Raw genomic sequence first — 111,470 nt, forward strand, 5'->3', positions numbered from 1 at the left:
TTTCCAGATACACAGCCCATTTATGCAGAACTGGGCTCTCTTCTTCATGTTTAATCAAATGGTTAGCACACATATCTCTCTTTCTCACTTATACAATTTTACACTCTTAAATATTGTTCATTCTCCTCTCTTCTATGGACTCAGACCTCTTTGAAAGACAAACCTACATCTTAATCATGTATACAGTCTGCTCACCCAACGGAATGCTGGGAATGCCATATACACTCAGTAAACCAAAGGAGTGATTAAATACATCAGCGCCTATTCTCATAGGTAAATAGATAGAGGAGAGGAAAAACGGAATAACACAAAGGTGTTAGCATACACCAGTACAGAAAAGGAACTAGAAAGATCATTTTTACTAAAACCTGACCTATTGCTTAATATTTCAAAATACTTTATGGAAAAGATTCTCATACTTTTCCAAAATCAAATAAATGAGGAGAAAAAAGAATTTGGATTATTTATTAGGACTTTAAGCAAAATTTGTTTAAAAGTATATTTTATGCATTCATTGAGCTCTAAGAGGGAAATCATTGCCCCTATCTTATGAAACTAGCTTTCAACTATCACCAAAAGGGTAAAAATTATCTCTGTTGGGGGTTGAATTGTATCCCCAAAAAAGATATATTGAAGTCTTAATCCCTGGTACCTGTGAATGTGACATTATTTGGAAATAGGATCTTTGCAGATGTAATTAAGATATAAGTTAAGATGAGGTGATACTGGAGTAGGATGGGCTCTTTATCCAATATTACTGTCAGACACATAGGGAGAATGCCATGTGATGACAGAAGCAGAGACAGGAACACTAAGGATTGCTGACAACTAAAGAAATTAAGAGAAAGGCATGAAACAGATTACCCCTTAGAGAATTTACAGAGAGCATAGCCCTGCCAATACCCTGATTTCTGACTTCTAACCTACAGAACTATGAGAGGATAAATTTCCTGTGTTTTAAGCCACCCAGTTTGTGGTACTTTGTTAGGGAAGTCCCAGGAAACTACTACAATGTCCAATTAAAATAATCTCTTTTCATTCATTGGCACAGTTTACTTACTTCATTCTTGTTTGTCTATTAAGTCAGAAGAAATAAATGAACCGGTTCCAAATGATTGGGTGGAGGAAACAGAAAGTAAGAAATTTTCTTTTTGTTTATATATTTCCATACAGTTTAACAGTGAAACACACAAAAAAATAAAATCTAAGACATGAGGTACAGTTTTTCACTTCTAGCCCTCTACCATGCTTATAGATTATCTCAAAAAGATTAATCTCTTCTTTTTGTTAAAGCTTTCCAGGCAAAATTTTCTTGTTTTCCTGTGATCATAAATAAAATTAAATGATTCACAATAAAAATAAATAAATCCATGTGTCATTACTATTGCTGGACTTCAATGCATGTTTGGATGAAAAGGCTGATTTGCAGATTTTAATCTGTTCTGATACACTCCCTCAAGGACTATTTGATTAGTATTTAATACAAAGTAGAAGTATTATTGAAGACCTTTCTTTGTAGTCATTTTAAAAATATATAAATCACTATTATTTAAATAGCAATAGTGTGAGACTTATCTTTATGCTTTTCAAGGAATATTCTCGGGTATTTTTCTTATAGAATTTAGTAATCTGAATTAATAAGATAACATTTTTAAAAGGAATATTCAAGGCACTAAAGGCAAAAGTTCTGCAAGGATTCAAGTTATTGTCGAGCAAAGTTTTGCCTGAGAAAATATGTGCCAAGATGTAATGTGTACTTAATCTGACAAAATAAAATTTATCATGTCCTGTAAATGATCTCTGATTACTCAAAGTCTGTTAATATACAAACCACACAAAAGACTTTCATCATCAGTACACTTGTATAACGCTTGACTCCTTCATATTGACCTTGGCAATGCCTGCTCTTCCCTAGGATTAAAAATGTGAACGAACAGTGTCCCTATACTCAATATTTCCCTATATTTATAGAATTAACAGCACTGTAAATTATTAACTGATATTAAGTGTAATAATTTTAAAAATAGCAACTTTATTATGAGAGTAAACATAAGGATCCACAAAATACACCTAATAAGTTTATAAAATAAATAAGTACACCCATAAAAAAGCTAAGGAGCGATAAAAAAAATGGAATTATCCACTAAATAATATAGGTAAGATTTAAAGGTCCAGAAACTACACAGGCCTTTAAAATCAGAAGTCAAAATGAAGATAAGAGGCATAGATGTTAATTTGCTGAGGATTATTTATAAACAGTTTTGAGACCCACAAAGTAATAAGATGTTGCATTAATATATACAACATGATGTTAATTAAACTAACTTACAAGGACCTTTTATTATCTGAAGATTTTTACCATTCTAATTGGGACAGCATTGTTCCTCAGGCTCTGAGCTGCAGAAGAGTCAAATGAGTGATGAGTTGGCAGAGTCAGGGCAAAGGGGGCAAATGTGCAGATGATTTTCTTTTAACCTCTACAGTTGAGAGGTTGGCAACATGTTTAGTTGGTCATCAGCAGAAACGAAGGAGATGCACAGTATATTTTAAAGTGCAAGACACAAAATTTTAACAATTTTTGTGGGAAGCCAATGTGAAGAACTTCAAGACAATATTGATTCTTTGTTTTTCTGCTTTATCAGGTCTACTATGAGCAACTTAACTTGTATCTTAATTCTGTGTGGATACAAGAAGAACACAAAAGGGCTTATCATATGATAAGTCATGTTTTCTCCTTCAGTGGGAATTATGTTCACCTGGAACCTGTGGTTGGTACCCTGCCCTGTGACCAAACACAGATCATCGAGGCATACTATACACACAATGAGCAGGCCACTGGGGAACTAAAGGAGCTCATTTTCTATTATTTGTTAGGAATAAAGCCACAAAATATATTTGGAGTTTATTAGTAGGCAAAAGTGGTTAATAAGGCCAGGAATGTAAAAATTACTTGTGTACTACCATCTTGCTTTCTCATTCACGTTCCCCTTGATTCTTTGCTTTTCATGAGGTTGATTCTCTCCAGCTGAGACTCGACTATCAAAAGCAGATTGTGTGGGGAATAAGGTGTTGAAAACTGTGTTAGGCTCAAGAAAAGTTCCTTTTTGCTGATTTTTTGTTTCAGATCATGGCTAAAGGAGGCTTCATCAGATCAGGAACACATACTCTGTCTATAGAGCCAGGAGATGGTGAGTATCCTCAAACAGGTCTCTCTATTTCCTTCCCAACACATCCACCCTCACACCTCAGTAACAGTTCACAAACGAGGAAATTATTTCTATTATCTCTTTACAATAAGAGAGTACCCAAACGAAAATAGAGATCCTCTTTATGACTCTCTGGCTTTTTATGATCTAATAGTCAACAGATACATTTGTTTGTCTAACTTTTTCTGAGATTTTAATTTGTGCATAATTCATAAAAGGAAGAATCCCTAAACAGTAATATAAGGAGGACTTAATTCATTATTTATTTCATGAAGACATCACAAATATGTATTGAAAGTAACTGAGACAATAATTGAAAGGAATTTCTCTATATAATTAATTAAATCATAATTATTTATAAAACTATTTTAACCACACATTGGAATTATGTTATTAACTGCACATTTGTTCTACACTAAGGAGTTACTAAAATCCTTTGATCCTATGAGATAAAAAAAAAACAACTTTGTTTACGATTTATCTAATTCCACCTTTTTAAATTTATTTTTAAAATTTTTTAAAATTTTTTAAACTTATTGGGGCAACATTGTTTAATAAAATTATATAGATATCAAGTGTACAATTCAATAGTACTTAATATGTATTTGTATGTTTACCACCCAAAGTTAAATTTCCTTCCATTGCCATATGTTTGACCCCCTTTACCCTTTTTGATTACTTAAGTTTAGCTTACTTATATAATTCTTTTTTATATAGTATTCTGCAGTGTTTTAAAATCAGGGTACAAATTACTAATTTCAGAACTATTTCAAAGTCTGTTTGAAATTTAGAATTCAGATTTTTAATAACAAATCCTTCACAAATTTCATTACTAAAAGGTTACTTTCCTTCCAATATTCTCTGCCCTAAAAAGCTAGCCATAACTTCTCCTTCCACTTTTGTGACATTTCATTTTATTCTTTCCTTGTATGGTTAGCTCAAGATAGCAGTACAAAGGCTTAAGTTTCCCTCCTTTTAGAGGGGAAGTTATTTCCTTTTAGGGATAAAAGCTAAAACTTAATCTCCCCAATGAGACCAAAACATAAATGCTAGGACACTGCCTTCGTGGTTCTTAAGGGCTGGGAGAAAGGAGAAAACGGGGTGGGGGTTGTTAAATAGGTATAGAGTTTCGGATTTGCAAGATGAAAAAGCTCTGGAGGTGTATACCACAACAATACTTATATATACTTAACGCTAATAAACTATATATTAAAATGGTCAAGATGGTAAATTTTACATTATTTCTTTCTTTTTTTTAACATTTTATATTTTTATTTTCCTTCTTTCCCCTTCTCCCTCCTTTCTGATACATTATGTGTTTTCTTGCCACAATAAAGAAGGCATATATTTGAAAAAAGTTTAAACTCTATGATTATATCTCAAATTATAGCTCTATTTTAAATGGAAAATCATATCTGGTGTGAAGTTAAATGAAATGATTGCCATTTATTATATACATGAAATATGTATTCATCACATATATGATACATACAATAAATCTCTAATTCTATAATTTTTAACCGAGTCCATCAGGGCTTTAATTTTATGTATAGATATAGATATGTATTTGTAGATATAGATTGGCAGAATAATTCTGAGGTATTCACATTTAAGTTGGTTTAGGCATCAGCTAGGCAGAAAGTCAGATAAAGATAAACTTTGACTTATTCTGCAACTGAAGTTGTGAAGGGAGATATTAGCCAATGAATTTTGCCAAATAACTAGAATGACATTAAAGAAAACAAGCCATGGAATGAATGCATAAGCACCTTTCTAAACTGGATAAGACCTAACAGCGGCGTCCTGACTCATAACAAATTTTGTCTCGTTCTCTCCATGCTCCAGTGAAGGGCAGCATTTCCTTACCCTTCCCTGTGAAGTCAGACATTGCTCCTATTGCACAATTGTTCATCTTTACTATTCTACCGAATGGAGAAGTTATTGGCGATTCAGAGTTTTGAGACTGAAAACTGTCTGAACAACAAGGTGAATGTTTTTAGCATAAAATCACAAGAACACAAATAAATGGTTACCATCTATTTTACCTCAGAAGAAAATCAAGTCCAGAAAAGTACAATGAATTGCCCAAAGGGTCCCAGCAAATTAATGGTGCAGCCAAATCCCCAGTCAGCTAACACTGTACTTTTTTCAATTACACAAAATTGCTTCCATATAAAATATAATTTAGTTTTGTGTCCATGGTGCCCTAATCCATTAATTCAATCATGTGAGATATATAAGATGCTAAGACTCAAAAGTTACAGAAATCTGAAGAACAACTACAAATACTTTTTCATGAATCAGAAGTGAAGATCGGCCTCTAAAATTCAAATAAACTGTCTATCCCTTATATCTACCCCCTGTCTCCTTAGGACAAGACAACCTTTTCGACAGCAAAGGAAAGATGAGAAAAGAGGTTCCTGACTGACACTGCCAGTCATAGGAAGCTGAATGTTAGGATGACTTAGGTTATTGCAGGATTACACAAATGAGAGAAGGGCCAGACAGCTTTTCTTTCATTTCTCACAGGTGGGTTTGAGCTTCGGCCCAGCACAAAGTCTTCCAGCCTCACATGCCCACCTGCGTGTCACAGCTTCTCCTCAGTCCCTCTGTGCCCTCCGTGCCGTGGACCTAAGTGTGCTGCTCATGAGGCCTGAGGCAGAGCTCTCCCCGACCTCAGTGAGTCCCTCAGCCTCAGGGGTTAGAAAGGACCACATAAGGTGCTCAGAGCTAGGAGAAGCCCCTGTCAAGAGTAAAATGTAAGAATATAACAAAAATATTTACCATTTGTCTTGTTTTTTATAATTTCTCAAGCTCTCTCATACATTTTCTCATTTAATCTTTCCAACATCCCACAGAGTAACAATCCCATTTTATGCTGTGGAAACTAAGATTTACAACAGTTGGGAGACTTGTGCAAGATTACTCAGAAGTTGCATGGCTGAAATGTGATTCCGAAACTGCCTACAAGGAATCAAATATTTTGGGGGAGAATCTCAGCTATCAAAACCTTACTTTTGGGGGTGAGTTCTCTGTTCATCTCTTCTAGGACACAGTGGTGGACTCCATGCCCTGTCCAGATATGGAGCTGCCACTTTCACCAGGACTTGGAAAACTGCAATTCATGGACGTTTTCCACAGGTTTCCAAGTGGACAACAACAACCTCCTGTTTCTACAGCAGGTCTTGTTGCCAGAGCCACCTGGGAAATATGCCATCACAGTGACTGTGGAAATTTATATCTCCAGGTGAGACCCTGGAGTTACATTGGAAACATTACCTTCAACTTCTCCTACTGAAAGGAAAGCTCTGCTCTTTCCTCCCTGGGCAAGTAAAGAGCAAATCTGGAGAAGTTAAATGATGAAAAAGTGAAGTGTTCCAGGAAAAGAAAGAAACTGATGGTGTTCTTGGCGTTCCACAGACATCCATGAAATGTAATATTCTTCCAGAGAAGGAGGACTCCCCATTTGCTTTGGAGGTGAAAACTCTGCCCCAGATTTGTGAGGGACCCAAAGTCCACGCCAGCTTCCAGATCTCATTGAATGTCAGGTAAGACTTTCTGACTCACCAAATAATCCTGAGTCTAAAAACTACCTGGACCATCAGTAATTAATCATATATTTTGAACCTATGCTATTAGATGAATATAATTTTAAATTGATATGTCTACTAATGAAATTAGTCTTTTATCATTATGAAAGGATCCTTTTCTCAAGTAAATTTTTTTGTTTTAAAGTTTCAGTAAGTCTATGAAAGCAAAGTCTAGTCTTAAATCTGTCAAATGAAAAAAATGTAAATTTTTCAAATGTTGTAATCAATCTTTTACAACTAATTTTTGTTCAACTCATTGCTGAATAAATTATTTTCCTTAAAACTGTGTACTTGAACTTCAAGTAAATCTTAATTCCCTTATTTCAATAATTCAATTCTATTTTTTCTAATCAAATGAATAAATAATAAATGCTACAGGAATCCTAAAAAAGCATAGCACAAATGATACTGCTTTGTATCTAATGCTAATATTAATATTATAAAACATATGATATTTAAGACAATGAACCCAATTATTAAACATGAATTTAATCAAAGTATAAAGCATAAGAATCCATCCGATGTCACATTTTGTAGCCTCTCTTGGGAGACATGCAACATTCAAGTTAGCTAAAAATATAAAAGTAATACATACTAAATAAAAAGAGTAATATAGATGGAGTGTCCAAAAACCATAGATGTGTTAAAAAAAAGAAAAAAGCAGATTACCAAGCTACACTCCCAAAGTTATGATTTCATAGTTTAGGATGGAAACTTGAACATCGATGATTTTAGTAAGCTATAGATCTAATATGCATTCAGGGTTCCAAACATCTATATCGTACATGTCCAAGGAACACAGATCTCTGTAGATAATAATCTTAAGGAAAACTTCATGAAATGGATGGGTTTATGGTGAGTCTTAAAAGAGGAAACCTGGCTTTCTTCCACATATCAAACACTAACTCCTTTCTTTCTTTGACACTACAGCTACAAAGGGAACCGTCCTGTCTCCAATATGGTGATTGTTGATGTAAAGATGATATCTGGTTTTATTCCTTTGAAACCAACTGTAAAAATTGTAGGTGTATTTTAAACTATTTTAGGTGTATTTTAGGATTGATTTTAGTAGATCTCATATTAAAGTACACTCTGTATCTTCGAACTGAGACCATACTAATATCGAAGCCCTATCAATCAATATCATCCTGCCTCAAAAAATATTTCCCCCAACCCAGGATATTAAATTTGTTATTTATTTGGCTCTAAGCCAAGGGACCCATGTCATACCAGAGAAATACAAGAGAAGTCCCTATCCTTAGACCACTCACATCTAGTTAGGAGCTTAAAACACATGGGCATGAAACAGTAAAACAAGCAAGAACACCAGATTATAATTAAGTACCAAACTGACTGATATGCACTAAAAATTTGACAATGATAAAAATTAATATGAGTTATAATCATCAAAGGTGCCAGAGGGTCAAATATGTGACTTGGGTATTGAAGCCTGGTAGAAATTCTGACCTGAAAATACTTGGCTTCCATTTCTTGATAGAAAGCCCAATGATTTTTCAAAGTCAAAACCTGACAATATTGAAGACTGTCTGCAAAACATAATTCCTTCCCCTCACTCATCTTCTATATATCTAATGTACCTTGACAATTTAATCATGAGTCATGGGTATCTTAGCCCTCACTTTATTTAAAAAAATGAACATTTGTCCCTTACTACAATCTGCTCTAGGTCTGTGTTCTCACATCTATTCTCTAACTTTTTGAGTTCTTGGATTTTCTTCAGCTTGAAAGATCTAGCCACGTGAGATCTAGCCATGTCATATATATGTGGAACAGGTGAAAACTCTGGCATTTGTGCTGAAACTACACATATCAGTGGTCTTTCTAAATGGTCTCTTCACTAGAAGTAATATGAGTAAAGCAATAATTAGTAGCACCCCTCTAAAAAATTCTTTAATTCTAAAGAGAATAAAAAAGAAAACTTTCAAATCCATGAAATGCTCTGCTCTCTTTTTAATTATGTTACAATTGGAATACGAGTATTTCTACAAGATTTTGAGTTGAATATCAGCAGAACAAAATGGACTTTTTGTCCTATTTCTGACTTATTGTAAATACTTTAATGTTTTCTTATTAATCATGGTACTGGCTTTCAGGAGAAGAATATATGTATATATAAGATACTACATAATTATGAAACTATTGATTACTCTTTTATTGGGTATTTTTATGAAAAGTGGATGTTTAATTTTGTCAAATGCCTTCCCACATCTATGAAAATGAAATCAACTTGTTCATGCTGTAAAATTAGTGATTCTTTAATATGCTACTGTATTATTTACTAACTTTTCATATCAATATTCATGAGACTAGTGTCTTTGTGTTATCTTTTGCCAGGTTTGGATGTCGATACTAAGCTCAGTTTGTAAAAATATTTTTGAGTTCTTTGATTCTGCATACTCAGAAACAATTTTGATATTATTAGAATTGTTGCTGCTACTTTGCTGAAATTGTTCCACCAGTGCCACTCTGACTGTCATGTTTACACAAGAAGTGTCCAGGTTCCAAACGTCAGTGCTTTGTATATGCCAAGATTTTGCAACCACATGCGTTTACAAAGAAAGAACTTCATTGCATTTTGAGGAAGAATTACTCACCTTCACCTCAGTGTGAGCTCAATAAATGTTGTAAATGGATAGATAGAAGGAAAAGAATAAATCGCTGGTAGCCTAGATGAACAGGTAGCCATTGGCTAACATGATATTGGCAAGGAATCTAAAGAATCATATATTTATGCAAAAAAATTTAGAGAAATGTGAGTTACATGTTTGTGAATTCATAGCTTAATTTACAATCAAATGCCTACAATGTTAATTAGTAAATGCATTTAACTTGAAAAATGTTCTCTAATAGAACACTTCATGTCCTTAACATTTAGTCTTTTCAGTTCTACATACTCTGCCAGTGACTAAACACACAACAGGAATGCTTATCAGTTTTGCAAATAACACAGTGCTGGGAAAGACAACATTAGAATTATTTTGAAAAACTGAAGGTAGAGACTGGCATGTGCCAACACACAGTATTCAGTAATACAATAGATTTTTGTCATCTCCTCTTTCAATGATTATTTATTGAAAACCTAATAAGAACAACTGGGTACTGTTTTAGGCACTAATATGTATATAGACTATATATGCTATAAATATATCATATATACATAATATAATAGCTACTTGAAATATAGTTTGTCATATAATTATACTTTTACATATCATGTTATATGGGCATATATTTACATATAATATTATATAACCATATGTATTTATATATGTTATATAGTCATATATAAAATGAAATGTGCTATTAAGAATAAAAAGTAGGGTAAGACAATAGAAGACTATGTGGAGACTGTTATTTTGGATAGAGTGGTCAAGAACAGTGTTGGAACAGAGAAATGAATGAAGTAGAGAAGAAAGCCCTGTGCACATTCCAAGTGACCCAGGAAGACTAAACAGAGACTGTGAAGGTCCAGAGACAAAATCGGGATTTGTGTAATCTAGAAACAAGAGACCAATGTGACTAGCAGAGCAAGTGAAATGAAAATGATAAGTAAAAAATGAAGTCAGATCATGAAAAAGAGCAGGAAAATTCTATAGGGTCTTGTACACTTTGGTAAAAATTTTGGATTTTAGTTTAAGAATAATGGAGAGCTGTTAGAGGAGTTTCCACAGGCATTAAATAATTAGATTTTCATTTTAAAGGGGTTTTTTTTGGCTTTTGTGAGAAAACGAATGTAAGACAACAGTGGCAGAAACAGGAAGACATGTTAGGAGACTTACACTAATACAGTCCAGGGATTATGGTGTTTAGACTAGGGTGATAATTGATGAGATAGAGAAAAGTGAGCATATTAAAGATACATTTTGATTTGCTGCGAAACTTCATGTTGGAAGTAGCACAAAGAGAGAAACCAAAGATGAATCCACAAAATTTTTTGTCCTGAGCACTTGGTTAAACAGAGACACTATTTACTGTGGAAAGTCAGAGTAAGCAGTTATGAATGCAATTCTGAATTGGAAGGGAGCAATCAATGAGAAATTGTTTGGACATCATTAGCAATACAGTATTTAGAGTTCTTGGACAAGGAGGGACCCCTTTGGAGAAAGTACGACTTGAGAAAAGATTAAGTCAGAGGCTTGAACTTTGAGACAGCAATATTCAAGTGTCCAGAAGATAAATAGTCAACAAAGGATTCTGAAAATAACTAACAGAAAATCAAAGGAGTGTAGAGTATTGAAATCCAAGTGAAGAAATTCCTTCAGGAAGGATTTCAAGACCAGAGTGAGCAACTACGTCAGCTGACTCTGAAAGACAGAATAAAAGACAAATTGAAAATTGACCACTGAAATTGGCAACATGAAGATCATTGGTGACATTACCAAAAACTGGTATAGTGGTGAAGATAAAGCCTGATGGGAGTGGGTTTCTGAGACAACGGGAAAAGAAGTGGAAGCAGTAGGTTTGGAAAGATGTTGTGACAAAAGGAGCAAAAAAAAAAAAAAAAAAATAGGTGGTAGACAGAGGGACATGTATAGTTAAGAATTTTGCTTTTTCACAGATAAAATATATTTATATGCTGATGAGAATAATGAGATTGATTGGAGAAAAGTTATGGGATAGTAGAAAGAGGTAAATAATTTTAGTAAAGAAGTTTTTGAGTATACAAAAAATGATAAGGTACAGTACGAAAATAAAATCATGGTTAGGAGTTAGATGCACAGAAAGTTCATCTAGTATAACACTAAAGAAGCCAGAGTACAGAGGTACAGATGCAGAGAAGCTGGCAGCTTTCATATTGAAGGAAGACAATCAGAAGTTTTACTTCCAACTGTTTCTATTCTCACAGTGAAATAAGAAGCAATGTCATTTGTTGAGAGAAAAGAAAGAAGGACACATTTGGATAAAGAGATAATAAAAGGGTGAAACAATGACCTGGAAGAATGGGAGGATCAAGTTACTTGAGCAATATAGTACTGCAGGGAGGTGCTGTGTTTGTACCAAAGATTTTAGTCATAAATTTCTACTTGTCAGCATGCCCACAAGTTTTTCACCAGCCATAGTCTTTAATTTTAATGTAGATGAATATAAACTCCCCAGTGGAAAACACATATGGTTTTTATTAACCACAAGACAGTGTCTGGTCCAAAGTATGCATTAAAATATATGTGGAATGACTAAATAACATCTGTCTTTTCCAGTTGACTGCTTTGCTTTTCACAGTATGTCCAGTACCCAACACAGAGCCTAGTTCTTAGTAGGCCCTTAAATATTGCCTGAATAAATGAATGACCCAATTAATCAATCTCTTTTTTCCTTAACCTCTGAAATTTATACCAAACTCCCTACTGAATGGCTTCACTGGATGTCTCAAGAGAACCTCAAATTCAGTATATCTAAGACCTTACCTCTTACTTACATCTGTTATTGGCAAGACCATACATAAATGTACCCTAATGAGAAAACTAGAGTCATTCTCTATTTATCATTTATCTCTAAAATGGAAAATTCTACAACTATTTCATAAATTTTCGAGAACATTAAGTGAAATGATCAAAGTAGTTAGCGCAATGTGTGGCATACAGTACCTATAAAGATTAGCGATTACCAGCTTTCAATGATTCTGAAATATACATCTTTTTGCATTTTTTAATCAGAATGTGTTTTTATAATCAGTCGTATATCATAATTTAGTTAGATGGGCTTTTTCTTTAAGTAGTATATTAGATAATGGTGTCCTTTATATCAATGATATCTTAGATGTGATACAATGCAATAATATTACTTCTCTCTCCAAGATGCCCATTGATATTAAACAGTAATTAAAGCATGTCTAGTATACTTCAAATCCATATTTTTCTCTCTCCCCACTGCTGCAACCTGACTTTAGGCCCTCATTTTCTCTCACCTGGTCATTGGATTGGCCTCTCAAATGATCTCCTTGCCCCCTACATTGCTCTTCTCCAATGTGCACGCCACATTCCTAGCAGAGTGATTGTGTTCCTCCCATGCCTAACTGACTTCATCATCTATATAACTGCCTGAAGAATAAAATCCAAATTCTTTCTTATAACAAACAAGGCTCTAACTCTCATTCTAGTCTTATCCCGAAGCCCCAGCCAAGCTGAACTGCTCTGTACTTGCAGATCACCTAACACCCCATGTTGTTTTACCTTTGGTCACACCGAACTATCTATTTCGAATATATTTCCCAAATATCTGTGTATCAGCTAAGAATCTCTCTGGCAATAAATAACAGGAAAGCAACTAACATTTACTTAAACAAATAAGGAAGAAATGCATAGGCTAACATTCCAAGGTTGATGTAATTGCCCAATAATGCTGACAGAGATTAAGGCCCTTTCTATCTTTGGACTTGCTGATCATGCAGACTTTCATCCTCCTGCTTGTTGTTTTGTCATCTCAAGATGACCATTGAAACCTCAAGCATTACATCTATTTTCCATGCAGAAAGAATGAGGAAGGACATTCAGTGGTATACTCACTGAAAATTTCTCTTTGTATTAAAAAAGCAGAATTTTCCATAAGCTCTCCCCCTCCCCCAAATTTTTCCAGTAATATTTCACTGGCCAGACTAGATCAATAGCCATTCATATCTTAAAGATGAATAGGAAGAAGGATGTTGTGTAGGTAGTTATGCCAATGATCAATGTCTGTTGTAGTCTGCTTAGCTAATATCTTCTAAATTATACCTTAGAAATTTAGACAATTTATAGATATTTATATTTCCTCCCTTCATCATTAATGGAATATTTATTAAGCACCTAATACATACCAGGAACTATTCTAGAGGCTGAAGATATAGTAATGAACGAAATCCTTTCCCTTGTTAAGTGTTCATCCTAGTATACTAACCCTTTAATCCAATATTTCTACTTCTAGTAACTTACCTTATGGACTACACTTCAAAGACAAGGATACAATAAATAAAATAACAGAAAAAGTTGTTTAAATATTGATATTGTATTCATTATAATACATATATAAGGTAATTATTTAAAAGAATATATCTCTCCTAATATAGATATTTATGCTGACATGAAAAGTTATATCCAATACATATTTTAATGGAGAAAATTCAGAGCAAAATGTATAGTATAGTAAAATCACACTTAAAAAAAAGTCTATCCTAAAATTTTTGTGGAATCTCAAGGGACCCTGAATAGCCAAAACAATTTTGAAAAAGAATGAAGTTTGAGAATTTGCACTTCCTGTTCACAAAACATTATAAAGCCTAAGTAATCAAAACAGAATATTACTGACATAAAGATGGGTAAATAGATCAAGAGAATGAAGAGTCTAGAAACAAACCCTCATATATACATAATCAAATGATCTTTAACAACAGTACCAATACCACTCAGGGGGCGGAAGGGCAGTCTCTTCAACAAATGGTGTTGGAAAAACTGGCTAACTATGTGCAAAAGAGTGAAGTTGGAATTCATACCTTAACCATATACAAAAATTAATTCAAAATGTATAAAAGAAAAAAACATAAAACCTAAAACTATAAAACTCCCAGAAGAAAACATAAGAGAAAAGCTTTATGACATTGGATGTAGCAATGATTTTTTGGCTATTACACCAAAAACACAGGCAACAAAAGCAAAATAGATAATTAGGACCACATCAAACTTAAAAACTTTTTTGTATCAAAGGACACAATTAACAGAGTGAAAAGACAACCTATGAGATGAAAGAAAATATTTGCAAATATCTGGGAAGGAGTTAATTACTCAGTTAATTATCCAACAATTTTACCTCTGAGTATATGCCCCCCAAAATTGAAAGCAAGGTCTGAAATAGATATTAGCACACCCATGTTCATAACAGCACTATTCACAATAGCCAAAAGGTGGAAGCAACCTAAATGTCCATTGATGGAAAAATGGATAGACGAAATGTGGTATAAACATACAATGGAATATTATTTAGCCTTAAAAAGGAAGAAAATTCGGTCATACGTTGCAACCTGAATGAACCTTGAGGACATTGTGCTCAGTGACATAAACCAGTCACAAAAGGACAAATATTGTATGACTTCACTTACATGAGGTATCTAAAGTAATCGAAGCCATAGAAGCAGAAAGTAGAATGGTAGTTATCGGGAGCTAGGGTAAGGGTAAAAGGGGAAGTTGTCATTTAATGGGTATAGAGTTTGAGATTTCAAGATTAAAAAGTTCTGGGTATCTGTTTTGCAAAAATGTAAATATACTTAATACTACTGCAATACATATTTTAGAAAAGTCAAGATGATTCAAAAAGAAGGAAAAGGAAACTCCATATCTGCATTTTCATATATTATTATATACAATAATTTTTATAAACTGGAATTATTTGGAGTAGAAACCTACATATGTAGTAAAGTGTATATAGATTTAACAACCATCAAAAAAGTGTAACTTAAAGGCAACAAAATCTGAACAGTGAGAGGACAACTGTTTCTTAACTCAATAAATTAATTGCATTCTTACAAACTATAAGAATTTTTGTGGTAAGTTATACATTCTACGGCAAAAAATGAAAAAGCCTATACCAGGACTTGGTTCATACAAAAATGAGCCACAGGAGAAACAGCAGACAAAAGTCAGATTTTCCTCTTAAAGATTTATGCCACATGAAGAGCTGTTTCATAGAATAGATTTGTCCTAAATATGAAATCTTAACACTTACTCCTTTGAAATAAAGTTGCAGATATCATAAAAATTCAAATTACATTAAATATAAAGGAATAATAGCAAAAACTTTCCTAACTGGTCTTCACTTATGAAATTCACCAGGTTAAGTAATATTCTCCATTTCAGAAAATGAAACTAGTGAAATATTAAATGCCAGTGGTTAATAATAATATATAATATCCTCACAAACTTTTGCTTGTAACACTTGAATTATGTTTATTCAGAATCACTGTGGTATATTGTCAAATCTGTTATGCAGTTACATTATTATAATTATCAATTTTAGTAATAAATTACATAAATAATAAAATATAAATTACAAAAATATCTCAGTTTTTATATAAAAACTATTTCGAAGTTGTTGAGAAAACTTAAAGTAAATGAATCATTTTAAAATGCCATTGGCAAAGACCCGAGGAGCTCTGCGTTCTGGAGTGGCACTGCTTGGTCCTGTGGCAGCTTGCAGGTTGCTGGCGCCATGGCTTGGGAGAACCACGAGTGGGTTCCACATTTGCGGTCGGGTCCCCACCACGAGGAGTGCTGTCAAGGAGTCTCATCCACACGGGGTGAAGCGTGCAGCCTTCCCAAATGACTATTTTGGATCTAGCAATTGGAGACAGCAGACTTAGGTGATAAAAAAAAGAAACCAAAAGTTCTTGAGACTTATGGGTACAGGAAAGAAAAAAAACATACTGGTCGTCTTGTTATAGCAGATCACAAATCAACATCTCACTTCTGAACAGGGGAAGAAGACAAGAAAATTAATAACGAACGGAGCCTCAAGACAGTAGATTGCCAGGAAGATATTGACGACATTGTGGACTTGGCTTCAGTGAGGCAGAGGATCATGATGGAGAAGATCATATGGCTGGAGATGATGATGATGATTGATGATGATGATGATGATGATGACGACGATGACAACGACAATGACAATAATGAGGATATGATGATGATTCACCTGATCCTGAAAGTCCAGATGAATCTGAAAGTGATTCAGAGTCAGAGAAAGAAGAATCTGCTGAAGAACTCCAGGCTACTGAGCACCCTGATGAAGTGGAGGATTCCAAAAACAAAACAAAAGATGCAAAAGGCAACTATAAAATGATGTTTGTTAAATCCGATGGTTCATAACTCCTGAACACTTGGTCTTTGTATTAAAAGTAAGCCTTATTGTTATAATGCATAGTGGAGGCCTGCTTATAGAGCACAGAGCTTTGTATTACAATTTTTTTAAAGGTCCTTTTAAGTAATGACAAACAGTGTTTGCTTGCAGATGCCATAGGCATGACTAAAACCATTTTTATAAAGAGTAAGAGTTGTATTAAATAAGAAATAAATACAGTACATAATTTCCTTTTATATTAGCATCATCAAACCTTTAATCTCACCATTTTACCCCTTCAAATAGATATGGGGAAGACATATTTTTTGTTTGTGGTAGCTCTCTTTGTTTGGTTTCTTCATATTTTTTTCAAAGTTTATCTGATACTGTGATGTGTTCATGGAAAAATTATTAGACTTTGTTTTAAGAGAACTATTAATCATGGATATTTCTGCTGCCAATAACAGTCTAAATATTGGCAAAAAATTAGGTACTTGGTTCACTCTTTCTGATTCAGCTCTACTCTTTTTGGACAAAAGCAGCATGAGAGCAAATACTTTTCACATCTGTTAGTTTGGGGTAACAACTGTCATACATTTGAATACTATGATCCCAAGCAGTCTTTATATTATTGGAATTATTCTGTATGTTAGATTTTTGGTAATATCTGGCCAATTTTTACAGAAATTATTTCTCTGATTATTTAGTCCTATCTATTTAGGCAAATGTAAAACAATTTTTTAAGGTTATATGTCACCAAAGTTAATTTTCTTCCTAAGGCCTAAATAAAGAGTAAGCAGTTTCCCTTACAAAAAATGCCATTGAATTAGAGAAAATAATTATAAATTTTAAGGTGTAAAGAATCTAGGATGATTTATAATTCAAATTGCCTCACAAACAAGAGAGAACTTAAAACTATAAATGTAATCAATGTATTGAGATGTACTTCAGGAAAGATAGTGCTCAAGACTTAGATTATTGAATTTCCATTTTTAAAATTATATAAACTATTTATACCAATTACAAGAAATCTTCAACTTATTTCATTTAATAAAAATTAACATTTTTTACATCTTAATAATTAAAATATATGAGTGATATCAGCAAGATGGCAGAATAGGAAGTCCCCAGCCTTTATCTTCTCATAGAAACACCAGTTTGGCAACTGTACACAAACAAAAAGATCTTTGTTGAAGCTCTGAGATCAGGTAGGAATTTGTTACACCCCAGTGGAGCACAAACTGAGGAAAGCCACTTTGAGAAAGCAGGCCCACTCCCCAGTAGTAGATTCACTGACCATGGGTTTGGCTGCAGATCTAGAAGTAGCCCCATGGCTCTGTGGACTCAGCTCCAGCCTTGCTTATTCATGGCTCTGTCATTACCCTACCTGTTCACAGACCTAGTAGGAACCATGCCCACCTCTGGCCCCAGTAACAAACCTGCCTACCATGGACCTGACTGAAAATTGATAGCAGCCTTTTGATCCAGCTCCGGCCCCACTCAACCACAGCCCTGAAGACAGTCCTGTACATCTAAAGACTTTGGAGGAGCAACACCCATCTGTATTCATGATAACAAGTCCACTGACCCTGGAACCAATTGAGGATCCAAAGCATCAGTGAGAACTGCCTCCAGCCCACTCAATCATAACCCATGCCACCTCATCAGTCTAGGAACCTGGTAGAAGGAGGTCTTTACCCGCCAAAACCAATCTGTAAAGACTAATGGCTGTTCATTCAAATGCTGAGACATTATAACACATAATGCAAGGCTTAAACCATTATGAAAAATTAGTAATTACTATAATACGACTTTCTCAGGCAAACAAAAACTTAAGGAATTTGTCACCACTAGACCAGCCTTATAAGAAGTACTGATGGGAAATCAAGTTGAAACAAAGACGCTCAATGGCAACATAAAAGTATATGAAGTACAAATCTCACAGCTAAAGGTAGATACAAAGACAAATATAATATTGTAATACTATAATCATGGCAAATAAAACACTTTATTTTTTTATTAATTTTATGGAGGGTAACATTGGTTAATACAATTATATAATTTTCGGGTGTACATTTGACATCTATATATTCTATTGTGTGATTACCACCCAAAGTCCAGTTTCCCTCAGCTACCATATATTTGAACCCCTTTACCTCATCTACCTCTCTCCTCCTCCCCTACCCTCTACCCTCTGGTAACCACTAGTCAATTTCCATGTCCCTAAGTCTCTGTTTGTCCTGTTCATTTGTTGCTTTTAGGTTTATATCCCACATATAAGTGATATCATGTGGTTTTCAACTTTTTCTATCTGGCTTATTTCATTTAACATGATTATCTCGAGGTCCATCCATGTTGTTACAAATGGCAGTATTTCATCTCTTCTTATGACTGGATAATATTCCATTGTATATATGTGCCACAACTTCTTTAGCCAATTATCTATCGTAACACACTTCAGTTGCTTCCATGTCCGGCCACTGTGAGTAATGCTGCCATGAACATCAGTGTGCAAGTATCTTTTTAGATATGAATTTTCAAGTCTTTGGGGTAAATACCCAGAAATCTTTGCTGGATCATATGGTAGATCAATTCTTAGTTTTTTGAGGAACCTCCATACTGCTTTCCATAGTGGCTGTACCTTTTTGCAGTCCTGCCAGCAGTGTATGAGGGTTCATGGCAAATAAATCACTTTAACATTAGTATATAAATTAGAAAAAAAGTAGTAAGAAAAACTATAATCACAAATTTCTTAAGGGAAATATAATACAGAAAGAAGTAAAATCTGATAATGTGTGAGGGGAATTAAAGTACAGAGTATGTGACTGAAGTTGTTATTAGATTAAGACAGACTGCTGTAACTATAAAATGTTCAATGCGAACCCCATGGTAACAACAACAAAAATATATACAAAAAGATAAAGAAAAAAATCAAAGTCTCCCGCTAAAAAAGTCATCAAACCACAAAGAAACAAGAGAACGACAAAATAGACGAGAATAAACAAAATGGCAATAGTAAGGCCTTACATATCGGCAATTTTATATGCAAATAAACTAGACTCTTCTATCGAATTTCAGAGTGCCTGAATGGATTTAAAAAAAAAAAGACCCAATTCTACACTCTCTGCAAAAGATTCACTTTAGATATAAGGACATAGGCTGAAAGTGACAGGGTAGAGAAAGAAATGTCATGTAAATAGTAACCAAAAAACAGCAGAGGTGGCTATACTTATATCAGACAAAATAGACTTTAAGTTAAAAACTGTCTCAAGAGATAAAGAGGGTCATTATAAGAGGGTCAATTCAATGGAATAAATAATTACTATAAATATAGTGCACCCAACGTCAGAGCACCTAAATATGTAAAGCAAATATTGACAGAACTAATGAGAAAAACAGACGATAACACAATAACAGTAGGAGACTTCAATACTCCACTCTCTAAAATGGACACATCATCCAGACAGAAAATGAATTTAAAAAAATAGACTTGAACAACACTATAGACTAATTGAGCCTAACAGAAATATACAGAATATTTTATGCAATTCGCTCTTATGAACTGCACATGGTACATTCTCAAGGATAGAGGATAGATCACATGCTAGGTCATAAAACAACTCTTAGCAAATTTAAGAAGATTGAAATCATTCCAAGTATCTTTTCCAATCACATGGAATGAAACTAAATATTGATAATAAAAAGAATATAGGAAATAAATACATGAAAATTAAACAACACACATTAAATAACTATCGAGTTAAAGAAAGAAATCCAATGGAAATTAGAAATCATCTCGAGGCAAACAAAAATGAAGCATGATTTATCAAAACTTAAGGAGCTGCAAAAGCAATACCAAGAGGGAAATTTATGACAATAAATGTCTATAATATAAAAAATAAATATATTGCCTAAACAACTTAATTTTGCACTTCAATGAACTAAAAACTAAAGGAATCATAAAAAGATTAGAGCAAAAATAAATCAAATAGGGAAAAGAAAACTAATTTTAAAAATTGATGAAACATTTTTTTTTGGAAAAGAACAAAACTGGCAAACCCTTAGCCTAAGAAAAAAAAGACATGATTCACAAAATAAAATAAATGAAAGACAAAATATTATAACTATTCTCAAAGAAATAAGAAAGATCATAAGGTACTATTATGAACAATTATAAACCAACAAATTGGACAACCGGAAAGAAATGGAGAAATTCTTAGACATATAACCTACTAAGACTGAATCATGAATAAAGAGGCTAAACAGATGAGTAGTAAATAAGAAGATTGAAAGGGTAATCAAAAACCTCTAAACAAAGAAAAATCCAGGGCCAAATAGCTTCATGAATGAATTCTACAAAACATTTTAAGAAGAATTAATACCAATTCTTCTTAAATTCTTCCAAAATAATATAAGAGGGAACACTTCCAAACTCATTTTATGAGGCCAGCCTCATCCTGAGATCCAAATCAGACGAAGATGTCACAAGAAAAGAAAACTGCTGGCCAATATCCCTGAAAAACACAGATGCAAAAAATTCTATAAAAGAAAAAAAAAATACTAGCAAAGCGACTTGAACACCATGATCAAGTTGGATTTTTATTCCTGGTATGTGAGTGTGGTTCAACATACATGAATCAATGATGTGTATGTTGATTCACCACATTAAAAAAAAAAGATTTTAAAAATCACATGAACATCTCAATAGATGTAAAAAAAGCATTTAACAAAATTCAAAACAATTTTATGTTGGAAACTCTCAATAAATTAGGTATAGAAAAACCTTACCCCAACACAATTAAAAAAAAAATACTTATTGAAAAGCTCACACCTAACATATTCAATAGTAAAAATCTGAAAATTCCCCCCTAAAACTCACAAAAATGCAAGGATACCTGCTCTCTCCTCTCTTATTCAACATAGTGGTGGAAGTCCTAGCCAGAACAATTACCCAAGAAAATAAATAAAAGGCATCTATATTAGAAAAAAATTAAACTATCACACACCAAAAAAAAAATGTTAAGACTAATAAATAAATTAATAAATTTGTGGGATACAAAACTAGTGTGTTTCTATACCTTAACGACAAGATATCTGAAAGAAAATTAAGAAAATAATTCCACTTACAATGTTATTAAAATAATAAAATTCTTAAGAATAGACTTAATCCAGGAGGTGAAAGAGCTATACACTGAACAATAAAACACAAATGAAATAAATTTTAAGATACAAACAAATGAAAGGACATCCTGTGTTCATGGATTATAAGAATTAATATTGTTAAAATGTTCATACTTCCCAAATGACCTATAAATTCGATGTAATCCCTATCCAAATCCCAATTTTTTGAATAGAAAAAACAATCCTAAAATTCATTTAGAGCTACAAAAGATCCCCAAATCATCAAAGCAATTTTGAACAAGAAAAACAAAGCTGAAGATACAGCACTGCCTGGTTTCAAAACATATTTAAAAAATGTAGTAATCAAAATACTATGTCACTGGCACAAAATAGGACATAGAAACCAATGGAACAGAATAGAGAGCCCAGACATAACCCTTCCATATATGGTCAACTGATCAACAAGAATGCCATGAAATACAATTCGGAAAGACAGTCCCTTCAATAAATGGTGTTAGGAAAATTAGATATACACAAGTGAGAAGCAACAAGTGCTTGAAACCAAAGAATAGCTATTCAGGAAGCACTGTTTCAGGCAGAAATCCAAACAGTGTTCTTATTATGGGGTGAAGACAAGGAGGATTTATTAAAAAAGGAAGAGAAATAATGACATGAGTAGAAGGAAGGAATTTCTATTGATGCTAATAAGCTAAATTGTTCTTTAATGATACATGGCTATTTACTGATTCTAAAGAATTTTTTTAATTATTAGTCCTGTTAGTCAGGAGGTCTGCTTTCCAGTTAGTTTTACAAACACTTGTTTGGTAGACAGTGCTGCCCTGGCTCAGTTGAAAGGTTATTTTGGCCAGTTCAAACATTCCAAAGGTTCAATGTGTAAGACATAAAATGCAGTTCCTCTGGAATGGCTGCCTGACTCCATTTGAAAATGATTACTTATGCCAACTTTGCACACATGCAAAAGAATCATAGTGAATGCTTATCTCACACTTTATATAAAAATCAGCTCAAAATGATTTAAAGATTTAACTGTGAAACCTGAAACAATACAACTCTTAGAAGAAAACTAAGGAAAAAAGTTTCTAGACATTTGTATGGGCAATGATTTTCTGGATATGACACAAACATGCAGACAACAGACAAAAATAGACAAATGGGATTACACGGAACTAAAGAAAACTGCACAGCAAAGGAAACGATTAATAAAATGAAAAGGCAACCTATGGAATGAGAAAAAATATTTACATACTACATATCTGACAAGGAGTTAATATACAAAATATGTAAGTAACTCATATAGCTCAAATGTGCAAACGACCTAAATAGACATTTCTCAAAACCAGACATACAAATGGCCAACGGGTATGTGAAAAGGTGCTCATTATCACTAAGTTTCAACTATTAGTCTTGTTGATAGATAACAGGCAAAGTCATCTTAGAAAGGTGACGCAACAGTATCTATAAAAAGTTTAAAAAGTGTATGCTCTTTGACAGCAAATTCACGGTGTAGATTCATCATACTAAAATACTTGTGCATGCCCCCAACCTATGTATGTGGAAGAACAGTCATTGAATATCATTGTTTGTAGTAAATTGTTTCAATTCAGGCACTAATTCCTCTGTATGAGAATGTAGGGTTTTGTAAAATAGATTGTTTATGGATATCAGTACTCTTTAGAAACCTAAAGGAGCAAATGGATTTTAATTTAAAAGATATAACGTTAAACTCTTTGATAATTTTGAGAAACTATGGTAAACGTATTGTTTGAATAGAAACAGTATGCGGACTTGCTATGCTTTTTATTTTTGTGCATTCAAATATTTTTCTCATTAGAAATCAGAAAATGGAGGTAAGGAGATTGTACAAATGAGAAACAGTGATCTTTAAGAACATCTCTAGGTATATATTGCCCTAAGTCCAAGTTTCGTCCAAGATACTTGGGCAAAAATACAGCTAGTAAACACTGATAGAGTAAATGTGGTACGACTAACTGAGCTTTCTGGTTTTAAAGGTGATTAACATGTAACCAGCTGAAATGTCCCTCATTATCATTACTGTTAGGAACTACACTCGCCTAAATGTTCTCTTTTCTCAGGCAAAGTGAACTAAATTTAACAACCGATACCATTAAAGAAGATATATTTAGCTCCTGGCAAGCACTAGAACAGACTAAGTGAAATTTTTTCTTCTACTTATTTTTATTAAGGTCCATTTACCACCTAATACTAGCACTATTTTTTTCTCAATTCCCAAAGAATTCTCCTTTGTTCTTAATGGCATGTGTTCTGCATTTTATTCCCTTACTTTCTTTTCCATGAACTCTCTTTCTTCTTTTCCCTTTCTTCTCTCTCTTACCTTTTTACGTCAGCTTTCTAAGAGTAATTTTTTGCTAAATACTTCAAAGTTGTATAGAATTTGTCCAAGTTGTGTCCTCTCTTCTGTCAAGGATCTGTTGCTCAGGTAACCTACCCTTCTTTATTTGGATGCTTTCCTGCACCAAAGTCCAGAGCAAATATAAATAGACCTCTTCATTACTCATAAAAATTCAAAATATAAATATATTTTCATTGATACAGTAAGGTTTACAGTTAAAAACTCTATTACATATAGCATTTGTGTAAACTACCCCTGAAGATAGCACAGGTATTATTATCCACAACAAGCTGAGGCTCAGAGCACTTAACCAAGTTATCCAAGCTGATTCAGAACCAGGATTCATTTGTCCTGATAACTGATTCACCCTCAAGCTCATTTTCCTTCTTCCCAAGAAAAGAATGCTCCATCTTGGCGAAAGGAGCACTTTAGATAAAACTTTTATCTCTATGATTATATTAAAGTGGTATCACTTCTCCTGATGATACCACTTTATTAACACATCCTCCATCCACTTTATTAACACATCCGCCTCACACATCATCAGAGTCTTCTCTCTTGGAATTACTTTTCACTCAATAATGTTCAAACTCTCCCCTTTCATTTGATCCCCCCACTCAGCGTTTATAGAAGCAACATTACATTTAAACTTGTTCAAGTCTCTCTCCTTTTAAAGAAATCTCACTCCAGCATCTCTGCCAAGTACTGCCCTATCATTCTCCTCCCCTTCAGACAAACCCTGGGAAATTAACACAGGATCCTCACATTCCTCTCACGCCTTCGCCAGATGTAGTCAGGCTTCTGCCCTACACAGACACTAAAACAGCTGGGTTCCAATATTCTCTGTGTTCCTAAATCCAGCACAAAAATGATCATTTAACCTATTATTTTATTTCACAGTGGCGTTTGAGATAAATAGATAGGAATTTAAATAACAATCGTTGCAATTTATGACAAGGAACCAAATGAACGTTATGAATATTATTGGTCCCCCTCCTATTTTAAGTAATTACTCTTACAACTAAGTGTTGAGTTATTTCTAGTTTCTTAAAAACAATTTAGGATCCGTTATATTTTTAATTAACACACTACAAAGTCATGCAAACTTTTGAAATATATATATTTTTAAATTTCATATGGTATTAACATTGATGTCTTGGCATAAAGCCCCAATCGCTCTGATGAGTAAAAATCTTCTCTTGACTATTCTATTCTTTAAATTGTTTTTCTTCTTTTTAACTCAGAGATCCCACCCTCTCCTGGTTCTCTCTCTCTCTCTCTCTCTCTCTCTCTCTCTCTCTCTCTCTCTCTCTCTCATTCTCATGCCCCTGTCCATCACCTACACCTTAGTGTTCCTTGGGGCTCTGTTCTGGGTTCTTTATCTTTTCATCAATATAACCTACCTGAGTATTATCATCTATTTGTATGGCATCAGCTCTCCAAATAAGCTGATAAATCTTTAATCTGTATAAGTAGGCCAGATCTCAATAAACTGGTGGTATTCAGAATGTTTTCACTTTAACCCACAATAAGAAATTTTCTTCATTTTCATTAATCAGTTCATAATGTAATACTGTAATTGCATTTCACAATGTAAATTTTTTTTACATTGTGACCTGAGACACATAGTTAAGGACAGAGATAACAAGAGAGTGATAAAGAAAGAGAAATTATGTTAGGTGGGATACAAGTTTTACTGCTCTAACAAAGAAATTTCAAAATGTAGTGGCTTACATAAGAGAAGTATTTTTCTCTTAAATGAAAGTACAAGCTAGAGTAGGCTCTGGATGATTTAGGGACTCAGACTGTGTCTTGCTTATTATTCTGCCTCCCCTATCACATGGCTTTCATCTTCTGGTCTATGATAGAAGCTCTGACTACAGTCATCACATCCACATTCCACCCAGTGATAAGGAAGAAAATGAGGCACAAGGTCTAACCCTTTCTTTCTAAGTCATGAACTGAAAGTTGCGTATATCACTTCCACTCACACTCTAATCACCAGGACTTAGTCATGGCTACACCCACTTTCAGAAAGAAATAAAGATTTTTAACTTACAGTTTGTGCCCAGCTAAAACTCAGGAGTTTTATTGTTAAAGATACAATTGGAGAATAGGCAATAGGATACAACCAACAGTTTCTGCTGAAATTCTGTGAAACGGATGTTTCCGAAATCAATATTTTCACTCATTCTGTTTGATACACTGTTTTTTTTTCTATTTTATTATATTCTGTTTCTTAAAACCTTGGTCATAACTCACTGATCATGATATCAAAATTCACTATAAATAGTGACCCATAGTTTGAAAAATATTGCCCTAACCCTACTATGTTAAATATGGCACATGGGAGATTGAACACTTGAATGTCGCTGGTCTAATTCGATAAATTTTAATAAGTGCAGAATTCACACCAGATTTCGAAGACATAGCTAAAAAAGAGAATGTAAAGTATTTCATTGACAATTTTTATACTGATTAAATGTTGAAATGATAATGTTTTGGTTATACAAAGTAAAATATATTATTAAAATTAATGGGATTTTTGTTTGTTTGGTTTTTAATGTGGCTGCTAGAAAATGTTAAGTTATATAGGACCACACTGCTCTAAGCTCTAGATGCAAATTTTAACCTTTATATACATATTAATACTTGAATATCCCGCAAGCACTTTCAAAACTAGACTCTTTATATTTGCAAACCTCAGCCCTCTCTCCTCCAGTTTCCACCTTGTCTTTCCTCTGTTTTACTCAATCTGTTAAAGGCAACACAATTCACTCAGTGAACAGCCAGGAAAACTGAAAAGCACATTCTCCTTTATCCACCACATTCATATATTCTTTATATACTATAACTTTGCCTCTTAAAAATGATATACATCTATATATCAACCTCTTTCCAAACTCATTATGAGTACCTAGCTTGAAATACCATCATCTCTCACCTATATAACTATACCAACTCCCACTCCATCTCTATGATTTTGCGTGATACACAGCCCTACTAGGTTCAATAAATACTTATAAAACAACCAAATAGTTGGATGGATGGATGGATGGATGGATGAAAGTTTATATGACTAACGATTGGCAAGAAGCAGCATATTTTGAAGTCAGTAACAAAAGTGGTTTGTACTGTAGATGGTTAAGGCATCTGGGACCTTTGTCACAAAGGCAGAATAGATCAGAGCTAGTTTTTGAGACCCAGCTACTTCACCTTTCATCTTTTTAGTTTCTTAATTCAGGAAAATATTTTCAATTATCATTCTTCCAGAGCCCGGCTCCTCACCTGCAACCTCATAATATCCCTAAGGTCAAAATCCTATTAGCTTGATCCAATATTATTTCCATAGAAGACTACTGAACTCCAAAACCACTTCAACATTTAAGGTAGGCATATCTAATGGGGGGCGTTCAGGCTCACTGACTTGCGATAAAATATCTATTTCGAGTCTATCTAGTTTGCTTAAATTGTAGCTTTTCTTACCAACTATTCATGCAAGAGATGTGAGGAAAGCTACAAGAGCTTCTATGGAGAAATGAAAGGAGTGAGTAAGAGAGAGAAGGGATTGAAAAGCCGATTAGCTGCTTTATAATAAAACCCAGAGAAAGTGAGCACTTACAGGAATGTGGATTTCATCCCTCCAGGAATTCTATTTAGCCAGCCAGGAATTGACCTTGACTGCACTTAGGCCCCTGAGAGCAATGACCCTTTCAGAGAGCTTTCAGAGACCTCTACTTAGTTTAGATATCTTGTGTGGGTGGAACTTCCTGTTTGCTCAGAGAGCAACATAAAGCCTAGTTGCTCTGAGGACTTCAGGGAGTAGGGTAGAATACAGTCTGGTCTCCTTGGGCCCATTCTGCCTGCAGCATGGTGAAGAACAAACTCTTTCATTCAGGCCTTATTCTCCTCCAGCTGGTCTTTTTGCTTATAGATGCCGCAGTCTCTGGAAAACCGTGAGTTTCATATAGAGTGTAAACTTAAAGTCCTTTTCTTATGTTTTCTTGCTTTGAATTGAAATCCTCTGTGGAGCAACCACTTTATATATTCATTTTAAACTCTTGCTTGATTCATTAAACTGTACTTTGAAGAGTTAAAAAAAAAAAAGAGCTCTTTCCTTTATTTCAGATTCTTTTTTATAGCATTCATTTTTCTTTCCCATAAAACTATTACCCTCTAATATCTTATCTCTCTTCTAATGATGAGATTTCATAAATCTGGTTTATTCATTTTTTTACTCATTCTTAACTCAATTTTTTCCAATTCTCTGGATCTCTGAATCTCTAAATTCTCTGGGGATATATAAGGACTTACAATTTTTCATTAAAAATTTGTATGTTCGAAGGAATCAATTTTCGGACTTTCACATTTATATCAATCTGCATGAGATCATGCTGTTTATCCTTTCTTACCTCCCTTCTCTTAATAGTTCATCATCTACTTTGTAAGAGAAGACAAACCTCTCCCTCAATCAGATGCTACCAAGGAGCATTGTCTTGGAGTATAAAAATCTTTAGGGAGTCAAAGAAAGGAAAAATATGAAATACTGAAGTTGATGTAAGAAAGCAAAGTATTCTAAGGATGAGGGAGAAAATTCTTTTGCAGATTATATGGTTACTAATTCTTTGTTTTAACCAAATTGACGGACGTTCTAAAGGAAATACTAGTTCATAGATGATTAGAAGCAATTCTTGCTAATAGAATTGCATTGGATTTTTGGCATGTAAGGCAGAGTAGTTATAAGAACTGATAATAATTATGTAATTGTTTTATTTGTCATTTATTTACTTTTATGTGAATAATTTTTCATGGCATCTACACAAACCAAAAATAGTGACAGAATTAATGTTAGACATTATTTAATCCTTGCAGTAAGGAATATCTATCTATGAATACATAAAACCAGCTTATCATTCTTAATTAAGATGTGTTTTAAAAGTATTTTGGTTTTATATCTAATATATATGAATCATAATTTGTAATATATTTATTTTGTTTTGATTAGTTGTATATGAGTAAGACTCATATAACTCAATTCAGAAGAAAATATTCAACATTTATGACTTTATGGTCACATTAAATTTTTAAAAAGATTTAAAGTTAAATTTATATATAATAGATATATAATACTATATACATTATAAGTACTTATATATACTTGTCAATAAAATTCTGTGTTGTAAGTGGCATGGAAATTCAAGTGAGAGTAAAAAAGGGAAATGTGTCAAATTTGTGATTACAAAAAGAACATTTTGATGTATTTGTTCAAATAAGTTATATTAAATATCTTAGCACTGTGATATTTAAGATTCCATGGGAATCTTATACAAGACTAATACAAGTTTTAACTTAAAATATCATATAAATAATATCTTTTGCTATTATTTAAACATGATCAAAAATAGATATTTTCTTGGGAATATATAAGAAGTCCATACTGTCTAAAAATTATTTTGTTGGTTCTGTGAACAAAAATGTTTAAAAACTAACTACAGGATCAATAAAATTATATATGAGGATATTAGGAAAGTTTCTGTTTTTCTCATGAGTTACCAAAACCCCAAGTTTAATCACTAGAAGACCATTTTTGAGTGAAGCCATTGTCTAGCCGTGAGTCGAAAGACAAATATTTAAAATGCAAACATTCTGGATTAGGTAACACATTAAGATTTCATTAGTTATTTACCACAGCTGCGACTTTAAACTAGTGACTCACTTGCTTTAAACCTCAGATTCCATACCTGTAAAGTGGAAAGCAAGTATTTGCCATACCATTTTCACAGGCTTGTCGAATATATATGTGTGTGTGCAAATGTGTGTGCATACATACACACACACACTAAATGAAAGTTCTGTAAATTGGTTTTTGTTATGTCCCACTTGAAAACTTGCTTACTTTTTACAGCAATCCTAATGTAAAATAGATTTACAACATAAATTAATTAAATTAGCTTGTTTTAATTTGAGTTCAAATGCTTACATTTTGGAGTTCCTTAAAATAAGGTATACTTACAAATTTAAATCTATTTAACACTCACTTCAAGTAAAAATGTTCATTGCCAGGGTGCCGGTGATGAACACAGGAAAAATTCTCATATACGCCATTCAACGACAAACATTAATTTCATGCTTATCAATATGTCTTTCTCGGTATAGAACTAATGATAGTAACTATAATTTTGATGGAAAATAGTTCTGTTGATAACAATGTCTTTATTTCTACACTCTCCTCTAACTGTCCCCGCCCCCAGGCAGTATATGGTGCTGGTCCCCTCCCTGCTCCACACTGAAACCCCTGAGAAGGGCTGCCTCCTTCTGAGCCACCTGAATGAGACAGTGACTGTAAGTGCTTCCTTGGAGTTTCTCCAGAAGAACGAAAGCCTCTTCACTGACCTGGTGGCAGAGAAGGACTTATTCCACTGTGTCTCCTTCACTGTGAGTATGGTCGTTTGACTTAATATTCTTGGTTCTATTAGTAAAGGTCATAGGGATCTAGAATTCAGCCAAGATAAGGCTTTGAGAGGCTGGCAAGGAGTTCTGGAAGGAATCTAAATGTAGCAACTAACTGTAGAACTTAAGAAGCAATGCATAAATTTCCAACCATGAGAGGTAAATATTTATTAGTATGTTAAAAATCAACTCAATGATCAAAGAAAATTCCTATTAGCCTGTAAAAAAGCACTATGCACTGGATAAAGGAATATGGCTTCTCCTTAAAATTAAATTGAAAAAATATTAATAAAACAAACTAAACCAGCACTCAACATAAGGCCTCAGTGGTGGACTGACAGGAATACATCACCCCATATTCTTTCTAAGAGTTAAAGTTATAGAAATTGCCATGAGCAAATATCAAATAACTCTTTAATGTTGTCCATATATAAAATGTTTATAACCTATTGCAATAGAATATTAGTTTTCTTTCTTAAAGTTTCAAGATATGCTTCTCCCATTCCCTTTAGCACAAAACAGCAACTTAGTAAAAGTTCAGTGTATAATCGAATGAAGATTGTATTAGCTGATCTACAAGGCGATGTGGGTCTCATTTATGACCTTTCTTACTGTTGTATTTTCCTCCATCTTGCATTCTGTCTCCCCATTTGTAAAATGATAGAAATAATTCCTGTCCACGCCAGTTTTCTCTGATAAGAGTAAGAGAGTAAAGTTAAAAGAGAGGCAAAATCACCAAGAGGGTTAGAACATGGATGAGGGAGAAAATGTGGGAGACTGAATGAATTCTCAGATTCTCTCCTGTATTTCAGGTCCCAAGATCCTCACTCAATGAGCAGATAATGTTCCTCACTGTTCAAGTGAAAGGACCAACCCAAGAATTCAAGAAGCGGACCACAGTGGTGGTAAAAAACCAAGAGAGCCTGGTCTTTGTTCAGACAGACAAACCCATCTACAAACCGGAACAGACAGGTACAAAGAGGCTTATTGCTGGAACAACTTCAGAAAGAAAAGATCTTCCTCCTCTTCATGTTCCCCAGTCAAATGCCCTGTAATCCTGGTTCATTAACAATTTGTCTTACCAGCCAATAAGCCTAATTTAAGATTTCTGGGACTCATGGAAAATATTTCTGTTTCAGTGAAGTTTCGTATTGTCTCACTGGACGAAAATTTTCACCCTTTGAATGAGTTGGTGAGTCTCCCAATATCTATATAGAATCATTATTATCTGTATAATCTGTACAAACTGTATATCTGGGAGCCTGTTTTTGGCGTTGGGGGAGGACAGAGGAGAAGCATCTGGTACTGATAATAGTAATTGCTGGCATTACACTAGAGCAAGATCCTCATTTAAAACAGTAGCACAAGGAATAGTCATTTCTTTTTTCTATCTTGGTACTGGTACTTAGTTGTTACCCAACTAAATTTACTTTTTGGAGAATTCTCAATTAGACAAATTAGAAAGATATATTAAGTAATAGGCAAACTTATACCATCAAATAATTTAAGTTCAAATAACTTCTTAAAGACAGAATTTTGCTAAACACACATACCAAAACCTCTTCTATCAAGATGAGTGAAATCAATGTTTGTTCCTGAAGACCAACACTTGATATTTATAATAAGAAACATCTCCTTCCATGTTAATGGTGATATGTAATCAAAGTTTTAATTTTTCTCTCCCAAATCTGTTCTTCTACCACATTTTCCTGTCTTGTTAAGGGGCGTTTTTTTCCTAGCTCCTAAAGCAAAAGATTATGGTATAATCTTCACTTTTTCTCTTTCTCTCACACCCACATCCACTTCATCAAAAATCACGTTAGTTTAAAATATATCCAGACTATTTCTTATCACCTGCATACTACAACCTTGTCCTGGCCAATGTCTACTCTAAACAAAATTATTATAATAGCCTTGAAAATGGTCTCCTAGTTTCTACCTTCACTTCTCTATCTAAAAATCAAACACTTCATCGATCACTCTATCAGCTTAATCCTGCTTTATTTTTATATCTGGATACTTACCTACTACCTAGTGGATGATATAGATATAGATATAAATGTAGATATATATGATATACATATGATATCAAACATTTGTATATCAAACAGATAGATATCTCAAATACGTGTCAAACATATATATCTCATATATACAATCTTATCTATATTTCAAATATATGTATATATATAGGTATACATTTCTTATGAATCCATTCCTATTAGAAAGTAAGCTCTATGAAAGCAGATGTGTTATTCTTTTGTGCGTTGCTATATTCTCTGCACCTAGAATGATACACAGCACAGGGTAGGCACTTCATAAATATTAGTTTTTTAAAATGAATAAATAGTGATAGTAGAGTAGCTAGTCCCATTCCTCCTTATTCTTAGTATTACCTAAGAATTCTGTGACCCATCTTCACATTTGGGTCTGAACACGGTTACTTGTAGTGCCATTAGGGTATATTTCTCAATGTGTAAAATGTCACAGCAAAGGACTGTTCTTCACTGGGATGCTAAAAGCCTTTAAGTAATGTTAGTAAACCCCATTCCTAATGAATGGCAGAACACATATGCATTTGTTGTTGATGGCCTAGTAAGTTCTTAATACTATTTGTTGATTGCTTATAATGGATTTATTAAGAATTCTGTAAAACTTAACCTGGAATTTTGTGTGTATGTATTTTACTATAGCATTATTCTACATAAAGCTGTCTTACTTATAAATCAGAACTGAGAACATTTGAGAACAATTCTAAACTCCTTTCTTTCTTTTTTGTCTTTCAGATTCCACTAGTATACATTGAGGTAAGGAAAATGAAATATTTTATGATTAGATTTAAAGTAATAAATTTAGAGAAAGTGTTATTTGAGAGGTTCGTACAATATCTCAGAAATTTGTCATTAAGGGAGAAGCCTTCAAACTCACATAGTGCTGAATGATTCTAACTCATCTCCCCTCCCCACTCCTCATCGCAACCCCATTTTTCCTATATATTTATGTGGATAATATAGGAGTTTTCATAAATTTCTTTTATTGTCTCTAATGCTTTAGGCTTTTTTGTAAGTTACAATTAATGTATTCATAGGACCCCAAAGGAAATCGCATTGCACAATGGCAGAAACTCGAGTTAGAGAGTGGCCTCAAGCAATTAACCTTTCCCCTCTCATCAGAGCCATTTCAGGGCTCCTATAAGGTGGTGGTACAGAAGGAATCAGGCGAAAGGACAGAGCACCCCTTCACTGTGGAGGAATTTGGTATGGATTATGGAAAATCATGGTTAATATTTTTCTTTGTATTGAAACTTCTATGGCCTAGAATTTGAGCTTATTTGGAGTTCTTTCATTTCCCATGGGTGAAATTGGGTTTGGAGTAGAACTAATTATATCTGTATCACTGAGGACCATCAGTGATTTCTGAATAGGACTTCATATGACTTGTTTTTCATAGCAATTTTTAATCTCCAAAAAATGTAAAACATCCTTGTTCTAGTGAGTCTTCCATAACTCATTAAGGTTACAGTGATCCATCCTAGTCCTTCAACTGGAATCTCCAGTTGAAAGCAAGGTGGATATATCAAAGAAGAGAGCTACCTTTTCTGTGGCCTAAAGTATTCTTAGGGAATGGTTACAAGGTACCTGAAAATACTAATTCCTCAAAATTGGAAAACCAATTACCAACTTCCTTGATCTCCAATCAACAGTGCTTCCCAAGTTTGAAGTGCAAGTAACAATGCCAAGAATACTCACTATCTTGGAAGAAGTGGTGAATGTGTCAGTGTGTGGTCTGTGAGTTTATACTTTTTTAAATCTTTTGAGGGGAATTAATTTATTAAAGTTCGCCATTTGGGATATTTTGTCTAGTTTTTCTAAGAGCAGTGGCAGCACAAATATTTTAAATACATGAGACTATTCCATCTCTAGAACTTTCCTCTCCTGTTGCTTTTCTATATTTTCTTTCATGTCCTTACAAGCATTATAATAACTATCATGGTGCGGGCAACTGTTCCTAGAGAGGCTATCCTACTAGGATTCTGAAAGTTAACAAAGTTGTGGGTGTGAGGCCATTCCCGCGTACACACACACATGCAAATGGGATAGTATTGAAGGTTAGTGACTTCCCCTTCACTGGATTGTAGAAGAAATTCTGTCACCAACAGATTATTTACTTGATCTTGCATACATGGTACACTGGAGAATTCCAAAAGAAAAGGGTCATTACTTAACTGTGCTCAATAGTGTTTGAGCCCTGAAGATGGGGGAGTACAGATTAAAGAGAAGTACAGAGAATAAATACATTTTAACTAAAAGAGAAAATATAAATAGGTAGAAAATGGGGATGTTCAATGTCTGTTTTGATTCATTTAGCAACGTTCTTATGACAGATACACATATGGAAAGCCAGTTCCAGGACATGCGACTATGAGCATATGCAGAAAGTATAATAATCCTTCTAACTGCTTTGGTGGCGAGTCACAGGCTATTTGTGAGACATTCAGTCAGCAGGTAGGTGGAAAACTCTTCTAGTAACTAACGACCAAGCCATTGCTGATAAGCAGTGAGTTACAACATGGTGCTAACTCAGGAAGAGAGCAATTTATAAGAGAATTCTATGCTAGTGATAGTAGTTTTCAAAAAAAAAAAATCAGTGACTTAGCACAATAGGAATTATTTCTTGTAATTGTCCTTTGTGCCGGTTTTTGGTGCATCGAGCATGCAAAAGTTGAGCCAACTTCAGTACCTGGCATCCAGAGTCATCTTTGGTAACTACTTGTATGAATGAAGGAGAAAAAAAAAAAGCATACCCCTTACCTACTTTGGCTGAGAAGCATCAGTTTTGCAATTTCTGTGAGCAAAAACTGTTCATATAGCCCCACCTGGATCACCTAGATGCCTGGGAGGCACAGAACGCACTCCCTGGATGGGCGGCCGCTCCTAAGCACAGCTGTATGTTATGGGAGGGGAGCCAGGATTTGGTGAAGAGTAAGCTGCCTATAGTAAGGTTACTCCAAAATTTTTAAGACATTTCTCTCATTCATTCTAGGGAATACCAGCTACTAAGGAATATACCTGTCAATTATAAACTAGATACTGTCACAAAATGTAATAATAATAAAACTCTAGAAAATAGGTCTTGTATTCTTATCATAGGAAATACCAAGGTTGTTGTTTCCCCCAAAATCCCACAAGATTAACTGACCACTGATCTGTCTAGTATTATGTTCTTGTATTTTATTTTATCCCCTCCTAGCTAAACAGCCAGGGCTGCTTCTCTCAGCAAGTAAAAACTAAGGTCTTCCAGATGAAGAGAGCAGAGTTTAAAATGGAACTTGAAGTGGAGGCTAAGATCCAAGAAGAAGGAACAGGTTTGTGTGCCACATGAGTATGGGAGAAAAACAATAAGCATAGATTTATTTCTTTTGTCAAAGTATGAATTGAAAGGGAGGAGGTTGTATAAGAAGTTCAGGCAAATCATCCTTCAAGAAAACTTTTTTCTTCTTCTTTTACAGGAGTAGAATTAACTGGAAGAGGGTCCAGCGAAATAACAAACACTGTAACCAAGCTCTCATTCGTGAAAGTGGACCCACACTTTAGACAAGGGATTCCCTTCTTTGGGCAGGTGGAGTAGTTTTTTTATATGTCACTCTTTTTTTTTTTTTAATTTACTTATTTAAATTAGTTTCAAGTATACAGTACATTGGTTAGACAACTATATAGTTTATAAAATGATCCCCCCAATTGCTCCTCCCTCCCCTGGTGGAGTATTTTTCAAATCACAAATCCAACTGTGTATCACCCCACCTAATAAGCATAATGTATTCTGCTAAAACCTTACCTGATTATTGTTACCTGTTGATTAATATAACTGAGAGTATAAAACCATGTAAAAATAAATCTATTCCTCTGTAAATTTGTATTCAAAATCTATAAAAATCATTCTAAAGCACTCTCAAAATTAGACTTTTTTTTCACTGTTGGGACAGCCTGTGTAATGTCATTCAATCTCCTTCCACGGTTTACCAGGTAGTTTCAGATTTTTATGATATTTTCTCACAAGAATCTCAAAATTACATTATCCTTCTAACACTAACTTTGTATGGAAATATGTGTAGGTGGCTTTAATTTTTATTTTAAAGGATAAAAAAAATTCTGCTGTACCTAGTGCTTCTTTCATGAGTATTATATTTATATTATTTTTTCTGTAACAGCAAATTTAAAAAAAAAACAGTACACATAAGGATAAAGTACAGCTATTAAGGTTCCTATCTTCCAAAAATATAATTTTTCTCACAGATATACCAAAAAAAAATTATATTGTTATTTTCTATTAAAGCAGATATACAAATAGGTCTTTCTGACTCCAGAAGTCTGAGATAACAGTTTTATGTACCCCAATTTATAATTACTGTATATCATGTTCTTAATGGAAATGTTATAAGATTTCAGCTATGGAGAGTGTAAAAGACAGAGGGACTAGACATAGGAGTGGTGTAGTAAATTTTAGAATATTTTGATAATGTTATAACAGCAAACATATTCAGAAACTTAGGTCACTTCCTAAAATGCAAGTATAGTCTGTGTTTTTAAATTGCTCAGTGGTGTATTGTACATTTTTGATATTTCATTCCTGCTAAGTAACTATCCCATTAGTCATAAGATTCTCTCAACAAAGAGAAAGAATCAGAATCAGAATTTTGTGCTTACCCTTATCTTTGTACATACAACCAAAAAGTTCATTAGCAAACTTAGATTTTTCTTAATCAATTGCAAATACTGATCCATGCCTGCCTCTGTGCTTCTTTCTACCATGAATAGCTTATACTGAAAAAAAAAGTCACCATCTTTATGGTCTAAACTGAAATACTTACTCATCTGTTGAGTTTAATATTATCAAGAATTTGAGTGTAGGGCTTTGTTTAATACTGTGTGCTTCTCAATTTTACATTTTTCACATGGGAAGTGCCTCATAAAATCTGCCTTCCTTCCAAAAGGTTGAAAATATTGGTTGAGAAGCAGATATATGTAAAACAACTAAAGAAGCACACAGGACAATGTATTAATTGCTTACCTGTACACAGTATCCTTCAAAACACTAATTCATTAAAAGTTGTCGCACAACAAGAGGGTCTCAATCAATTTAGCTAATGAGTTGAAATTTTTCATTACTATATGATTTGTGTCATGTGACTCTCCAAAAGTAATATATGATGCACAGCATTTCCAAAATATCCACAGAATACATTTTTCAGTTCACTTGTTATTATCTCTGTCACTTCACTCTATATCTCTTTAGACTGCTTTATTTTTCTTCTTAGGACTGATTACTACTAAATAAGTATATATTATTTATGCATTTATTTAGCATCCATCTCTTACTAGACTGTAAGTTCGCTGATGGAAGAGACTTTATTTTGTTCACTGCTATAGCTTCAATGCTTGGAACTATGTTCAACATATAGATTGCACTCAATAAATATTTCTGATAAAATGAATATATTTGGTGCCTATTGGATATTAGTTATATAACTGATTCATAGCTTTTAATCTTCAGGTGCGCCTAGTCGATGGAAAAGATGTTCCCATGCCAAATAAACTCATCTTCATCAGAGCAAATGAAGCTAACTATGGCTCCAATGCTACCACAGATGAGCATGGCCTAGTGCAGTTCTCCATTAACACCACAAATATTATGGGTACCTCCCTCACTGTCAACGTAAGTTTTCAGAGAAGTGATCGATGACAGGAAGTAACTTTGGGAAAATGGTTACAACCTAAAAGTGATAACATACCCAAGTTGTGTTTAGTGTTACAAAGAGGGGGAAAAATGGAAATTAGAGATCAATTTTAGTACAACTTTGAAAAAGCTTATTAAAAAGAAGTTGGTATAGTTTTGTGGTTAAAAGCATGGGTTCTACTTGTGTACTATTGCTGGAAATATAAAATGGTGCAACTGCTATAAAAAAAAAACAGTATGGTAATTCCTCAAAAAACTGAAAATAGAACTACCATATGATCCAGTAATCTCACTTCTGGAAGTACGCCCTAAAGAATTGAAAGCAGAGTCTCAAAGGGATGTTTGCACACCCATGGTCATAGCAGCACTGTTCACAATAGCTACAAAGTGGAATCAACCCAAATATCTATGAACAGGTGAATGGATAAACAAAATGTGGCAAATACATACAATGGAATAGTATTCAGCCTTAGAAAAGAAGGAAATTCTGTCACATGCTACAACTTGGCTGACGTAGCCTCGATGACATTATGCTAAGTGAAACAAAAAAAAACAAATACTGTATGATACCACTTATATAAGGTTTCTAAAGTAGTCAAAGTCATAGAAATTGAAAGTAAAATGGTGTCTGCCTAGGGCTGGAGAGATGGAGAAATGAGAAATTGTTGTTTAATGGATATAGAGTTTTATTTTGTGGGATGAAAAAAATCTGAAGATCTTTTGCACACTACATAATATTATCGAAATATACACTTAAAATGGTTAAGATGATAATTTTATGTTGTGTGTTTTTACCACAATTTTTTTAAAAAAGGTCTATGTTCCAGAATCAAATAAATTAGGTTAAAATCCTGACTCAACTCTTTTTAAGAGCAAGTAACTAATAACCTCTGTACTTCATTTTCTTATCTGTAAAATGGGTACAATATTGATACCTAACTTTTGAGGTTATCGTAGGGGTTAAATGAAGGATGACATGTTAAAGCACTTAGTAAGTCCCTTTAACTGTCAAATATTATTACTACAAAAGCCCATTTTAACATCATTTGCAGTTAGTTTCAAATATATACACTCCGTAAATTATTGTTCTTACTTTATTTTTGCTCTGCTATTATAAGTTTCTCCATACTTTGTCCATACCCTTATAAGTTGCTTTGTATAGCATGTAGTTCTTTATTCACCAATAAAGATGTAGATGTATACATTTACAGATATATGGCTATACAATAGATATTACATAATATTAGTGATAAAAACTCATTTTTTAGAATTTTTTATATCAATATAAAAGGGGATAAATAATATATTTTATTGATTCAGCTTTAAATAGCTGGCATAAAATCTCATACTTGTTATAAATGAAAATTAAATGTTTACTCGCTTATCTCAAATGCTTCTGTGTGCTAGGCACCACACTAGTCCTGAAAATGAAAATTCTATTTTTAAATGCTCCCTCTTTTGATGAATATTTATATTATCACTATAATATACATTGAGATATCAATGAAGTGTTTTACTGACACGGGATTCACTCATGCCTCTTAAGAGGTGAGGATGAGGGTAGAGGAAGCCTGGAAAAACTAAGGACCAACTTCTACACGAAGAAAAATTTAAATACAACCCAAATAGTAACTATGAAACTTAAAAGTCCAGAATCACAGGAAGTATTTTTAAAAATCAGCCTAAGACAACCCAAGAGAGGTCGACATTAGCCAATTCAACGCTTGAACCAATGTTGTTTACAGAAAATGTTCCCAGTCCCCTAAGATCGCAGTATTGCATTTACTCATAATACCTATTTGAAATTCATCACAAATGAGGAATTGACTTTCTGAAATGCAATTCTTCAGTTTCTGAAGATTATTTAGTCTCCTCAGTGAGGTTTCAATAGCTCTAGTGTCGCCTTCTGTTTAGTAAAGTGGCCAAAGAAACATCAAACAAACTAATAAGAGCAAAGGATATCTCCCTTTACACTATTCAAAAATATAGGTACTAGTTTAGGTAGAACAGTAAACTAATGCAGTTTTGTGAAAACATTGATTCTCTGCAAGTTATAACCTATAAAATAATATTGTTTTCCTAATTTTTTAGGTCAAACACAAGGATCATAGCCCCTGTTACAGCTATCAATGGCTATCAGAAGAAAATGAAGAAGCTTATCACACTGCTAATAGTGTATTCTCCCCAAGCAAGAGCTTTGTCCACCTTGAGCCCTTGCCTCGTGAGCTGCCCTGCGGCCACACTCAGACACTCAAAGCACATTATGTTCTGAATGGACAGGTCCTGCAGGGGCTGAAGGAGCTCTCATTTTATTACCTGGTGAGAAGGAAGGCCATCTCATTGATAAAAATTCTCTGGGGGGCAAAGATTTATGAAGGTCTTTAGACATCACTCCTTTGAAAGTCTGTTTCTCTTTTGAAAGTTCGACTTCTAGGACTAATTTTGCAATTAAAAAAAAAAAAAGCATATCACATGGAGGGCAAGACTTGTGGTAAGATCTCTGTCAAGAAAATTAAATTTCTTTTCACCTTTTCACTTCCTTTTCCCTCCCCCCTCTCCCAGATAATGGCGAAAGGAGGCATTGTTCGAACTGGATCTCATGTATTGCCTGTGGAGCAGGGAAACAGTGAGTATTTCTGTAATTCCACATTCCTACCCCATTCTGACACATTCACCCTTACACTGCAGAAATACCATGAATGGTTTCAAATAAAGACAGGTAACTTCCATCTAACCCAATAAAGAAGTTGAGAAGGGAATGTAACGTTTCTCTTTATTCACCCTTTATCAAATATTTATTTTCTTTTCCATCAGCATATTATGTTCAGATTGTTTAAAATGTACATGTAGCAGTTTTATAATCTGTGCTTAATCCAAATGTTCAAGCCATAAATATTCATGGATCATCTTGATAAAATATCATTCAAAATTGTTTTAATCAATGGAGAGAAGGTAAAATTTTGGACTGCCTTTTATTTATTAGGGCTTGTGCTGGGTGATTTATATTTTTATATCATTTTTCCTTTTCAAAGATAGTTATGGTATATGAAGTTTAATCAGGTTCTTCCACCATTGAATTGGACTCTCCCCATGAACAAATATGGAACAATATAAATCTTTGATGGTTTCCTTTATTCTGTGGAAGTCTAAAAGATCATTTACTAGAAAACTACTCTTTCGTTGCCTTTTCATAGCAATACAGAAGCATCATAAGTAGACACAGAAGTTTAATGCACCCTCTAAAGAATCTACATAGACATCAGCAAAAAAAAACACACACACACACACAAAACAAACAAACAAACAAAAAAGCACTTCCAAAGGAGCACAGTGCTCCTCTTAAGAAATATAGAATGTTTTGTTCATAGAAGGTTAAAGGGGATATAAGGATAAATACAATATGGTAAACTTTTACTATTATAACTCACAACTTAGTTTCTATTTCCCTTCTCTAATGTGAGGTCTAGAAGAAATGGTAGCCAAGTGGATGTCTCCACACCCTTAGCATCAGAACTTCATAGAGGTGAGCTAAAAGTTAAAATTGGTGAGAAATCATGATTTAAGAGAGGAAAGAGAGCTTTACGAAGGTTTTTTTCTAAAGCTAGAGTTCTTAAAGATACAGAGTTCTCAGAGACAGTCGTCCATTTACCACATATCGTTTATTACATCTATTACACCTACTAATAGAAACAATCATTAACCAGACAAGGCTCCTAAATGGCTTTGGGCGATATGAAATTTTCATTTTAACCCAGAGGAGATGTCTAGCCCATGATCACTTTCTCATTCTCTCTGTGCTACAGTGAAAGGCGATTTTTCTGTGTCAGTCCCCGTGGAGTCAGACCTTGTTCCCATTGCTCGATTACTCATCTATGCCATTTTACCTGATGGGGAAGTGGTGGGGGATTCTGCAAAATATGAAGTTGAAAATTGTCTGGCCAACAAGGTGAGTGTTTCATACTATAAATTTTTTAACATTAAAACCAGAAGTTACTATTGTTATCAATTATTTTCTACATGTGAACATTGGGACCGAAAGGATTAAATAAATTCTGCAGAGAATTTCAGCAAGGAAATGGTAGAGTCACACTACTAAGCCCTGTCACTTGACTCCTAGCTTGTTCCTTTTTTCTATGATGAGATGTCGGGAAATATGGAAGCAAGTTTTTAGCTACTAAAGAGCCAAAAGAAAAATACAAGAACAGCTAGAATCATTTGCATTCTACCTGCAGTTAATGAATACTTCACCATGTTTCAAAGGTAATAATGGCATCTCAGATTTAGTAAGTTATAAGATTAGAAATCACTATTATGGTCCAACTGATTCTTGATTCTTGCAAATCAGAGTAAATTGTTGAGGACAAAAAAGCCTCACGTCTTACATAGCGCCAACCACCGCAAATTCAAACAAAGTGATCATGCACTGAATGTGAGCAGCACTCAGAAAATGCTGGCGAATGCATAGCTAAGTCAGGAAATTTGTTTTTTTTTTTTACCTTTCTCCTCAATTCCACAGGTAGATTTGAGCTTCCGCCCTGCACAAAGTCTTCCAGCCTCACATGCCCACCTGCGTGTCACAGCTTCTCCTCAGTCCCTGTGTGCCCTCCGTGCAGTGGACAAAAGTGTGCTGCTCATGAAGCCTGAGGCAGAGCTCTCCCCGTCCTCGGTGAGTCCCTCAGCCTTGGGGGTCTGGAAGGGCCAGACAAGGGTCTCCAGGCAAGAAGAAATGCCTGAGTAGGACAGGTTCTAGTACAATTATATTTATTTAGGAGTGAATAGTTTTGAGCTCTTTTATGTATACTTTTTTTGGTAAGAAAGATATTTCATATGAATATAGATAGTTGGATAGGTGATGATGATAGATGATAGATGATAGATAGATGATAGATAGATAGATAGATAGATAGATAGATAGATAGATAGATAGATAATAGATAGGTAGATAATCAGACAGGTGATAGATACATATGTACATACATATATACATACAGATACCATTATACACCAGCCCAAGTCCCCAAAATCCTAGAATTCTGTGAAATCAATAAATAACAGGAGTTTTCAAACACGTTTTATCATTTTGAAAAGCCTAACAAAATGGTATGTTTACCTGCACTAAGACTGCACAGGCTAAATGAAGCGTCAGATTCCTATTTTTGTAAGAATTATGTCAACTGAAATACTGAATGTCCCAAGATGCACATAATTTCAGAAGGAAGATATGGATTATCTCTGATGAGTAAAAATTAGGGGAAAAATGATTTATTATATGATAACTTACATGAAATCTTTTAAAATTGGGTTAACAGAAGAAATAGAAAGAGTGCATGCCAGAGTGGAACAATAAGAAACTACTTAACAATATGTACTAATAATCCTTTGTTCATATCTTCAAATGTTCAAAATGAGGTCAAATGGAATAACCTCTTACTAAAGTTTTTTACCATCAAAATTTTACAAAGAGAAAATTACATTTTTACTTTCCTAAAAAGGGAACTTATAAGAAAAGATTTCTTATGTTTTGGACCTTCCAGTGAGATTTAAGTGAAAACGTTATAATAATTCTAAAGCTGTACTGAATATATTTCGATAGTGAGAGCAAAGGGATATTTGGAAAAATAACACTAATATTTTGTGTTTTATGACATAATTTTATAGTTCTCAAAGTTTTTTTATTTTTTAATTATAACAACCCTGGTTGATAGATGAGGCAGAAAATCCTATTAATTTGTTAATAATAAAACAAAAGCTTTCAAATACTCAATAGTAGACCTGTGTTAGAACTCTAGTCTCTCTCAATCTTTGAAAGTGTTTTACTAATGAAACACTTTGTTACAAATAGCATAAACAATTCATTCAACACATATGTATTTAGTGCCTACTGTATCCTAGATGTGCCTACTGTGTATTAAAGTTCTGAAGATCTAGTAGTGAACTAATGGAAAGACAAAAGTTTATACTCTCATGAAAATTACATTTCCATAGATGAAACAGATAATAATTATGTAATATGCTTTGGAGAAAAATAATCAGAAAGGAGAAATGGAAAATAGTAAGAGGGAGCTGCCTTTGAGAAAGTATTTAATTTTGTTACACTACCCACTTTGCTTATCTAGTCTTATCAATCGATGTTAAACTCTTAAGAATATAATACAGTGCACCTATCAACATTTTTATGCCTGTTTCAGTCTTCAAATAAATTTGAAAGCATTATATCTGGTATTTTGCATTTTAAGTTTTACATATTTGTAAAGATCTGGAGCATTTTGTTTGCATGAATAATACCTAAGGAAATACTATCCTGTTCTATATGGAGGATGTATACTTATTCATGTGCCTATTTAGAACATGTGTTCGTTAACTTTGTTATACACTGACTTAGCTGTTTACCACAAGGTAGAGACAACTCTATCATTTTATTCTATCATCTTAAAGCTTCATACAATGTTTCGAATATAAGGAACCTCCATTACTCTTAATAAAGTTTTATTTCATTCTAGTATGACTTCTAGTTTTGCCTGTGTAACAAAGTATTATGATCTTTGCTTAGATAAGAATGTTGTAGGTTTTCTCCCTAAAATTGTTAAACATTTTCAAAATCATCTTCCCTATAAATTTCTGAAGAAACAGAGATACTCAAAGACTGATGATTATTCTTTTCTTTTCCCCTTGCACTTAAAAAATATCACAAATCAGTTTGTTCTTTTGTTCTTTGCATTTGTACAGGTTTATAACCTACTACCAGTAAAGGACCTCACTGGTTTCCCTGAGAGTTTGAATCAACAGGAGGAAGATGATGGAAACTGTGTCAATCGCCACGTCTATATAGATGGAATCGTCTATTCCCCAGTGTCAAATACAAATGAAAAAGACATGTATAGCTTCCTAAAGGTAAATTCCTTATATTGTAGATGGTTATCTCTTAAGGTTCAAAGATATTATATATTAAAAAATTATTTATTTTAATGCCTTTATATCATAGTTGAGGGTAATGGAACACAAAAAGGTCAAGTGACTTCTCCAAGGCCTCTGATGAGATCTACTAATAGCAAAGCACCAGTATTATAACTTTTCAGACTATTATTCAAGTTTTCTTCTTTTTGCTGAAATTTATTGCCTTGTTGTATTTATAAATATCGCATATTGAAAATAATGACTGTTGGGTTTTAAAAACAGAATGAAGTTACCTCTAAATGTATGCCAATATCCCTTATACAGATGAGAACATTAAAAGTTTAATATTAAGCTAATCGAAATTGTTGATTCGGTGAAAAAAAGTATGTGCCTATATATTTTTATGATATTTATGTACTGATTAAGTGATAATTTTCTTCACAGGATATGGGCTTAAAGGTATTTACCAACTCAAAGATCCATAAACCTAAAGTATGTTCACAACATCGATTCTATCTAGAGGCAGAATCTCAAAGATTATACGACTCTTCAGGTAAAAAAAATAATAATAATAATTGCCTAATATATTGAACCAAATCAAAAAAAAATTTAAAGATAAAATGTGATAAAATTAACAAAAAGAAGATTCGTGACTCAGATATAGTAAGGTTCTTGGATCAAGGTCACATAGCAATACAAACCTCCAAATTCTGATTGCATCAAGCCCTCACATAGACAAAACTGGAAGGAATATAAGGCAGATTGTGAAAGTGTTAGAAGAGGGTACAGACATGCAAAGTAAAAGATTGCTTCTAATTGAGGAATCAGGAAAGCCAGTCATAAAAACTCTGTATCTAGTGAATAAAGATACATGGAGTTGAAAAAGGAAGAGAAAGTTTTCAGACACAGGGTCAGTGTAAACAGAAATAGAAGTGTTCACAAGTCGGGACTACATTTTCACCAGTCATGTGAAGAAGCTCTTTAACTTCCCCAAAACATCAGCCAATATTCATGTTGAAATTACACTTATTTGTCAATGATATGGACTACTTCTTTGATGAGTCGGGTAGCAATCAAGCATTTATTTATAGTCTGATGTTACAAATCATAGTTGAATGTAGATGAGTACAAACCAAAGAGTTAAAAATTAAGAAAAACACTCAGTGAAAATCAATTGTCTATATGGAATTTAAATGAAGATTATTATATATCTTTATTATTATTTATAAATTTTATTCTATAGTTCCTTATCAATAAGATTTATAGTAAACTTATGTACATACAAATATTTTTCCAGAGAGCTGGTTGTTAAAATATTTACCAGCACACAGGGAACAGAAGGTAAATAGGGTAAAAGATACTAACTCTGATCTCCTGACACATATGGGAATGAAGAACTTTTTTATCCTCTCTCCTTTCACTTCTATAAACTGTTTCTCAAACCCACTGTCATAATGTCTGGGTATGATTTTTTTTGCTCCCACCGAGGAACATGCCAAATGAAAATTTTGGCTTTTTCCCTTTTCCCACCCCATGTCATAGAACTCTCCACTTGCACAATGTGTAATAGCCACAGAAAACTCCCTCACAGACAATCCAAGTCTCTTTCCGCCTCTAGGTCTCCATATTCTCTGTTTGTGACTCTCTGCCCCCACCTCGCTCCTAGCTTATTTTAACACTTCAGAATTTGCTGAAATCCTCAAAGAAGCCTCCCCTTAACACCCAAGTGTCCTGACCTAGTTCCTATTCCATCACCCTGTTTATTTCTTCTGCAGCATTTATTACAATCTCTCATGAACATTATCTTTATATTTATTGTTTCTATCTCCTTCCTCATTTACAATAGAAACATTTACAAGCGCCCAAGCTTTTATAGCAGACGTTCCAGAGCCTCTCACAGAGACTGTGCGAACGTACTTCCCTGAGACGTGGATCTGGGACTTGGTGGTAGTGGAGTAAGTAACTGCCTTTAAATATAAAATGCAACAATATAGATTCCTTAGAATATTCCATTTCTGGTTAATTTTGCAATTCCTAAGTTTTTCTTTTAGACACATTGCTATTTTCAGGAGAGTTTTTTTAACTTTTTAAAACTTAATTTTATTGGGGTAACATTGGTTAATATTATATAATTTTCAGGTGTACATTATAATTGGACAGCTGTATATTCTATTGTGTGTTCAGCACCAAAAGTTCAATTTCCTTCAGCTACCATATATTTCATCCCTTTTTCCCACTTCACCCTCTCCCTAAACCCTATATTTGATCCCTTTTACCCCATCTGTCTCCCCCTTCCTCCCCACTCCCTACCCTCTGGTAACCACTAATCTATAGTCCATATCCATGAGTCTCTATTTGTTTGTCCTTTTCATGTGTTGCTTTTAGATTTATATCCCATATATAAGTGATATGTGATTTTCAACTTTTTTGGTCTAGCTTTTTTGCTTAGCATGATTATCTTGAGGTCCATCCATGTTGTCACGAATGGCAGTATTTCATCTCTTCTTATGGCTGAGTAATATTCTATTGTATATATGAACCACAATTTCTTTAGCCAAATATCTATCGTAGGACACTTCGGTTGCTTCCATGTCCTGGCCACTGTGAATAATGCTGCTATGAATATCAGTGTACAAATATTTTTTTGGATATGAATTTTCAAGTCAAGTCTTTGGAGTAAATACCCAGTAGAGGGATTTCTGGATCATATGGTAGATCAAGTCTTAGTTTTTTGAAGAACTTCCACACTGTTTTCCATAGTGGCCGTACCAATTTGTAGCCCCACCAGCAGTATATGAGGGTTCTTTTTCTCTGTATCCTCTCCAACTCTTGTTATTACTTGTCCTGTTGATTATAGCTGTTCTAACAGGTGTGAGATGATATCTAATTGTGGTTTTGATTTGCATTTGCCTACTAGCTAGCGATGTTGAGCATCTTTGCATATATTTGTTAGCCATTTGAATGTCCGCTAGGGAGAAGTGTCTGTTCAGGTCCTCTGCCCATTTTTTGATTGGATCATTTGTTTTTTGTTGTTATTGAGTTGTATGAGTTCTTTGTATATTTTGAACATTTGGCCCCTACCAGAGGTGTTGCAATATATTTTCCCATTTGGATAGTTGTCTCTTTACCTTGTTGATGATTTCTTTTGCTGAGCAGAAGCTTTTTAGTTTCATGTAGTCCCATTCATTTATTTTAGCTTTGACATCCCTTGCCTTTGAGGTCAAATTCATAAAATCCTCTTTAAGTCCAAGGTCCTTGAGTTTAGTTCCTATGTTTTCTTCTATGCATTATATTGTTTCAGGTCTTATATTCAGGTCCTTAATTCATTTTGAGTTAATTTTGGTGTGTGGTGATAGACAACAATCTAATTTTATTCTTTTGCTGGTGGCTTTCCAGTTTTCCCAGCACCATTTATTGAAGAGGTTTTCCTTTCTCCACTGTATGTTTTGGCTTTTTTGTCAAAAATTATTTGCCCATGTAAATATGAGTTTGCTTCTGGACTCTCAATTCTATTCCATTGGTCCGTGTGTCTGTTTTGCTGCCAATACTCTGCCTTTAATACTGTCGCTTTGTAGTATAATTGAAAGTCAGGCAGAGAGATGCCTTCAGCCTCATTCTTTTTTCTCAAGATGGCTTTGGCAATTTGGGGTCTTTTGTCTTCCATACAAATCTAATGATTTCTTGTTCTGTTTCTTTAAAAAATGCCAATGGGATTTTGATAGGGATTTCATTAAATCTGTATAATGCTTTTAGTAATAAGGTCATCTTAAATTAACTATGTTGATTTTTCCAATCCAAGAACTTGGAATATCTTTCCATTTCTTTGTATCTTCTTCAATTTCAATTTGTTTCTAGATATTTTATTCTTTGTGTTGCAATTGCAAAAGGAATTATTTTTTCCACTCTTTCTTCTACCACTTCATTATTACAGTATAACAATGCTATGGATTTTTGAACATTGATTTTGTATCTAAAAATTTTACTGTATTTGCTTATTGTTTCTAGTAGTGTTCTTGTGGAGTCTTTAAGGTTTTCCATATAGAGAATCATGTCATCTGCAAATAGTGACAGTTTGACTTCTTCATTTTCTATTTGGATGCCTTTTATATCTTTCTCTTGTCTGATTGCACTTGCTAGGACCTCCAATGTATGTTGAATAAGTGGTGATTGTGGACAGCCTTGCCTTATTCCTGATCTTAGAGGGAAGGTTTTTAGTTTTTCACCATTAAGTATAATGTTGGCTGAGGGCTTGTCATATATGCCCTTTATTATGTTAAGGTACTTATGTTAAGGTATTTTCTTCTATACCAATTTTGTTAAGAGATTTGATCATAAATGGTAGCTGTATCTTGTCACAGGTTTTTTCTGCATCTATCGATATGATCATATGGTTCTCATTTTTTCATTTGTTTATGTGGTATATCATATTAATCGATTTGCCTATGTCGAAACATCCCTGCGCCTTTGGGGCAAAGCCCACTTGATTGTGTAGTATAATCTTTTTAATATAGTGCTGTATTTTGTTTGCTAGAATCTTATTTAGGATTTTTGCATCTGTGTTTATGAGAGATATTGGGTTTTAGTCTTCTTTTTTTGTGTTATCCTTACCAGGTTTTGATATCAGAGTAACACTGGCCTCATAAAATGAGGGGAAGCATTGCCTCCTCTTCAATTTTTTGGAAAAGTTTGAGGAGAATAGGTATTAAGTCTTCTTTGAATGTTTGGAAAAATCACTGGTGAAGCTATCTGGTCCTGGACTTTTACTTTTTGGTAGGTTTTTGATGATCGTTTCAATTTCCATACTGCTTTGGTATGTGGTTACCATTACTAATATGTAAAGGAGATACACACACACACACACACACACACACACACACACACACACACACACACACGTATATACAGTCATCTATTTTCTTCTGCGTGTGCCTTTGCGAATTTGGATCTTTGAATCCTCCCCTTTTCAGTCATTGTTGTCTCAGTTTGTCCCTATATATGCTGAACATTCATTACTATCTTACTATAGCAATTTTCTTATATTGTTTAAGCTTATAATGCCCTCTTCTTAATAAAGGTTGCACTATGCTTCTATTTGCCTGATAGTCACCTTACTCTTAATCGTGAATTTTTTTTTTTTTTTTTTGGTCATTTTGTTTTAGGTGAGCTGACTCCATTCAGTATTTCCTGTAGTGCAGGTCTCATAGTGGAGAATTCCCTCAATTTTTTATGTCTGGAAAGGTCTTTATTTCTCCTTTATATCTAAAGGAGAGCTTAGCTGGATACATTATTCTTGGCTGGTAGTTTCATTCACTTAATAGTTTAAATATTTGATTTCACTCTTTTCTGGCTTGTAAGGTCTGTGCTGAGAAGTCCAATGATAATCTAAAGGGTTTTCCTTTAAAAGTTACCATTTTTTTCTCCCTGCCTGCCCTGAGAATTCTGTCTTTGTCATTGATTTCTGATAATTTTAATACAATGTGTCTTGGAAAAGGCCTTTTTTGGTTGAGATAATTGGGTATTCTGTTGACTTCTTGAATTCAAGCTCCTGCGCATTTCTTAGATTTGGGAAATTCTCATCAACTATTTGTCTGAAAATGCTTTCTAGTCCCTGCTCCTTTTCCTCGCCTTTGATAATACCCATTATTCTTATCTTTCCTCTTCTGATGGTATCAGCTAGTTCTTGTATTTCTCTTTCATTATATTTCATTCTTTGGTTTCTTTCTTCTTTCTTCCGATTTATTTCTAGATTCCTGTCTTCGATATCACTGATCCTTTCCTCCATTTGGTCGATTCTATTTCCCAAGCTTGCTATTTCATTTTTCAACCTTTACAGTATATTTTTTTATCTCCAGAAGATCTATTCTGTTCTTCCTGAGGGTTTTAATCTCCTTGCTCTACTCATCTAGGTGTTTTTTCAATTCCTGAAATTGTTGGTATGACTTATTTCAGAACTCACTGAGTTTTTTTCAGAAGTACCATCCTGAATTCTGTGTCATTCAAGTTGCATAATTCGATGTCTGTAAGCTTATTTTCTGGAGATTTTTCTCTCTCTTTCTGAGATGACTTGTCACCTTGGTTGTTCATGGTGTTTAATGGACTATTTCTCCACCTAGGCATTAATGAAATGTATTCTGTTTTTATTCCAGAAAGAAGATTTATTATAAAAAAGTCTCTCTTTAGCCTGTTGCAAAGAAGGCACTTTTCTTTAGGTTTCCATTAGGTGACGTCTAAGCCTCTTGGATCCCTGCTTTATATAAAGCCTTATAATGCCTTTTTATTTTTTTTATAGATATTTAATCATGCTCATTACCCTCAGTTTCAGTCTTTGTCAGTGTCAGCGACAGTCTCAGCTGAGTTTGCTCAGATTCCCCTGGGGCTCCGCAGAGTTCGGTCTCAGAGGGTATTGGGGGAGGGCCCATCTGGATTGGGAGTTGGGGGCTGCGGCTCAGCCTCGGTTTTGCAACCATGGCTAGCAAATATCAACTGCTGTTTTCCTGCCTCCCACTTCACTGCTTTCTGCCCTGATGACTGGGCCCTGCCTCCAGCTGCGTGGAACTCACAATTCTCCCAGGCAAGGCTATTCAGAGAACTCACCACACCTTCTCCCCTGCCCCTCCTCCTACAGGGAGCTCAGGCTGTGAGAGGCAGCGTCTTTTTTTCTCCCAGTCCACTGGCCCACATTCAGAGTTCTGACCTGTGGTAGCTCTTATGTGTAGATCCCATGCTCAGGCATGCTGGTGTGCAGTTTGGATGCTTTTGTTGAGTTTTAGATGTTCAGTTTATTGTTTCAGGGGGAGAGATCTGGGGACATCTCTCACTCCGCCATGTTTCTCCAAATCTTCCTTCTGAAGAGATTTAACATAAATACTTCTGCTATGAATTCTCATTAATCTTATTGTATCAGAGCTAAGAAATTTTGCACAAATTTAACTCTAAGATTTCCAGAAAAAGGGGATAAGGACTAAATGTAACTGAACACTGCATAGTTTAACACCTATAAAAGTCCCTTTACTGGGGATCGACCTTGAATTAAGCACAGAATTAGTCAGGCCAACTATAAACAGTAGTAGTAGAATCAAAAATTGTAAACCTGCCCTCAGTGGAACAATATTTTAGAGAGAAAAATTTAAGAACCATCTCAAGTTACATATTTAGTTTGTAACTATATTGTCTATAATAGATTATACTACAGTTATATTTCTATAGGAGATTCTGATATAGACTAGAATAGAAACTGTCAGAGTTAGAAGAAAAGGAGTTATACATTCCCAATTTAAGCCTTGTGTATACTCTCCATTATTGGTATTTCTACTGAGTGCATCCAAGTTATGAATAGAATTATTCGTAGAGCTTCTCTTCCTAGAAAGGATTTATTTAACTGCTTACTTCTTGTTCTTTACATTGCTATTCTCTCCAGCTCCTCAGGTGTGGCTGAAGTAGGAGTAACAGTCCCTGATACCATCACTGAATGGAAGGCAGGGGCCCTCTGCCTATCCAATGACACTGGACTTGGTCTCTCTCTTCCGGCCTCTCTCCGAACCTTCCAGCCCTTCTTTGTAGAGCTCACAATGCCTTACTCTGTGATCCGCGGAGAGGCCTTCACACTCAAGGCCACTGTCCTAAACTACCTTCCCAAATGCATCCGGGTAAGGACCTCTCTTTCCTAAACTGAGCACGAGTTCAATTAAATTAAAAATTGCATTCTTAGGAATATTAACAAACTCCTGCGTGCCGAATGGACTCAGCAGGAGAATGGTATCAGAGATATTAATATGCATATTCATTTCTATGGTTGCTGATATCTCCAAATACCAGATACAACTTGAAACAAGTTTTTGACCCTTATCACAACTTTCTAAGATTAGGAAGTTTGTGTAGTATGAAGATTTCTGACATGGATGCCAAAAATTATTAGGCTCCATTTTCATGGCTTAGATTCTTCAAGGTTTCAAAACCCACATTCCTATATATTTAACTTTTCATGTATCATTAATTACATTATTTAAAAATTATTTGGGAGCATCTTACCCCTGTTTAAACTATAACTCTTTATAAATTGTGTATATTCTGCTGGGAAAGCTGAGAGAACAGTCAAGATTCCAGGCCAAACAAGTGGTGCTCCAATGGGCAACATGCCATCATGGTTTTTCCTCACCTGCGGTCCCACTGCATGAAAGAACAGATTATAACAAAACACTAGTATTTAGAGGTCAAATCTGCCTACAATGTACTAGGCCTTCACTTATATCATATTCAATATTAGACAACCTAAAACTAAGCAATCCTCCAATATGCTTTATTTTAAGCCATTCTCCCTTTGGTCCCCTTCTTCCTCTGATCTCTTTGTCTCTGTCTCACATGTGGTTTCAGGTCAAAGTACAGCTAGAAGCCTCTTCTCTATTCCTAGCTGTCCCAGGAGAGAAGGAACATGAATCGCACTGCATCTGTGGAAATGGCCGACAAACTGTGTCCTGGGCAGTAACTCCAAAGTCATTAGGTGAGGGTCAGTCTCCTAGAAACTACTCAATCCTATTCAAGGATTGTATATCACTGGAATCCTTATATCCAATTCTACTTCCCTCAGGCAATGCCTCCTTCACCCCCACAGATGGTAGGATTTTTTTCTTTGTTCTTATTCTAGGATGTCTAGAAGATATTTCCACTTCCCTCACCTTCATTTCTACCTTGAATGCTCAGTATCATTATTCTCTCGTTTATGCTGCTTCTATTTCCGCTCCTGTGTTTTTATAAAACCAAAAAAAAAGGGGGGGAGGGGTGTTACAGAATATTTATAAATGTTGTAGTTTAGAGGTATGGAGGAAGTGGGAAATGGTGCTCATCTCTATTGGTCCTTTTTTCAGGGAGCGTGAATTTTACTGTGAGCGCAGAGGCTTTGGATTCTCGACAACTGTGTGGGACTGAGGTAGCTGTGGTCCCTCAATATGGAAAAAAAGACACAATTATCAAGTCCCTTTTGGTTGAAGTAAGTAATCCTGCCTATTTTCCAGGTCACTATGAGTCAATAAAAACAATGGTGAGTCCAGTTGACTTTCTAATTTTTAGGTAAGGAGGGCTAAATAATACATTATCATAATATTATTTCATAGATTTATATATCTGTATCTGTCTCTATCTCTGTCTCCCCATTTCTGTCTATATCTCTCTATTTTCTCATTTTCCCTTCACTTTCTCATCTATCAACCAGTCTCCTTCAAATTGCTTTTACTCATAGAATTTATTTGTATAATGTATTTGAAAGTTGACTCCAATTCTTCTCTTTACTATCAAGAAATTTATGGTTCCCTTATCATTACACATGTTCTAAAAGTCCATCCATTCTCACCTCTAACTTTTCTTTGCACTTAAAGCCTGAAGGGTTAGAGGAGGAGGCAACATTCAACTACCTGTTCTGTCCACCAGGTAAGAGTCAGCCTTCATAATTCAAATAACATTGACTAAAGTTCATATAACATTTAAAATTCAAAGAATTTGATACATTATTTCTACATTTTGTCTATGAGGTAAGTAAAACCCAAAGAACTATAACCCATTTGAAAAATGAGAAAATTCATCTTACAGAGGTCAAGTAATTTGATCAAGACAGTATCCCTAGCTCACGCATTCTGAATCTTTTTTTTCTTACGGCGCCTATGCAAACCCAAAAATAGCTTTCTGACCAGTGTATGATGTGGTGATAGGTAGAAAGCGAGTAGAATGGAAATATTCCCAAGGGGAATATTTCTTTGAATATTTAGTAGTAGAATATATGGGTAGCCAAATTCGGGCCACTCCACTACTGAGTTTTGTATAACAAAACGCATTGGATAATGGCACCATGCTATTTCCCAAAGAAAAAGTTTTCATAGACTGTATTATTACTGTCGTATCGATATTTGTTTGATGCCAATCCTGTACCTAATGCCCTATCGGTCATTTGTTAGGAACTAAAGAAGCTTATAGTAAAAGATATAACTTTATCTTGGTGAATTTTCTAGTCTAAATAAAAAGACTTATAGAAATTTAGTACACTAAGAAATTTATCAACACAAAGTGTTCTTCCCTCAAATCGATGTCAAATCAACATTATTCATGTTGTTTGCCTTTCTGTCTTCCTACTAATTTCTGTTCACTATGATTTTTATATTGTTAACACTCAAAATATGTAAAATATGTTCTAAAAACATAATTGCCTGGTTATTTAGCCATATTTCTACATTTAAGTAAACTTAATATTAATACCACATATTTTTATCATGGTTTCTCCACCAATTCTGAGTTCTTCATTTTGACTTATATTGAGTCTAGAGATAATTATCAAGTAGTTTTATTAAAATTAATTTTAATCACCCACGTGATACAAAAATACATTCTCCTTTAAAAAAAAAAAAAAACAGAACTTCGTATGAAAAGCTAATGTCACTCCCTACAGTTTTTTTCAAAACTTTAATGATCATCTGTGGATGTTTAGTAATAATATGTGTAGATGAATTTCTATACATATATATATATAAAATTTATATACATAGAATATGTTTCACTCTATAACTTGCTTCTTTTTTACTCAGGAACTTGTCTTAGAAATTTATCCATGTTAAATTATGAATCTAGGTAATTCTTTTTAGTTCCCTTTAATTCCATACTATCAATATGTCACAGTTCTGCTTGGTTCTTTAGCCATTCCCAAATTGGTCTTTCCAACTATTTGTCAGAATGGATGACTCTCTGAATGAGTACATGCATGCATGCATACATACATACATGCATACATACATATATATATACATACATAATAAATGCAGGTCTCCTTGTGTACATATGCAAGTATATTTAAGGTAGATACCAAAATATAAAATTATTAATTAAGAATTGGTAAGTATATTCTTAGTTTTAATAGAACTAAAAAATTCTCGCTTTATTATTTAAATGTTTATAGTTCCACCAGTTTATATTCCCTGTGATGATTATCATCTGTTACCATCTAAGTTTTTAATTTTTACCAAAAATTTGGATGAAACTATATATTGGTTTAACTTAAATTTCTCTAATCGCAAGTTAGGATGAGCTTATTTTTGCATATTTATGAATTGTTTTCATATTCTTTGACTCTCTGTTGGAGTAGTTTGTCTTTTTTTTGCTTCAGCCAAATGACACTGAATCTTTATTGACAAAGTTGCAAATATTTTCTTTCGTTTGATAATTTGTCTTTTTACTTTGCTTATGGCATGCTTTCTTGCAAAAGTTTTTTTTGGAAAATAAGATTTTTTTTTGACATACAACTATGTAGGTATTTAATACGTAATCTATTATGTATTAATTATATGATTAAACTTAAATTTAATAACATGACCATGTGTAATTATTATAATTAATAAAACATAATTAAAGTATACAACTTGATAAATTTGGAGATTTAAGTATACACTGGTGAAATTATCACCACAACCTACATATTAAAAACCAGACAATTAAAAGAGAGATAACTTTTCAGAAGCTTAGGTGTAAGGCATAGTTCTGACTTCTTAGTCTTAGAGGACAATTTCTAGCAGAAATAATTTTCATTATGGTTGGTTTGTTTCTTTCTCTAGGTCCTAAGGTGCTTGAACGATTATCTCTGAAGCTGCCACCAAAAGTAGTAGAAGGCTCTGCCCAAGCCTCTTTTTCAGTTTTGGGTGAGTCTCCAGCCCTAGTAGATTATTCTACTATATTTCTTTTCCATAAATAAGTTTTCAAAAGAACAACTATAATTTTAACATCTTTTTTTCTCTTTTTTTAGGCTTGTTTATGGCTTCTAATAATACTTTTTGTCCCTGAGAGATTTATCTTTCCTAAAAATTCTCCTTTCTTTACCTCAGCTAATAATTTATTTCTTTTTAATGATTCTGATAGTTTATAATATATATGCTTTATGACTTATCTCTCCCATTCACTAGGAGACATATTAACCTCTGCCATGCGAAACACACAAAATCTCCTTCGAATGCCCTATGGCTGTGGAGAGCAGAATATGGTCCTCTTTGCTCCTAACATCTATGTTCTGGATTATCTAAGTAAAACACAGCAGCTGACTCCAGAGGTCAAGTCCAAGGCCATTGGTTACCTCAACACTGGTGAGTGATTGAATGAGCGAGTAAAAAGTTCACACTATTACTTTAACAATAAATTCGATTTCCCAAAGGATACTCATCAATACTATGCTACATTAGCTTATCATACTATGATAATTACTGTGATAAGAAAACTATGACAATTCATTTTATAGTGCCTACCCAGTGTCCAAACTCCAATAAAATATTTAAGACTCAGAACCTTCTAATATATGACAGCAAAATTTAGGAAACATTACAAGAGAGACCATGGCATTTTGGTATTTCTCTGGCTACAGTATGTATAACCAGTCATGTTGTATCATTAATCTTCCATTCCAGGTTACCAGAGACAGTTGAACTACAAACACTATGATGGTTCCTATAGCACCTTTGGGCAGAAACATAGCAGGAGCACAAGCAATACCTGGTAAGAAAGAGTTTTTTGATCTCCTATTTTTTGTGCCAGCTTATTTATATTATCATATTCACAGCCATGCGAAACACACAGATAAACCTATGGTTGGGTTTACTAGACAAATCAACCAAGCAAGGAAATGAGCAGAAAAGCTGAGATCAAATACATATAAGTCACATTTTTTCTCCAAATTCATCCTGTTAATAATTCATCACAGTATTCTTTCTAAACTAGCTATTTTTTCTAAAATAACTTCTCTAACCATGAGTTTGCTTGTTTTTTTTTTTTTAATGATATAGTTTTAACAGACATATCATATAACTTCTAGATAAACCATGTTCACTTCAGGTTATGTTATGTTCTTTAGATAATACTCATCTTGACTGAGAATAAATTCACCAATAGGAGGAAAGGAATGAGTAGGGCCCAGTGATACATTGTTTAAAATACATACAGCAAATCAGTATTAGAGGTTGTTATTGCATGTAAGAGCTGTATATGAAAAGATTCTGCTATCTACAGAAGAAAATCTCTAAAGAGAAGGAAGATTTAAAGCCTTACTAAAATAAGTAAAAACAACAACAAAAAGTAACATTAGAAGTACTTAGACTCTTCGCAGCAAAGAGGAAGTGTGTCAACAAGGAAATACTAGATCTAGCAGATTAATCAAGTAGTCTAAAGGAGATGGAGCTTTTAGTACACAAGCATACCTTTTAGATGACTTGTATTAATGTAAGAAGTGTCCCAAGAAGCCTGTTGCTGTGAAGTAGTTATAAAACTATTGTAACAACATAAATGTCATCACTTCCTCCCCCTTCAGGCTCACTGCCTTTGTACTGAAGACTTTTGCCCAGGCTCGAACTTACATCTTCATTGATGAAGCACACATTAACCAAGCCCTCAACTGGCTCTCCGAAAAACAGGAGGACAATGGCTGTTTCAGAAGTTCTGGGTCACTGCTCAACAATGCCATTAAGGTGAAGTGTTCTCAGCACTATCTTAGATTTGCTCATTATCATGTGTACAAGGATGAGGAAAGGAAGTAATAACGTAGGAATTCTTTAGGGAAGGTATCAGAAGAAAATTAAACCTGATAGCACCAATAAAGAGGAGATACCACTTAGGCCAATTATGATACTTTGTCCCATGGGAATGAATATGGGTAAGGATAAATTCCATGACATAACAGAAAATAAAGAACTGGTAAAGACCTTTCTCAGAAGTTAAATTACTCGAGTCTCTCTCTCTCTCTCTCTCTCTCTCTCTCTCTCTCTCTCTCACTCCTATTTACAGGGTGGAGTAGAAGATGAAGAGACCCTCTCTGCCTACATAACTATTGCCCTTCTGGAGATCCCTCTTCCCATCACTGTAGGTATCACTTCCTTCCCCTGCTGCAGCTTAGTTCTATATGCAATGAAACCACTGATCCGCTGTTTGAAATATCACCCAATAAAAGCTAACTGTCAGCTTTCCTCCTGTGCAACGCCAACACTTCCCAGATCAAGAAAATTTGGTCTATCCATGAAGAAAGATCTTCACTTTCCCTGTGAGGCCACCTAGGCTATACACCTCCCCACACCACCCCCCACCCCACACACACACACACTGAACTATAAAGATTTGGCCTATATTTCTACCTTATGAATGTGAGAATAACAGATAAAAAATACTATTCTTTCTATTCATGAATGAGGCTAGATGGACAAATGCATTTTAAAGCCTTCCTTACCTCCTACACTACTCTCTATGTGTTTACCTGGAAACGCCAGCCTCCCTGTTCACAGAGCTCTCAGTTCCCTCCTTGTTCTCCCTTCATAGCACCCTGTTGTCCGCAATGCCATGTTCTGCCTGGAGTCAGCTTGGAAGTCTGCAAAGGAAGGACCCCGTGGAAGCCATGTCTATACAAAGGCACTATTGGCCTATGCATTTGCCCTGGCAGGTAACCAGGAAAAAAGGAGCGAAGTACTCAAGTCACTTGATGAGGAAGCAGTGAAGGAAGGTGAGAGAGCACACCTGAAATCTTTCTCCCATCCCATATTCCCTATATCGAGTACTACTATATTGCAAAAATCCCCTACGCCTACCTCCCGTTATCCTTTCTCCTCTCTCCTTTTGTCTATATCATTATAAAATCTAGGATTTCTTAATCAAGTCACACATCAAAACCTAAGAGGCAGTATATTATAGTAGTGAGAAGCTTGGCCTCTGGAGACCAGTTCCTATGTGACTTTACATTTCCAAAACGGATTACCTATGTGACTTGGAGCGAGTCACTTAACTTGTCTGTGATTCAGTTCCTTCATCAATAAAATGGGAATAATTATATATTTACTTCAAAGGGTTGTTGTCAAAGTTAAATGAGTTAATACATAAAGTAGAGCATATGGCACATAGTAAGTGCTATGAAAGTATGAGCTACTGTGATTAAAATATCAGTTCTTAATATATATCCAACCATTACCTGGTACATCATATCATCTAAAACATAAGAAAAAATTGAAGGAAGTAATCTCATGAATAAATTCTAGTATTTTATGCTCATTTGACAAGACTGATAATGTTGACAAATTTATTCATATTCACACGATACTTCTATGTGAACAATGGTCTATATGAGGGTAGAAATAGAAAACGAGATGTTAATAATAATAAGGCATCTGATAAAACATATTCTACTTTTCTCCCTTGACAGTGTCATTAATTGTTTATTCTTAAATTTGTATTGGGAAATATTTTAAATATACAAAAAGGTATAAAGAATAATTAGCAAACACCTTTATACCTCCCTCACAGCTTAAGAAATAAAATATTACAAATGTAGGAAAAATTCTTTGTGTACCATCCCTAAAGGTAATCATTATCCTGAATTTGTCATTACAATTTCCATGGGTTTCTTTATATTTTCACTGGAGATGTAGACCTGAATAATATTCAAAATTTTACACTTTTTTATCTTTACATAAGCTGTATCATAGTTTTGATTATTTCTACTTCTTGTTTTCTTTTTTGTTTGCCCTTTGTTTTTTAAGTTCAATGTTATGCTGATAGGAGTCCCATATGTGGGTGCCTGTAACTAGTTCATTAATTTTCATTGATGCATAATATATTACAAATACATAAAAGGGTCATAATTTATATAGCAAAATTCTCCTCATGGATTTGTCTTGTTTCTTATCTGTTGCTATAGCAAAGCATGCCACAATGAATGCACACATGATGGATTACATCAGAAATGGGAAATTACCACCACTAGTGAGAACCTGCTCTGTTATTTTGCACCCCTACCAACCTAACTATAGCATCCTTTTGAAAATTTAGACAGCTATTGGCTTCTAACTCCAGAAAGATTATCTGCCTTAGCCTGACGGAAACATACCACACTCAGATTTACACAGAAGGAAAAGCATCTAGATAAGGTTCATAATAGGAATGCAATTTTCACTTCAGCTCTGACTTGAGTACTTTAGCCTTAAATTAAATGTCAATATACAGTCACCTATAAATCTATTTTTGTCACTCCCAGATAATTCTGTCCATTGGACACGACCTCAGAAACCTAAGGCACCAATGAAGCATTTTTACCAAGTCCAGGCTCCCTCTGCTGAGGTGGAGATGACATCCTACGTGCTTCTCGCTCACCTCACGGCCCAACCTGCCCCAACCTCAAAGGAGCTGACTTCTGCATTGAGCATTGTGAAGTGGATCACGAAGCAACAGAATTCCCAAGGGGGATTCTCCTCCACCCAGGTCTGTGGTTTGCCAGAACCCTTTGTTTCACTTTCAGGTATCAAAAGGTTTGAACAAGAACATATCCAAGAATAAAAAATAAAGATGAGAATAACTTGAAATAAGGAAAATATTATTAGTATTCAGAGATAGTGAGAAATAAGAGAAAAGGAAAGTCAAAGAAAGCTAAAAAGAAAATACAAAGAATTCTGACACCCATCCCTGTGTTTTTATCACAATGTCTTCTTTCCAGTAACTCTGCCTCCCTAAAGCAATAGTGGAGCACTACTTGGAAGTTCTAAGTCTCTTTCAAACTGTTCTCAGGAAGACTTTTCAAACTCCAGTAATCTCTCTTTGCACATCTGTTCATTCTTAGGTCTCCTTTAACTGATTTCTTTGAAAGCTGACATATTTCATGCTTCCTCTATCCACTTCTTAATATATGAACACTTATTCATCAGGAACATAAAGAGCTTTTTTCATACAACATCCTGAGCCTAACTACATAATTTTATATCTAAAAACTTCATCGATATATAGACGGCAGGAAGTTTCATCTTTAGAGGGTAAGAAAATGTGATAAAATACCATTTCATCCTTTTCCATTGTACATAATGTTTTATTTTTCCACATGAATTGAAAAAAGTTAAATAATTTTATTAGAATTGTTAGCATTCATTTCTTAGAAATATATTACTTAAAGTATGTCATCCAACACAATGCAATATATATATATATATATATATGCCTTACTGCTAAATTGTACACTTGAAACTTACTGGATTTTGTTAACCAATGTCATCATAATAAAAAATATATAATAATAATAAATTCTTTTTAAATAAAGATGTCATCCAGGTTCAATGCTGATGAGAACTGAAAATATTAATATGAATAGGGAATTCAAACCCAGTGAAAAAAGAAGAGCCAAATAAAAATGTCACCGAATCAAGGGGATAATCACAATTATTCTTTCCTTTGGAGAAACTGAAACATGAACCTTGATCATGAGTGCAAAGGACATTGGGTTCTTTCAGCACTGACCTCAGCAGCGCAGTAGAATTTAATTTAGGGCAAGAGCCCAGATATGACCAGTTGTCAAGTTAGATATCTAAGACTAAAAGCTAATGTGAATAAATGATTCTCATTCACATAGATTTTCTACATTTCATATCCCACATATATTTATAGAAAGAAAGAAATCAATTTTCTGAGAAATAAAATTTAGAGCATATAGTCTAATGCAGGTATTTGAATATTACAGTTCTGTCATCTATTGAAGGATTATAACCAATATTAAAATGAGAATTCCACTATTTAAGTAGAGTAACAGGAAAAAGGAAATCAAAGCACCTTTTGTGGCAACTAACATGGGCCCTAAAAGTACTGTTATACCTAAGCAGGTCCTCTCACTTGTCTCTTTCAGGACACGGTGGTGGCTCTCCATGCTTTGTCCAAATATGGAGCAGCCACTTTCAACGATACTGGGAAGACTGCACGGGTGACCATCCAATCTTTAGGGTCATTTTCCAGAGATTTCCAAGTAGACAACAACAACCGCCTGCTGCTACAGCAAATTTCATTGTCACCGGTGCCTGGAGAATACGATATAACAGCAACAGGAGAAAGATGTGTCTACCTCCAGGTGAGACTCCTGGGGCAGGTGAGAGCAGAAGATCCACAGCAACCATGCTCACTAAAAAGTCTTAATTCGGGAAATAATGGAGAAAATCAAAGAAAGACTCAAAGAAGTTGGGAGGAATCCCGGGGAAAGGAGAAACACAGATTTTTGTCTTTGATGTTCCACAGACATCCTTAAAATACAATATTCTCCCAGAAAAGGAAGAGTTTCCATTTGCTTTGGAGGTGCAGACTCTGCCTCAAACTTGTGATGGATCCAAAGCTCACACTGGCTTCCAGATCTCACTGAATGTCAGGTAAGACTTTCTGACTGAATCACTTAATTCTGGGTATAACAACCAAGTTTCTTACGAGGACTCCTCATTAAGCAGAGCAGTGTGACAACAAATGTTTGCACTCTATTTATTAATAAAGTAATACATTCTCAGGTTGACACAGAATTTCTCAATGATGGGGTTTACACTCTATGTCCCCTGCCTCCAGAATCTATTATTGTCTAACATCATTATTTAAGGCTTTTAGTTTCCCTCAATAACTAAATCAAGAACATTACCCTTTGTCTCTGACCTGAATTTCTGATTTCATTATAATGTAATTATGCATTCTAATTTCATCTTATTGTAATGAAATCCTTTATTATTTTTGCTCTACCAGAACATAGATGAAAAATTCTTGAAGAATGTGACTAGAAGGAAGTAGTGATTCTCTAGTTAGAAATCCTACTGGTGATAATTAAATAAAAATAATCAGATTGGGGAAAAATACATATATATGCAGCAATATTCAAATAGCTACAGGGTATATCTGTCCCCAAGAATATGATAACCTGTTTTGGGATACAATTCAGGAAAAATGTTAAGATAAAGTATTTAACAAATAACTGGCATAGATTAAGGTCTCAAGCCCAGCTATGCATCCTGTGTAGAGCTTTCTTAAAATGTAGACCCTCAGAGTCTGTACATGTGAAACTCTGATTCTTCAGGTTGAGAGTAGGTTTGGTCTCTGTGGCTTTAACAGGCTCCCTGAAGATTGTGATGCACAGCCAGTTTTCTGAACCACTCGGGTAGAATATTTGGGAAGACTCCCATGTACATTTCAGGGCTGTTGAGTACTTACTGTGGACTTAGAGACCATTTAATAACACAGAAAACTCTAATTCTTTCCTTCCCTGGATCTTCAGTTACACTGGCAGCCGTCCTGCCTCCAACATGGCGATTGTTGACGTAAAGATGGTATCTGGCTTCATTCCCCTGAAACCAACAGTGAAAATGGTAGGTTTATGATAAACCCGGGAGCCTCTATTTTATTTAATGCTTTATGTATCTCTAGATTAAGATAATATAAATATTAAAATCCTATTAAATCAACCACTATGAAAGATATACTTTCTACAAACTCGTAAATATAATTTAACATGTTTGTCTTGGTGCCAACCATGTGCATAACACTACTGGGAGCCACATCTACTAGAAAAAAAAATGTCAGCAGATTCCTGCTTTCATGGAGTTTAGACTCTGGTTAAGAAGATAAATATCTACATATGAACCAGTGGTGGGGGGGGATATGAAAATGAGAGATCAACATAAACTATAAATATTACAGAGGTTCATAGAAAAACAATATTGCTATAAGTGAAAGCAAACAAAAGAAGTAAAAAACAAATTTTAAAAAACCTCCTTCATAAGTAATAGAATCTGAATTGAAATGTGAAACATGGGTAACTCTCAAGTTTAGGATATTTAGTTCCCTTTTCTTCAGATAAATCAACTTTACACATTGGTCATGTGTCATACTAATAATGTCATACCAGTTCTCTTTTATTTCTAATTTTACCACATATTGTCTTTACATACAAAACACACTGGAAGAAATTTTACCCTTGGACTTTGGTAATAAAAATTATTTTTTCTGGGTTTCCCCAGGGCTTTCTTCTGTGTATTAACACCTATAATGTTTAATTTTATTCAGCTTGAAAGATCTAATGATGTGAGCCGAACAGAAGTCAGCAACAACCATGTTTTGATTTACCTGGATAAGGTGAGAATCCTGCCATTCTAGTTGGAAAAAAAAAAAAAAAGACAATTATCCCTCTAAGGGAGGTATCTAAGAAGTGGCTAAAGTTATTTTGGAGATTTCACCTCCATGCTAAATATTTGTGAATTCTAATGTTAATTCTAGTAAATGTTCTCTTCTCCTTCTTTATATTTTATCTAGGACTATAGAAAGAAATGGCTTATTATAATATTAGGATATAAATATTTCTTGGACCCCATAATCAAGAAATCCTTCACACAATGTACTTATTATGTCTTCAAGTTATTTTGAAGATACTGAATAATGTAAGGAAGCAACCATTGGTATAAGTCATTATTATATCAACAACATATCAAGAATATGAGAGGAGAAAATACATTCAATCTCAACAAGGATTTAGACCATAAAATAATATCAACTCAAGCGTAAACCAAGTTCATTTTATAGTCGTGTGTTATAGCACAGTTTATTCGTTTAGAGATTGATGGATATTGTAGTTTACAAATTTACAAAACCTAACTAGGCTACAAAAACCAACCTTTTATATTACTTTTGGAGTTAACACAAGTATTTCTACAAGATAAAGAAATGAAACCGTAACAAATCTTTGGGCTTTCAAAAATGAACATAACTATTTAAAAAATAAAAATCATATACCATTTATCCCTTTGAACAGAGCCATGTACTAGAATCAGTGGGAGCATATGCATTGTTTTAGTTACTTGAGAAACAATTTGAGGAGGTTTTCATCTACTCTGTACAATTTAAGGACCCTATTAGTTGATAGACGGTTTTTTTTTCCTTCAAAACAAATGAAATCTTAAACTCATTCAAAGAAGAGAGAAGAAATCTCCCCGGAAGTTCATTTAATTCCCTTTTGCTCTTTAGGTAACAAATCAGACACTGAGCTTGTCCTTCATGGTTCTACAAGATATCCCAGTAAGAGATCTGAAACCAGCCATAGTGAAAATCTATGATTACTATGAGACAGGTGAGTGTGAGCAAGTTTCACACAAATTACATTCCTGATCACAGAAATTTAGATTTGAAAAATGAGTAGAGGCAATTTATTACACTAACGGCTCTCATCCCTTCATTTTGTCTCCATTAAGTCCGATTCTTTTCTCTTTGTCTTCTATATATACATTGTAACAACTATCTATAGCATAAATATATCAACTAATACAAAAAACCTGTAGGATATTTAGTTCCCTTTTCTTCAAGTAAATCAACTATATGACAGCATTAGATTTAAATAAGTATAACATTGAACTGTCCTTCAGGGGTTTAAGATAAAGGGAAACATAACATGCTGTATTTGAAAAGTTAATAATGTAAGGTAGCAAACAATAGATTGAATGAATGATGCTGATGTGTCTGACACAATAAAGATTCTTTCACTGACCTGTATCCCATAGATGCTGGCTGTCCCTCTCACTTCACCTAATGCTTTTTGTTTTTATTCAGATGAGTTTGCAATGGCTGAGTACAGTGCTCCTTGCAGCAAAGGTAGGCAATTCACACCCCTTCCAAATGCCATTAGAATCCCTCTGGCTTATCCCTCAAATTTCCTTTATTAAATTATGGATAAACATATTTATAGACATCATATTGCTCACAGTGCAACTTATAGAAAAATATATTTATGTTGAGAGGGCCACTGATACATTTTGTCTCTCACTATGCTAATTGGGTTTTCTTGAGCAGAATGCCACCGAGATCTAAGGGAGGGAATAGTCACTGCTCAGGAAGCCTAAGCCCATCTTAATTTTCTATTCTCTTTATTATCACAGATCTCGGTAATGCCTGAAGACCAGGCCAATAAACATTGCTCTGCTGGAGTCCCTGTTCCACAGACTCAGGTCTCCGTGAAAGAAAAGAGTTTTGTGTTTCTGAAGCTTTAATGAATAAACCATTTTTTCTAGCCAGTCTTTATCACTGCATCCTCATTCATTCAATAAACATTTATTACATTTCCATTTGATTCCCAATAGAATCCTGAAATAAAAATTCATAGCAATCAGGGCTGAGAGAGTGCAGAAAACGAAAAGTGTTACAGAGCTGTTTGTCTGAGTAGGTCATGTAAGCATCACAGGGGAAAGAACAAAGTATTAAATTACGCACTAGGAGTGTAAAGTGCATTTGCTTTTGTGAAAACCCTAAGAAAAAGCCGAAGAGTAGATTTTATAAGAAAATAAAAGACTGACTTGACTAGAAAAGACTTTCCACATTAAAGGGAAGTAATGAAATACAAAGTTGAATAGGTTACATCTAGAGGCAGCATAATTAATTGGGATTTGACCTGAATTGGGAGTTATGTGTCCTCAGTTAGAACCAAGCTACAATCGACAGATATAAATAATCCATCAGTTAACCTTGGGTTTCAGATTCAATAAAAGGTGACAGACTGAGAATGTTGAAGAGGGATTAACATGTAGAGGACAGTTCTCTTAGAAGAAAGAATATATAGCACACAAAGCCCAAATAGGAGTACTACATTGGAACATCATTTTTTCTGAAACTTTGAGCCAGGATTGAGGAGATATTTAGATAGAGTATATATTGAAATTATCTCTTCTACAGATGGAGGGACAGAAGCTTTAGGAATTTGTAGAGAAGATCTCTGGGTAAGTCCTAGGAGTCCTAGTCTTCATTTGCTTTAGTTTGACAGGAACCCGGATGGTATAAACTAAGAACTCTAAAAGAATTTGAAGTTCAAGCAACCTTAGCTCTGTCTCCAGGCTAAGCAAAAATAAAAGATAAAAGCTATCACTTTTGTGTCAGGTTCTACTCTAAGCACCTCACTAGTATTAATATAGCAACCATATGAAATAGGTACTATTATAACAAATGAGGAAACTGAGGCATGAGCAATGTACATTGTCCAAAGTTACTCAGCTACTACATGGCAGAACCAGAATTCAGTATCAAGTCTGGTTTCCACACTCATAACCTCAAGCCCTGCTGCCTCTTCAACCCACTTCAGACAAGAAGACCAGCAGAAAGTGCATTTCAGAGCTGAATAAACATTGCAATTAGTGTCAATCTAGGGAATGGAATATGAAAGAAATTGGGGGTATAGCAAAAATAAACAAGCTTAATTTCTAATAAATTCTTTTTTTTTAGACAAGGCAACCCTTGATTGACCTCACAGATTACAAGGACCTTGTCAGCTTACAATCCCTTATTTTTTATTTTTCATTTTTTATTTTTCATGCCTACAGCACCTGGTCTTCCTAGGTGGTTACTCATCCAAGTACTAACCAGGCTCAACCCTGCTTAGCTTCTGAGATCAGATGGGATCAGGCTTGTTCAGGGTGGCATGGCTGTAGATGAGTTATAATAAATTCTATCACTTAGCTCTAGTCCCTTGTTTCTTTTTTTTTTCATTGTTCCTATGAAAATCATGATTGCAAATATACTTAAAGGTATATTTGTTACAAATCATTAGTTGTATCATTCTCAAATAAGATTCATTCTCAAAACATATACTGATTACCCCCTTTTTATCAGGTACTATATTCTTCATATAATACAAAATTGAATAAAGTGTGATTCTTCCCTTAGAAAAATTCACTGCAAGTTAAAGAAAAAAAGAGAGAGAGATACATATTGGTATCATCATAATACTATATAAGTATAACAGACTATCCATTACCATAATGAGCTGGAGATACAACAACCCTCTCAAGTTTTGAGATACCATATTTAAATTCTGACATGACCCTGGGGAAGGGGCTTAATTATAACTGAAAAATAGATTTACACCAGCCTAGTGGCATGGAAATCTTGGAAGTAAAATTAGAATGACTTTTAAAGAATGATATGTCTTGATTACATCTAATTTTGTAAATTAGGATTTATTCTTTCTATAAAAGTATGTGGAGACATAACAGAAAACCAGATAAAGATGTGCAAAGATTGGCTTCTAGATTTATATTTTATTTTAAAATATAATAATCTCTTGCGTTTTCTTATATGTGCCTTATCACAGAACTCATTTTTCCCCACTTTGTGTCATAGGTCAAAAGGATCCACTTGACTCAGGGAAGCAGGGTGGTTATGACAGAAATTCAAAGGGAAAGAAATAGAATACTTGAATCTACCTTGTAAGAATAAATGACTTTTAAATTTATTTACACACAATTGAGAAATCAAAAGTTAATCCTGGCAGATTAGAGTAAACAATTTATTATTGAAAAAGGTAGCAATAATTCAGGATATGATACTAGAAAACATCTAAATAGCAAAATATATAATTGAAAACAGAATGAGGGCACACTCATTGTGAGGATGACATAATTCTATATCATGTCAGTATAGAAATGTCTCCAGAATTATGCTGGTATGAGAAAACAGTAAAGAAAAGAACAGGATACAAATTATAGACTTTTTTATGTAATAAAGGTATGAAGGCAGAAATATATATTTTCCCAAAAAATATATAATACTGGTTGAGAAACTATAGCTTACAAACTCCAGATCTCAAGTATTTTTTTTATTTCTAAGGTTTACAAAAATATTTTATTATTACCGAGGCTGAGTACCCAAAAATGATATGAGTCAGTACTGTTTAATCTCATTATTTGTATTTTCTAAGTCTTCTTCTAAATTCCCATGACATTTTCTTTGTACCTTTCCTCTAACACTCGTCACGTTCAATCACATATAACATAATTCTTTTTTCTGGGCATCTTATATGTCCTGCAACCAAAAATACCTTGAAGACATGAGCCACTTATATCCAAGAAGTGTATAAAGGTTACAATGTAGGTTTTTAACTAAATAATTGGATGAGTGTGTGGATTTAAAAAAAAAAAAAAGTGAAGGCAGAAACTCCAATTGGACTGTAGTCACAAAGTAAGCTGGGAGAATTCTCATGAGTCTAAGCTGGAAGATGAATTTCCTCAGAACAACATGCTATTGTTGACTTATCTTGTCTTCCATTACTGGCATCAAAAAGAAGTGTTTTTTTTTTTTTAATATAAATGGATCAATATATATTTAAGTATATTTATAAATATATATATGTATGTGCTCTATTTAAAGTCTATATAGCTTTTTTATATAAATAGTCTCAGTTTGTATATTTGTAACCCATGCTTTTCAAAAGTGCTCCTCCTCTTCTCTTTAACACCCAGGTTCATTCCAGGCTTTTTCACTTACCTCATCCCATATATGAACTTGCTGTTCTCTGAAACTCACATCTCTTTCTCTTTTTGTGCTACGTGGGGCTATAGCTGAGTGTGCAACTGGAAGCCTCTCCTGATTTTATTGCTATCCCAGTGGAGAAAAACAAAGATTCTCACTGCCTCTGTGCAAATGGGAGGCAAACAGTATCCTGGTTGGTAACTCCCAAATCACTAGGTGAGTGAAATTTCTCTGAACGGACCCTCGCCATTCCAAGATAATGAATATAGGACGGTTCTTTAAACTAGGGTTCTACTCTTTAGGTCCTACAAGCAGTCGCAGAACATAGCACACCTTGTAGACCTTGGGGACTTAGTACCAAGTCTCTGGGACATCCAAGCTCAGATCTATGGATCTTTTGTTTCAGGGAATGTGAATTTCTCTGTGAGTGCGGAACCACTATAATCCTCGGAGATCGGTGGTACTGAGGTGGCTATGGTTCCTGGGATAATTGGGAGGAAAGATATAGTTGTTAAACTTGTATTAGTTGAGGTTAGTAAGCCTGACTTATTTGATAGCTATACTGAGTCCAGAAAATGGTAGCAATATTGACTGTCTATAATTTGGGGGTTAAAAGAATTAACAAAAATAAAATATGAACAGTATATTTCTGTGTATGACAAGTCCATACATTAAAATAAAGTTAGTGTTTGCTTTTGTTTTTCCATTTGCCTTTGAGTTATTTTTCCATTAGCTAAAAGTTGGACTTGATATATTTTGTGCTTATTTCTTTTCCTTAGTCTGCAACTTTCCCATCACATCATTCTTCTTTTTCTCTTACCTACCCTTTTTAAATCTTGTCTCCATCGCCTGGCCTCTGCCGAACTCTTTATACTTTTAGGGCTTAACTGCTGAAATGGATAGAAGAAATCATCTAACTCAAGCCTGTCACTTCACAAATAAGGAAGCTATAGATACCCTCTCAAAACTCACATTATTTTTAACTTCTCAGTTTTTCTTCAGTCCTTCCTCATCTCTGATTTCTTCCCTTCTACAAAGCCTGGAGGAATCAAGAAGGAATGTACTTTCAACTCCTTACTCTGTGCATTAGGTAAAAGTCATTCAAAACAGCAATCAGAAGATAATAGCATTTTAAATCACGACAAATTTTTTCCACGTAAATTATCTCATTTGATTTTGCAATATTCCTTTGAGAAAGCCAGGACACTAAGTACCTCATGCCCATTAGACTAACAAGGAAACTGAGTATCACAGGACCAGGTTTCTTAATTGTATTAACAAAGCTATTCATAGTACAACAGAACTCAACCTAGAAGTCTTTGCTCCTCATTAGTAGCTATTTTCTTTATAGCAGGCATCCCCAACTTCCAGGCTGCAGACTGGTACTGGTCCATGCCCTGTTAGGAACAAGGCCACAAAGCAGGAGGTGAGCAGCTGGCAAGTAAGTGAAGCTTCATCTGTGTTTGCAGCCATCCCCCAACACTAGTTAATCACCACTTCAGCTCCAACCCAGATCATCAGGCATTAGATTCTCATTGGAGCGCCAGTCCCCGTGCCAAAAAGGTTGGGAACCACCGCTTTGGAGTATAGGAACCTCTTCATCCAGCACATACAAGGGCTTAGAAAGAAGCCTCAGAAATAGCTAAGAAAAGGTCAGAATCAAAGTGTATCTAAGCTAAGTGAGAATAAGATGTAGAATATATGGTGAAAGAACATATATTTCTGACCTTCAAGCTTATGGAAAAACTAAGTTTTATTTTTAATAGCCAAAGACATTTCATACACAAACTCTACCAAATCGTGAAAATACAATTGTCATAGTATTTTTCTCTCATTTTTGTGACATTACTTGTTTTTTACTACTGTATACATAATCGTGAACTAGCAATTTGAGAAGACGCAATAGAAATTTATCATTAAAAAAGAAGAAAAAGAAGAGGAGAAAGAAAAAGGAAGAGGGAAAAGAAAAAGGAAGAGGAAGAAGAGAAAGAAAAAGAAGAAAAGGAGGGACAATCCTGTTGACTCCTGATGCTCTGATATTTTATCTCGAATTGCAATAAAAAAGTATAAGTAAGGCCCAGGATAGAAAGTGCAAACAGCCTCCAATTTTTGGTCTGTTCTAAGAGAGTTAGAGTTGGATGTTGAAAAGGGATGGTAGTGTTTACAGGAGTGATAAAAAGTGAGGTTTGAAAGATAAGTTGAGACTATTTTATTAAGGGTCTTCAGAAAAATCTGTATCCCATCCTATAAGTAATAGGAATCCAATGGGATCTTTAAAAAAAAAAAAAGGGTAGTGGCATGGTCAAATTTGATTCAGAATGGTAACAAGGGGCAGAAAGGGGCTTGAGTAGTAGAGACAGATGGCAAGGAGACTACAATAGTCCTTATCTCTCATGAAAAAAAAAATGTGCCTGAAAATTGACTATGAGTATACTCCACTTCTTAAAACTGTACTCTTTCAGTCTTACCCCTTAGGGAAAGCCAAAATGCTTTGTACCAATTTGACAAGTTCTAGACCAAAATGAAATTCCACAAAGACATTTTAAGACATGGGCTTATTGTAGATAGGTTCAGCTTCCTGTAAAAATTTTTCTAGATTCTATTAAAAGCCTTAATTGACACTAATTGTAAAGTCGTGATCAACATTAATATATTCCCAGAGTAATTATGCATCTTGGTTTGGATAGGATGAGAAATGGGAAACTATTAAAATAAGGTTAGACACAAACTACTAAAATTTTAGAGGATAAATATTGATACATAAGAAACACAAACAGCATATACTAGATTCATGCTCAATATCCTGAGCATTATGCTGAAAGAACATCTTGAATGTTCTGTAATTTTTTTTAATGTTCTTCCCCTGCACTTGTCCCAGTTCTGATGGCTTAGAAGAAGCTCGGAGATGCCTTTTTCATGTACAGTAATGAAAGATAGCCACAAGGGGGCAGTAAAGTTTTTAAAAATGAGTACTGCTGCTTTATAAATTATTTTTTTAAATCATAAAAAAAATAAAAATAAAGAAGTTAGGCAAAGAAAAGAGAAAGAGAGGAATGAAATAATCATGGAAACTTAAAATTAGAAGGTAACAAAATAAGGTACCTAGCACAAATTGTTCTTACCAGTGGGCAGAATTGCATTCACAATCCTGGGAATAGTTGATTTTTTTTTTTTTTTTTTTTTTTGGCGCGGGGGACTTAGAATCAATGTGCACCTTAAGAAATGTTACATTTTTTTTTTGTTTTCTATAAAATGAAATGTGACTATAAACCCCGGCCCCATTGGGCTATAGAAAATTTATCTCAGATATTCTGGGGTTCTTTCTACCTGATAATCTAATGCAGAAACAAGGTATCGCATCCCAGTCCACTGCAATCATTTGTCTGCGTTCACATGACTGTTTTAGATCCACTATTCTTTCATTCTTAGGGATAGAATTCTTTGACAAATAAGTGGCTGGGCCTGGCATCTAGACTTCCAGGTGCTCAATGCAGACCTTTCCTCTGAAGTCCCCGAAGAATTCACTGGCCTCTTTATGCCTAGCCTGGAAGAATTGTTTTAGTCTGCGGGAAACGTTTTATTTCTTTAGTCATTTTAGTCATAAACCTTAGTTTCTTAATTGGCTTTTTTCCTTCTCAAATTCTGTTATTCACTTAACCATTTATTCTTTTAATATCGAAAGCCAGGAAACCCTGCCCTAAACCTCTCTTTAAGTTCAATTCTTTTGGATTTTCTACATAATCATGTATTCTGTGAACAAAGACAGTTTTATTTCTTTTTTTTTTTTTACAATCTGTATGACTTTTATTTCTTTTTCTTCTCTTATTGCATTAGCTAGAACTTTCAGACTATGTTGAATAGAAATGGTTAGAGGTAATATCCTTGGTCTTGTTCTGAATTTTAGGGAAAAGCAATTACCATTAGTACAATGTTAGCTGTAGGGTTTTTCATAGATGCTCTTTATCAAGTTAAAGAAGTTCCCCTGTATTCCTATTTGGGTGAGAGTTTTTTTATATGAATGGGTATTGGATTTTGTCAAATGCTTTTTCTGTGTATATTGTTAGGATCATATGATTTTTCTGCTTTACTTATTATGATAGGTACATTAATTAATTTTCAAAAGTTTAACTAGCCTTGCATACCTGGACTAAATCTCACTTTTCATGGCATAGAATTATTTTTACACCCTGTCGTATTTTATTTGCTAATACTTTCTTGAGGACTTTTGCATTTTGTTCAAGAGAGAGTCTGTAGTTTTCCTTTCTTGTAATGTCTTTCTCTGATTTCGGTATTAGAGTAATGCTGGCTTCGTAGAATGGGTCAGGCAGTGTTCCCTCTGCTTCTATTTTCTGGATAAGATTGTAGACAGTTTGATATCATTTCTTCTTAAATGTTTGATTGAATTCACCAATGAAACCATATGAGCCTGGTGCTTTCTATTTTGGAAGGTTATTAATTATTGATTCGATTTCTTTAATAGATATCGACCTATTCAGATTATCTATTTCTTCATATGGGAGTCTTAGTAAATTATATCTTTCAAAGAATTGGGCCAATTCACCTAAGTTTTCAAATTATGGACATGCAATTGTTCACAATATTCTTTTATTATTCTTCTAGTTTCCATGAAATCAGTTTCAATGTGGCTTCTTTTATTTCTGATATTAGTTATGTGTGTCTTCTCTCTTTTTTCTTGATTAGCCTGGCTCGAATTTTATCAATTTTACTGATCTTTTCAAAGAACAAGTTTTTAATTTTATTGATTTCCTGTTTCTAATTTCATTGGTTTCTGCTCTAAACTTTATTATTTTTATTACATAAATTTTATTATTCCTTTTCTTACTACTTATTTTGGATTTAATTTGCTTTTCTTTTTCAAGTTTCCTAAGAGGGAAGCTTGGATTATTGGTTCTAGATGTTTCTTCTTTTCTAACATGTGCATTCAATGCTACAAATTTCCCTCTAAACACTGCTTTTGCTACATTCTATAATTTTTTTATGTTGAATTTTTATTTTCATTTAGTTCAACACATTTTTTAATTTCTCTTAAGACCTCTTCTTAGACCCATATGTTACTTAAAAGCATGGTGTTTAATCTCAAAATATTCGGGGATTTTGTAGATATCTTTCTGTCTTTTGATTTTTGATTTAATTACATTATTATCTGAGTGCATATTTTGTATGATTCTTTAAGTTTGTTAAGATATGCTTTATGAACCAGCATATGGCCTCTCTTAGTGAATGTTCCAAGTGAGTTTGAGAAGAATGTTTGTTCTGCTATTGTTGAATGAAGTATTCTATAAATGTCAATTCGCTCCAGTTGCTTGATGATGCTGTCCAGTTTAATTATTTTTTTACCAATATTCTGCCTGTTGAATCTGTTCATTACTGATAGATGAGTGTTGATATCTCCAACTGTAAGAGTGAATTTGTCCGCTTTTTCTTGCAGTTCTATACATTTTTGCCTCCATGTATTTTGATTCTCTGTGAGATACATACACATTCAGAATTGCTATGTCTTGTTCAATAATTGGCCCTTCTATTATTATGTAATGCCCCTTTCTATCCTTGACAATTTTCCTTGCTCTGAAATGTGTTTTGTCTGAAATTAAGATATTTATTTCAGACTCTTTTTTTAAAATTAGTGTTATCATGACATATCTTTCTCCATCCTTGACTTTTAACTTATCTTTAAACTTAAGTGGGTTTGTTGTGGACAAAATATATTGGGTCTTTTTTTTATCCACTCTAAATGATTTTTTAGATCATTCATATTCAAGTTGATTTTTATATACCCAGTTAATCTTTACAATATTTTAACTGTTTTCTAATAATTGCCCTTATCCTTTCTTCTTTTTAATTGTCTACTCTTTTCCTATCTCTTGTTTTAATTGAGCATTTTTTTATGATTCCATTTTCCCTCATCTTTCATCACATCGATTATGCTTTTTCCAAAAATCTTTTAATTGCCTAGAGTTTGCAATATGCATTTACAACTCATCTAACTCCACTTTCAAATAATATGATATCGTTTCACAGGTAGTACAGGTACCTTATAACTGAATTATGTCAGTACCTCACTCCTACCCCTTATAACATCCTTGACATACATTTCATATATCTGTAAGCTATAATCATCAAATATGTCATTGCCACTACTGTTTTGAATAAACTGTTATCAGTTTGGTCGGTTAAAAATTAAAAAAAAAACACTTTATGTTATCTTTACCTCTTCCTACTCGAATGTTCTTTTTTTTTCTTTGTATAGATCCAAGTTTCTGACCTATATCATTTTCTTTCTCCCCGAAGAACTTCTTTTAACATCTCTTGCAAGACAAGTCTACTGGCAACAATTTCTCTCAACTTTTGTTTTTCTGGTTTTTGTTTTCCTTCCGTTCTAAAGTATAATTTATCTGGACGGGAAAGTCTAAGTTGGTGAGTTTTCTGTCTACACTTTAAAAACTTCACTCTCCTCTCTTTTAACGTGCATGGATTCTAAAGAGAAGTCCAAGGTAATTCTTGTCCTTCTTCCTCAACAGGCAAGGCTTTTTGAGTCTCTCTGGCTTCTTTCAAGATTTTCTCATTGTCTTTGATTTTTTGTGTTTTGAATATGATATGCCTCAGAATATAATTTATATATGTGTGTGTACACACACACACACACACACACACACACACACTACTTGGTGTTCTCTGAACTTTCTGAATCTATGGTTTGATGTCTGTTATTAACTAAAAAATTCTCGGTCATTATTCCTTCAAGTACTTCTGTTCCTTTCTTTCTTCTTCTGATCTTCCCATTACAGGTACGTTACACCTTCTGTAATTGTCCCACAGTTCTTGGATATTCTGTTTTTTGTTTTTTGTTTTGTTTTTTGTTTTTTTTTTCTCCAGTCCCTTTCCTCTTTAACTTTCAGTTTGGGAAATTTTCAGTTCTGATGACAAATGCTCTATCCTGATACACGTCAACTTATTGTCCAGTGTGAAATTTTTTCTGGGTTATAGAACCAGGATTGGAATTATTGGATGAAAAGATATATATTATAAACTAAATTTCAGTATTTAGCCAGAATGTGTTCTAGAATGGCTGCACCAATCTATACTTCTAGGGGGAAAAGGGAGTCCCATTTTTACCATATTCTTGCCAATATTTATCTAACTTTCTAAATTTTGTACTTTTTAAAATAAAAATCTTATTTTTTAAGTGTTGTAATTTCACTTCTGTGATTACTAGAGAGGTGGATCATCTATTCATACTAGCCATTGGGACTTCTACAAATTACTTATTCATGTAATTTGCATGTATTTCTACTTTTGTATTTCATCAGTTCTAAATTGTACATTTTTCACACTTTAACATCTCTGAAATTGGGACTTATCTTATAATGGATAATACCCATTGCATTTATCTATCGTTGGATAATAAACCACACCAATAAGTTAAAACAATAGCCAGTTTATTATATTTCACAGTTGTATGTATTGACTGGGCTTAGCTCGGCGATTCATCTGATGGTCTTGCCAGGGATCTCTCATGAAATTGCAGGCAGATAGCAGCTGGTACTCGAATCATCTGAAGGCTCTACTGGTATTCTTGGACAGCCCGGCCCCTCTCCCTCTCCCTCTCCATACAGCCCCAGGGTTTTTCCTTGTGGTGTCTCCAACAAAGTAGCTGGATTTGTTTCATGGCATTTCAGAGCTCTCAAGAGAAAGGGTTCCAAGAAACTAAGGCAGAAGCTTTAGCTCCTGCTGAAGAGTTCTAGTTTGCCCTTCCTGACAGCTTGCCCTCTAAATTTTGGACTTGCTTAGTCAGCTCCATAACTGCATGAGCCAATACCTGGCAAAATATTTCTTAATATATACATATATATCTCCTACTAATTCTGCTTCTCTTGTTGAATCCTGACTGATACAATACCCAGATACTAATTATCTCTCATAGGGCACTTCTGTGGGTTTTAGGTGATCCCAAACATAGATAAATACGCCCCTGAGAAATGTCTGCACTGCATCATTTCCTGATACAAGCGATATGACCTCTGGAAGACCTCTTAACTTTACCTCAACCTTCAACTTCTGGTAAAACATTCCATATGACTTCTTTCTACTGGGATCCCCTTGCCTAGCAGGAAGTCCTCTTGGATAAAGCCCTTTGTAGATAACTCAAACCCTATTACCTTCTTCTGCTTCCTCTGGGCTCGGGGGAGCTTGTATACCTATTCAACAAAGAGTGAGAATGCAGGTTGCATGCACTGCAGCTACCCCTCCTCACCCCGTTATTAAGAGAAATTTCTACTAGCCTCCCACCATCAGACCCCTCTATGCCATATTCAGAAAAAAAGTCTTATGCTCTCCACAATAATGGGCATAGATCTAGTACTTCCATATACTTTCTTGTTGTCCAATCAGCCCCAAATCTACAAGTTTCCATAGCTGAGCAACTTGAAGCCAGGGAGTAGGACCCTATGTCTACCTCCAGCAAGCAGTGTCCAACCTCTCTTACCTACCCTCCGAGCTCCTCTCTTACTGGGCTTGGGGGTGGGAGGGGAAATACCCCAGCCATCTCTTCCTCCACAAATTCTTTCAAATAATTTGCCTCTGTCATCAGTCTTTTTCTTGTCCTTATACAGGCTTTTGGTAATTGTCCCTAGACCAGTTTGGAGAGTCCTGTGGGGTGTGTCTAAAGACTCTCTTTCAAATATAGGAATCCTCATCACCTAATATTTTCAGCTTTAGGTTTCAGCCAAAATTTTGAGACCACAGAAGAAAATGTCTTTCATATTCTATTACTGGATAAGTTTTTGCACTCTTACGAAAATTGATTATTCAATATATGGTAGCTGAAGGAAACTGGACTTTGGGTGATAAACACACAACAGAATATACCGATGTCAAATGATAATGTACACCTGAAAAGTATATAATCATATTAACCAATGTTACCCCCAATAAACTTAAAAAATAACAGAAAAAAATGATTATTCATAAGTAAGCTTCTATCCAGAATTTTGTATCTTTAAGAGCATCTCAGACTATTCTAGTCTCTCAACAATATTTTCCACTTGTAGCTCTGTTTCTGAGTTTAGGGATATTTGATGAGTCATGAGTCTGTCATTGAATATCTTTAGTGCTATATATTGTTTATTTTTTTTGAAATTGAATTTCTTTAATAAATTTGGGGAAGCTACAGAGAATGAGGAATTACACAAATTGTTTGTATAAGAAAAGATATAAAATAATATGTAAACATAAGAAATAACATCATATGTTATTATAGTACTAAAACATATAGATTTAATATGATTTCCCTATTCAGCTTTTCTCTTAGACTTCCCAACACACAGTGAGAACATTAAAACTCTATACCGAGAAACTGAGAAACTCTATAGTGATGAGAATACTGATTGGCATCCTGGATGAACATTTATAAATGTAATCATTGCACTCGTATCAATGTTCACTGGCAGATGCACCAGTTTTCCATTTCCAGGTAGTCTCTGATACTTCTATAATTATACCTTTTACTAGAGGTCAATTGTCTTATATTCTCCATTAATTAATTTAATCTTAGAATGGAGAATGAAGGATTTCAAGTGATTTAAAATCCAGAATTTATAAAAGATGATAAATTTGACATGGAAAATCTAAAATTTCTAACTAGGAAAAAAAATCTCATCCTGTACATGTATAGTTAAGAGAAAATGACAAGCTAGGACAAAATATTTTCAGCTTGTATTCCACTCAAAAGGCTAATTTATCTAGTATATAAGAACTTTTTCTTAGAAACTAGGAAAATATCAATTACTCACCTTATTAAAAAGAAGATTAAGGCTATGAACTTTCAGTTCACAGAAAAAGAAACACGAATGGCTCGTAAGCATGTGAAAAGATGCTCACGATAATTCTTAATAAGAAGTAAAACCACAATAAGAAAACTGTTTTTACTTCTCCAGCAGAGATCAAAAGATTTTGTGAAAAACTGCTTGGTAAAGATGCAGAGAAAATGAAACTATCATACATTGCTGATAGAAGTGTAAACTTACAGATTTATGTACAGCAATTTGGCATGTCTACAAACACTTAAAAAGCACAAATTACATCTGTAGAAATACAGTCATTGCAGCATTTATAAAGGCAAAAGAGAATTCTATTCAGCAATTAAAAAGAATGAGACTGTTCTAATGAGTATAAACATAGACTCAAGACGTATTGTTAATCGAGGGCAAAAAGTAAAGTTCAGATCTATGCTACAACTTGAGTCGGTCTTGTGTGTCCTTGTGTACCTAAATCTTTGTATGTGAATAGCTTATATCTGAAAAAGAACACAAAAAGGCAAAAATATTTTTATCCAGGGAATAGAACTGGGTGAGCTGGTGGGAGCAGGGACTTTGTTTTCACTGACATATCTTTTTGGAACTTTTTAATTTTATCCTGTGAACATGTGCATCTTGAAAACAAGTAAATACTTTTTTTTTTTTAAGTAACACATAAAGACAAGAACTACAGAATGTGGCAAGGAACTCAAACAAGTGGCTGTCATAGAGAGCAAGGAGATTGGTTATGTTACATAGGACGATCATGTAGCATGGCTAAACCCAGACTCAGAGAAGTTAAGTATTTTACTTAAAGTCATACAGCAATCATTAGAAAAAAGGATGTGAACGCAGACTTGTCTTACTGACTTAATGCTCTTCCCACTATGTTTCCACTGCTCTCAAGTGGGGACAAAACATTTTATAAGCAAAAATATATAATATAAGCCATACAAGGAACCAGTGTAACTAATTAGGTTTCGGGAAAGTGTTTAAACATTCTATACCTGTCACTGCAAGCAGCATGTAGATATAAAACACTAGTTACAAGTCGTGTAGAATCTTGCAGTCAGGAAAAATTACTTAGGCAAAAACAGAAAGAACTAAGGAAAAAAACTTTATGACTACAATCTAAGCTCCCATCCCCACAGCAGCTGAACAAAATGAGTCCTCCATGAGGGGGTAAGCTCTGCCAAAGCCCCGTGTCCAAGGGCATGCTCTAACAGCACCGTCAAACCCAAATAATTTCTGGCTAGCATTCTAGCTGGACAATTTGGTGGGAAGGTACAGACTGGTTTCTTTTTCCCTTTAATATTATTGTTTTCTAGTTATACAGGTAAAAAGTAAAAACATTCTCATTTTAAAAGGTTGGTCTTAACACAATGCAATTGTGGAGGCCCAGATCAGGCTCATATGACATATTATTATGTTGTACACTTGAAACTTATATAATTTTATTAACCAATGTCACCGCAATAAATTTAATAAAAAAATAAAATAAAAATTGCTTCTACAGAAAACAAGAAAGCAAAAGGTGATGCAAATTATTTCACTATTTTGATGTTGATAGATATTTGAGTTGTTCCTAATTTTTCCTATCATAGAAGTATAATAAGATTTTTTGTACATAAATCTCTGTACATAAATCTTTGTGCACTTATGCAAACATTTCTATAGAATCAGTTTCTAGCAGTAACAAGTGTACATACTGACCAGGTCGAAAGCAGGAAGAATGATCTAGTATGAGACACCACCAGCACCTAGTCTGAGTCAGCACAAAACACTCATGCCTGTCCTTGGTACCTAGCCACACGCTTGTCCTGAGCCTGATGTGGGCCTCCGCAATTAGTTCTCACTGCTCCGCCAAGAAATCCTGTCTGGTGTGCTCCCTGGATCCCTGTTTCACTGAAAACAGGTTACCCTATATTATTAACCTTTGTACAGAATCTTCCCACACTCTTTTGCCTTAGCTGCAACCCAACTGTTTTTAAGAAATGATGGCTTCTCAAAATGAGGCTGCTAAATTTCCTAGAAGGGGAGTGGAAATGGTGAGAAGAGGAAAGTCTGCATTTTCGTGTTGCTGGGAGTTCTTACTGTTCCCTTTGCTGATTCCAGACCATTACTTCTTCATGTAAAAATGGCTCCTTGAATAAACAGTGGTGATGGTTGCACAACAGTATAAACGTAACTAATGCCACGAATAATCCATCTAAAAATGGTCAAAATGGTCAATTTTATGTTATGTACATTTTACCACAAAAAGGAAACGGTTCCTTGAGACCCGTACCATCCACCCAGACCGTACTCTGCTTCTCCTTATCATTATCATTCTCAAACCTATTACTTCTTTCACGATGATCCAGGACTGTGGCCCAGAACTCAAGTTATCTTCTCAATTCCAAGTTAGACCTATACTCAAAACAGCAAAGATGAATGTGTGATTAAAATGTAAAGCAAAATAATAATAATAATAATAATAATAATAATAATAATAATATAAACTTAGAAAACTTTTTTGAGAAACATACGTTGAATCCCAAGTAGGAGATTCTAGGTGAAAAACCAGAATCCACAATGAGAGATTTGACTTTATTAAAAACTTAAAATGTATGAATAAAAAGAAAAAAAACTCCATAATGTTTTAAAAAATAATAGAAAAAAGTGTTTGCAACACATATGGCTGACAAGAGGTTATCTCTTGATGTACAAAGAGTTCCTAGAGATTGATTAGAAAGTAACCCCTCAAAAAAAAAAAATTTAGAAAGCTAATGGAATAAATGGCTAAGGGATATGAATAGATAATTGAGAGGAAATACAAAGGTAAGATTTGTCTCGAAGCTGTTCCAATGTGAAGAAGCTGAAAGACCTTCTCCGAAGTGAAAACTCATAACCTTTCCATAATAGAGCAAGGAGTGAAAAGTCATCATGATCATAAGGAGCTTGTGGTTCATTTCATCTTTGCTTGATGAGGGTACAGAGAAATAGGCACTTTAACTCCTACATTGCTGGAGAGTTTAAATGGGAATCAGGGGGCATTTGAAAGCGCCCACTGACCTAGCAATTCCCCATGATATATTCATAAATATACAAAATAACATGAATAGGGTATTTATCTAAAAGGACCTGGAACAGCTTAAACAATTTCGAAAAATGAAACAAAATTAGAGGACTACACTACTATAATTATTGCAAGACTTACTACAAAATTACAGTGAGGCAGAGTGAAAGGATAGACATATAAATAAATAGAACAGGAGAGAAACTGCAGAAATAAGCCTACATGTATATCCTCATTAATTTTTAACAAAGGTATCAAGGGAATTCAACAAAGAAATCATAACTATTTCAAAAAAGGGTGCTGGAGCAATTAAGCATCTATAGGAAGAAAAAAAAAAAGACCTCAAACCACACCTCACACCATACATAAAAGTTAGACCAAAATATATCACAGATCTAAATATAAAACCTAAAATTATAAAAGTCTAGAAAACATAAAGGCAATCTTTGTGATCTTAGACTAGGCAGAGATTTCTTGAACAACATACGAAAAATATAAACTATAATACAAAAATTTGTAAACTAAACTTCACAAAAATTAAATTTCTGTTCTTTGAAATGCACTCTGAGAATGGAAAAAAATAAAAGCCACAGACTAGGAAATAGTATCTGTAAAGTATATATCTGATAAGAACCTCTTTCTGGAACATATATAAAGAACTCTGGAAACTCAATAACAAGCCACGGAATGGGTAAAATGAAACATATTTCATCAAAGAAAAATATATAGATGGTATATAAGCACATGAAAAGGTACTCAACATCACTAATCTTTAAAGAAATGGCAATTAAAACCACAATGAGATACAATTATGTCCTATTAGAATGGCTAAAATTAAAAAAAAAAAACTCACTACACCAATTATTAAAGATATGAAGGAAATGAAACTCTCACACACTGCTGGTTGAAATATAAAATGACATTTTATATTTAGAGAAGAACTCGGAAGTTTAGAGAAGAACTTAGAAGTTTCTTAAAAAATTAAACACACACCTACCATATCCAGGCATTTCCTCTCTTAAGTATTTACTCAGAGAAAAGAAAGCCAATTTCCATACAAAGGTTTGTACCCAAATGTTCATAACAGCTTTATTTTTAATAACTAAATACTGGAAACAACTTAAATGTTCATCAACAAGTGAATGGATAAGCAAATTGTGACACATCCATATTATAAAGTATTAGCAAAAAAAATGAATAGGCTATTAACACTCAACAACATGGATGGATCTCAAAATAATTATGATGAGTGAAAAAAAGCCAGAAGGAAAAGATATATACTTAATGACTCTGTAAAACTCTATATGCTGTAAAACTCTAAAAGATGCGATCTATTCTACAGCCACAGAAAGAAGATCAGAGGTTGTCCTGAGGTGGGGGAGTGCTGGGTTGTCTAGACATGGAGGAGGGAATGGGAAGAATTACAAAAAGACACGAGGAACTGTTTCAGGATAATTGATATATCCACTATCTTGATTATTGTGACAAATTCACAGGTATATACATATGTCAAAACTTACCAAATTTTACTCTTTAAACGTATTCAGTTCATTGAGTATCAATTGCACCTCAACAGAACTGTTTTTAAAGGAGGGCGTAACAAAAGAAGTTGTCACAGTAAGCTAGGTGAACAACGGTGGCTTGGACTGGAGTTAAAAGTGAAGATGAAGAGAAGTGGTTGGACTTAGAATATACTGTGGTAGTAGAGATGATGTAGTAATTTAAAAAAAAAAAAAAGACATCAGAAAGCTCCACAGTTTGGAATCTGAACAACGGAGTGGATGGTAGGGTAGGGCCATTTCCTGAGTTGGGAAAGACCTGGGAGTAGTGATATAGAAGATAAAATATTCATCTTATCATTATTCGTGATGGGGGGAAGCAAAAGCAAACTAGGTGTCCATCATTAATAGACTAGATACACAAAATCGAGACTATGCAGCAGCTAGAAGGGTGAATAAAATTTAAAAAGATGAAGCTAGTGGCAAAAATAAAACTGTGATATATAGAAAAACCATTTAATTAAGTATGGAACAAATAAAAAAGGAAGCTACATATTTTATAAGGATATAAACAAACTCAAGGAATAAGGAAAACATCAAAGTGTGTTCCTGCGGAGGGAAGGTCAGGGGAAGCGGGGATACAGGAAGACGGGGAAAGGTAAACAGAACATGAGAGAGGCATCTCTGGACTCAGAAAGAAAGTGACCCCATGAACTGAGGGCTTTGAGTCACTCTAATCACTGCACCTGAAGTCCAAGAAGTTACTTATTAAAGTACAATAAAATAACAAAAACGATGAATAAGAGTCCAAGTTTTTGTCACATCACAAGGATTACACAATCACATTATTTTTACTCTCCTTACTGAGCCCTCAGATATCATGTAGCTGTGACCTCTACGGAGAATTATCTCTCTCTAGATTTTCATCATTCTCATTTTGTTACTGCTCTTTTATTATCTTTAATAAATGTCTAATTCAAAACACTTCATGACCTAGATTAGTTTAGTGTGTAATATTCACCAAAGGGATCGACTGTAGAGTACAAGTGCTGATGGAAAATTTTTAGTTTCTAGTTTTACCAAACTTTATTTCACTGAGCAAGGTAAAATAGCTGAGTCAATCACGGTCCCTAGCCCTAACAAGTAAGTCTAAGGAATAAATAAATGTCTAGGAAATAAGCTAGGTCTAATGTAACATCTTTAAGGGAGACAAAGCAGTGAAGAACTTGAACCAATTCTGATAACAGGTAGTGAAAATTCTTACAAAGGGACCGAGCCTAATCACGGAGGAGAGCTGCACATATCCTGCCTGCTCAGGGGAGAATATGGAAGGCTACTGTACTCTTTCCTTTCTCTTTGAATAAGCAAAGGAGATTGTGCACCCTGTAGCATCCAAGCCATGGCCCAAGTGAAATCACTATCATTGTACCTTAACCAAGTGAGAGTCACTACCGTCACATCTATAACCGAGAGATATCCCGCAGCCCCAGAGCCAAAGGTAAGAGATCATTAGGAGATGAGAGTTGGTTTCTACTACTTCCTTCTATGAAGGTTATATTTGTATTAAATTAACCTTTTGCCTTTTTAGAGTCAGCTATTAAATGCTCATATGGGTGGGGCCCTTATTCCCCCAAATTAACTCATGGGCTAACAGAAACAACTAGAATAAGAATTTTAAAATTCTTATTTTTTTTATTCATTCATTTGTTTATTTCATATTCACAGATACAAGCAGTATTTTAGGTTTTGAGTATACGACAGTGATAAGATACAGTCCATGCCCCAAAACACTATGAAAGAAAGGCAAGTAAACAGATTACAACCCAGCGTCATCAGCAGTAAAGAATATGGTTCCCTTCCTTATTCCCTCCTAGATCTTTGTATGGCACTTTCCCTTTTTATCAATGTCCAAACCCTACTAAGAAAAAACAATAAAGTTTTTCTCATTTTTGAGGCATAAGTGCTTAAAATAATTTGGAGATCACCACATAAACTGTTTCTGGAAATTTTCCTTTATAAAAATGCCTTAGCAGATCAACCACAGTGGTAAATTAACATGCAAATCACATATCCACAACATGAAAAAGATATAATCACACATTGGTTTATTCAAACACATCTGTGCATACTCAGAAAAACTAAGTTCAGTCAAGGCCAGGCCTTCAAGTAAGTGTGAAGAGCTGAGAACCAGAAAGCCCCACCTTATTCTCATTCACTTTCCACAGCTTATTTTTTCACTATTAGTATCATTCTTTAGAATAAAGCTTTATCTTCAAAGTGCCACTTTTAAAATATAAAAATATATTATTAGGAAGAAGCAGCATGTCAACCCATTAGCACACATAAAAACCCTCTTGGACATTAGCAACAGTATGTATTTGTATAGATTTCATTAGATCAGCTCGGAAAATAACATAGAAAAGGTAAATGATAGAGATGGTAGGGGTAGGGATAAAGGAGGCAAAAGTAGTTACTAGAGTAAGAAATACTAAAAACAAATGATCTATTCACAAATTTGCCTAGATCTAGACTTTAATTTGTTCAGATAATATCTAAAAACTCTTAAAGAGAGTTTAGCAATAAACCATTGATCCCAGGGAAGTTGCCATCTTACATCTACTTAAATCTTACATCTAATGCCCTATCCTAGAAGGTTCAGCATTCACTAAGTATATACTCATGGTTTTATCAACACCCGGAGGCCAGCTCCCTCTTTTCAGGGAGCCATGTGACAGATCTAACCATCCGTCAAAGCCTGACCTTCTTACAGACCCACTGGAAAAGGACTTCACAGCTAGAAGCTTGCAGACCACCCTTGCTGAAGACACCACACTTCTGTATCTTGCTGTTCGTAAGAACTCTATAAGAAATCAGAAAAAAAATCAATCAAGGTGACAAATAGAATAAAGAAGTTGTAAGGCATGAAAGAATAAAAATTAAGGAAATTCTTTCTCCCTATTTAAGCTCCCCTTCTCTCAACTCATAAAATAGCAGAATAAAAAGAGCTCATTAGCCTTTCTTTAAAATGTCATCTCTTTTTTTGTCTTTATCCACTGTTTATTTCCTTGTTCCCTATTTCCTTTACTCACCATCTCCTCTTCATTTGCTATCCTTGATCTAGTTCACGTCATTTTTCTTCGCCTCTCTCTCTCTCTCTCTCTCTCTCTCTCTCTCTCTCTCTCCCCTACCCCACCTTTGAAGCACCTTACCTTGAGAAGTTTAGAGCTGATCCATCTTCCCACTTCCAGCCAAGACGGTTTCTCAGACCAATCCAGTGAAAGTCATTACTGAAGAAACTTTTGAACAGGTTCTAAGGGAAAGATTGAAAATAATGAAAACAAAGTAAGAAAGATGCAGAAAACCAAAAAAGAGATCCACTGTCATGGCCAAACAATTATTCTTTATGCCTTCTCTCATCACCATTATTATGGACAGAATGTTTGTGTTCCCCCCAAAACTGATATGTTGAAGCTCCAACCCCCAATGTGCTGGTATTTGGAGATGGGGCCTTTTGGAGGTGATTAGGTCTAGTTGAGGTCGTGAGGGCGGAACTCTTGTAATAAGAAGAGACCAGAGCTCAATCTGCCCCCACCCAGTGAGGACACAATGAGAAGGTAGCTGTCTGCAAGCCAGAAGAAGGTTCTCATTAGGAACTAAATCAGCCAGCACCTTGATCTTGGAACTCCCAGCCCCAGAACTGTGAGACATAAATGTCTGTGGTTTAAGCTATCCAGTCTTACATTACTTTCTTTTGGCTTTTGGCCGTCCAAGCTGACAAACCACTGTCTACTCCAAATAACTACTCTTTTTTTAAACTCTATCGTTAGAGATTTGTTGGTTTCAGAGCACTTCCTAGAATTGACCTTTATGTTTATAATTGCATTCTTATAACATGACAGATGAGATAAATATTACATCTTTACCCTCCATTGTGGCTTCCTCCTTGATTCGACGGAGCATCTGACAGGTATTCAAATAACTTTGAAATATAAAAGCTAAATACTGCTGCAGAAACAGTCATCTTTCTCATTGTCATTTAATACATAAATTATTAAGCCCACAGCAATATACTTGTTTCTTTTTCCCCACTAAACTCCTATTTTCCAAGTTCTTGTTGATATTACATATAACCAAAACACACACACACACACACACACACACACACACACACACACAAACAGACAGATCTTAAGGAAGAAAGCTTTAGGTAAAGTTAAGTTGGCTCCATCCTTTATATGTTCCATGTTACCCACTAGGACAGAGATAAGAGATTCTTTGTTCTGTGGAGTCTTACATTCACATGAAGGAGTTTAAGTCCTAAGGAAATTGCCTCTATAAAGGAAATAAAATAAAAAATAAATTCCAGAAGATTAATTTTGGTGTAGAATTTGGTGTTAGTGTAATGAATATATTTTGCAACAAATGAAATATCACTTCAAATTTGAAAATTATTTTTGTTACAGTTTCACTATGATGTTGAATATTCAATGTGGTGTTAATGTAACAAGTACTCTGTTCATGAGCAAGAGGATAAAACTATTAGCCTAAAGACCAAAAAATTGGTGGAAAACCATTGCATATAAAATAAGAAGCTTGAAGTTTGTATATGTTTTAGAGTATGAACGAATATACAAAGGGATTCATATGTGTCTTAACTGTATACCAAAGCCTCCTGGTTACACGTGGTGGGCAAGTATAAATGAGCGCAGTAGCATTCAGGGGCATTAATAACTAATGTCTCTGTGTGTCCAGGAAATAGTGTATATATAATTAATGAGATAATTGCCTGGCATCTTCTTTTTACTTTTTATTCTAATTCCCTGAAGTCACTGCAAATCCCTTGTGAAAGAAAATGGAAAACTAATAAGAAAGTATTTAAATAGTTTCTCTGTTCCTCCTATTTTGCTCCTGGAAAGCTTGTTTTTTTAGTGTTTTTTTGTTTGATGGCTGGTTATAGTTTGATCTGACAGAAGTTAAAGAAAAAGACCATAACTTGTTCCCATGATCATTTCCTGACTGATCATTTGCCTCAAAAGTCTCCTTCCTGAGATTGGATTAAACATGGTGGAGTGAGAGACGTCCCCAGATCTCTCCCCTTGAAACAACAATAACCCGAACATTTAAAACTCGACAAAAAACACCCACACTGCACACGAGCACATCTGAGTGTGGGATCTGAGTGTGGGATCTGCGTGAAAGAGCTACCACAGGTCAGAACCCTGGGGTGGGGGAGGGGGGTCAGGCAGTGGACTGGAAGAAATAAAGATGCTGCTTCTTGCAGCCACTGGAGCTCCCTGTACGGGGAGGGAGAGGGCGTCTCTAGAGTTTCCTTTACTTGCTTGGAAATTTTGTTAGCATAATTAAATGATTAAAGAGTTTCTCTTCTAAAGTCAAGAGAGGCATAAAGCCTCTTTGCACTCCCAGTAAAGACACTAAAGGATGTGTCTTAGTCAATGTGGGCTGCCATAACAAATCACCACAGACTGGGTGACTGAAAACGTGGACATTCATTCCTCCCAGTTCTGAAGGATGGGAAGTCTGAGACTAAGGTGCCTGTAGATCTGGTGTCTGGTGAGAACTTGCTTTCTGGTTCTCAGTGGCTGTCTTCTCATTGTATCCTCACATGGTGAAGAGCAGAGAGAGAGAGGGAAGCTCTCTCGTGTCTAATTACATCTCCAAATACCATCACACTGGGGATTAGGAATTCAACAAATGAACTTTGGAGGAACACAAATATACAGTCTGCAATAGAGATGGAATAAGTCTTCAGTGCTTTTCCCCATTTTCACAAAAACCTCTGCTTTCTCTTCACCAGATTTCAATCACAGTTCCCCCTGAGGACACAAGGTTGTGGTGGCTTCAGATGAAGCCTTAGAAAGGTCAGCACCACTTGTTTATCAACACTTCCTTCCCAAGTACTCTATCTCCTATGAGAGCCTTGTCCTCTCAAAGTGTCCTGAGAATAATCATGTCTTATGTTATTATGTATGGTACTTTAAGGTTTATAAAAATTTTTAATTTCATTTGAAATGCTAGATATGCAGTCAGACTTTTAGGAAAATGATCAAAAGTCAGATACTGATGTTCAGCACCAGTTCTGCCCCTGCTATCTGAAGATGAACAAATACTTAATCTGGCTGAGACTCGGTTTCCTTATGAGGATTTAGCTTAGATATTTACTAGGATTTTTTCCAGTTATAAAATTCTCGATAACCCTGGAAGGTAGGCAAATATTATCACCCTCATCTTTATAAATGAGGAAACTGATTCACCTGAGTGATACGGCCTACTACCCAAGGCTCCTTATTGAATAAACATCCATGTTTTCTCTCCCAGTGCTAAACTTTTGCATTATCTCAGGCTCCCCCTTCTTAGTAATAAAAAAGATCACATTTTGTCCCTGATTCATGCTCTCCAATGGTTTCCCTTTTCACACAGAATAAAATCTAAGTGCCTTACTAAGTATTACAAGATCTCACGTGATCTAGCCCCTCTCAACAATTTACTCACTTACTAGGATCCAGCCACATGAGACTTCATTCTGTTCTTTTAACATGCCAAGGTCATTTTTACTTCAGAATCTTATATAGCTTTTCTCTTTGCCTGGGATGCCTTTCCCCTAGATTTTTACATGGTTGTCATATAGGTCTAAGTCTCAGCTCAAATGTTACCTCCTTAGAGAACCCTTACTTAATCGGTTGAAATCTAAAGTAGTACCTACATTCACTATTTATAACATAATGTTTCATTATGTTCAAGGCACGCATCAATATATTGATTTATTTACTTGTTTGCTGTCTATTTCTCTGACTAAAATGTACATATCATAATAGCGAGAATTCTTGTTTACTATAATTCCCAGCACCTAGAAAAATATATGAAATTATGTTCAGTAATATTTATAGAATTAAAGAATATAGTGTCAAGTCTTATGCTTTAAGAGATTAAAACCTTTTGAACACAAACTCTCTGCATTTTTTACTTTACCCCTTTCGAGTACTTAATCATGTATGTCGGAGATAGAAAAACAGACTAAAGAGTAAAGGAAGGGTGAGAGAAATGAAATGATATCCTCCCTTTCAGAACAGCTTGAAATCTTTCATGTGTTTCTTAACCAACTTGCTTGCTAGGGTTATTTAATTTGGGGAAAATGAGTTTTTTCTCATTTCTCCACTGGAATTATAAGGAAAACAATCCATTTCTTTCTTCCCCTCATTTCAAAGGGAGGGATGACAACTAATAGAGCACAGAAATAAACAGACTTGCTCGAAAACCTCAATTAGAGTCTGAAGAGCTGAAATTAGATAATGCAACTCACAAATTCCAGACCTACAGTTACTACTCTCAAGAACCACACAGTTCTAAGTCACTCCTCATTGCTAGGCTGGACAGTAAAAACTTTTACCATATTGCTTTCACTTGAAAACCTTCCCCCTTGGAAGAAGATTTTAAAACCAGAATGCAATTCCTATGTTGTAGAAACTCTTGGATAAAGTGTGTGTGTGTGTGTGTGTGTGTGTGTGTGTGTGTGTGTGTAGAAGCAGTATAAAAGTATAAGCAAGGGTGCTAACTCAGAACTCTTGGCCTGTGCCATATGATTTCAATTACATGTAAAATCTGAAAAATAAACAAACAAAACATAAATTCACAGATACAGAGATCATTTCAAAGGTTGCCAGATGGAAGAGCGGTTGGGAGTCGATGAAAAATGGGAAGAGATTAAGAAGTACAAATTGGTAGTTACAAAATAGTCATGGGGATGTAAAGTACAGTATAAGGAATATAGTTGATAATATTGTAATAACAATGTACGGTAACAGATGGGTACTAGACTTATTGGGTGATCACTTCATAAGTTATGTGAATGTCTAATCACCATGCTGTACATCTGAAACTAATATAATATTGTATGCTATCTGTCATTGAAAAATAAAACTTATTAATTAAAAAAAAACTCTTGGCCTCTAGAGAAGGTATAAACTAGAGGGCTTAGGGTTATGTCACTTTAGTGTTTGTAATGTTTGTAATGTAAAACTTAAAAGCAAGATGAAGCTAGAACTAACTAAATAAAATTAGGTACATTTTTCTTTCCTTTTCCTTTTCCCTTTTTTCTTAAGGTTGATATTTATCCCTTGCGTGCGCGCGCGCGCGCACACACACACACACACACACACACACACACACGCTTTTGCAGGTAATATTTTTAAATTGTAATTAAAATATTTTTAAGACACAGAACATGCTCCTTAAACTTCCAAAATTAACAGGGTTTATGGGATACATCTGTTATTTCAACCCATATGGTAGTGAACTAATAATACACCAAAGCTACTAAATTGGTCATATCTTTAATTGGCTAATGTAATTTTAGGGACTACATCCTAAAGAAATGACCTCAAAAAAAAAATCCAATTCACATAAACATTCTTATAGCTGCATAAAATTGGAAATAAGTAAAATTTTGTCTAAGAATATAAAGATAGTTAAGCAATAATAATATAAAATGTTTAAAAATAAATACTTAGAATAATTTAATGTTTGGAAAAAAACAAGAACGAAAAAATGCTATGTGATAAAAGCAGAACGTAAATACAGGACGTCTAAAAATCCTAGAAGTGTAAGATAAATGTATTTTTAAATAGCATGTCTGTTACATTTTCAAATAATATCATTAATGCTTTTCTTCAATCTCCAGAAATCTTGTCAGGTGAAGTAGTTAAGGCAACAAATGTAGCTATTAATGTAAAAACAGTATAACATAGAGCACCCATAAAGTCTAAAATCGATTGAATCTATTGCTTTAAATTTAGAATTATTTCACCTGAGAACACGTCTGGAGGTTGAATAAAAACACATTGAGCATATTACTTGGAAATTGAATTAACATATTATTTAAAAATAATCGTTCCTGTTTTGAGATTTTTTAGCTTTCCTGTAAGAGTAAAAGAAAATTTGACAAGCTACAAATTACTAGTTTCATATTAATAAGAATTTTCCTTATAATGTTGTGTATATGCACAAAACTAAAAGTAAATAAGCCTTGCTCTGTAAACCAGCACACTCTCTCAAAAAGAGAGTGAAAAACTGTTCATCAACAGATAAATGGATAAACAAAATTTGATGTATGCATATAATAAAATATTATTCAGCCTTAAAAAGGAATGAAATTCTGATACATGCTACAGCACGGATGACCTTGAAAGCAGGCTAAGTGAAATAAGTCAGATACAAAAGGACATAACAGAGAAAAACTCAGAGAGACAAAAAGTGGAATAGTGGGCACCAGGGGCTGGGGGAAGGAGAAATGGGGAGTCATTGTTTAATGCATACAGAGTTTCTGTTCGAGATGATGAAAACATTCTGGAGGTAAATAATGGTGACAGTTGCACAACAAAGTGAATGTACTTAATGCCACTTAATTGTACACTTGAAAATGGCTAAATGCTAAGTTTTGTTATGCATATTTTACCACATTACTTTTAAGTTAAAAATATAAAAAAGATAGTGAGAGATATCTTAATTTATCACACCTATACTTGGTGTGAAGTGCATACTGGCTGCTTGAACTATTTATGAAGAAAAGGTGACAAACGACACTCACATTACCAAACTATGAAGATCTCCAGAGTAAAACAAGTCTCCTCCTATCTGCTCTGTGTTTCTGGTCACTTCTTTCAATCTTCTGATATATTTCAGATTTCCTCATAAGGTAAATAATTCAACAAGTCACAATTTACTCTGTGATACTTATTTTACTGAAATTTCATGTCTTGGAAGACAGAAGAGAAAAACAAAAGTTATTTGGACTCTAGGCTTTATTTTGAGTGATAAGAAGAATTAAAGTTAAAAAAACTAAAATTAAGTGATTCTTAATATATTAAAGAAATTTCCACAAAGACTTTCTCACTTAATATTCATAACAATTCTGGAAATTTTTTTCTCTATTTAATACATGAGGAAATTGAGAAATAGGTTAAGGAAATTGCTGAAATTCACATAGTAAATAATGTAGTAAAAACAAACTCATGACTATCAGAAAGAAACTAAGCTCTTCCCATTACCTGATTCTACTTTAAAATACAGGGAACGTCTACAGGCATGCCACACTGAACACGCCCGATCTCATCTGATCTCGGAAGCTAAGCAGAGTTGGGCCTGGTTAGTACTTGGAAGGGAGACCACCTAGAAAGACCAGGTGCTGTAGGCATTAAAAAATAATTAACTAATTAATTGATTAATTAATTTATTAACATATAGGGGAAAGTGATCAAGTTACTATAGTGTTCATACCTTAGCCTCCAAAGGAAAAAACCTTGCATATAATTAAATGTAAACCCTAAATACAAGAAAAGTCAATATCAAAAGTCAGAGAGAGATAGAGACAATCCCAAAGTTATAAATTCTAATAGGGAAGATGGTTAAAGGTGAATGAGAGATCATTAAAACAACTCAGTTTGATGATATAATCTCGAGTTATGGTAATGCAGAAGAAAGATGTTATAGACTGAGAAGCATCAGGATAAATTTAAAGAAACCAAAATATTTTCACAGTGAACTCTAGTAAATGTGTATTTTAAAATAATACATCAACAACTCTAAGAAACAAATATTAACATTCAAAATGAATTGAGCTTTCTGCAGAAAAATATGACAAAAATCAAGAATTTGAAAATATCTAAAGCTCTAAATTCAAAGAACAAGAAGAATAACAAAGGTCAGATACTATAATGTAAACAGAACACTGAGGAAATAGCAGAGCAAATCAATTTCAATATTTTTTATTTTCTCAAAAATAAATCTTGAAGTCCAAGATAAATATAAAGAGATGATAAGTAAGCATCTCATTATTTTAAATATATTCAACTCCTAATGGTCATATTAGGTACATTCCAGATTTCAAATTCAAATAATTTTTTAAACAGGTATAGAAAAGAAAAAGCACCAGAAGGCAACTAATTGGAAAAGTTATGTCGCTTTTTAGCACACACAAGATGGGTTCTGGAAGCTTTCAAATGCAATATCTCTGTAAGTGACTTTAAAAGGTAGGTAAATGTGGAGTTTCAAATCTGTCTCTGCAAAAATAAAAAGAAAGAGAGGGAGAAGGAGAGAAAAACTGGCTCTGCCAGATATGTAATTTTGGACTTGATAATTAACTCTTCTGAATTTTATGCATTCATCAGTGAAATGGAGGTGTTGAATTCTACTTTGTCTGATATGCTGCAAAGATTAAGAATAATATACATAAAATACTTGGCATATAGCAGATGCTCAGTGCATGGTAGTTTCATTATTATTATTTATTATTATTATTATTATTATTATTATTATTATTATTACTATTCACTCTGCTGTAACTGGTCTAAGATAGAGGTGGACTATAGATATGTATCTTACTGAAAGATGGACTATTTAACAGCAGGAAATGGATACATCTTATAGCCCTGTAACCTCTAGTATATAACAACCTAACTCCTTAGCAGTACTCTCGATCAGTGAATTGCCAGTTTGGAAAACTTCAGTTCAGATAGACCCATATGCTCTTTCGATAGCTGTTCAAACCTAGTATGATACTAGGTCCATCAAGCATACCTTAACATAGTGTGTGAATCTTCCCTTGAGAATCTGTATATTCTTTTGTGTGTTTACCACCCAAAGTCCAGTTTCCTTCAGCTACCATATATTTGACCCCCTTTACTCCGTCTACCTCATCCCTCCTCCTCTACCCTCTATCCTCTGGTCACCACTAGTCTATAGTCTATGTCCGTGAGTCTCTGTCCTGTTCATAATGTGCCCTTTAAGACTTGTAGTTCAGGTCTAATTCCGCTCTGCAATACCATCCTTCCACCTCCAACACACACACACACACACACACACACACACACACACACACACACGCCTATAAGAAAATCTAGGTTTCTATAACTAAGGGTTTGGGGGTAAAGCAAGGAAAGGGGAAGGAGTGGGGAAGGAGAGGAAAGAAGGCAGGGATAGAGGATGAGGAAAGAAGGGAAAGAAAGAGGAGAGAGGAGAGAAAAAGAGAAGGATATTCCTTTTGTTCCTCAAAAGAGGATACATGCTACCTTTGAACAGCATTCACCAAGAAAACAACCTATATTTGCTAAAAGTTTGCATTTACCATTTCCTGGTTGTCTGTAAACATAAGGAGATGTGAGTCTTTGGCTAAGCAGAATTCCAGACTAGAATTCCAGTCCTTTTTCTCCACTGAGAAGTAATAACAATGGTTACCATACCCCATCCAGAAGTCTGGGCAGTTACGACAGCTGTCACAAGTACTGTAACCTAGGAAGGAAGAGAACCTGGTTGACGTTTTTATGGACCACTCTGTCTTGGAAATAAAATGGGAGATAAAACGGAATATGGCAGGCCCAGTGTTTTCCTGCCCCACCACCTTTCAAATTAAGGTTTAGAGAAACACACAACAATGCATGGCCTCAAATTAAATACTTCACAATGTCTACCTCCAACACTACTACTGTACATTCCACTAAGCAAGGATATGACTACCACTGAAGGAGCAGGGAAGAAAATGAGAACAATCTGGCTGAACTCTGTGGAGCGAATACATTACTTGTTCTAGAGATCTTTAAGCACATGTGATAAATACATACCAAAAAAAGATAACTGTGCATTTACATGATATGTGTCAGTATACTGTCTATGTAGGCTCAGTGTCTACATTATATAACTGCATTGTTATACAACAACTGCATTGTGTAACTACATTGCTTAAATCAGACAGAATCTTTTAGAATGCCCATCCTAAACTTAATACCACCTCATAAATAGCACAGAAGAAAAGGACAGAAACTAGAAAGAACAAACTTAATTATAATGAATTATTTATTTTTTAATCACAAATGCGATTGTATATTATCATTAGAAATTGGATAAAAGACCAAATTTCAGCAAAAAGAATTTACTTTAGATATTAAAAAAGATTTTCTGACAGAGAAGGGTATCAGATACTAAAATGAAAAGTGATCAATTTTCCTCACCAAGCCCTTTTTAATACAGAACATTCTCATTCCTTTAAAAAGGTTGGATTACAGTTCTGTGAAAATACAAGGGAACTGAATAAAATTTCAAGGTAATTTCAAGCAATATTCCGTAATTTTATTGATTTTCTACTCTGATGAAACACTTGTATAAACTCATCATAAGCACAATTCCACAGTGAGCAAGGCTGAGCCATTACATGAAGTGAGCACATGGTAGATATATAATTTAAAAATCTATTATGTACTGTGGATGAAGAAGATGTTCTATAGAAAGTAATCTCACAGAGTGAATTGATCATAAATTCCTAACTGAGCAGGTCTTGGTGGGCAGTCATGCCTCAGGCATGTAAATTCTTTAGTAAAAGATTTTAAAGCAAGCCCTGTCCATTGTTCTTGCGTCTAGGTTAATACACCTTTGAAATGCTAAAAATAATATCCCTCAAAGGGGTAACCATCTTCAAGAGAGCACATAAACTTAGCTATTGTGTAATCCAATCTCTGCTTTGATTTCTCTCACCTTCATGTAATTTTCCTTCTGTTTCCTTCTTAATTTCAAATGCGTAAGAGAAACTGCAAATCGTCACTCTCCGGAGCATCTGAGATCTTGTTTCCTGGCAATTGTCGTCAGTTTGGCTCAAATAAACTCTAATAAAAATTCTCTACAGGTTTGGATGTTTCTTATGTCAACAATGTCTATTCCAGACTTGGGAATTAAAAAGTGGGTGAAGTAGCCCTTTTTAATGTAGAGATTAGACAACTTTTCTATGGGAAGCCCCAGCATGGAAGCAATTTAGGGTTCTAGAGATTGAGCTTGAAGTTGACACCTTATAGATTTGTGCTTTTTCCATAAACTGTGACCTTACCCGCCCCAGTGAGAAATTTCCAACTTCTCTAGGAGTCTCTTTTTGTCAAAGGTAGGAGTTGGGTCTGAGGTAAATGTCCTGGGGTTGAACCCTTAGCATCCTAGTGAATAGTCTCTATAACCTGTCATTAACAATCATCCCCAGATAACAGAAATATAAATTAGGACTCTGGACTGTGAAACAATAAACTGTAGGCCCTCCAGATTCTCATATTTAAGGACCTGGAAGAACTAAACCTGGAAGAGTTCATTTTAAAAAATTACAGAAGTTCTCTAATTGAAATAAAATCAGAATGTGTTTAATTAAATTATGATATATCTATTATATAAAAAGTTAAACATAATTTGATATTATAATTTGATTCTCATGATAAATATGGTAGTAGGTAGGAAAATATTTCTGACACAATATAGAAAAAGCGATGTATGAAATTATACTAAGCATACAATGATTAGAACTATTACCAGGCTTACTTTTAAAAAAACAAAAGTGAGGATATTTTAGAGGACTTGATTGAAGTTCTGTTAAGAGAATAAATACATACACAAAATTCCTGTAGTCAAAACCTAGGATTATACCCAGGAAATAATGTGTATAAGTGGTGATTTATTTTGTTGGAATTTTCAAATTTTCTGTTATCTTATATTGCTTTTATAGCACAAAATGGATAGATGAAAGGTTAATTTTTGTTTAAGTTAGCACTTACCCTGGCACAGAATCCATTTGAATAGCAGGAGACTCATAAGAATGGTACTCAGAAGCCCCAAAGCTATTTCCACATAGCAAGATGGTGCACACCTGAAAGATGCTGCAAAAACATAATCCAAAGCAATTCCTGAGTCAGAATAAAAATTGAAGGAAAAGAAAAGGTCAGGGAAGAGTATCTGGGATCTTGAAGCAATGTAGTCTAGTAGGAACTGAGACCCAGGCCCTAAAGATTCCTTTCCTGGGTCTGCCAGGGACTTACTCTAAAATCTAGAGTAACCACCCACATCTTTATCAAGGAATATACTATGTTTATCAAGTTAAGAATACTTTTTTTCCTTGGGAAATTGTGGCTTACATAGGTAAACATAACCTCTTTGGAGGACAGCGTGACACTGTCTACCAAAATTGCAAAGACATTTACTCTTTGACTCAGCAATTTCTCTTTGAGAAATTATTCCTACAGATTCTCAGATGTGTAAAACGTCATTATTTTGTAGGAAGAAAAGAATGAATTCGACCTCAATGTCTATCCATAAAAGATCAGGCAAACACATTTTGATATATCCGTAAATTGAGTATGCAACTTCTAACACAGGAATAAAGACGTGCTTTTTTTTTTCATGGCAGTCGAGTGATTGTCAAGATTGTTAAGAAAAAAAACGTTCTGTAGAGCATGTATGTTAATATATCTGAAAGCAGACACAAGAATCCGATAATGTTATTTGCCTCTGGGGAGGGGAAATGGGTCAGTAGGGACAGAGATAGAAAAGAGATTTTTTTACTTTATTTTCTTTTGTACCATTCAAATTTTGAACCAGGTGATACATATGTGTTCAAAGCTTAAATAAATAAAATTTCAATAAAAATAAAATAACCTACATCTCAAAAGTGCTTTTTAAATTGTCACTATTAGAAGAGCGATGAGTTTAGGTTAATATCACTTTTAAGGATGGGACACAACTTTATATTAACTATGTTACCTCTATCTAAGAATGCTATTTTCATTTGGAAAACGAAAAAGACTTTTTACCCAGACGTTTATTTCAAAACTATAGTGGTCTCATAGTCTGATAGAATAGGAGTTATGTGTAAAGAGCAAAACTCTGTAAAGTAAGTTATTTATGTTCTAGTTTTGACTGCTTTATTTGATAGCCTTTAATTTGGAAATTAAAAACTTAATTTGTTGATTTGGTCTTCACTTTCCTATTTAAATCTCTTTCTTCAAAGAAAGAAATTTGTACTGAGAGATACCTTTAAAATGAGAGAGTACTGCATAATACATATTTGGACTGATAAATCCAAAAACGGCATTCCAGTGACATAAAAAAATACATTTACACTATAGAAGAATATTTGATGAAATAAATGTTGGTTTTAGATGTTAAGCAAAATAAAAAAAGGTATCAAAATATACTTATATTTGTGTAAAGACAATCCAATTTTAAAAATTAAGTGAAGCAAATTTTTTAATTTATTTCTTTCTTTTTTTATTTATTTGTTTTTTAATTGAAGAAATGATTTAAATTTTTTTCTTTTTTTTTCTTTTCCCCCATCTACCACCCTCCTCCCCCTCTCTGCTACCATCTGGTAACCGCAAGTTTAAAATTTGTTTTAAAAATATATATATTAAAAGCCACCTAGTAAAGTACATAGAGTCAGCATAGAAAGGTTAAAATGTATCAAAATAGTAATAATGATGATTGTCATGTTTTAAAATTATTAGTGATTTTGATTTTCTTATATCTGCACTCTTAATTTCCCTATTTTCTATAATGAACATGTAATTCTTTCATTAAAAGATTTCTGTCATTTTAGAGATCCTAATCCTTTTCTCCATTTTTGAGTAGGGCACCCTGGAAAACTGGGGTAGGAATAAACACACTGGCAATAAATAAGAATGCACAATGTGCACTGTATATGAATTTTAAAAATGCTTGCCTAGAAATCAAATAATTATACTCAACTTTCAACTTATCACAGTTGTGCGACCTTGCACTTATACTTTAAAACGTACATTCTTTTTGACTTAATATTTCTATTCGTTAAAAATTAACACAGACACAATCCAAATGAAGGAAATAAAAATGTCCAATGCTATATAATTTACGGTAATAGAAGTCTAAATCTCCATGTATACTGGATTGATTTAACAAATTATAACATTTCAAAGGACAACATTAAAATTATAATAATAAGATTATACAGTAAAAATGGAGAAAGCTTCTGGAGCTACCCTAAAAAAACATACCTTATGGAGTTTACTGTTTAAGATATAAAATCAAATATTAACTTTGGTGCTTATGCTATTATCTGCCTGTCTCAGAAAGTGTTCTTTCAGGGCTCTATGGAGAAGTGGTTCATTTCCTCTTCAAATACCCAAAGAGTCACAGGGACTTCTTATCTGTGGCATCCTTGATAGCCCTGCCACATTCTGGTACAACACTGTGGAGGGAAAGACCTAAATATGAGAATCAATTTCTTTTCTGATGTAATATTGCTTTTACCCATTAGCAAAATTAATGTTGCCCTTCTCATTTCGTACCCATAAAAACTGAGCTACCTCATATTTAAATAGCTGGTTTACTCCAAACTCTTCTAAAGAGATAACATGCTCCCAATGAAGTTCTTGCTTTAGTACAAGAACAACAAATAACAGAACTGCTGACAGCTGGGGTTTCCTAGATGAGATCGTAGACATGAATGATTAGTATTTACCTGAGACCTAAGATAAGACCTGGACCATATACCGGGTTTTCATATCCAACTCTGGACTTTAAACTAAACCTAAAGTATTCCCTCAAATGACCCTCAAGTTTTCTGAATCCTCTACTCCAAGGGTATTCTGCCATCCTTTTATCTTTTAGCCTACATTAACACAGTTTTCCGTACTAATTTAGTCAACTCACCTTTTTGTTGTGGTCTGTAGTCACTCTGGTTTTGGGGTGCAGCAGACACAGTTTTCCGTACTAACTTAGTCAACTCACCTTTTTGTTGTGGTCTGTAGTCACTCTGGTTTTGGGGTGCAGCAGACAATTCTAATGCAGAATAAATAGCATTGTCAACCACCTCCATCTCTTTTGCTTGAGAGAATAAAATTACAGTAGTGTGAGGAGACAGGTACCAGTGAGGAAAAACCCAATCTGTAAACTGCTAGCAGGAAACTTGAAGGTTTATTTAAAAAAAAAAAAAAAAAAAGTAGTCCAGCATGACGAAAACAAAACAAAATTTCAGGAAATGATTCAAATTCTGGGGCTGCTCATTGAAATTAATACTGTCAACTGTGATTTTTTTTTTTTTTTTTTTTTGCCTCACAACTTTCTCTAGATGCTCAATAAATACATACTAAATTGATTCCCCATCTCACCTAATTCTATTGAGCAAAGAAAAGTTGCTCTTCAATCGGAAATTTCAATTATGGAAACTGGAATAAAATTGAGAGTAGTTCTTAGCTATAAATTTATCTCAGGTTTTGTATTTGCTTTGTTTCCTCTGGAGAAAATAGATGCATCCCAAATGGGATGAATTTCATTGTTTTTTGGACCGTTGGGTCGTGATATGTAGTCGAAAAATGCACTGCTGGCTGCACGTGCCTGGAAGCATGGGAGAAATGGTATATGTTTTGTGAATATTTTGTGCCCCTATGTTCTTTAAAACATTATCCCAATTGTGCTCTAATCTTCACCATTCATAGTACCGGAAATTCCATTAAATTTCTCTCCTGTTCTCTTATTTTTATATGCAGACAACTAAAAAGGTAACACATTAAATAAATACATACCGAAGTGTTAGTAATTTATTTCTAATGGGTGAATATTAACAAAAAGTTAAAGAAAAACAGAAAGGGAATTGAAACTCTAAGAATAGATAAGGTCACCAACATAGAAGGTATAAAGATAGAAAAGAGGGAAAAGAAGAGAAAATGGGAGACTATATTAATAAAAACTAATACAGTTGTTTCTAGCCATGACAGAGCAGTACTGAATTTAACCTCCAGCCAAAAAGCTATACATGATGAAATACATGAAGCAACTGCTTTCAAGCACAGAACACAGGCGACATTGTAATCCTTGAGTGCTGTGATCACCCTTGCATTCTACCAAGGCCACTTTCTGGCACAAAGCAGGAGAATGAATACTAAACAGAACAGCAGTTTTACTAAGCCAAGGAGGCAGAAACCCAAGTTTTGTGTGGCTTATGTGGCTGGAATGTGAAGGGCAGGGTAACTGACAAGAAAGAGCTGTGTGGAGAGAGACTTCCAGAAGACTGCATGTGAATTCACTGTATGTAGGCCTGTGGCTAAGAGCTAGGCTGCACAGGCAGAGGACATGATTCTGCAAGTCTTAGCTGAGATGGCCTCTTGCAGGGCTGACAGCTGAATAGATGAGACTAGAGATGGTACGACACTAACCAACACGAACAAAATAAAGCCTGACAGAACCCGAAAGATCCACCAGTAATTTAACTGCTTATGAGAATAAATTGTGATGCCCTTAAAAAGAAGACAACATAAACAAAATGTGCTCTATAAATACAATGGAATATTTATTATCAGCCTTAAAAGGAAAGGAAATCGCGTCACATCCTACAACACAGATGAAGAAATTATGCTAAATGAAACAAGCTGAATCATGAAAAGGCAAATATTCTCTGATTCCACTGAAATATCTAAAGTAGTCAAATTCCTAGAAACAGAAAACAGAATGGTGCCGAAGAGGAGAAATAAAGAGTTGTTTAATGATTATAGATTTTTAGTTCTCCAAGATGGAAAAAACATCTGGAGATCTGTTATACAACACTAAATACACTTGAATTAGTCTGTTTAAGCTGCCATAACAAAACACCATAGACTGGGTGGCCTAAATAACAGCAATTTGTTTTCTCACAGTCTGGGCCTGAAGTCCAAGATTAAGGTGCTTGCAGGATTGGCGTCTGGCGAGTACTCCTTCCTGCAGCAACCACCTTCTCACTGTGATCTCATATGGCCTTTTCTCAGTGCAAGTGAGAAGGGAGAGAGAGAGTGAGCTCTCTGGTGTCTCCTCTTATAAGGACACAAATCCTATCAGATCAGGACCTACTATAATGAGGAATTTAACTTTAATTACTTCCTTAGAGACCCCATGTCTAAATGCAGCCAACCGAAGGTTAGGGCTTCAACAGACACATCTCAGCTAGGACTTGCAGAATCATGTCCTCTGTTAGGGCTTCAATAGACATATTTTGAGGGATCTCCATACTGTGGGAGAGGACACAAATATTCATTATATAATAATACTTAATACTATTGAACTGTATGCTTAAAAATGGTATAAGATGGTTTTTTAAAAAAAAAAAAAAAAAAGAGGAAGGCAACATAGAAACCAGAACTCCTTGAGGAAATGATTAATTCTGGAGCCAGGGCAGGAGAAATATAAAATGAGCCTGGTGAATCTTTTAGGCTTTTAGTGCTAGAAAATAAGGAAGTAGTCAAAAACAAAAACAAAAAAGACGAAGGCACTCAGAAGGACACAGGAACCAAATGAAAAATCTTCCGATGGCCAAATATGAAACAATTAGAGCAACAAAATTAATCATAGTACTAAATTATAAACCAAGAATTTGAAAAATCTGGTTCCATACTGATTTATTTTTATTTATTTTTGAGACCAGATGGTCCCTAACTTACAATGGTTCAACTTACAATTTTTCAACTTTACAACGGTGCAAAAGCAATATACATTCAGTAGAAACTGTACTTCAAATTTTGATCTTTCCACAGCTAGAGACATGTAGTATGACACACCTCTGCAATGCTGGGCAGCAGCGGCAAGCCGCAGCTCCAAGCCGGCCATGCGACCGATAGTGAGGGTAAACACTCAATAGTTTACAGTGCATTCATTGTGTTAGCCGATTTTACCCAACTGGTAAGCTAATGTAAGTGTTCTGAGCACATTCAAGGTAGGCTAAGCTAAGCTATGATATTCAGTAGGTTAGGTATATTAAATGCATTTTCGACTTACGGTATTTTCAACTTATAGTGGGTTTAACCAGGATGTAACCCCACTGTAAATCGAGGAGCATCTGTACATAAATGTTTTGATATATGTGTATATTGTGAAATGATTACCACAATCAAACTAATCATCATATCCATCACCTCCAATAATTATTATGTTTGTTTGTGTGTGGTGTGGTGTGGTGAAAACACTTGAAATCTTTTAGCAATTTCAAAGTATATATTATATTAACTTATTGTCACCATGCTGTACATTAGGTCTGCAGAACTTAATTCATGTCGTAACTGAAAGTTTATACCCTTTGATCACTATCTCCCCATTTTCCCCAACCCTCAGCCTCTGTTAACAACCTTTCTACTCGACCTTTGAGCTGAATTTTTTTTTTTCAGGTTTCACATAGTGAGATCAGGCAAAATTTGTTTTTGTATTTGGCTTATTTTACTTAAATAATGTCCTCCAGGTTCATAATGGCAGGATTTTTTTGTAAATGTTGTAAATGGCAGAATTTCTTTTTAAGGCTGGACAATTTTCTATTCTCTCTATATATACATACATATGTGTGTATGACATTTAGAAATAAATTACTAACACTTTGGTATGACATTTTAACCATTCATCTGCCAACAGATACTTAAGGTTGTTTCCATATTGTGGTTATTATGAATAATGCTGCAAACAACATGGCAGTGCAGATATCTCTTTAAAATACTGATTTTAAATCGTATAGTAGTTCTGTATCATATAGCGGTTCTATTGTTAATATTTTGAGGGATGTCCATACTGTTTTCCATAGTGGCTATAGCAATTTACATTCACGTCTATTTTATTGTTTCCTTTGCTGTGCAGAAACAATTTAATTTATTGTAGTCTCACTTTTTTATTTTTGCTTTTGTTGTCTGTGCTTTTGGTGTACATTCCAAAAACTCATTGCCAAGGCCAATGTCAAGGAGCTTTTCCTCTATATTTTCTACTAAGACTTTCATGCTTTCAGGTCTTTCCCTTAAATCTTTAATCTATTTTGAGCTGTTTTTGTGCATGGAGCATGAAAAGGGTACGATTTCATTCTTTTGCATGTGGATATATAGTTTTCCTAACATCATTTATTTAAGAGATTATCCTTTCCCCATTGTATATCCTTGATGCCCTTGCCAGAAATTAGTTATCTGTATACACGTGGGAAATTAAATAATGCAGGCAAAATGAAACTGTTCTTCTTACCCTTACGTGGTTATTCTCAACTTTTTGCTCCACTGTGTTCCTGACGCTTCTTAAGTGGACCCCTGACATCTCCCAAGGCTATTTTTATTAGTGGATAGCTGTCTAACCATTGTTTTTCGTCGGAAAACAGAGGCTGAGGTGTCCTATGCTGACGTCACTCCTCCGATGTTAATATAGGGGGAAAGGGACAAAGAGTATAAAAGAGTGCTCTGACCTATGTTTAAAACGTTTCTGTAAATCTAAAATTATTGCCAAATAAAAATTTTATTTAAAAAAGACAACATAAATGTGCCCAATCTCATCTGATCTCAGAAGCTAAGCTGGGTCAGGCCTGGTTAGTACTTGGATGGGGAGACCATCTTGAAATAGTAGGTGCCATAGGCATTAAAAACAAACAAAAAAAAGATAACATAATGCAGACTCCTTATGTAACATATTGAACGTCCAGCATAAAATAATTATTACAATGTAAAGAAATAAAAAAAAATATGGGCCATAGTCCAGAGGGAAATCCTTTTTTCTATTTATTTATTTACTTACTTACTTATATTATTATTTTATTACGTTATATTACTTTATTATATTATTATATTAGTTATTAATATAAACAAATCCAAAGACATAGAAGAAAATATGGCCAAATGAATAAAAAGATGAAAATTCTCAGCAGAAAAATAGAAACTATAAAAAATAACAGAATATTCTAAAACAGAAAACAATATCCATATTTAAAAAAATAACTAAATGGGATTAACAGCAAAATGGAAAGGATAGAAGGAAAGGGCAATGAATGCGAAGCTAGATTGCTAGAAATTATCCAATAGGAACAACAGAAAAAATAATGAAGAGAGCCTCAGTGACCTGAACAATAATATATCAAGCAATATAGCATAAGTGTTATTGAAGTCCCAGAAATACAGGAGAAATAAAATAAAGCAGAAAACTAATTTGAAGAAAATATTTCCCAAATTTAGTGTAAAACTTATAGATGCAAGAATAAACAAATGAAACTACATCAAACTAAAAAGTTTTTCCACAGCAAAGAAAACTATCAACAAAACAAAAAGGCAACCTACTTAACGGGAGAAGATATTTGAAAGTGACATATCTGATAAAGAGGCAATCTCCAAATTATATAAAGAACTCAGGCAACTCAACATGAAAACTACAAACGATTCAATTTAAAAAATGGGCACAGGATGTGAACAGACATTTCTCCAAAGAAGTTGGCCAACGGACACATGAAAAGATGCTCAACATCAATAATCATTAGAAAAATGCATATCAAAACCACACTATCTCCTCAAAATGGCTAAATGGCTATTATCAAAAAGACAAGAAATAACAAATGTTAGCAAGAATGTGGAAAAAAGGAAACCCTTGGGCATTATTGGTGGGATTATAGATTGGTGCAACCACTATGGAAAACAGTGTGGCAAATTCTCAAAAAATTAAAAATAGAACTACCATATGACCCAGCATTCCCACTTCCAGGTATTAATTAGAAGAAAATTAAAACACTAATTTGAAAATAATTTGCAGCACTATTTACAATAACCAAGATCTGGAAATAACCTAGGTATCCATCAATGGATGAATGAAGTTGTAATAGATAGATGATAGATAGATAGATAGATAGATAGATAGATAGATAGATAGAATTTGTTATACATATATATATGTGTGTAAAATCTTGTCATTTGTGAGAACATGAATGGACCGAAAGGGTATTGTGCTAAGTGAAGTCAAACACAAATACCGTATAATTTCACTTATATGAATCTTAAAAAAAAAAAAAGAAGAACATATTTTGTATGCCACTATGTATTTTTTCCTCTGGTTGCTTGTAAGATGTTCTCTTTATCACTTCTTTTCAGCAGGTTGATGATAATGTATCTTGGTGTTCTTTACATCATGTTTCTCCTGATTAATATTCATTGAACATCTTTGATTTGTGAATTTATATTTTCATCAAATTTTTAAAAATTTGGCCAATATATTTCCTGTCTTCTTTCTGAAACTTTAATTACAAATATGGTATTATACCATAGGTAACTGAAGCTCTGAGTTTTTTTTGTGGGGCGGGGAGGATGGGAAAGAGGTAGGTCTTTTTTCTCCATGTGTTTATTCTGGATATTTTCTAATGATGTGTCTTTAAGTTAACTCATCATTCCTTCTGCAGTTTCTCATTTACTGTTGATTCCATCCAGTATATTTACATTATATCATTTCAGATATTAGATTCCTCATTTCTAGAAGTATATTTAAAATAGCTTACATTTTTCTCTTCATCATGTTCAATTTTCCTCTATCTTCAGAACATATGAAGCATATTTATAATAGCTGTTTTAACATCCTTTCTGTGAATTTTCTTCTCTGGGTCATTTGTAAAATAAATTTTTCACAATTTTATTTTTGAAGCATCAAAAATATAAGTACTTGTTAATAAATGTAACTAATGACTTGCAAGTCCTCTACACTGAAAACTATAAAACACTGCTGAAAGAAATTAGATAAGATCTAAATAAAGAGGTTATATCCTATCCATGGATTATATATTTCAACATTGTTAAAACGTCAATTTTTCCCAAATTTATTATTAGAATCACATTAATTCCAATTATAATCATAGAAAAATTGTTTCATAGAAATTGACAGGTTGATTCTAAAATATTTATGGAAATGCAAAAGATCTAGAAGAGCTAAAACATTCTTGAAAAAAAAGAAATACTTATCCTACCTTACTTCGAGACTTATAAAACTAGAGGAATCAAGACCAGTGTGCTGTTGGCATGATAGAGACAGATCAATGGAACAGAATAAAGTCCAAAAGAACAGATAAACAAATTGTGAAATATTCACACAATGTAATACTATTCAGCCAAGAAGAAATTTGCCACTGATATACACAACAGAATCTCACAGATATTATATTGAGTGAAAAAAAAAAACTCATATGATTCAATTTAATATAAAATTCCAGAATAGGCAAAACTTATCTATGGTGAAAAGTTCAGAGCAATAGTAACCTCTAGGGTTAGGAGAAATGACTAGAAAGGGGGATAAGAAAATTTTCTTAGGTGATGAAAACCTAAGCTATGATGCATTTGTCGAGACTGAATTGTATACTTAAGAATAGTGCATTTCATGATTTATAAATTTTAGCTCAACGTTGAAAAAACAGAACTTTAAACAAATATTAAAGTCTAATTAATAGGCTTGCTTTACATAACGGTATGTGTATCAGTTATAAAACTACTTCTTGTGTTTTCTTATGTGTTAGCATGTGTATAAATATATTGAGTATACTTAGATATATAGATTTCCTGACTCTGTTGGTAGAGACTAAAGCAATGACATATAAGTAGCAATAAACACAACTTGTAATCAGATCTTGGTTTCTCAATACCATTCTCCACTAAAAAGAACCATGCCCCTTTGAAGAAACGAAGGGTCCTAGGTTTAGAAAAGTACAAGATAAAACATAGAACATCTATGTGCACAAAAGAATTAATCAAAAAAATGATCGGGACATGTCAAAAGGGCAAAGCAGCCACCATAAAGAGGCTCCCACCGGAAGTTCAAAAATGACACACACCCTCCATTAATTTTTCTGTTACCTCATCAGTGGGCTGTCTATTCCTGTGGCAGGAACCACACCCTTTCTTCAAAGGTCTGAATCTCTACTTGTGGTTAGGAAAGTAAGCTTTTAAGTTACTTTCTTGTTAAAGCTTCTTCAGCCATAAAGGTAGTAGCTGCATTTTGTAGTTGCTACTTCTGTATAAGTTCTCTATGACTTAGAGTCTTCTTTTATCTCTTTTAGTGACTGATTATTTTTTACTAGAACACAATTCTCTAATTTAAATTTTTCCTTAAAATCACTGGTGTGGTATCTGTTTTCTGGACACATCACTATCTCAGTCCTATCAAAAAATACATACCTAAATATAATCACAACATAACATCAAACTCCAAATGGGAGACACACTACAAAATAAGTGATCCGTACTTTTCAAAATTTCAAGGTCAAGTAAAGAAAAATGACAGGTAATTGCCATGTGTGACTCTGGCTTGGTTTCTGTGGTTGGGAAATGGAAAATAATTATAAAGAATACTGATTGAGACAATTAATAAAATTCTGAATATGAACTATAGATTAGATCATTATTTTGTATCAATCTTATAGTTCTTAATTTTGATAATTATACTGCAGTAATGTAAGAGAATGTCTTTATTCTTAGGAAACACACATTAATGCATGAGATGGTAACAGAGAACTTACTCTCAAACTGTTCTGAATAATCCTGCAGGGATGTCTGTGTATGTGTGTGTGAGTGTGTGTATAGGGACAGGGAGAGACTAGTAAAGCAAATGGACAACATGTAAACAATTGGCGAATCTAGGGAGAGTGTACACGAGAGTTCTTTGTACTATTGTATCTTTTCTAAAAATGTTAAATTACATTAAAATTGAAAATTACCAAAAAAATATATATTTATTCTTTCAAATATGTTAAACCTGATCACTTTAACATGATCATTTTAAAAAAGAGGTACCAATAAAAGTTCAAAATTGAAATCTGGTTCAAGATATCAAATTGAATATATGCACAACAGAACTCAGAAACTATTGTAGGAGAGGATCAAATTTCCCTTCTACCCTTCTAGGTTTTTTGGCTGGTCTAATAAATAAATTGACATAAGATAGATTAACAGGAGAAAAACAAAGTTTTTTTTAATCTTCAATATAATATTCCATTTCATTCAAATGTTTTAAAATATTATTTGTGTATGTGTTTGTAGATTTACATTCCTTTCAATACGAAAAGTTAAATAATTGTTTACTACCAAAAAGATTGTTAATGGAGTCCTAAAGCAGGAACCCAGAAATAAGTCTTGGATTGTTCATTTCTTTTTTTTTTTTTAAATTTTATGAAATTAAATGGGGTGATACTGGCTAACAAAATTATGTAGGAGAGAAAAGCAAATTTAATTTCGTACAGAGAGGAGCTCCAAAAAATATCAAACTCAAAAGTGGT

At 34.2% G+C, this 111,470-nt stretch overlaps 3 protein-coding genes and 2 pseudogenes across 6 annotated transcripts; 3 read left to right on the forward strand and 2 right to left on the reverse strand.

The window, feature by feature from the left end:
* The first annotated feature begins 6,480 nt into the window (after positions 1-6,480).
* On the forward strand, positions 6,481-16,311 carry LOC107501663 (pregnancy zone protein-like). The gene is made up of 3 exons (XM_016128046.2): positions 6,481-6,754; positions 7,727-7,817; positions 16,257-16,311. Exons 1-3 carry the CDS (start codon positions 6,633-6,635, stop codon positions 16,302-16,304), a joined length of 261 nt encoding a protein of 86 aa, XP_015983532.1. The 5' UTR covers positions 6,481-6,632; the 3' UTR covers positions 16,305-16,311.
* Positions 16,312-27,902: 11,591 nt separating this feature from the next.
* On the forward strand, positions 27,903-67,046 carry LOC107501662 (alpha-2-macroglobulin). Of its 2 annotated transcripts, XM_016128045.2 has the most exons (36): positions 27,905-28,087; positions 30,383-30,566; positions 31,394-31,553; positions 31,721-31,773; positions 33,368-33,388; positions 33,670-33,838; positions 34,285-34,369; positions 34,966-35,086; positions 35,832-35,946; positions 36,091-36,200; positions 38,133-38,294; positions 40,407-40,634; positions 40,878-40,941; positions 42,119-42,261; positions 42,832-42,981; positions 45,042-45,206; positions 45,654-45,762; positions 47,056-47,164; positions 52,627-52,855; positions 53,580-53,706; positions 54,071-54,192; positions 54,578-54,629; positions 56,795-56,878; positions 57,140-57,316; positions 57,635-57,722; positions 58,531-58,687; positions 59,004-59,078; positions 59,529-59,709; positions 61,234-61,457; positions 62,863-63,081; positions 63,246-63,373; positions 64,258-64,348; positions 65,046-65,114; positions 66,000-66,102; positions 66,579-66,620; positions 66,905-67,046. In XM_016128045.2, exons 1-36 carry the CDS (start codon positions 28,002-28,004, stop codon positions 66,919-66,921), a joined length of 4,419 nt encoding a protein of 1,472 aa, XP_015983531.2. In that variant the 5' UTR covers positions 27,905-28,001; the 3' UTR covers positions 66,922-67,046. The 2 variants fall into 2 exon arrangements, with proteins under 2 accessions (XP_036092998.1, XP_015983531.2); XM_036237105.1 differs by lacking the exon at positions 59,004-59,078 and having other exon boundaries at positions 27,903-28,087.
* Positions 67,047-68,326: 1,280 nt separating this feature from the next.
* Positions 68,327-68,445, reverse strand: LOC118614102 (annotated as a pseudogene).
* Positions 68,446-79,574: 11,129 nt separating this feature from the next.
* On the reverse strand, positions 79,575-102,375 carry KLRG1 (killer cell lectin like receptor G1). 3 transcript variants are annotated; one of them, XM_016128064.2, is made up of 6 exons: positions 102,128-102,375; positions 99,220-99,321; positions 96,768-96,931; positions 87,841-87,941; positions 87,392-87,491; positions 79,575-82,483 (listed from the first exon to the last, which is right to left on the reverse strand). In XM_016128064.2, the coding sequence occupies exons 1-6, from the start codon at positions 102,291-102,293 to the stop codon at positions 82,478-82,480; spliced, it is 639 nt and encodes a 212-aa protein (XP_015983550.1). In that variant the 5' UTR covers positions 102,294-102,375; the 3' UTR covers positions 79,575-82,477. The 3 variants fall into 3 exon arrangements, with proteins under 3 accessions (XP_015983550.1, XP_015983551.1, XP_015983549.1); XM_016128065.2 differs by lacking the exon at positions 79,575-82,483 and having other exon boundaries at positions 83,957-87,491; positions 102,206-102,374; XM_016128063.2 differs by lacking the exon at positions 79,575-82,483 and having other exon boundaries at positions 83,957-87,491; positions 102,128-102,374.
* On the forward strand, positions 94,720-94,838 carry LOC118613946 (annotated as a pseudogene).
* Positions 102,376-111,470: the final 9,095 nt, after the last annotated feature.

Source organism: Rousettus aegyptiacus, unplaced genomic scaffold, assembly GCF_014176215.1.
Source record: "Rousettus aegyptiacus isolate mRouAeg1 unplaced genomic scaffold, mRouAeg1.p scaffold_m13_p_2, whole genome shotgun sequence".
Classification (NCBI taxonomy): domain Eukaryota; kingdom Metazoa; phylum Chordata; class Mammalia; order Chiroptera; family Pteropodidae; genus Rousettus; species Rousettus aegyptiacus.

Excerpts from the sequence above, each read along its gene's own strand:
- LOC107501663 (XM_016128046.2), top strand. The coding sequence starts at position 6,633 with ATGAAATGTAATATTCTTCCAGAGAAGGAGGACTCCCCATTTGCTTTG. Across the intron at positions 6,755-7,726 it reads CAGATCTCATTGAATGTCAG|CTACAAAGGGAACCGTCCTG; the intron begins GTAAGACTTTCT and ends TTGACACTACAG. Across the intron at positions 7,818-16,256 it reads TGAAACCAACTGTAAAAATT|GGGAAGAAGACAAGAAAATT; the intron begins GTAGGTGTATTT and ends ACTTCTGAACAG.
- LOC107501662 (XM_016128045.2), top strand. The coding sequence starts at position 28,002 with ATGGTGAAGAACAAACTCTTTCATTCAGGCCTTATTCTCCTCCAGCTG. Across the intron at positions 42,262-42,831 it reads AAAATTGTCTGGCCAACAAG|GTAGATTTGAGCTTCCGCCC; the intron begins GTGAGTGTTTCA and ends TCAATTCCACAG. Across the intron at positions 45,207-45,653 it reads ACATGTATAGCTTCCTAAAG|GATATGGGCTTAAAGGTATT; the intron begins GTAAATTCCTTA and ends TTTTCTTCACAG.
- KLRG1 (XM_016128063.2), bottom strand. The coding sequence starts at position 102,293 with ATGGAGGTGGTTGACAATGCTATTTATTCTGCATTAGAATTGTCTGCT. Across the intron at positions 96,932-99,219 it reads CAAATGGATTCTGTGCCAGG|GTTACAGTACTTGTGACAGC; the intron begins GTAAGTGCTAAC and ends CTTCCTTCCTAG. Across the intron at positions 87,492-87,840 it reads TCAGCTCTAAACTTCTCAAG|AGTTCTTACGAACAGCAAGA; the intron begins GTAAGGTGCTTC and ends GATTTCTTATAG.